General features: G+C 41.5%; 1 protein-coding gene across 1 annotated transcript in view; it reads right to left on the reverse strand.

Moving 5' to 3' along the window:
- LOC308374525 (guanylate-binding protein 1-like) overlaps positions 1-7,707 on the reverse strand; it is a gene marked incomplete at both ends in the record, with an annotated part of 29,106 nt that extends 21,399 nt beyond the window's left edge. The window contains 7 exons of the mRNA XM_080850306.1: positions 1,265-1,531; positions 3,537-3,721; positions 3,923-4,032; positions 4,363-4,412; positions 6,881-6,958; positions 7,072-7,257; positions 7,674-7,707. Of these exons, the coding sequence (XP_080706432.1) occupies positions 1,265-1,531; positions 3,537-3,721; positions 3,923-4,032; positions 4,363-4,412; positions 6,881-6,958; positions 7,072-7,257; positions 7,674-7,707 (910 nt within the window). The remainder of the gene's footprint in view (positions 1-1,264; positions 1,532-3,536; positions 3,722-3,922; positions 4,033-4,362; positions 4,413-6,880; positions 6,959-7,071; positions 7,258-7,673) is intronic.
- Positions 7,708-144,179: the final 136,472 nt, after the last annotated feature.

Below are 144,179 nucleotides of genomic sequence, written 5' to 3' on the forward strand. Positions count from 1 at the left end.
AAGGTGAATGTATGATACTGAGACAACTTAGAAAAAAGGCCAGATTTGTTTCAAACAAAGTGTGACGATGTGATCGTCCCTACAGGTGAATATGCTCTCTGGCTGCCATGCCATTGAGCCGGGCTCTTTGGTGTGGCGGTCAGAGAGCATGTTAGGCACCCTTTAGACCCGGGTCGAGTCCGGGTGGGATGACCACGCTCTCCCTTCGCTACACAAAGTTTTTTTTTTTATTTGTGTTTATTATTTACATTGCCATTGACGTTATTCTCTAGACCGTCACAAAGCATTAAGGATTACTGGAATATGGAAGATTCCTTCCAGCTCCTGAAGCGGTGAGAAGGGCGATATTTATTTTTTTGTTCCTGTTTTACACAGTTTCCTGTTTAGCAAAGAATTGCTATTTTTTGAGTTGAAGAGGATTCTGTATTGTTTTTTTGGATAACATTTGGATTAATGTGGCACACGGGATTGTTACTGAATCTTTAAGGATTATTGCGGCCTGTCGAACACTGGCTCTTTAAATACAACAGAACAGCTGGGACTTTAAGACACTTCGTGAACTTTCTGTTAACACGATCACATTTTGTTTGGAAGGTTAATAACCATGCATGTGTTGGTTTTATATACGTGTTACTGTTATGTTTATTTAGCCTATTGGCGTTAAATACAGATCTCCTGATTTTATGAAACAGCTAAATGTGACGAGTTTCTGTTAGAATTTGTTATAGGCTGTCTCCGTAGAGTGATACACACGGAATCCAAACTGCATTGGGTGCAGAGGGGTGTTCCCTAAATTTAAGTGTGCTGTCAGCTGTTCTGCTACCCATTTTTCACACACCTTGGAAGTCACTGATAGAATACTGATGGGCCTGTAGTTTGACACAATTGCTTTATCACCAGACTTAAAGATAGGGGACACCACTGCTTATTCCAGCAAGCAAGGGCCACCTTATTTGACTTCAAAAATATAGTGTCCAATCCATATGCATCCTTGGCTTTTGAGTGTCTTAGGGAAGCTATAATTTGTATCACTGCTGATTCAGATATTTCCCTTATTTAAAACATTGGGATACTATCATCTATGAGGACATCTTCCTTCCACTGGTTTTTAGACCAGACCAGCATCACTGACTACTGGTCCCTTGTGGCAGCTCTATCTACATATATAGGGTATAGGGACAATCAGGAATGATGCTCTCAAATTCTGCCTTTGAGCTCAAAGGCTGCTGGAATCAGGTATCATGAAGTGACAGGTGCTACTCACTCCTGCCGTTCAGCCCCCGGCCTCCCCTCATGGCCTTGACCTGGGCGCTGTGGTGGATGTAGCTGCAGAACGCTTTTGCCTGCTGCACAAAGCTGGAGTTAAGGTCAGAGTCCTTCAGCTGCTCCATGCGTTTCATGTCTTTGCTGTTGGCTGGACGTTCCATCACGAAGCAGCGTCGCACAGCAAATAATTTTATCAAGTTCTGACGCAACTTATTGAGCCTAAGAACTTCCATGGAGGAACCTGTTTCGACACAATCAACCAATTCTCATTAATGATGAAAAGAGACTGGCAGTACAGTGTGTGTGTTTGTGTTAGTATGTGGATGTGCGCAGTGGCGGTTCTACATGGAAATACGCCCCGGGCGAGACCCCCTCCCGAGTCATATTAGTCATAATATATATATTATGACTAAATAAATTAAAGATAAAATGTGCACAATTGCACAAATCCTTCAGAGAGAAGTTTAAATAACACACTTGAGGGAATCAATGGGAATAAACATGCCCTTACTGCCTACATGCTAAGTATAAAGTATCTGTCATTAAACGCTATATTAACTTCTTTCAGGGAGGAACAATTAGCTGCTTGGTTACTGCCTAGAATTCTATGCATGCCACACTTCAATTTATTACTGGTAAACTATACTTTGTCACGAAAGCAAATGGCAAATGTTCTGTCTTTGAAACTGCTTAGAGAAGATTTGAACATTCCGTTGGCTAATTTGAACATTCCGTTGGCTAATTACATTATTTTCCCCAGGGGGCCAAATGAGCAACTGAAAATATTTTGGAGGGCCGGGCCAAAATGCCGAACTCAATTATGCATAATAAGAGTAAGAGTGTATGTTATTATTTGGCAATTCAAATGTGATGTTAGCTTTCAAAAATATAATTAATCAAATTGAATTTCCAAAATGATAAACAAAATGTAACATTTGACTCATTTTCATTCACATTAATAACAAAGGGCATTTTGAGTTTCATATACTTATGAAACAAGGATTTTCTTAGCTTTCTAAAGACATCACATCATCTTTGTAGCCAAAATAAACAAGACAACAAGTCACTGATCTGTGTAACTGTGTAAAGAAAACTGTCCCAGTTTTGTTGCCTTTTTGACTTTATATGCCTACATCAGTGGTCCCCAAACTTTTTAGGCCTAAGACCACCAACCTTTGCCTTGGTGAAGGCAAGATCTACCTATTGAGGCGTTGAGTAAAAAAGACTGTCCAGACTCCAAACTGTACTTACAGCTTATCTTATTAGGCCTTGTTGTAATTGAATTTAATCAAACACTTTGGTCCAGCTTTCAAATTGATGTGTCCAAGAACACATTTAACCAGGGGTTCTCAATTATATCAATTATCAATCCATCTCAAACTATAATTTTTCTAAATTATTTCCACAGCCCATATAGAACCACAGACAGCAATTATTTTATTAGTTCAACGCTGGAACTATGTGTCAGATTTCATCTTCATATCCAATTTGAAATCTCTGTCTGTCTGCAATACCGCTTGCGGCCACTACGCAACTTTGGCGCTCTCAAACTTGCCATGCATACACAGTAATAGAAAGCGCACGCAGCATCTACCATTTGAGCAAACCAACAGGTGTTTTTCGCCTGGAAGTCTCTAGATATCTGGCACCTTATTCAATTTCAAGTTCAATTTCAACACTTCAGCTGTGTTCAGAGATATTTTCTGACTATGGTATTTCGAAGTCCTTAAGAAAACAGTTTGAAATGAAAATGATTTTTTTGTAAAAAAAAAAAAAAAAAAAAAAAAATTCGAATTATCATGTAATCTTTCGCGGGCCGGTCAGAATCACCCGGAGGGCCGTATTTGGCCCGCGGGCCGTACAATGCCCAGGTATGCTCTATAGCCTACAGTGGATCCCCCCGTCCCCCCACTTGTCTGTTCCAGTTGGGAGTCCCAGAGGTTAACTTTTCCCCCGCGGTCCCTCCCCTTCCCCGTTTTCACATTGCACCTTCTTAGCAAGCAGGGGCGCAAGGAGGAGCGCCTGCAGCCGCAGGGGGCGCCAATTCGCCAATTCCCCAATTCCCCACACAGTGATATGATAGATAATAGAAAACATGTTTATTGATTTATTTACTTGGTCGTGCCGCCCCTCACGTGACCTGAAAAAGTGCCGCCCCGGTCCACCGCCCGGGTGGCCCGTGTCTAAAACCGCCACTGCATGTGCGTGCGTGTGTGTGTGTGTGTGTGTGTGTGTGTGTGTGTGTGTGTGCGTGTCCGTGTGTCTCTCACCTGGTTTCAGCTTCAGGGCGTTCTCCAGGTACTCATCGGCAGTGATGGGTTTGCCCTTCAGCTCCAGGTACAGGGAGAAGTCTCTGACCGTCCACACGAAGGAGGGGAAGTCCCGCATCAGCTCCGTGGTCTGGTCATGCTCACTCGACTTCACCTTGATGTGTTCTGTCAGTTCCGTCACGTAGCTGTTGGGAAAGCTGTTCAGGAAAGGTGCATCTCATTGAGAGATTTTTTGCAGACATTCTGTTTCTCGTTGGATGAAGTTTGTTTGTGTGTTTGTGCATTTGTGTGTGTTTGTGTGTCTGTCTGTGCATCTCTGTGTGTGTCTGTCTGTGTGTTTGGGTGTGTATCTCTGTGTGTGTATCTGTATGTGAGTGAAAGGATACTGCAGTTTTTCCAGGGCAATGTTGTCGATGGTGCCCAAGCTGTTGTAGACCAGAGTGCTGCTGAGTAGAACAGCCAGACAGAAGATCCAGGTGTCATGTTTCTCATCGCCCTGGAAACCACAGAAATGGATTGTTGGGAAAAATGTTTGATCTTCGTTGACGTTGACACACAGAATAGCACCAGCATTGAGCTATAGGAACAGAGTATATCTTATAAAGGACACAGACTGACATTGCTAACCCTATACACAAAAAAAAAGCATGGATAGGCATTAATCAACACACACACACACACACACACACACACACACACACACACACACACACACACACACACACACACACACACACACACACTCTCACACACACACACACACAAACACACACACACACTACCCAACTACATATTTGCTCCAGACTATGCATCACACAGCCCTCACCTTCTCCACGTCTCCCAGCCCCTCTGTGTCCAGCAGCACCAGGGTGTGACCTGATCAAAGGAAGAACATAACAGTGTGTCTGTGAATGGAGAAACACACACACACACACAGATAGAGTTTATTTCCAAACACTGTTAATGACTTAAGAATATAATAATCAAGTGCCTTGTATTGATATATTCCTTGTATGAATCATGTGCTTCTGAAAGCAGGAGCATGGCTTTTCTCTCTGTGTGTGTAACTAGAATATTAGGTGCCACTTAATCTGCATATGAACAAGAGCATGTTTAGACCAGAGGGGATAAGAAGGGAACTCTGCTTCTTCCGACCTTGTGCAAAACTGACATCCTTGCAAGACAGGGAGCCTCGGACGTGAGAAAACCACCACGTGGCCAGAGATGGGCAAAAATACATCAAAATGTATTTTGATACAAAATACAAAATACCCCTCAAATAAATGTATCAAAATAAAATACAAAATACTGCTGCCAGAAAATGTAACAAAATACAATACATGTATTTTGTATTTTTAAAATACAGGAAATACTTTTTCGGAATTTTCAGTTTACTCACAATTTGGTATAGCAGAACATTCAGGTTTGGGTTATTCAGTGGCGTAACGAAGTAACCACGGGGCCAGGTGCAGGCTATTATGATGGGCCCATGTCAGTGGTTCCGTATCCTTTTTTTCATGTTTGTAAACGCCGCCACAGTGCTCTCATTGCAATCTCTATGGCTTCCGGGAGGGCTATCCCCACCGTGCTTTCGTCATACGTAATTGCAAGGTAAGGACTAGGACGCGATCTGGCACTCCTCGCATGGGCGAGACGCTCCACTTTGTGAATGAGGCGCGCCTCACCTAGGACGCGATCTGGCACTCCGCGCCGATGAGACTCTTTTTAAAGATCTTAGCCTACTATAAACGTTGTTGAGACTTTTACTAAAGATCTTACTCATTCTCACAGAGACAAAACAATACACGTAGCCTACTATAAACGTTGTTGAGATTTTTATTAAGTTGAAAGTCAGTAACAAAACAGAGACAAATAGCTACACGTCAAGCAATGTCATTTATTTCCTAAAATACATTTTACGAATCCAACTTACATTACCACTGCACACTCACAACCTTACAGATAACGTATAGAAGTTGTAATAGCATTTGTATTCAAAGTTTATACTTTAATCTACCAAAGTACTCACCGCTTAACAATACAACTTCCACAAGTTACAGATTATCTTTGACAACATTGGTGCCCACATGTGATTGACAACACTGGCGCACACATGTGACATCACACAGATAAATGGCCGTGTAGCTATTTGTTTTGTCTCTGTGAGAATGAGTAAGATCTTTAGTGCGAGTCTCAACAACGTTTATAGTAGGCTAAGATCTTTAATAAGAGTCTCATGTGTGCCCGGGCCCCTGCCTCTATGCAATGCAGTGTGGAGTGCCAGATAGCGTCCTAGGTGAGGTGCGCCTCATTCACAAAGTGGAGCGTCTCGCTCAGGCGCGGAGTGCCAGATCGCGTCTTAGGTGAGGTGCGCCTCATTCACAAAGTGGAGAGTCTCACCCAGGCGTGGAGTGCCAGATCGCGTCCCGGACCTTAGCTCTAATTGCGTATAAGGACATCACACGGCTTTCATCAAGTCACATTGTGTCAAGATGGCTAACGTTCAGTGCAACAACTCGATTCGCTCTTTGAAAGAACCTCCTTTAAGTCGGTGTACTGAAGATAAATTGACAAGGATCAAGACAGCTTTCTAAGTTTTCGACCACAACCCTGTTTTGTGAAAAAAATTGATTTAACATGAGAGTCAATGAGAGAGATCTGGGGTGATTTCCTTTTCGCCCCAAAAAGGGGCGGGCCATGAGAAGCAACACTTTGGCAAATTGACTGATTCGACAATGACATTCAGAGGCAGATCAGATGGTCTCGTGGTAGAATCCGACAGAAAAATAATCTCCTTCTGCCTAAACACTGGAGAAAGTAATTTGAGTATTTTAAATACAAAATTACTCCACTCTAAAGTATTTTGTTACAAATTACATTCGATTTTTTATCGGCCCTATCAAATACAAATTACAAAATACTCAAAAGCAATTTAACTAGTATTTCAAATACAAGTAATTGAAATACTGCCCATCTCTGCACGTGGCTATCCCTGCTGAAAGCTAAACTTCTGACTATATAAACCTTGTGCGATGGGTTTATCACTGCCTTCACTTACAGCCTTGTGCTGGGAGGGGAGCCCGATAGCAATTGTCTGTGTTTGTTTGTCTAATAAATACGTATACTTTCATGCAGCTCCGGAGTCCTGATGTAACTAGGGTGAATTTTCACCTATCACACACACACACACACATTTTCTGTGTGTGTGCTCGCTTGTTTGTGTTTGTTTGTTTGTTTGTGTGTTTGTGTGAGTGTGTGTGTGTGTGTGTGTGTGTGTGTGTGTGTGTGTGTGTGTGTGTGTGTGTGTGTGTGTGTGTGTGTGTGAGTGAGTGATCCATGCCCACCTGCTTTATTGGGGTGAGGCACACACCACATCCAGATGCCCTTAGTCTTGGACTCCACTGTGCGGCCCAAAGCAAAGCCTGAGAGGATCAAAATGACCAAGGTAACAATTACCATGACAAGATCCAGGTACATTGATAGTTTTCTGAAGAAGCATTAGGGAATCTTTAAAATACAAATACAACACTTAAACCTGTTTGTGCCCCAGCCAGCCGGTTCATGAGGTAGGACTTCCCCGTGCGGTAGAGCCCCACCACAGCCACCACCACCACCGGCTGCTGGATCTGCTCCAGGATCTTTAGCGCCCCCTGCTGTACACTCATGCGCCCGTCTGTCCCATTATCAATCAGACACACCGGCTCCTTCATGGCAACAGTACCTGGAAACACACACACACACACACACACACACACACACGTCCCAAATCACATACAAAATATAAACAACAAAAACAGGATTAAGAGGAACTGGACCCACAAGGTAATCTTGAGCGTCATGACAGGTGCCATTAAATAAATGTATTTTTCATTTTTTTATCAATTCCTTATTTATAATATAAAGGTAGAGATACAAACAAATTACAGAATTTACATTTTAGATCAATACAAAAACATACACATGACACAGGACAATCATGCACAACCCCCCACCCCATTGACCACCTTACCCACCCAAGTCCCTGGTCTCTCTCTCTGCATAAAGATAAAAGAAAACCCTTCTGTTTTGTATACTAATGCTGCACTCTTTCTTTAACTGAAGTGAAAGCTGCGTCCCATGGACGTAAAGTCTTCTTACTAGCTTCATGGACACGGGCCACAGATCTCTCCATCATAACTATGTCTAGGAAAGAGTTGGTCCACTGCTGCCATGATAAAGTGTGAGACGGCTGCCATCGCAAGGCCCACATTTCCTTTGATGCGGTGAGACTAGCCCATAGTATGCGCAGTTAAGTCAGTTCAAAGGTAGAGTCATCATTAAATAAAATGTATTATTATTATTAATATTTTATCATCAACCATGGATTTTGGACACAGAAACCACAAAAACGCCTATTTACTGTAGATCATCTGTAGTGATCCTAGTGATATGCCCAACACTGCCATTGGAGACTTCATTACGCTTCATTTATGTTTTACTCTTCTCATCTTCCTGGCTCTGAAGATAGCAGCCAGTTCAGTGACTAACTGTCCGCTTCAGTCCGGGCAGCAACTATAACTAGAAATGTGCGCATCCATGTAGAGTACTGTTCATCAAAGTAGAAACTATTGTCATGGAAACTGCAAATGTTTATTCTGCCACACTGTTCCTTGTCCTTGCCTTTTGTGTGAAGGGGGTCACGGTTATCAAGCACTGACTTAATGAACGTCAGTCATGTTAAACTGAGAGGTAGCTTATGGTTAAATATTGGACATAATGCAGGGTAGGCTATGAAGAGTATCAAGAGCAAGTAAGCTATGAAACATTTCAAAACCAATATGGTAACAGAGTTAAAAATGTATGCTTTAATCTCACTATAAAATTAACAGTTGTATTTTGTTTCGTATTTTAACACCACCATGTTGTAATTTAAACTGCATTGCACTGCTTCTTGTATTTCAGCTTTTCTTCGTGTAAATTACAGCCATATATAATTTCTTACTTTAAAATTAACAGTTATATTTCGTTTTCGTTTAGTATTTTACCAAAACATTTTGTGAAATAAGCAATACTCTACTGTATTTCTATTCACAGCTTTTTTATGTCATGATTTTACGGCATTTCAGTGTTAATTTAGTATACTATCCCATCCACATCCTTCAAGCCATTTCCCCTGCCGTCCTACCGGCAATAACACAGGTGAATAATGCCTCATTTAATTCTGCAACATTTCCTTCTTCATTCAAAGTGGCTCGGGTAACGCCGCTGCTCAAAAAGTCGTCTCTCGATCCCACTCAGGTGGAAAACTATCGACTGGTCTCACTTCTCACTCTCCTATCTAAAACACTTGAGAGGGCAGCCTCCAAACAGGTCACAGAGTTCCTGTCAACAAACAATCTCCTCGATCCAAACCAGTCTGGATTCAAAAGCGGTCACTCCACCGAAACAGCCCTGCTATCTGTGACAGAGGCCTTAAAAACAGCTAGAGCAGCAGCTCAATCCTCAGTTCTCGTCCTGCTTGACCTATCAGCTGCGTTTGATACAATCAACCACCCAGTGGCGGTCCGTGCATTTCACGACTGGGCCTTCAGCGATGTCCTACACGATGTTAAACTGAGTGAATCCACCTCCTAATACTATCATTATGACGCCATGGCTCTCGAACCATTATATTTATACAGAAAGGCAGTATAAGTGAGCATTGCATCACCTTAACATAGTCGAGTACAACAGAGTAGTAAACTCTCAGTTATATGATCGCTTGGATATTACTGTCACAACTTAAAAATAAAAGGCGATTTTCAGGGATTAGTCTACAAAGTTTTATTAAGTCCACCGAAAGTAGCCTATGAGAGCTTAAACAAGTTTGTCCACTAAACATCGCATTGTCCCACCTGCAAAGCAGTTTCATTAAACTTCCCATCCTCACGATATCCAGTTTTTCTTGAAAGTTCCGTCTTGAAAATGGCGTTGTAATTGTATCAAAAACTGGAATTATCAAGTTGGTGTAAACTAGTTTATTTGAGTTGGTTAATGTAATTATATTTAGTCTTACCAATTGAAACAACTAGCATAATAAGCATTGAAACCGATGTACGTCGTTTTCGCATTAGCCAGCTAAACTGAGCACTGAAGCACTGCACCGGTCTGCCTCAGTATCCAATCAAAGGACGTTTACGTGTCACGTTCAACGCGAGGAAAGAAATCTTCCGGCCCTTCTAGAAGGCCCAGTGTCGCCAACTCGAAATCTGATTGGTTGTCACAACTGTCTGTTTCAGTTCAATCAACTTAAATGAACTGAAACAGCCAGTTGTGAAAACCAATCAGATGTACACGGGCCTTCAATGTGAATTCTGAAGGCCTCAGGGAAGAATTCTGTTCTCGGGGAAGGTTTCTCTGAGCGTGGCAACACATGATAGCTGAAATATGATTGGATGAAAGCTCTAACATAAATTAACAACGCTGGAAGCTATGAAATGAAGATAATGGACTATGGGGAATAATTGAATACATATTTATGAAAAGAAAATATTAAAATGAAATGTATTTATTACATTTATTTTCTGATGATGTTTAGGCCAGCAGAGAAGGCCTTGAAGGCCCTGACGGACCACCACTGCAACCACCGCATCCTTCTGTCCATACTATCAAGTATGGGCATCTCAGGCAAGGCGCACTCCTGGTTTGAATCATACCTCTCTGGGCGCTCATTCAAGGTGTCATGGCAAGGTCATCTATCTGTACCCCAACACCTCACCACTGGGGTGCCCCAGGAGTCGGTAATGGAACCACTTCTCTTTGCCATCTACACCACCTCGCTGGGCCCTATCATCCGCTCGCATGGTTTTTCCTACCACCTTCCCTCCTGAGGACAACACTGTTTTGGCACGGATCTCAGACTGTCTTGCTGATATATCCACATGGATGAAAAACCACCACCTTCAGCTGAACCTGGCCAAAACAGAACTGATGGTCTTCCCAGCCAAACAGTTCATCCACCACAACATCAACATCAACACTGACTCTTTATCTCTGGCTCCATCCAAAACAGCAAGAAACCTCAAGGTCATTATTGACGACCAACTAACCTTCACAGCCCACATCGCCTCTGTCGCGAGGTCATGTCGCTTTGCGCTATACAACATCCGCAAAATCAGGCCGTACCTAACCCAATATGCCACCCAGCTGCTGGTGCAAACCTTGGTGAGTTCCCGCCTCGACTACTGCAACGCCCTCCTAACGGGCCTGCCGGCATGCGTGGTAAAACCACTACAGATGATCCAGAACGCGGCGGCGCATCTGGTGTTCATCTAACCAAAGAGGGCACGTCACCCCGCTACTCACTGAGCTCCACTGGCTGCCGGTAGCTGCTCGCATCAAATTCAAGTCACTTATGCTTGCCTACAAAGTGCTTACTGGGTCTGCTCCCACCTACCTAAATGCTCTTGTAAGGGCAAATGTTACACCCAGGACGCTGCGCTCATCCAGTGAGCGTCGTCTGGCACTGCCCCAGGTGCAAGCAAGGCAATCCAGACTATTCTCAGTTGTAATTCCACGTTGGTGGAACGACCTGCCTAGCACTACCAGAGCAGGGGCGTCCCTCTATACCTTTAAGAAGCTCTTGAAGACCCAACTCTTCAGAGAGCACCTCCCTTCCTAACTGGCACCTTGGCTTAAGCAGTAACAGGCCCACACTTCTTTTTATTCTTTCTTTGTCGTTTTCAATTTTTTGGAAAAAAAAAAAAAAGCAGTATTTATTGTTACACCAGGTTTTTAATGCTCTTAGCTTGATTGTTCTCTCCCTTGTACGTCGCTTTGGACAAAAGCGTCTGCTAAATGACTAAATGTAAAAACTAATCATTGAGAAAAATGACAAAACTTTTCTGTTAGCCATTTCTGATATGCAGCAGCCACTAAAGCTAGCTTTACTTATTGTTTCCACGGTAACAGGAGCCGTCTCAGAATAATCCGCTTTTCTGTTTGCCATTTCTGATATGCAGCACACGAAGGTACGAGAACAGATCATTTCGTAAGTAATCCGGTCATTTAACGTAACAGAATGTCATTGTAACTTGAAGTCAGCAACACCTGAAACTTTGAAGTTATATTAGCCTGAAGAAAAAAAAATTCTTAGCGGAAATCACGAAACGGCAACAAAATCTTTTAAAAAATAGGTATTTTGTCTTCTGCCTTCTATCGTTTTGGCAAGTAACTGTATAATAACAAATTCGCCTAGTAGGTCTACTTGGGAAAATGCCTTTTTTATTGCAAACAGCCCAACAACATTCAATATAAGGAGAACATGTATTTATGAAAGGCATTAAATTAAATTGTGCTGTCTGCTTTGTGCTGATATTTTACCCCCGGCCTGTATTCAGGGTGCGGCCTTTATTTGTCTGTATCGACCACGCCCTACTATCTGAAGCCTGGCCTCTAATTTATGGTCTGGTCTTTTTTTGAGGATTTACAGTATGTACAAAAAAATGTATGTTTGAATGTGTATATTTTTTTACTGCTATAAAAATATAGAAACCAGGGGCCGTATTCACAAAGCCTTTTATCTTACCACTAGGAGTGCTCCTAACTCGCGCTAAAACATTTTACGTAGGAGTAATTTCTTAAAAGTGATTTAAAACGCCTCTGAGACCTACTCATACTAAGGATAATACAAACTCCTAAGCTTAAGATAAAAACTCCGTTGCTATGAGTGACGTCGATTCTCATGCACGAGTTTAGAAGGGGTGAGGACGGTGATTGGTTGTTGACAGGCTCTCTCATTAAAAACTCATTCGTGACGTCCCTCTAACAATCCCACTATATCAACTGAAAATAAGAGAATAAGCTAGGCTTCAAATTAAGTCATATTAAATATTTATGACATATTTAGACACTTTGCACGTTAGGAGAAAAAGAAAGCGATCAATATAAAATATGGCAATTGCATGTTATCAAGGCAGTAATAATTAAAGCACCCAGCAAACTGTTAGGCTATTATATTTCGAGCCCTTGACCACTTCAAATATCAGCACATACGGCCCTTCAAGCGAAACGAACGTGAAACGTAGCCTAAGCGAAAGCCTACTGGTCCCAGGACCAATAGCCACTGTCACCCCAGCGGCATCCAGATGGTAAGTTCTCAAAAACCTGCTGCAGACCGCTCTCCGTTGAAATGCACGAAAACGAAAACGTCCTCATCTTTTGATGGGGCAATTATTGTAATGTGTGTCCCGTCACTGGACATTCTTGCGATCACCATGGAATTTACTTTGATCTTGTGTAATTGGCGATTGTCCAAAGGCAACTGGATAAACTGTTGGATGATGTGGGGTCTACAGTGCGTTGATAGTTTGATGAATTAAACGGCTGACTGATGATTCCCAGTGTCGTCATTTGCGTTTTCCGCGAAGCCAAATAGGCTATCTTTATGTTTCCAAACATTTCACTTCGGGACACATCGTTGTTTAAAGGCGTCATTGCATCCCGCGCTAATTCTACGACAATATTAATACCTTCACGGTTTAAGCAATGTCTTTTATCAATTCCAAGTCGGCTGCAGCCATCTTACGATTTTTTGTGAATAAGTCTTAGTGACTTAGGAGTCCTCATGAGGAGTTTTAAGCTGTCTTAGACTTAGGTGCTACTTTTAGGGATAAAATACTTTGTGAATTGCTCTTAGTAAAAAAAAATAGGAGTCATAAATTTAAGACTGACACGCCCATTATTTTTAGGAGTTTCTCCTAAATTCGCCACTTATGAGCTACTTTTAGCCCTAAGATTCTTTGTGAATACGGCCCCATTAACATTAAGATTTTTGGCTACGGGGAAAATGCAACTTTGCAAAGCAGACGACTTCAGAATATCGCAATCATCAGTAAGTCGATTCATTCATCAAACAATCACCGCACTCTGTAGACCACACATTGTACAACAGTTTATCCGGTTCCCTTTGGACAATCGCCTACTTCAAAGGATCAAGGTCAATTTCATGGCGATTGCAGGAATGCCCGGTGTCGTGGGTGCCATCGATGGAACACACATTCAAATAATTGCTCCATCCAGAGATGAGGACGTCTTTGTAAACCGCAAAATGGTACATTCAATTAATACACAGATCATGGAAATTGTTGCGAAGTGGCCTGGATCTACTCACGATTCGCGCATTTTAATGGAAAGCGGTCTGCGCCAGCTTTTTGAGCGGCACCATGTACCTGCTGGATGCCACTTGTTGGGTGACAGTGGCTATCCATGCAAGACATGGCTTTTGACACCCTTCCTCAATCCACAACCGGGAGCACAGTTGAACTACAACATGCAAGTATACGCATGAGGCCTATTTTGGTGACACAATACCTGTAGCCGCGACGGCTCTTTTAAAGTCCACTCCGCAATCTACATCCTACATTGTGACTGGAGCGCATACCACCGCTTCTCGCAGTCATCGACAGAGCGACACACGGCAGGGAATGAAGCATTTATGTTAACACATATGTCCTCCCATGCCTCACGCATAGTTTGCAGGGTGCTTTAATTATTACTTCTTTGATTTCATGCAATTTCCGTGTTTTTTTCGGCTATTTCTCTTTCTCTTAACGTGCAAAGCGTCATTCTCGTTGGATGCACAAACTTGTCATCATGCGTGTGCATTCTGCTAAGTGCACTGTCCATAACTATTTAATATGACTTCATTTGAAGCCTAGGTTATTCTCTTATTTTCTGTTGATTTAGTGGGATCGTTAGGGGGATGTTAGGACTGAGTTTTGAATGAGAGCGCCTGTCAGCAACCAATCACCGTGCGCACCGCTTCTAAACTCGTGCATGAGAATTGACGTCATCCATAGCAACAGAGTTTTTATCTTAAGCTTAGGAGTTGGTAATATCCTTAATATGAGTAGGTCTCAGAGGCGTTGTGAATCACTTTTAAGAAATTACTCCTACGTAAAATGTTTTAGCGCGAGTTAGGAGCACTCCTAGTGGTAAGATAAAAGGCTTTGTGAATACGGCCCCTGAGAGATAAGAGGGATGCATAGTTTTTTTCTGCATTTCCAAAGCCCAAAACACAGGAGGAAAGGTTCCGGCTGTGGATTAAACAGTGTGGGAGACCCCAATCCCAACTCAATATATCGAAAAACACACATACAGTGGGGAAAAAAAGTATTTGAGCCCCTGCCAATTTCGCAAGTTTGGCCACTTGGAAAGAAATGTGTGATCTATAATTGTAATGGCAGGTGTATTTTAATAGTGAGAAACGGAATATCAACAAAAAAAATCCAGAAAACTGCATTTTATAACATTTATGACTTTTTTTGCATTTGATGCAGAAAATAAGTATTTGAACCCCTAGCAAGACACTACTTGGTGGAATAACCCTTGTTGGCAAGCATAGATGTCAGACATTTCTTGTAGTGGGTCACCAGTTTTACACACATCTCAGGAGGGATTTTGGTCCACTCCGATACCGCACATATCTTGCATGGAGCCCCAGACCCAGAGCGCTTGACAGTTGTTTGGTGTTGCTTCACTTCACGAATAATCGCACTAATAGTTGTCTGCTTCTCACCAAGCTGCTTGCCGATGTTTTTTTTAGCCCATTCCAGCCTTGTGCAGTTCTACAATCTTATCTATGACGTCTTTTATGTACACGTCACGAGTTGAGATCAGGTGTACCTTGTTAGACCTAATGAGGACTAATCTGTGTGCTTCTTGGGCACATAACTGGTCATTGAGAGCCAGAATTCTTGCTGTTTCTTTGGGGGTTCAAATACTTATTTTCTGCACCAAATGCAAATAAAGTCATAAATGTTATAAAATGCAGTTTTCTGGATTTTTGTGTTGATATTCTGTTTCTCACTGTCAAAATACACCTACCATTACAATTCTAGATCACACATTTCTTTGCAAGTGTCCAAACTTGCGAAGTCGGCAGGGGTTCAAATACTTATTTTCCCCACTGTATGTCTGCTCCAAAGCAAATGAAACTGCTTGCAACTAGTTATCTAACTAGCGAACTACGCTATTGAGCTGAACATACTGTATCAATATTGAACAAAACCCCCCAAAAGGCCATTATGAATTTTTTTTATTTTAATCTTTAAGCATTATGTGAATGGGCAACATACTCCTGAGTATCCCAAGGTATGCATAAGGCACAACCTAAGAGCAATAACCTGGCGATCTGATCCAAAGCCATGGCATTACATCAGGATCATCATTTTACAAGCAAGTTATCGCTACAGTGACTGTGAAATACTTTCAGCAAAGTTGCAGAGTTATTAACTGATGCTTGTCAACTTACGTATGAAGAGTGGTGGGGACGGTGCCATCTGTGCGCATGCTCTATATGCCGCCGCTCCCATCATTTGTTCGTAGGGCATCAAGTCCTGAGGGGGCACCAAAAAACAGGCAACTGATAAATCATCATAGTTATAATAATTATAATGTCGATATTATTTCAGTAAAGAAATATTAGGCACCTTTTAGGCATGTATATCACAAAACTGTCAGAACAAGAGGTATATTTAATTGCTAAAAAAAATTATGATGGGGGCTTCCGATTTAGAACATGGAGAACATGGTTTGGACGTGTTTGAGTGTGGCTCCCGTTTATATTCTAAATACTTGTTCCACCTTCATTGTGAACATATGCTTGCAGTTATCTGTATGTAACCTTAACCTTTTGCACAACTTTGGTCATAGCTAGACACCGAAATGTCAAGCAAAGCAAACCGTAGAAATAAAAAAGCAATTGAAAAAGACGAAGCTTCAACCAGAAGTGAAAACATGGCTATGGCCTTCGATGCCTGATGCACCACCAGAAGACCTTGAGAAACTTAGTTGTTCCTTGTCCACTTTCACTACTTTCAGGACAAACATCGCGTCAGCAGACTCAGGCAGGAGCTAGTCTTCCGTGGAAGTCGTGTGTTTTTCCATGAAGATTTCAGTCCGGAGCTGGGGAGAAAACGATCAACGTTCAAGGATGTTAAATATCTGCTCTACGAGAAAGGGATCAGGTTTGGCTTATTGTACCCTGCCCGGCTCCAGGTCACCCATGAAGGTAAAAGACACTACTTTGACTCACCAGAGGCAGGCAAAGAGTTTTACGATTCACACTGGGGAAAACAATGAGATGTTGAATGACTTAACAGATAACAGATACAGATGCTTTCACGTAGCCCACTGCTGGCACTGTTGATGTTGGTTTAGCCTACTTTATCGAGGTAACCTGTTGATTTTGTTTTTTTGATTGCTGCATCCCATTTAATTAAGGCTACTTTACCGACTTTAATAAGCCTGTGATATACTAACTATGAGTATCCTTTCAATCAGCAGATGAGTAATGTTTTTATTTAGCCTATTGTACATGCTAAACTGATGTTTTCTGTAGCTAAGCAGGCTGTGCTTTGAAGGTGATGAGAATGTTCTAGGAAGGGAGCTGTCAAGCTAAGAAGGCACCGGATGCCTAAAAGAGCCCGGGTGACGTAATGTTGACTCTTGAGTGACAGTTTATATGCCAACGTTAGCATTACGTAACCCGGACACCGCTAGCATCTATATTGCTGATAGCAATTCCTCCTTTTGTGCGACAATATTAAGCGACTAAAAAGTAGCTGATGGCTTTCGAACAACTCTTGAGACTCTCTGACTGATAGCCAAAAAGTGTCGGGGTACATAGTGTCCGTTTAGGCACAATATTAAGCGACTAAAAAGTTTTAGCTACACCTGCCTGATGGTATTCTGTAAATTAGCAATGTCCGCTAGCATATCAAAGCTAGCAATCCCCCGTTGTTCTTTAGTAAAATGTTGTGCAAACAATGCCCTGTTTTGTTCAAATGTAATTGTGGGTGCCGTCCGATATGTCTATAATTCACAACACATTAAGGAGTTTCTTAATTTAAGCACAACAACAGATGAATAGCTTCAAGCTAACAAGATAGCTCGTTACACTAGCACGAGCTAGCTAGCTGATGGAATGATACATACATTTGATTTATATAAACTAGCGAATCAACAACTTTCCTACCAAAGTCAAACATCAAGTACATGGTTGTTTTGGTTGGTTTATTGTAGGTCAAATACAAGCAAGCCGGTCTCAGGTAGCGAAATTCAATGTAATATGCTCTGAAGTAAATCGCGTTATGAGCGATAAAGAGCCTGGGTGACGTATTGGCGTTGGCATAGCAACTGTCACTCAAGAGTCGTTCGAAAGTCAACATTACATCACCCGGGCTCTTTTAGGCATCCGGTGCCTTTTTAACTTGACAGAGCCACCCACGATCAAAACGTTAGTTTTAGTTTTAAAGGAAAATATTTTTGGAAGTTTCGAGTTTTGTAAATGTCTGTTAATGTTGCCAACATGATGAACCCTGATGAAGGTTATCTTGGAATGGCAAGGGGCTTAATGGTCCTGTTAAAAGAGCTGAAGTTTTTTCTCATTTAAAACAATTAAAGCCAGCTATTTTACTTTTACAAGAAACACATCTCAGATTGGAGGATCATAATAGACTCCGTAGAAATTGGATAAGTCAGATCTTTAATTCCAATTTTACTAGCAGGTCCAGAGGTTTGGCTATATTGGTTGCCAAAAGTACTCAATTTTCTCCCTCTAGTGTAATCAGTGACCCCAATGGCCGTTTTCTCATAGTTTACGGTTCCCTTTTTCAGAAGCCTGTTGTACTTGTGAATGTTTATGCCCCGAACTGGGACGATGTTCATTTTGCAAATAAGATATTGTCACTTATACCCAATCTAAATACACACCAGCTAATTTTCTCAGGAGACTTGAACTGTGCTATTGACCCATTGCTGGATAGGTCCAATCCTAAGCAAATATCTTCCGGTATGGCCAAATCCTTTTAACTTTTCATGCAACAGAGTGGTTTTGTGGATCCTTGGAGAATTGTGAACCCACTCAGTAAACAATTATCTGTTTTCTCCCAAGTCCATCGTTCCTTTTCCCATCTGTAGTTATCTGATCACTCACCTGTGTTGTTGGATCTGGGCTTTCTTTAAACATTTGAGAGTGACCTCCATGGAGATTTGACCCACTTCTGCTATCAAGTGAGGAATTTTGTAGTTTTATGTCAACTAACATAAATACATTCTTGACGATTAATGAAACTGACTCCGTTTCATATTCTGTGCTGTGGGAAACCTTGAAAGCGTACTTACTCGGTCTCATAATCTCCTATAGTTAATTTGCCAGTAGGGAACTTAAGAAGGAAATGCAAGCTCTAGCGCAGTCCATTTTAGAACGGGACAGGAAATATTCAGAGACTCCCTCTGCTAAATTATATAAGGAGCGGGCTGATTTGCAGGCAAAATTTTATTATCTCTCTACCAAACAGTCAGAACAACTCAGTCTTAAGACACGTGGTCTCTACTATGAATATGGTGATAAATCAAGCCGGTTAATGGCTCATCAATTGAAACGTCAAACCGCTTCTCGACTTATACCCCTGATAAACGATACCCACCAAAACACCACCAACAAGCCAAAATAAATTAATAATATTTTTAAAGACTTTTACTATTACACTGAATTTCACTCTGATACAACAGATATGGAGCACTTCTTAGATAGTTTGGAAATACCAACTCTAGACTCTGAGGCATCAAAGGATTTAGATCAAGCTCTTACACAAGATGAGCTTTAAAGTGCCATCATGGCAATGCAGAGCAATAAATCCCCAGGACCTGATGGCTACCCAACACATTTCTACAAGAAATTCAAAGCACCAATCCTTCTGAAAATGTTTCAGGAGTCCTTGAAAAATGGTTCTCTACCCCCAACCTTTTCACAGGCGTCTATATCCCTCCTTCTTACAGTGCCTTGCATAAGTATTCACCCCCTTGGATGTTTTACCCTTTTATGGCTTTTATAAATAAGGTGGCTTTTTGGACACAAAAAAATCACAAAATAGCCCTCTTTAATGTCAAAGTGAAAACGGATTTCTACACAGTTATGTAAATTAAATAAAAATATCTAATGGAAATAAGTGATTGCATAAGTATTCACCCCCTTTAAAATAGAAAGAAAAGACTGACCTAATTCAACAGAGGTCCAGCCAATTGGTGCTAGAAGTCTCACAATTAGTCAAATGGGGATCAGTGTGCAGTGAATGTGTCTCAAGTGATTGTAGTATAATGACATCTGTGTCTGGAAGGTCCATTCACTGGTCAGTATTCAGTAATCAGTATTCCTGGCTATTGTTACACCATGAAGACCCAAGATCACTCTAAGCAACTCAGAGAAAAGGTTGTTGAAAAGTATGAGTCAGGGGAAGGATACAAAAAAAATGTCCAAAGCACTAAAGATCCCCTGGAATTCTGTTAAATCCATCATCAAGAAATGGATGGATTATGGCACGTGTGTAAATCTGGCTAGAGCAGGCCGTCCTCACAAACTGAGTGACCGTGCAAGAAGGAGACTAGTAAGAGAGGCCACCAATAGACCTATGACTACTTTATTGCCTTGGACATTTTTTTGTATCCTTCCCCTGACCTGTACTTTTCAACAACCTTTTCTCTGAGTTGCTTAGAGTGATCTTGGGTCTTAATGGTTTAACAATAGCCAGGAATACTGATTACTGAATACTGACCAGTGAATGGACCTTCCAGACACAGGTGTCGTTATACTACAATCACTTGAGACACATTCACTGCACACTGATCCCCATTTTACTAATTATGAGACTTCTAGCACCAATTGGCTGGACTTCTGTTGAATTAGGTCAGTCTATATAAAGGGGGTGAATACTTATGCAATCACTTATTTTCATTAGATATTTTAATTTAATTTACATAACTGTGTAGAAATCTGCTTTCACTTTGACATGAAATATTTTTTGTGAATATTTTTGTCCAAAAAGCCAACTTATATTGACCATGACTGATTTATAAAAGCAATAAAAGGGTAAAACATCCAAGGGGGTGAATACTTATGCAAGACACTGTAAAAAAAGACAAGGATCCAACCCAGTGTGGATCCTACCGCCCCATCTCTCTTTTGAATGTAGATGTTAAAATATTGAACCAAAGCGGACTGGAGGTTCTTCTAAGTTCGTCTTCTCTGATGAGTCCAATTTCACAGTAGGTGCAGGACTCTGTGGCTTGTAGGCCTCTCCAGGTCTCCGTCTAACCATCAGACGACCATGTGTTGGGCAAAGCTGAAAATTGGACTCATCAGAGAAGACGAACTAGAAGACCCTCCAGTCCGCTTTGGTTCAATCCTTATGGTCTTTTACAAACCTCAGCCAGGCAAAGTACGACGTTGTTCCGGAAGAAAAACTTGCTTCCTTTTGCTCTGACAATGTTCCCCAACTCTGAGAAGTGTTTTTTCCAGCAGGGCAATGCTCCATGCCGCACAGACAGGCCAGTAAAGGTGTGGATGGAGTACCACCAGATCAGGACCCTGTCATGGCCAGCCCAATTTCGAGACCTGAATCCCAAAAAAAACCCTCTGAAATGTGATCAAGAGGAAGATGGATGGTCACAAGCCATGAAAAGAAGCCGAGCTGCTTGAATTCTTGCGCCAGGAGTAGCATAAAGTCACCCAACGGCAATGTGAAAGACTGGTGGAGATGCCAAGACACATGAAAGTTGTGATTTTAAATCAAGGTTATTCCACCAAATATTGATTTCTGAACTCTTCCTAAGGTAAAGCATTAGTATTGTGTAGTTTAAAAATGAATATGAGCTTGTTTTCTTTGCATTATTCGAGATCTGAAGACACTGCATCTTTTTTGCTATTTTGACCAATTGTCATTTTTCTGCAAATAAATGATCTAAATGACAATATTTTTATTTGAAATTTGGTAGGAATGTTGCCAGTAGGTTATAGAATAAAACAAAAATGTACATTTTACTTTAACACATACCAATAAATAGTAAAACCAGAGAAACTGATAATTTTGAAGTGGTCTCTTAATTTTTTCCGCGGCTGTATGTGTATATACATGTATGTGTAGATGACCACATAAAAGTAGGAGTTTGATTATGTGTGTACAAATCTGTGTATGGGCGGATCAGTATGAATAAAAAAATAAACCTTAGTAATTTGCACTAAATTTTGCACACAGTGTTTAAAAAGTAGGTTCTACACATACGTGAAATACATTCCATATTTAATAAAAAGAGAGCAAAGCTCCCAACATTACTCCATAGCAAATTACTTGAGTTGTCATTTCAAGCTTGCTGTTGAACGCACTTCCAACACCAAGCCACCAGCAAAGTAGCAAGCAATGTACTGGGTTTATATAAAATACGGTAGCCTTAATGCTGCAAGCGGTGCGGCTTTGTAGTTTACGCCGTGTACCACATAAAACAACTTTTTTTCTGACAAAGTGCTATGTGAGAATGAGGCCGTTTGGTTTGACAGAGTGCTATGTGAGAATGGCGCCGTTTGGTTTGACAAAGTTTTGAATGAGATTGAGGCCGTTTTTTTGACAGGGCGTTGAGTGAGAATGAGGCGTTTTTTTTTTTTTACTCCATTTTGTGTGAGATTGATGCAAGTTTTTCTGACACCGTTTTGTTTAGGAATGATGACAGTTTCTTTGACTTCTTTTGTGTGAGAATGATGCAGTTTTTTTAACGCAGTTTTTTCTGAGAATGACGGTGTTTTGTTTGACAAAGTTTTGTGTGAGAATGACGCCGTTTGGTCTGAGAATGACAGAGGTTTTCCTGAGACTGAAGCAGTTTCGCCTGAGTCTGACGACTTTTGGTCTGAGACCTGATGCCTTTTCGTTTGAGTCTGACAATTGAGTCTGAGATCTGAGGATGTCCTAAAATGAACACCGTAAACCTGGTTGTTATGGTTTTCTAGTTGCTGTGCTTGCTAAGGAAACATTTAATAACCTTGAACGATTTAAAAGGAAGAGTTCAATTTGCATGAAATGATAGCTAGTTATCTAGCTGATGTTATAGTCTACTCGATTAAACTCATCAAATTATGAGTCTATGCAACTTTGTATAAAACAGTTCATTCACAAGTCCATATTCACAAGTTCATATTCACACACATTAACATCACTTTCTGGGTGTTCGCTCATCCTCGATGGTTCCTTTTGCACTTATAATAAGCTATATACATATATATATTATGGCATGCCGTTCAGGAAATTAACATTTGAATATATATATACAAAAGTCTGAATATATATACAAAAGTCTGAATATACATACAAAAGTCTGAATATATATACAAAAGTCTGAATATATATACAGTATATACAAAAGTCTGACTATTCAGACTTTTATATATATAGTCAGACTTTTGTATATACTGTATATTCAGACTTTTATATATTCAGACTTTTGTATATATATACAGTATATAAAAAACTCTGAATATATATACAAAAGTCTGAATATATATACAAAACTCTGAATATATATACAGAACTCTGAATATATATACTTATTACACGGCTCTTCTTAATGCTGTAGAATGCTCCATTCACTTGAATGGGGCTTCCCAACGTTCTGCGGTCAACTATTTTCCGATAACTGACCGTTGCTATGGACTTAATGACCGCTGTCAAGGAAAGTGGCCTTTTTGCCTCTAATTCACGTCTTTCGTAGCACTCCGCAAGTAGTACGGTAACTTATCAATGGAGTTTCAGCGGACGGTTGAGCAGCTGTGTTCTAAAGAATGTTCAACTGTCTTTGAAGTTCAACGTCTTTGGCGAACTATTTCTCTCCTTTTAAACACTACGTATAGTAACAAATGCATTGTAAAAAGACACACGGTGTTAAGTAATTTGTTTGTTTTAGTTGTAACCGTATAATCAGCGTGATAATGTATAGAACGCCGGTCATTGTCGGGAAAATAAGCCCCTTCAGGGTGAAGCAACACCCCTCCCTCCGCGTCGGGGTGCTGTTCGCCCTGTCGGGGCTTATTTTCCCGACAATGACCTGCGTTCTATACATTATCCCTTACAAAACGAAGTCTGAATATATATACAAAACTCTGAACTCTGAAGCGCTCAATCCGTCTGTGTCCGCCATATTGGATTGAGCGCTTCCTATTAAATCAATGGTACCAAAATGTTTGTAATGACGTATTTTCTGCTTCATGAAATCCTTTTTCTGTTATATTGTAACATTTGAAAAAGATCTCACTTTTAAAAAACTGTAATGACTTTAACATGGCATTTCAAATTGTTCTGTACAGAAACACACAATGAATTAACATCACAACCAATATCCCCTTTTGGAACTGGTACGGACGTGCAAAATGAGTGTGAGGCTGAGAATTAGCTTATAGGTTTGCAGATTGGGGCATGATTAACTAACAGGATTGCGCCCATTTCAGGCGTAAAATAGCGGTTGTAAACATAAAACGGTATTTACAAAGGAGGCGCATTTGAGTAGAAGCGCATTTTTACGCTTTGTGGGTGTGTGCCGCAACGAGATGGAGGGTATAAGGAACGTGGGCGTGTGGCACAAATATATGGGAGGAGAGAAGTTAAGTGCGCCTAATTATGTATTGCGTGGTATTTACTTAAACTGCCTGGCAAGCGTGCGTCTCTAGTTTGTGGGATAATTCTCTGCCTCATAAAAGCATGTCTTAACCAGGAAGCGCATTTCCATTGAGTCTGAAAACGTTGATATGGCAGCAGTTATAAGAGCAAGGCGAAGAAATAGACAGAGACAGCGCACAGAAATAATTTTTTCAACTCGTATAACACTTATTCAGTTAAGCGAACCACAAATAATTAGACGGTACAGGTTAACCAGCCACGCAATACTTCAATTACTGAACCAGATCAGAGACAACATCGAACCCTCCAACCGGCGATCACATTCCATTCCATCAGTTGTTAAACTCCGGACAACATTGCAAATATTGGCATCCGGATCGTTTCAAATAGTTATAGCATCAGCAGTTGGTATATCTCAGCCTTCACTCACCTGACACATCCACACAGGACCCCTCCTTTCACCTGATACATCCACACAGGACCCCTCCTTTCACCTGATACATCCACACAGGACCCCTCCTTTCACCTGATACATCCACACACACAGGACCCCTCCTTCCACCTGACACATCCACACACACAGGACCCCTCCTTTCACCTGACACATCCACACACACAGGACCCCTCCTTTCACCTGACACACCCACACACACAGGACCCCTCCTTTCACCTGACACATCCACACAGGACCCCTCCTTTCACTTGACACATCCACACACACAGGACCCCTCCTTTCACCTGACACATCCACACACACACAGGACCCCTCCTTTCACCTGACACATCCACACAGGACCCCTCCTTTCACTTGACACATCCACACACACAGGACCCCTCCTTTCACCTGACACATCCACACACATAGGAACCCTCCTTTCACCTGACACATCCACACACAGGACCCCTCCTCTAACCTGACACATCCACACACACAGGACACCTCCTTTCACCTGACACATCCACACAGGACCCCTCCTTTCACCTGACACATCCACACACACAGGACCCCTCCTTTCACCTGAGCAGATATAAATGTTACCTTTGTCAGGGTCAAACTCTGGGGTTTCATCAAGTTTAGCTTAGTGAAGAATTTCTCCATGCTGGAATTCCCCATCTTCCAGAACGTGTAAATAAACATGTACTCATCATTGCTGGCTCCTGTATTTTTGGCATAAAGCACAGAGTTGTTGAATTTGAAATGAAGACGGGACCCATCTTCATTTGATGCACATTGGATTTTGGCCTCTTTCAAGGCCTCCAGTACTGGGGGAGTTTGGCCATCAGCAAAGGTCACCAGAACAGTGATGTTGTCTTCGATGTCCTTCCCAAAAATGGAGAGGATGGAATCAAAAATGTATTTCTGTGTGTGTGTCAGACGAGCTAACGCAGACTGCACTACAAAGCACACTGCATCAATTTGATCAATTCCACCCTTGACTGAGAAAAACTTTCTTATGTTTTCTGTGATTTCTTTGTCTCGTTTGATTCCTCTGGTGTCCCCAAACCCTGGAGTGTCAATGATTGTGAGAGAGTATGGAACTTGGAATCCATTTGTGTGGTAAATCTGATAGGCTGTCACCTTCGAGGTCTGACTGTCCGCTTGTGTTGTGTTAAATTGTTCATGTATCAGTTTATATCTCCAGCTGTCCTTCCATTCAACTCCAAGAATGTAGTTGATCATGCCATTGATGAGGGTGGTCTTGCCAGATCCAGTGGCACCAACCATCATGATGATTTTGTTTGATGCCTTTTTTGTTTGTGGGCTTCCAAAAACCATCTTGTTGAGCTGACCATCTTCTGCTGGTTTCAGATTAAGCAGGCGGACTGTTGGGAGCAGATCATCACCTGGGAGGACAGTGAACTTCTTCTCATCCAGTTGTGCTTTCTTAGTTTTCAGAAAGAAGGAAAGAAAAAAAAGAAAGTGACATTTCTGTGATTTAATGAAGCCCCTCTGATGATATAATGCATCACACACACATATCACACACAAATACTTATGACCCCCACCCCCTTGCCCCCCTCAGGCCTTGCACAGTCAGTGCAGGGGCAGTATTGATTGGTTCACACTCGTAGAGGGGGGTATATAGGGGGATCTTCTCTCTCACTGCTGGGGCACTCTCTGTCATTGAGGCACTGTCTCTCTCCCACTGTCTCACCCTCTCTCTCTAAATACTGATGCACTCATACACATTCTTTCCTAGATTTCTGTTTTACTCTAGATCACTGCAGTAATGATTTTGGATTTTCAATTAATTGATTCTTGGTTAAAAGCAGGTTAGACGATTCTGGAGAAACCTGATAGATTTTGAAAGAATACAAATCCCAGCTCCTACCTTCAGAGCCCTCCAAAGCCACCCTGGGCCTTGTGTTAAACAGTTGTGTGTAAGCAACTGGACAAAATCATAATGAGTGAAATCAGCACTACTGTACCTGCTTGCTGGCTGGCATGGTGTCTGTCTGGGGGGTGAACAACTGTTGACGATAAAACAGATAAAGCAAGAATTAATTAATCCATCATTCCATTGTTAGATCAGTTTTGAATAAGGCCTTGTTCTTGTTTAGTCTTGTGAACTATGTGGGCAACACTCATATCTCTCTCTTTGGCATAAGTCTGCCAACAGTGAATAGAAAATGTCAGTTGAACGTCATTCAAAATGACTAGGATCAGCGTACGCAGCTATTTCTGAAACCAGTGTCATATCAAGGACCAATAACTTCACATGGGAAGCTTCGTTGAATACAACAAAAATATTCCCTTGAATCAAACATCTGAGTAAAGATGAGCTTATCTTGATACATAAGGGCCGGGGTGGGTAGTAACGCACTACGTTTACGCTGTTACATGAGTTAGGTACGTTTTTCCAATAAATTGTACTTATAGGAGTAAGGTTATTTAAAGAAGTGATTTAAATTTAATGCAGAATACTTTTCACTCCTACTCTGCTATGCCTTTAAGCACAGTTCACACACACACACACACTTTAACATTAAACTCTAAATTAAACTTCATTCAGGTTAATTTGATCACTAGTAGCATACACATTACCTGAAACAAACAGTCTAATAAGAAAATGGGACATAATGCAGAGTATAAACAGTTTGATATCAAGTCCATACATTTCGATCAGGTTTCCCTGCAGCAAAATACAAATTCAAAACAGCTGAAGTTTGACAAGGGCGATCTCCGTTATGCCCACTACTACAAACAGTAGAGTAGAGTAAACCTGCCCAATCTCCCCTGGAACCAAATAAAGATTCCGCGTCTACCCGCGGCACCCTTTTATCAGGGACCGATGTATACAGTCCTGGACAATAGCTCAATCACGCATGCTGCCGGTAACTCCTTACTCTTCTTATTAGTGTGCTTGCCCGAAGGGAAGCACAGTATTGTTCTTCGTCAGTTTTCTTTATTAGTGTGCTTGTCCGAAGTGAGTATTGTTTTTCATAAGTTTTCTTTCTTTCTTTCTTTCTTTCTTTCTTTATTTGTTCTCCCCATTTTTCTTGCAGCTAACTACGCCTCGCCCGATTGAGATAGAGACGCCGTTCAAACACCGAAACGTCCGGCCCGATCCGGTGCAACCTGCTATATCTTTTCGTGGCGGTACTCCTTGCCACTCCTTTTTTATTCCTCTTTTTTCATCCCCTTTTTTCCCCATAGACTTGCATGGCAGAACTGTGGGGCATTATGACATCATAATAGGCTCATTAAACTGGCTTGCACCTGTGCTTCACTGACACCTGCGCCAAGGTTCCAAGGCTCCTCTTCTCTCTGTCCCTCTCCATTCAACTGTATAACTAGGAATATGTCAGGGAATTTTCCACCCTTTACCAGGACTGTATTACCTCAGAAATGAGACTCACACAAACCAGAATATAGTCAATCACAGACATTTACTCTGGCCCAGAGGAGTGTAGTGACTTGGACTTCTCCAGAATCATACACTGCCTCCCAACTAGAAATGCCTGGTCTTTATTCAAAATTAGGTACACAGTTTAAACATGAAGACACTCCCCTGTCCCAAACGATTTTGCCACCTGGCTTTTCCCTCCAATAATGGGAATTTAACCTAAGACCTCTTAGCCCATAACCTGGGCAACTTCCTGAGTTCAAACACAGCAATAGAGAAGAATTCACAAAACACATGGCATCCTCAATCACTATTTCAGTCTATCTCTAAACATCTTATGGCGCGTCTAAATCTTAACATCCCTCTTTCTCTTAGACACGGCATTCCTCTCAAGAGAACAAACAAACAGATGGAGAATCCATTTAAAGACTTAAAAACACACTCATGATAAAAACTAATACAGAATATCTTTCACAGAATATTAAGAGACACCTTCCATACCAGGGCTCTACAGTGCGAGTATTTCACTCGCATAAATAGGTACGTGCGAACTTGAAAAATAATTTACAAGCACAGTGTGCGAGTGACAGAAAGTTGTCAATACAGCGCCAAAAAGTGAAGCATTCCATTGATTTCACATGGAAACAAGTGACAGGGTCGCGACTCGCAGGGTTTTCGACGGGACCAACAGCAGCAGCATCATCATCTGGATTTACTGACATTTTTGGTATACAAACACATAATATCAATTGGTAACTGGTGTGTTGTATCCTGTTTATGTCTGATACTTTATAAACATTTATGCTTTACGTTAACTTATTATACTAGGCAGCAATATTGTGAAGTAGAGCTAGAAATGGCTTTGCTAGCTCCCATACTGTAGCTCACACCAGCAACTGCTCAATTTAAGACAAGAAAGGAGTTTGGTAAATTAGCTATTAACTGTCAATGATAACTAGTTATTAGAATATATTATCCAACGTTAAGTTGACTTCAAAGGGGCAGTCGAGTGTTTAGGTTGTGTCAGCTAGCTTGGAAAGGTTTACGGCAGAAGGCTCTGGAGCAAACTATCTAAGACGCGCATGCTCATTCATGGTTCAATATCAACGTATCTGACTTCTCTTAACGCATAATGTACTGTAGGTTTATTAAACGTAGTGTTTTGTAATTTTGTCAACGGTTTACAGCATAAGGCTAAACGTCGACATATGGGGCTAGTCTTCACGCATAATGTGGGTATATTTACTGGTATATTTAATTGTGTTGTAAACGGTGAACAGCTAAGGCTCAACGTCAACATATGGGGCTGGTTTTAACTAGTGTTGCACCGATGCCATTTTTTGGCTCCGATACCGATACCGATACCTGGCTGTGCAGTATCGGCCGATACCGATACCATACCGATACCACTGTTTGAAATTTGAAAAATATTTTTTTTTTAATCAATGGTTTGGTCCCATGTATAATACTAGTGTAACAGTAAGAAAGTCAAATTACATTTCTTGACAGTTTCAGCACTTCAGACATAACTGAGGACTAGTCCTCTATAATTGATGGTTTACCTTACTGAGCAGCACAGTGGCTTTTCTGATTTTGAACACAATAGAGTTAAAGTTTGGTCAGTTCTTTTTTTTTTTCTTTCCCTGTATTGTTTCTTTGTGTGTTTGTTTTGTTTGTGGACCAAACCATTGATAAAAAAATAAATAAATAAAAAAAAAAAAAAAAAAAAAAAAAAGTATCTGCACTATTTGTTGGTACTCGCCGATACCGATACCACCATTTTAGTGCTGTATCGGGGCCCTATCCGATACTGGTATCGGTATCGGTGCAACACTAGTTTTAACGCATAATACCGTTACATTTAATGTTATATTTAATTGTGTTGTAAACGGTTAACAGCATAAGGCTCAACGTCAACATATGGGACTATGTTGTATTACTGTTACTAGTAATGAATGCACTGCTTAACTAATAATTCAATAAACTTGAAGCGTAACATCATAAACCATGGTGGATTTCAAACGTAAACAAATGCGCTTGTCACCGTTTACAACACAATTAAATATACCAGTTAATAAACCCACATTATGCGTGAACCGTTTGTGTTTGCGCATGCGGACTCACATCAGACAGGGACTCACATTTGGCAGCGACAGAAGCCTCACGTTAGCCTCGGTAAACGTTTAGCTAGCTAACGTTAACTAACTATGAGGTAGCATATCCTAGCTAAGTTATACTAACTCATTGCAGTATGGACTATAGGACAGGCTACGCACAACATTAATCAAGCAAAAAAATAAATGAATATGTGACTGGTTTGAATAGCCTTGTCTATTTGGGCAATTGTTATTATCATTGACACCACTTTCAACTGTCAAAACTATCCGTCTAGCTAAATCTGTTGGTAATGAGATTTCACAGCATTTCATATGGAGGATATGTGGTTGATTTAACTCTAAGGCCAGCTAGGCATAGTAGTTGTATTGTGCCATCACAAAATCTAGACGTGATATTCTCATATATTTGAATGACAATTCTGTTAATCAAGTAGCGTAACTGTGTAGAATATCGTCCGCTTTGTTAAGAAATCGCTATACTATGTCTATTTATTGATTAACGTTAAGTATAAACTTACCCAAACCAACGGTTTTCGAGAGAGATTTTTGTCCTTTTCAACTTGTGACACCGTCACATTAATGAATCATCTTACAACAAGAGAAATATAAAAGATCCCAAAGGTTTTAAAATTACATATGATGTATATGTAAAGTACTGTATGTATGTACTAAATTGCCTTTGGTGTCTGTCAAATACCTATATATGTATGATAAGGTAGGGGGGTCTGTCCGTTTAAAATGCTCCTTTTATTTCTGTTTGTATTGCACCTATCGTTGCGCACCGGACTGGGTATATGAGGTGCGCGTCTGACTAGGGGCGTCCCCTTCTTCCGAAGTTTTGAGTAGGAAGTGTGTGCGCGTGAGAGTGGCGCCAGCATTTGAATGTTGCGGCCATTGAAATGTAAAAACATTCCAGACGGCAGAAAAATATATGATCGCGTCTGAGTGTGGAGATCAATACACAGCACTGAACGGCCTTTGCGGGAGTCAGGAAGAAGAAGCGTTCATCTGGTGGGATTATTTTACCTGTGATCCGGTGAGACCGAACTTTTTCGTTCCTTTTTTGGGTTGGATATACCCGGCGGGTGTAATTGCTCATCTTGTTGCCTTTTTTGACGGTGTGCTGGATTATTTGTTTTTTTGGCTCACGTTGTACCACACCGTGGGAATTACGAGGTACAGGCCTCCTTCTTCCTCGGATCTGCGCCTGAGTTGCGCATGGACGTTGCTCTGTTGAGCTAGACTTTTTGAGTTTATTTTGTGGACTAAGGGCTGGGGAAATGTATGGGGTTTGTGTGTAATTGTGATTGTGATAATTTGTGTTGACTAATACAGGGCCTTATGCGCGCGCAATGATCTAAGTTTGGTGTTCCCTTTGTTATTTAGCGTGACTCCGAATAAGGCAGAGCTTTATTTATTTTCGGCAACTCATCCATCTCTTAAAGAACCTCTTGTGTGGTTTTTGGTAAATTTTGTCTTACATAATAATAGGCTAATTGTTACAAACTTGTACGACTCATTTAACACCGTAAGAAACCGTATTTCAAAATATTTCTGTTAATGTTTACGGTGACTATTGCTATAACCTTAAATTATTATTTACATTGATTTAATTGGAATTCAGCTGTAGGCATGAGATCTGTATCTTGGAGACTAATTGCATCCACAATTTAAGTACTGCAAGCTAGACTACTATGCAGTAGACACAACACAGGAGGTCCCTGGGCCTGAGAAGGGAAGGGAAGGGAAGGGAAGGAGTTTAATGTGGCTATGATATGGAATTTTAAATGTGCCTAAAACTAGACTAAATTGTAATGAGTTTTCGAAAACTAGACTGAAACTAAGAAGGATAACTATAACTAAATGTGACTAAAACTAATATGCATTTTTGTCTTAAGACTGAATCTAAAAATAGCTGCCAAAATGAACACTGAGATAGGGGAACCCTTAATCTGCAATTCATGGTTGTGTGAAGGAAATTATTAAATATTATCATGAAGTGTTAGACTAAAAGGGAATTCTTTGAACTGCTATTTCTAAAGTGTTTTCTGTGCTCTGGTTATGTGCCCTGTTTCTCTGTTCTGTTAAACGGAATGCTGACTCTTGAGAGGGGGTTGAAGTTACCTGATAATGGCATTGTTTAGTTAGGTATTTAGCTGCAACTCCTAGGCTGAAGCACTGTGTTGAAACTGAAACTGATGTCATGAATGTTTACGATGAGATAGTGGTATAGTGATTGATGATGCCATGTGGTGAACTTTCCTTGACTGTTGTTTCTTAACTAAGCAAGTTGCTCAAAGTTTGGGGAGAGGGGTCTTAGGTAAATACCAGATGGCCACAGAGACCAAGGAGTGGTCAATATGTTTTGTATTGGGAGTGGTCAATGTATGTTGTAACCGCTGTGAATTCTAATAAATGAGCTATGAAGCCAGCGAGAGCTCAGAGGTGATGCAAGAGGCGTCAAATACCTCTCCGCTTAAGGCCTAAGCGTAATAGATCTGTTAAAAACTTTGCTCTGGTGTCAGTAGTAGTAGTAATTCAAACAACTTAGCAGAGTTTAGGATTTTTTCCTGACAGGTTGCTAGCTCTAATCAGATGTACTAACTAGGCTTATAAGAGAAGACTGACTTTGTATGCCAACGAACACCAATAACTAGAACTAATTTGACAGACTATAAACCAATGTGATACAAGTGCTCTCTAGCTATACAGTAAAAGTGTTGCTTACGTTAGATACTAGACCTACAGTCTAACTCTAACTGCATTAAGTCTAACAAGCTATATCTTACAATAAACTTTAAGTAAAGCTGGCTATGTAACCGCATTCATTCCAATATTGTTGCAGAGATGTTTCCTTTTACCAAGATAACAATTTCAACAATTCACTTAGCTCAGTAAGTCATTATAACGAAACCCTGGAACTATTATGACCATGACACCTGAAATGTTTGTGCTTAGTAAATATGCAAGTTTCATAATACATCTGATTCCCACCATAGAGAGACAATAAATATATTAACATTTGAAGCACAGACAAGATGTATTGCATCCGCAACCAATACAAAATCAAAACAAGCCCAAGTCTCCCTCAACAAATACTGCACAATTCAGGTGCAATCATTGATTAACACGACCTTTGGAGGAATAATTACACCCTATAAGATAATGTCACTTGGAGCCTATTTTAAGACTTCTCCAAGCTAAATGTAACACACTAGACCCTTTCACAATAAACAAGCAAACAATAAAACAAAAACAGAACAACAAAGATACCCTCATATGTCTAAACGTCAGTGGAGCCAAAATATAATGGTTGAGCTTGGTTGCTTGCTAAAATATATTGGTTGAAAACAAAAAGGTGTATTCAGTGTCACTGCAGATGGTTACACTGGAAGGCTGGCAGATTCATCCTACAACCTGCATTCAACGTTGTACTGAACACAGAAAACACAGTACTATACAGATTTTGTTCTCAGATATCAGTCTGTGAGACCCCTTAGTTGATTTCTGTTTACAGTTTTACAAGGTTACTCAGAATTATGCTCCCAAGCAATGTAAATTATTCAGGGAAATCATTGTGAAACGTGCCAGACTGCCCATGCCTGCTGCTTAACTCTGAAAATGTGTATTGTACTTTACAGGAAACTGTGCGGCGTCTACACAATAGCGAGGGAAACGCCATGCCACACGACCCAATGCTAGGGTGAGATTTAAAGACAATTGCAGGATCTGTTCAGCCAAAGTAGGTGTAACATTCTCTATGATTCAACTAAACTATTGACATTTTGTTTTCACAGACTGAGCTCACCCCACAACACGGCAGTCACAACTGATTTGGTGGAAGCCCTGTCCCAATGTCCGGACACGATCGGTGTGGACCCTGTAATTATTTTAAGTAAGTGACCTTATATATTACTTTTGTTTTCAGTTTGTTGTTATCTGTGGCATCTGAGGCAGCACAACGATGTTATCTGATATTTTAACTTTTTTAATTATTTATTTTCCAGCAGCCTGTAAGACATATGAAACTGTCCGAAGGAATTATCGCTTACCGGGACGCCAGATATGCGCTGACGCACCACAGAAGGCTTCGTTTCGAAACACCATCGGAATAATCGGATACCACCACCGGTGTATGACTCTGAGGCTGCAAAGAGACATTTCCGCCACTATTGAACTGTCTGTTTTCTGTTTAAATAAAGCTTTGTTCTTCAATTCCTGACTAAGGTCTTCAATGCTTGATTGGTCTAAAGCAATTGCCTTTCTATTAAGCCTACTATTATTATGATTATTTAAATGATCAATAAGAAATGCATTAATTTCATATATAACCATTATTAGTATATTATTATAATTTTATTACACATAAATTATTAATTTCGTTTTTATGGGGCAACAGCTGTAAATGGGAGGGGATATGTTTTTGTCAGTTGAAAGTTGACCAATAGAGAGAATCTCTTTCCCCAATCACAAGACGTTTTAATTTAAAATCTTGGTAGTTTTCAATCAATGGGTGAGGGTGTGTGAGGCTAGACTGGTGACAGTCAATATGCTAATAAGAGCCTTTCGCATCTCTGTCAGCGGGAGGTGAGAAGTATGCTAAACACATAGTCCCCCCTCCCCTGCCGCATTCCTTCCCGGGATTTCCGTTCATATGCGGCAGACGAATATTTCAGCGTGAATATCAGGCGATCGACCAGGAATGCTTATTATTCGCTATTATTGCTATACACAGCTTTTACGGACCCGATAATCTTAGTTTTCGTGCAGTGAGTGTAACTGTTCCTACTAAATATGAAAGTTATTTAGATGTGGGCATGTTTGTGTTTCTTATCCCAACATCTACAGGTGACATGTCAAATGCTCTGCTTCTTAAGATTACTTATGTGTTCTTTCATGTATCTATGTTGCAGCACAGGACCCCTCCTTTCACCTGACACATCCACACAGGACCCCTCCTTTCACCTGTCACATCCACACACACAGGACCCCTCCCCTCCTTTCACATGACACATCCACACCAATGTTCCCTCTAAGCTGCTCGCGCGCGCCCGCGCTGGCCAGTCGAAGAGGCCGCGCAAAATATTTTTCAGAACGCGCACATTTTTCAGACCGCATAAACGATTTTTTTAGGGTTTAAAAATCTGAGCATCAAAGGGGATGTAGGCTAGGTAATAAACTTTTAAAATACTGACATGTCTGACAACCAAGCCGGATGTGCGTTAGAATGTTTACATACAATTTTTCCTTTAGCTCTGCTCCGGCGGTCTCTGCTGCAGCAGTTATAGGCTACCATGGCGAAAAGAGAGGCAGAGCAGGTGCAAAAAAGGTCTGCCTAACGTTTAAACATGAGCGGCTAGATGAAATAGTCCAAACTGACTCAGGTAGGATCAGGGCTGGACTGGGGACATTTTTCAGGCCGGGCATTTTTAACCAAGAGCAGGCCACCACCAGGTATTGACGGGGAAAAATGTAAGCGCGCTGTGTGACAACGTGGGTTTTTCCCACAACTGCTTTTGACATGCGTACCCCTTAACACTCTAAGGTCCAAGGCCTTTTAGACTTTTCTAAGTTGTCTGACATGCCTTGATGTTTTTGTACATTTTGCTTAACTAAAAACATTGATGCTCAAATGGAATATATGATTCTATTCTAGAAGACCTCAGCAATAATATTAAAAAAGGGTTCAATGTTTCCGTGGTTGTTCTTTTTATGTCTCTAAGACGAAAACTCAAAAATAAAAATATCCCGGACGAGGGATATAGACCTTTTAGTGTTAAGCCTTTTTGTCACACCATGAGTACCCCTTCACTCATGCAGTGACTATGCTGCACACATTCGTTAATTTATCCACATACCCCCTGCAGTTTGCTTGCGCACCTCAGGTGGTATGTACCACTTACCCCTTGTTGGGAATCACTGACTTAAACGATCAATGTGCACTAGGAGACACAAACATTTTAACACTTTGAGAAGCTTTATGAAAAGTTCTCCCAAAATACTGTTATCGTAGGCTTATCAAAAGTATGATCTATTGACCGTAGGTCACATTACTATTTAGACATGTCATTTCTTTCAACCTTGTTACTTAAATTTAAGTAAAGGAATTATATTAAAACATATTAATTAACTTAATCTGATCCACTATGAGTGTTTCAAGTCAGCGTATTATTTTACCTCATCACAAAAGCAGCCTTTTCATCAGATCGCTCTTCTCGACTACCCTGTCAATGATGACATCTGTAGGCCTACAGTGGCGTAACGTTATTTTGACGGGCCCTATAGTTACTTTGGCGTTCCCTATTACGCTAAACAAAGATGTTTGTAATCGATATGATTGTGACAGGTGTGTACACAAAGAACGAAATCTTGTTTAACTCGTTAGAAATGGTCAGAAAGTAGCCTAGATAGCACTGTTTACGATAACCCTGATCTTAAAAATGACAGACGTCCAACATAACGTAATTAACTAATTTATTAAGAGGAACAGCAAACAATGTATTAACAATATTTACAAGAAGAAGTTTCAATAGGATATTTAAATTGTGTATACAAGCAACGCAGACACGATGAAACTAACTAAATTATTAAACACAGACACACACGTTCTGTTTTCCATCCTCCTGGCCATGGTGCGGTCACGGATGGCCCGACACCTCTCACACTCAAAGTCCTCTTGCTCTTTGAAAGTAGACAGGACGCGCTCGGACTCGCGGTAAAGTACACACAGGGTCAAAGTGTGCTAAAGCGTTCTTAAAACACGGATGACAAGCGACACACCTGCTTTACCCACATCTGAAAAACACATAATGAAACGGGTGCTCCACTGCGACTTGTTAAAGGGGGCATGGCAGCCCATCAAATACCCTTGTACTAACTCACCTATTTGAATGGCATTCGATGAGCCTTGCGTGCTAGCAGGAGGGTCGTCCGTAGCACTAGCAGACTCCACGGACTGGCGAACGTTTGTTGAAAAATCTAAATAATCTAATTTGGGTAGCTTTGCCACGTTCTCCTGCAGCTCGTTTCTCTCTTGCCTTTTCTTACTGCCACTTTTGTGTTTATAAGACATTTTCAATAGACTCGTGTAGCCTTCACAATAGGGTATAGCAGTCTTGCTCCTTTGCTATTGACAGTTAGCAGCCTTAATGTCACTCTGTTACCTTTCTCGCGAGACGAATATTTAAATGATCTGGTCCATTAACAGTGTTAAACATGTTACCCAGAAATCCCCACTGCAAATCTGAAATTCTGAATGACAAAATACCAAAGAAAATAACGTATTCGTTTCATTGAATCGTTTCTCTTTATTGTTTCTTCAGTGTATGTAGGTTAATCATGTGCTGTTGTTCTAAATTGCTACAATTTTTTTTGCAAAAATAATACCCACCATGACGAAGATACGTACGGTATTATAGCAGTATAAATAGTTGTCGAGACATCTGTTTCCAAAACTAAGGAAGATAGTGCTGAAAACTTTAGCTAGAGTAATTGAAGGCTAGGGCCCGCGTGCAATTCTGCCTGTTCAACTGAAATTAGCGTTAATGTGGCCTGCATTGAAGTTAACGTGGCCTGCTCCGTTAGACGCGAGTATGGCATGAATAAAAAAAATAATAAAAGGCTTCAGGCCACCGGGCATTTGCCCGCCATGCCCTATGGCCAATCCAGCGGTGGGTAGGATAAAACTTTCAGACATATTTAAATATGCTCGGAGGCAAACGCGAAAAGAGTTTGCTCTTGGGAAAACATGTAGTGTCCTTAAAGTTTGTGAGCACTTGGATGCCCGCTTCCCTGAGCTGAGTGGGCTGCCTTTGAGCCGGACACGTTGGATCGTGCAGTTAGTAAATCTGATCATGGGCTGAATGACGTGAAAATTCTGGCGAAAAGGTTCGAAGCGCTTCTGGAGGAAGCATAATATGCGGTCCCGGGACGCATTTGTCGAATTCAAGTTCATGGTTATTGAAAAAAGGTGGTCGCTGAAAAGTGAGCATTTTCCAGATCTGGTACAACTTCGACATTTGTGGCACATTCCAAGCATCTAGCGCCGAATGTGAACGCGGTTTCAGTTTAATGAATGCCACAAAGACAAAATCCTTTAGGAAAAAATACACCGTAATTACTGTATTTATTGTAAAGCACTGCATTAGCAAATGTTGTACCTGCTGAGAAATGACTAAACACCTTGGATACTTTTATTTTGTGTATATATATATATATATATATATATATATATATATATATCATTATCATTCATAACCAGTGAACCAGTCATAACCTCCCTAAACCTTATTTATTTTCAACCAAAGATCCTTTAAGTTCAACTAAACTGACTGGTAAAACACCATCGTTAAAATGTTCCAAAGTCCAGCCATTATAAAGGATATTGAATAAATATCAACCTTGTAGACATATTGATGCATTTGCTGTCATCTCTTTGGAAACCTATGGCTAACGCAGGCTCGTGGTCATTTTCGTAAGGTCGGGTGTTTTACAAATTGCTCACAGTGCTGAAATGTACGCTCAGAATAAAAAATATTTGCTCAGTGCTGAAAAAAATTATAGGGAACATTGCACAGGACCCCTCCCCTCCTTTCACCTGACACATCCACAGACACAGGACCCCTCCTTTCACCTGACACATCCACACAGGACCCCTCCTTTCACCTGACACATCCACACACACAGGACCCCTCCTTTCACCAGACACATCCACACAGGACCCCTCCTTTCACCTGACACATCCACACAGGACCCCTCCTTTCACCTGACACATCCACACACACAGGACCCCTCCTTCCACCTGACACATTCACACACACAGGACCCCTCCTTTCACCTGACACATCCACACAGGACTATTAATGGACGCTTTGTACATAATGGATATGTGAAAGACTACATAAAAGACTATGTGACCCTGTATGGGCTTGGACACACACAAGTCTTCAACATCACGACAAATATCCTCCTTTGGAAGATGTGAGGGATTTGAAGGGCGGTGCCTTATAAAGGCACACAATTAAGTAAGGAAGCAATTCTTATATATAACCCTAACCCTATATATACTGTCTGAGGGAAGAGCATCAACCTTATCAAGAAGAACAGCTTTTAATTTACAGCGTTCTACAATCACCTAATGACTATATGGTGCTAAACGTATGGTACGGCAATACATTTCACAGTAGGTGGAAACGCGTGCGATGCGCATTAACTTCCCCAATGCGCATTTAACTAGCTATTATTTAGCCTTCACCAAATAAATAAAACTCCCTAGACCGCGCCCGCTCCCAGATGAACGGAGGTCTGTATGGGTATGTAATTAGCTGCTATCGGCGTGCGTAAAATATGTAAATCATTCAGTAGAATTGATATCAAAGTACTCCTGCTGACATATAAAGCCCTAAATGACCTGGCTCCAAACTACCTCAAGGAATTAGTCGTCCCCTATTGCTCTCCAAGGCTGCTCCGTTCCCAGAGTGCAGGCCTCCTGGTAATTCCAAGAATATCAAAAACCACAATAGGAGGCAGAGCCTTTAGCTACCGAGCCCCCCTCCTCTGGAACAATCACCCTGCCTCCATTCGAGATATAGACACTTTTCTTATATTCAAATCAAGACTTAAGATATTCCTCTTTAGTGCATCCTATAGCCACAAGTAATTGCGTCACCAAACCCATCACCTGCTGAGTCAGCCAGCCAGACATATCCGAACACAAATTTTTTTTATAAAAATAAAAATATGTGCTACAGATAGCGTATGTTGTACCGTGTAGGAGGGCCTTTACGGATCCCGGTGTAACAGGCCAAATTAACCCCCGTCCAGATTAAACCTACCTACAATACTTTGGCCCGGGCCAGAGTATACCCCGGGGATAAACTGTCCTAGGCTAAACTATACCCGGGGGTGTAAAATAGCCTAGGCCAGACTATACCCCTCCAGGCAGGGCCAGTCCTTCCTATAGGTTATAAAGGCAGTTACCTAGAGCGCCACCTAGAGGGAGGTGCCACAAACTGTGCCTAGCAACAAAAAAATAATTATATATATATATATATATATATATACACAGTATTGTATACAGTTGAGGAAAATATTTAGAGACCACTTCAAAATTGTCAGTTTTTCTGGTTTTACCATTTATTGGTATGTGTTTGGGTAAAATTTAATTTGTGTTTTATTCTATAAACTACTGGCAACACTTCTACCAAATTAATGAATCCCATTAAAAAACTCTAGAATAAGAGGAAGATGGATGGTCACAAGCCATCAGACAAAGCCGTGCTGCTTGAATTTTTGCGCCAGAAGTAGCATAAAGTAACCCAACGGCAATGTGAAAGACTGGTGAAGAGCATGCCAAGACACATGAAAGCTGTGATTGTAAATCAAGGTTATTCCACCAAATATTGATTTTGAAATTCTTCCTTAGTTAAAGCATTAGTATTGTGTGTTCAAAAATGTATATGAACTTGTTTTCTTTGCATTATTCGAGATCTGAAAACACTGCATCTTTTTTGCTATTTTGACCAAATGTCTTTTTTTTGCAAATAAATACTCTAAAGGACAAAATCTGTATTTGAAATTGGGTAGAAATGTTTTCAGTAGTTTATAGAACAAAACTAGAATGTTCATTTTTCTTTAACACATACCAATGAATAGTAAAACCAGATAAACTGATAATTGTGATAACTGACAGAAAGTGGTCTCTTCATTTTCTGGTACTGGAAGAAAAAGAATAGATATCTGGACACTCTTTTATTATAACTTGACAAAAACTTAAACACAATGCACTGCAATAACGGGAGATAAACAGTGTGGCTTCAAAAATAGGTTTGGAGAACACAAAAAACCTCGAGAGGCACCTGAAAGCGCACAACCCTGTACATTATGCTGCGGCAAATTAGCTAGTAACTGTCAATGATTATGTGATGTCATTATGTGAAGTGTTGAAGTAATCTTCAAAGTCAAAGTCAAAGTGTGTTTATTATTGCATGTACCAAATTGCTTCAGCACAGCAAAATTCTTATGACTTGGCAAGTATCATTCATCTACGCAGTAGACGTCATACATATAACATATACCAAACATTAAACTCTATAACACTATGACAATAAAACATATAAAATGTAACATTAACATACAACAATTTAAAGAACAACATATATCTCTGTAACACTATGACATTATAACAATATAACATATAACATTAACATTCAACAAATAGAGTACAGTAGAAGGGCTAGCAGCAGTTTAAGTGTGAATTGAGAATAAGTTAGAAAGAAATGTTAAGAATAAGTTAAAAGTTTTTAAAATTGTGCAAATATATCTATGAAGTGAATTGTATGAGTGGGGGAGCAGGGAGTAGGTGGAGGTGGCAACTGTTCAGTGGGTCAGTGTTTCTGAATCAGAAGCCTTAAAGCCAGGGGAAAAAGCTATTTGTGAGTCTGGTAGTCCGTGTTCGGATGCTCCGGTAGCGTCTACCAGACGGCAGCAATGAGAACAGTCCATAGCCTGGGTGGCTGTTGTCCTTCAAAATCTTTTTTGCTTTCCTCAGGTATCTTCTGTTGTAGATGCCTTGCACGGAGGGGAGATGGCTGCCGGTGGATGTTTTGATGTTGTTTTCAGTGTTTAACTTTGAACATTTATATTGAAGCGAGGACTTGCTAGTCTTAGAGGTTGAAGTTTCAGGACGTAGTAATCTTTGATCTTTGTGGAAGTCTAATATTTTTTCAGTTTTTCTGGTTGAAGTAATAAAAGTCTATGTTTTAGAGTTTTAAGATTTAAGTCAGTTAGCTTTCTCACTTTACTTACCTGACATCATGTATTTACAACCGGATGTCTGTATACTATGTATATCGACCAAATCTGGCTGTGTACAACCCCTGTTGTTTCCCTTCCTTTTCTGCCACACAACCCACCCCCTTCCCCCCTTCCTATCTCCACCCGGCCGACCTCAAGCAGATGGGTCCCCCCTTATGTGGCGTGGTTCTGCTTAAGGTTTCTTCCTGCCTAACAGGGAGTTTTTTGTTGCCCCTGTTGCCATTATGCTTGCACTAAGGGGGTTCAGGCTCTTGGCTCTGGGCGCCTGGAGACAATTGTATTGTTATGGCGATAAATACATAAATTTAATTGAATTGAAAAAGAGGGAAAATACTGAAAGAAGGACAGAAAATGGAGTGAAGTAGAGAGATGGAGTGTGAGGGAGGATGGAGGACTTTAAAGTCAAAGAAAGGTGACAAAAAAGTAGAAAAAAGAGTAGGAATTGATGGACAGATTAAGTGAAAGAAGAAATGGAATAAGAGTAAACAGGAGTGAGAGAATTACTCTGCCTGTGAGAGAATTAATAGGACCTTCACAGACTGCCTGCACTGCGTGATACTGATCCTTCTGCAGAAAATCATTTTTGTAATCTAGCTTTCTCTTATGCATATTCACACCTGTGCTTATATGTAATTTAGCTAACATTACTGGTGAAACATCACAATTGGTTGCTAATTCTTATATTTGTACTGTGTGTTGGTTTCAAAAATGTGATCTATATGCGAGATTAAGTATTGTGTGATGACAAAAAGATAGCTTCCAGTTCCTCTGCACATGTTGTGAGGCAAACACATTTTTGATCTGGAGCCAGGAACATTGTGTTCCACAGAGCTAGTTAAAAGCATGGGACGTTTGCTGGAAGTCAGTAAGGTTTTTTTAAGCAATAAGCCCCAAGAGGCCGTGCTTTGCGCTGATTTTAGAACAGGTAAGGGAGTTGTTAGGCACGACGCGAAGCGGAGTGCCGTTAAACCCCCTTACCTGTTCTAAAATCAGCGCAAAGCACGGACTCGCGGGGCTTATTGCTTTTCTAAACCTGTTACTACACATATTTTATATGGTTTCATAAATAAAGACAATTAAATTTAAGAAACAATAGTTTAATGATAAACCGTCATTCTTCCGCCACTAAAAATTATAGTTCCTAAATAAATCGTTGCCACGCAACCCTTGAAGCAACGCAACAGCCAGATGGAACACTGGGTATGAAATGCGCTATATGAATGCCTTGCCATTCGCTGTGCAGTAATATGGAATGTAATCAGGTCAAATTGTAAGGTAATGCTGGATTTTACAACGGCTTTTAGCCAATCACAATCAAGGATTTGAACAATCAGGTTTAGAAGGAACGTTAAACCTTGTCTGACCAGTCCGACTAAAAGGGTTTGCCAATGGCTTTTTCCATAAGAACTGGTTCCACAGTCGTGCTTGTTGCTGGTTGGTTTGTTGTTGATTCAACAGCGTTGTATGTTTCTGTGTGTGAATGCATAGATACTCTGTCCCCTGCAGTGGCGGCTCGTCCATAAGGGCGATTGGGCGACGCACTGCCTATGGGAAAAAGAAGAAGGGAAAAAAAAAAAAAAAATTATAATAAAAAAAAAATTCCTGATGTATAAATTCAATTGCACGACTACATGTAAATGTAAATTTCATATATTTTTTCTGTCGGATTCTACCACTAGACCGTCTTATCTGCCTCTGTATGTCATTGTCGAATCAGGTAACAGTCATTCAGTCAGCCTAGAGTCAAGATTCAAATGGCCCCGCCCCTTCAGGGCGATCTGGGACGAAATGAAAATCGCCCCAGACCTCTCCCATTGACTCCCATGTTAAATGCGTTTTTTTCACAAAACAGAGCTCTCTTGTAGCTGCCAAATGTGAGGACCCTGCCTGATGTGAGTCCGCCGCTGCCTGATGTGAGTCCGCATGCGCAAACACAAACGGTTTACGGCAGAAGGCTCAGGAGCAAACTATCCAAGACGTGCATTCTCATACATGGTTTAATATCAACGTATCTGGCTTCTCTTAACGCATAATGTAGGTTTATTTAACGTAGTGTTTTATAATTTTGTCAACGGTTTACAGCATAAGGCTCAGTGTCAACATATGGGGCTATGTTGTATTACTGTTACTAGTAGGCTAATGAATGCACTGCTTAACTAATAATTCAATAAACATGAAGCTTAACATCATACACCTTGGTGGATTTCAAACGTAAACAAATGCGCTTGTCATTCCACTTCATGCTGTAGCCTACACCACCAGCATTACCTGGCTCGTTGTACTACAATAGTGTCGCAAAGTTTGCGCATGCGGACTCACATCAGGCAGGTCCTCACATTTGGCAGCTACACTCTCAATGCATTCTCTATGGCTTCCGGGAGGGCTCGCCCCTCCAAGTCTAGTCATAAGTAAGCGACGCAAAAGGCTATGGTAAAAGCCAATGAGGACGTCACACAGCTTCGACAAAGGCATGTCAAGATGGCACCTGTTCAGCACAACAATTCCATCCGCTCTTTGACAGAAACTTCTTTTTAGTCAGCGTAATAATGAAGATAAATTGACCAAAAAAACAATTAGGACTTCCTAGACCAAAAGTATCCATTCAACAGTTTTCTACAAAGGGAGGGAAATTGGAACAAAAGAAAATCGCGGTCGTGAAGTGGCTAACGCGGTCTGTATTTCTATTTACCACTGTCACTTTTCATAGGTTTCACAGTGTGAACTATCTTTGAATAATTTTTTATGTGATGACTTATTTTGCTTTTGTAAGCCAATACTTTCAGTCAATAAATATCGTTGGTTTTGACGTATGTTGCCCCCTTCTTTATGTTGTTAGTGGACATATCATGTGTCCTGTTCAGCTATGTTACAACATACAACATTTGAGACGTGTGGATAACGAAAAAGTGGGATAATTTAATGTGGAGCCACATCATGTTTGCTTATGAAGGCTCCTGAATGTAACTTTCTTCCATAGCGTTCCACTTGTATCTTGCTACTCTAGCTATGTAGAAAGAGGGGAGGTATTACTGTTGGTTGCTGCCAATAGTGGAAAAAAAGGTATTGCTGCATGAGTAAATCGGATAACTTAATGTACCTACTGAATAGGTCGCCTTAATCATAAAAAAAAAAATTGCCCCCCCTGAGAATTTTTTCAGGAGCCGCCACTGGTCCCCTGTACCTTTCAGGCTATTTGTGTCACTTCCACTGTGACTCATCCTAACTTGATTCGTCTTTGTTATCAATCACTCGTTGCATTTATTTACCTCATATGTCAGTTTATGTAATGGAACCCATATGTTTTTACGTAAATCTGAATAACAAGCTTGGCCAAGGAATTTGTTTTGAATGTCAAAATACTTGATTTACTTCTCGAAGTATTATATTCTTTTGTAATCTAGTGTATTAGAAATTATGCGAATAGCAAATGTTCTAGTGCAAAATATGTCATGTGAAATACTAAGAAGGGGGAGTTGTGAGAACATAGTGTGCTGGAACAAAGAAAGGGTGTAATCACTCTCACTCACGTTATAACACCCCACCCGTAGACGTTGTGATACTTCATGTTCTCTTTATCTCAGTAACTCTTTATAAACAGACATGGCCTATGAGAGAATGAATCTGACTCACAGTGTTTGAATTGAGGGTGACGAGGAGAACTCAAACGCACGACTCAGAACTCAGTAGTGGAATGCAGAATATATGCTTACTGGCAGGATACGGTTCACAGGTAAAGCGGTTCGAGCTGAATGAAGCTCAGAAGTTGGTAAAAAGAATAATAATAAGAAATATAAGAAATGTAATACAAGAAATATAAGAAATGTAGAAGTCGGTAAAAAGAATAATAATAAGAAATATAAGAAATGTAGGAATAACAATACAGGGCATTTCATGCACTGTAATAACTCCGTAAAACCACCAAGGTCGTTTAATGACAATAGCTAACAGAATCCTTGTAAAATATGTTTCTGCAATGAGCACATTAAAAAAGATATTAAAACATAATGATAAATCATAAAACAGATAAAACAGTTGTTCAATTTACTCCTTTACTCACTCCTGACATCTACCACATTCCAGGTTCTTATTCTATTCCACCGGCTAAAATTATAACCTATATTTTTACTTTGAGACTTTTGCTGTCTTATCTTTTGCTGTCTTACCAACCAGGTTGGTGCTTTAGTTTGTTTGCTGCACAACACCTCCTTTCCCTCATCTCCTTATCCTGCTGTCTTACCTTCATGTCCAGTTTAAGTTGTCCGGCAAAGTAGTCAGCCAGTTCCTTCAATTCGTAATTAATCCCTGGGTCGTCCTCAGATGACTTTCTCTTACAGAGGGGACAGAAATTGTTCCCTGCTAGTTCCCAGGAATTCAAAAGACACGCCTGACAAAAGTTGTGATTACAGCTAAGAGACACTGGGTCCTTAAAAGTCTCCGAGCAAACAAGGCAGCACAGATAGTTAACAACTTGCTGCGTCTCAGCCATTTTCACAGCCTGAAATGGCGTCTGTCTGCCTGTTTGACTACTCTTTATCATCTGAGTTTACTTCCTGCTCAAAGTGAAAGTTGGCCAAGATGACCGTTTTCTTAAGTGCAGTGATTGTTTTCTTTCATATTTCATATTCAGTGTTTACAACATGTTCATGTTTTTGTTACGATACTACTTTGAGTAAGCAAAATATTCAAAGTAAAATATTGATAATTCACATTCTGGATGTTTTAATTCTCTGCCAAGTAACCACAGTTAACCAGAACAACATAAGCATTGTTAGAAACAGGTTGTACCAGTTGTACTGTACTTTCTGTGTTGTCTTTGAGAAATGCTGTTTTTCCTCCCCCCAGAAACACATAAGCCAGCTAATAAACTGCATAAAAAGTCAGTGTGTACAATTCGTTGGTGTCAGTCATGAATTTGTCACAATTACTTTTCATACATCTAAAACTATTTGGCAGACTATAGGACAGTCAGGGGTACCTTTCCCAAAAGCATAGTTGCTAATTACATTACGAAGTTACATAGTTGGAACTATGCAGTTGCAATGCATACAAACTATGACTTACTGAACAAACTACTGTTGTTGCTTGTTGCAGCCCGATGCAGAACTCAATAATGAAATGCCCTCATCAGTGTCAAGTGAATACAGTGAGGGCTGGTCGGATGCCACTGATACGAGAGGGTGGAGAGGATGAGATAGAGAGAAGAGCAGCTAGGAGGGGGGGGGGGGGGGGGGGGGGGGGGTAAAGCTACACAGACACAGTGAGCCCACAGTGCAAGCATGGCAGTCTCTCACTCGCACTGCACATCAGTCTAATTGACTTGTAATTATTTTTCTATGCTGTTGGGATAACGTACAAAGTTATAGCATTCTTAAAGGCACCCAGTGCAACTTTCGAGGCTTAAAAATATACATTCAATTTCTAGTCTTTTTTACACGTAGTAAGTTTCAATAACTCCATACCATTACATACCGACATTCAAGCAGCAAAGATGAGACGTCGGTTTGTGGTGAGAACTGGTAGAAAATCGATAACAACAACAATCGCCGCCATTTTCTTTATTTTTTGGTAACCTACAATAAATAAAGCAGGTTCCAGTCAATGGAAAAATGGCTTCTCCCCACCGGCGATTGTTGTTGTTTACGATTTTCTATCAGTTCTCACCACACAACGACGTCTCATCTTTGCTCCTTGAATGTCGATATGTAATGGTATGGAGTTATTGAAACTTACTACGTGCAAAAAAGACTAGAAATTGAATGTTTATTTTTCATTGAATGTTTACATAAAGTTGCACTGGGTGCCTTTAATGTTCAGTTGAGAGACATACTTGCAGTTTCTGTCTTAAATGGTTGTTGTTGAGGCAGTTAGCACCTGTGGTGTTGCAAATGTGTCGGTCTCCGCTTGGAGGTGGGAACTTCCCAGTTGTTCCTGAACGCACCATGTGTTTGGAGTATAGACGCTGCTGGGAAGTCATGGATGACCTCATAAGAGTTCCTTATCAAACAGGTGAACTTAAAAATGTAAAATATGACTGGAAATATACTTCATATATTTGATTGTAGACCCATGAAAAAAAATTCTGTCCCGAGAGCTAGCATAACTTAGCTGCTACCCAGGTAGCATTCTGACGTTGGGCCAACGTTGGTCCAACGTCAGTGGTTGTGTTGGCCCAACGTTGGCTGCTGACGTTGGCCCAACGTAATTTTGTCCATTGGCCCAACGTTGGCCCAACCATTTAATTAGACCATCAGCAGACCTTTTGCCAACCCTAACCCAACCATATGCCAACTTATAACGCCTGCCCAGCCAACCCCAAATACACCTAACCAACGCTTTGCCAACCCAAAACCAGGGCTGTAGTCTACGTGATACGCAGGTATACGCCGTATTACCACTTAAAACGTTTGTGGGTTTGCGTATATCCACTAAAACCTATGTCTCCACTAAAACCTAGGCCAGGGGGGAGCTGTGGCACCGACCCATCACAGACAGTATACCCACCACAGAAAACTAGACAACAGCACTGCCCAAAACCTACCTTTTCTAACGTTGGCCCAACCATTTAATTAGACCATCAGCAGACCTTTTGCCAACCCTTACCCAACCATATGCCAACTTAAAAAGCAATACCAACACTATGTTAACCTTCTAATCTTAAACTGACTGCTTATTTCAGCAGAACACTCATCTTGACATTTTTGCCACCTTTATGATTAGTACAGTAGGCCTAATTTAGATATGACTTACTGCAATGAATTTACCAATCTGCCCTGAACTTGTAATCTTAATAGTGATATACCAACACACGATTAAGGGTTCAAATAAATACATTTAATAACAAACATTGATTTAATAATACACTTTTTATTATTGATGAGATCCTTCCTTCTTTGGAATCCTTTGATCAATCAGTTCTGCTCCTATAAAAATAAGAGAAATTGTTTTATTATTTTGTTTTGCTTGCTCAAAATAACTTCATCATAAGAACATGTGTTGGTAAACAAGAGATTACGACATTTGTAATATTAGGACTGTGGACTAATGACTAAAAAAAAACTTACAATGTCAGATAATTCAGACTCAGATTCACTCGATGGAGGATGTGTTGTAGGATGCACCTGCCTCTCTAAATTGAGGAAAGAAATTCAAGTTAAATACTTAATATTTCACCACTGTGATAAGTCAGCAATATAAGCATACAGGCAATTAGAAAAATATTTGTTTGATTGGTTGTTGAAATCTGTACCCTTTTCCGATCTTCTCTTCCTTCCTCCATTTCGATCACCGCTGTATTTCAGCCACGTTTTTATTCTTTCTTCAGCCTCTGCCGTGGTGAATTTGGAGGAATGGAGAGTGACAGTTAATATTTTGTGAAAGACAAACAGGAAGATATTATTTATTCCACCACCTCTTGAAATCAGTTTTAGAAACCACTGATTTAGAACATGACATAAGTGTTGTTCTGTAGGGTAGATAATATAATGAATGTGTAGGCTACCAACCTTTCAGCTAAATCATTGCTAAGAGTTTCTGGCATTATCCTGTTCACGATGTCCTTTGTGGTTGTCCAACCCAAACCCATGAGATGTTTTGCCTATGAAAAGAAATAGTTGTGCATACATGATTAAGCTTGTCAAAAGGTGGAAAATAACAACACTATACACTCCCATCATTCTGTAGTGGAGTGAGTTCAAGAGGTGATTTCAAGAGCTATTTGTTTGGACACTATATTTAAAACTATTCATTCTATGTATGCGTGTATTTCTTTATTAATGTATTTATTCAATGGCTTATGTATGGTATTTATTGATCAGCAACTTGCATTTGATCTTAACCTTATTTCTTAACCTAAATGCACATAACCTAACACATTTGCACAGGTTACAAGTTTACAGTAACTAGCATAAACCATTAATAGATATCTCATTTACAATAAATACATTCAAATATCCAATCAATATGTTCAATGTTCAAAATATCAAAGTTCATTTAATTTCTTCTTAAAATAAAAACATGTAAAGTCTTACGGGTTTCGTGGGTCTTCAGCTATGAAGCTAGCTAACAAACTGTCACTTGTGATGTAGAATTTGGTTCTCTCTAGTTCGGTGGGAAGCTCGCCATCCAGTTGTCGTCTTAGTTCAAGGGGTATTAAGTCAGTCGGTAAGTCAGTTATAATTCAGTGTTGATAACTACACAAGGACAATCCTCGTCTCGATCTTCAAGGGTACGATATTCAAACAAACATCCTTGTACAGACATCAAGTAGATCCTCTGTAGTTTCACTGTAGCTAGCTGGCTAGGCTACACGTTAGCACTCCATTAGCATAACATAAATCATAAATTACAACTTGTTACTACAACTGTACGTTTTCAATAAACTCATATAAAACAATTCAACTTCTAAATATCATCAAACTGATTTTTCTAACTAATTGGGTCATCAAGACGCTAACTTGTTGTGAGTTGAAAAAGTTGTGACCGTTTTTCTCTGAGTGTCAACGTCTCTTTTTTCCTTCTTTCAAAATAAAAGTTGCGCGTGCTATTAGGCACGCACTACGTCCTGTAGAGGGCGCTCCAACATTTACATTTCATTTAATTTATTACAATTAATTCATTAAAACAATATTATATGCTAAATTCCTAAAGTACTTATAAATATATACTAATCAGTCCAATACAAAATGTATTACACTTTAATTCACTATTTATTCATATCAGAATCTAAAATATGTTTTGTTTAACCTTGGTTACAAATACTTCGAATATCTTCGCAGTCTAAAATTAATGATTTAAAGCGACAGGCACCCATTTCAGTTAACCGCACATCATGAGAATATAATGTTAGCCTATAGTATGTGAGAAGGCCTCCATCAAGGGTAGGCGTACCCTAACTATAGGCTTAAACTGCCTTGTAATTATTCAGATCATAATATTGTATTTCAAAGCATCCAAACATGGACAAATGAACACATTTTCAGATCATAATATTGTATTTTAAAGCAATCAATCAATGAACAAATTAACACATTTTCTAAAATCCAGGATTGGTTGTAAACGTTGGGCGTACGTCACATAGGTGAACAAAAAGTGGCCAACATGATCAACGTTGGGCATATGGTATATGGGTCAGCAAAACACAACCAACTCTACCAACGTTGGCCCAACGTTGGGCATACGTTGTACAGGTCAGCCAAAAATGGCCAACTGTACCAACGTTGGCCCAACGTTGGGCATACGTTTTGTGGGTCAGCCAAACACAGCCAACTCTACCAACGTTGGCCCAACGTTGGGCATACGTTGTGTGGGTCAACCAAACACAGCCAACTCTACCAACGTTGGCCCAACGTTGGCCCAACGTTGTACAGGTCAGCCAAAAATGGCCAACTGTACCAACGTTGGCCCAACGTTGGCCCAACGTTACATAGGTCACCCCAACCTAGCCAACCAAACCCAACGTTGGCCCAACGTCAGATTGCTACCTGGGTAAATACCGAATTCTCTAATAACAGTGACAAACATAAATTCAACGTCAGTTTTAAATTCTCTAAACGGCAACACATGTCTAAACACGAAATATCTACTCACAGACAAATAATGTTGAAAGTTCAAACGCAAATGAAGGCTCTTCAAGGAGGAATTCAGCTATTGCAAATTAACGTCTTCTCTCGTCGTGGTAGATCAGTTCAACAATAGAAAGTAAATTAGACCGCGTCTTCTATCGCATCTACTGTCCACAAGGTGACAGTGTTTATCTAACTACAACTACTAAATCTACTACATTTAAGCAGAGCATTTCTAAAAGAACACTCTCCCTTACGCTCCTTTGTAACTTTCCTTGCAGTGTTGACCACTCGGCATGTTCAAATAATTTAAATAATGGTATTTAAAGTAATAACAGTAGTTATGGCACTGTTCCATATTAGTCAATATATCCTACCTGTATACAGGTTTTTGTTTGTTCAACCAGCAACACCAACAATGGACTTAGTGGAAGGTGGCAATGATACACTTGATATGACCACATCTAACTGAATTGATTTGCTTCCTGTTCCACTACAGTCCATCAAAGTAGCTTTACAAGAGCTTGAGACTCAGAATAAGCTCTAAAACTAGATGAAATACCTTCAAGAATAAACCAAAACATATTATCAAGAAACATATTTATTGTAGTGTCACAACAACACACCAAACACAACAAGATATGGCAACTATAGCACAAAATAAGGCAACTTTTAAATGAACAGCCCCTTTAAAATAAAATAAAACACAAAATATGAAATAGAATATAATATAAATGCAATAATAAATTGTCCATCGGTGTCAGGAGTGTTGTGTTTTTATTGTAGCAAAGGAGTTTCACACCAGTCCTCTTTTGGACACAGATCTGATGCTGCATTCACTACTACAGGCTCCACAAATTGAAAAAAAAGCCATTGAAAAATACACAGCACACCACAAGTCAGAAGCCCACCACCACTATGTAACTGTGAGTGCAAGCAGCCAAATCCAGTCAGTGCCCAGTTATCCAGCACATGGGGTAAACAGCAGGAGGTGGCAAGGCATTGCTTGGGGAAAATTGTCAGTTCTGTGCGGCATGTGGCAAGACAGGGACAAGCCTTAAGGCATCTGCATGGTTATCCAATTCACCTCGTACGACTTCACGAGAGACACGCCCTTTCTAATCTGATGATCGTACGACTCACCTCTACCTGCATGGTTCTACGAGGGGCTGTGGAGATTCCCAACAGTTTATTATGATGTTACAAGGCCATTACATCATCATCAACAACAAACTATAAAATAAGAAATCGTTTGTTTTTATCCCGTGTATTTTCAGTTAAAGGCACCCAGTGCAACTTTTGAGGCTTAAAAATAAACATTCAATTTCTAGTCTTTTTTACACGTAGTAAGTTTCAATAACTACATACCATTACATACCGACATTCAAGCAGCAAAGATGAGACGTCGTTGTGTGGTGAGAACTGATAGAAAATCGATAACAACAACAATCGCCGCCATTTTCTTTATTTTTTGGTAACCTATAATAAATAAAGCAGGTTCCAGTCAATGGAAAAATGGCTTCTCCCCACCGGCGATTGTTGTTGTTTACGATTTTCTATCAGTTCTCACCACACAACGACGTCTCATCTTTGCTCCTTGAATGTCGATATGTAATGGTATGGAGTTATTGAAACTTACTACGTGCAAAAAAGACTAGAAATTGAATGTTTATTTTTCATTGAATGTTTACATAAAGTTGCACTGGGTGCCTTTAATGATCAGAGGCTGTTGTTGTGAAATGAATTACTAACGACAATGACCAAGCTCGCGGTTATTGCCGAATATTTTCTATTATTATACCACACAAACAGTTCCTCCAACTCCTAATGCACTCCTGGACCTCCAGCCCCAGGTTCCCAGCGATCTCTCAGCGATTTAAAAAAAAAAACGGCGGTGCTGTCATATAGGGAACAAAACAGGAAACGTGATTTTAGCCAGGGGTGTCGGACAGCTCGGATCGGATAGTGAGAAAATTCAAGCGGTGCTCCAGAGGCCATCCGACACCCTCGGATGGCTCTCCGAGGTGCTCAAAGGTGTGGTCCCACTTCAAGGAGGGCGTTTTAGGGCGTGCCTCGTGAGATCGGAGAGCACGATCGGATAAGCATGTGGGGGCCTTTAAGAGGACATGCTGATGAAAGTGGAAATTTGCATCAGCTCTTGAGAGGGCAGAAGAGGATGATCCTATTTTACTTAAATAGTTAACTGAGCGTAGCACTGTGTACACAAGCCCCAAATTGCAGAACGAAATTCAAACACGACAAGATATGGCAACTATAGCACAAAATAAGGCAACTAAAAATGAACAGCCCTTTTAAAATAAAACATAAAATATGAAATAGAATATTAAATATTAAATAAATACAACAGGTCAAGGCATTGCAAAGGTGGCAGCTGATGTTTTGTTAAAGCTTAATTTGCCGATGTCTGGCTTACGTGGGCAGACCTATGATGGCGCCTCAAACATGGCAGGAAAGTACACAGGTGCACAGGCAATACTGAGAAGGCAGCAGCAATTAGCCCTTATGTACATTGTGGTGCACACTGTGTCAATCTGTTTACACAAGCTGGCTGCCTGGCCTCCCCACTGATCCGGGACTGTCTTTCTTGGGTCCACAAGTTGGGCATCCTTTTTGGCCAGTCAGGAAAGATTAAGAGCATGTTTGAAAATATTGCTACATCAGAACATGCTCCTCTGACCTCCTCTGTGCCCAACTAGATGGACTTTGCGTAATTCTGCAGTAAGGGGTGGGCTAGGGCAGTATCAGAGGGTACTGAGCAGCCTAGAGGAGATGGCCATAAGCACATCTAAGACAGCCTCAACTGCCAGTGGCTTATTTGAGCTATTCAACAAAGGCAAGACTGTGTTGGGCCTCACACTTGCCTCTGCTGTAAATGGGGAGCTGGAATGCTTAAACATTTCACTGCAGAGGAAAACCCAGACTGTGGTACACAGGCTGCAGCATACTGTGGTATACAGGTATACAGGCTGCAGTAGATCATGTAAGGTCTTCACTTAAGGGGAACAAAAAGACACTAGCTACCTTTCTCTGTACGAGAAAGCCACAGCATTGATTGACTCAACTGAGTCTATTGACTCCATTGAGGAGACGCATTCAAGGCGCTTTGTTGGGAAAGCAGTGGTTCACTACAGGGCAGAGTTTTTTTTAAAGTGTTGGATAGAGTGGAGGTTCAGTTTGGTGAACACTTTGACCAGGACAGTCTAAAGACTCTTTAAAAGGTAGAGAGTCCTCACTGGGGAGTTAGACGAATCTTTAGATCACTACCCTGAGCTGAACAGGGCTTCTCTAAGTGTGCAGTTGCCCCTCTTTCGCAACAAATATCCTTGTACCAGCAGTGTTGAGGCAGCAAAGGTTCTCAGGGGACTGCCAGTGGAAGTGCAGGGCTTGTTTGATCAAGTTGAGGTTTTATCAGGATTTTGCTGGTGGTGCCAGTGTCTTCATGTGAAGCTGAGTGTCTGGGTTGATTCCCACAAAGCACCTTAAAAAAAAAGAGGGGTGACAGGGTAATGAAAATTCACAGATGAATAATGAAGTGGCCGGCCAGTATCCAGATGGTATTTACTCACATAAACCCCATAAGCCAGAAGCTACGTGTTAAAAAAGGCACTAGATAACATTTAGAATGCTATTTGTTAGAGGTGCTAGCCAATCAACTTGTTAACCTTAATAGGTTAATAACCTAATGCTTCAGTTAGAATCTCGCAAAGGTTTGAGCCACTGAAATGCGGACATTTTCACTAATATTGCAAATCATTATATATATATAAATATATATATATATCAATAAAAATGAAGGTCAGATATCCCAGGCGTGAGTGGCTTACCCATACCAGCTAGCAGCAAAGACAACTAGAAGCCAGCGGCAACCGTTTTACCGATTTTCATGGAGGTTAAATGGTCAGTTTTATCACATTAGCATTTAATTATCACGGCAAACAATTACGCTGCACTGAACTGCAAGTATAGTATAAAAAAGTTAAAATAACTAAACCTGTAATTATTTCTTGTGAACGAATATCATTAACGTCTTACTAAACATAGACACTCGAAAGTGAACGAGGTTAATAATCCTTTCTGTTTCCTCTTGTGAGCATATGCAGGTTACGTGAAAAATTATCCAAAGACCCATATCCGAAGACCCAGTCAAAATGAACGAAACTTTTCGGTTTTCTCTAGCTTCCCATGCTGAGCCTATGCAGATCACGTGAAAAATGATCCAAAAACTTGCATCCGGCAGATGACCTAATCGTTCACCTCCCGTCGTGTCTTTGGATCAACGTTTCGTTCATCTGACAGATACGGGTCTTTGGGTCAATGATTCGTTCTTTTGCCGGATATGGGTCTTTCGTTCAATGATTCGTTCTTTTGCCGGATATGGGTCTTTCGTTCAATGATACGTTCTTTTGCCGGATATGGGTCTTTCGTTCAATGATTCGTTCTTTTGCCAACCGTGTCTTTGGGTCAATGATTCGTTCTTTTGCCAACCGTGTCTTTAGATCTATGATTCGTTGATCTGCCGGATATGGGTCTTCTGATCCTTTTCCACGTGACCTGCATAGGCTCAGTACAGCTACAGGAAACAGAAATGATTCGTTCTTTTTCCGACTGGGTCTTCGGATACGGGTCTTTGGATAATTTTTCACGTGACCTGCATTCAACGAATCATTTCTGTTTCCTTGGCTTAGCCAATGCAACAGACCCGCTGCGTGGTCATGAACGAGAAAAAGAACAAATCTTTTTTTGAGAGGACTCGTTACTCTCGAGTCGTTGTAAGGATTCGTTCAAAATGAACGAATCGTTCACGAACGACACACCCTCCTTGATTGCAGAAAGCCCACAAAGCACTCTTTCACTCATTATCAGCAGAAGTTTAGTGCAACATAGCATTACTAATACTTTGGTACTAAAAGAAGACATTATGACCGTATATTTTGGAGGTCCTGTGTGCAGTGAGCATTATTTTTCAGGCTGATCTACCCATTTCTACATACAACTTTATGCGAGGGGGGGACGTGTCCCCCCCGTCCCCCCCGGGATCTCCGCCCCTGCTACTAACTAACTTCCTCCGCTGGCCAGCAGGAGATGAACATGAACAATACAAGACCATAATCATGGCAAAATCCAACACCGCCACCGATGTGAGAGCAAGGCAAGAACCATTGTGTGAAGATGTCTTTTGGCTGATATCTATGCATGAATGCAAAACAGCAAGTATGATCTGGTACAGAGGTTTACGCCGCCGGTTAGAACCCGCAAGAGTGCTAGTTTGATTCCCCTCACTGACTTTATTGGTGTAGTTTTACATTTCCTATATGTAAATGTATTAATAACAAGCACAATAAATTGAAGCAGTGAAAATACAGAGTGTGTATTTCTCTCTATTCTTATCATGAGTCCACCTTAATCTTTTTCTACAATAATGATATGCTATGGTGTACTAATAACACTGTCTCTGCTCGCGCAATGCTCATCGCTACTTAGCCTACTTGCTAAGATACAACATTCCACCTACTGCCCTAGCATGCATGCATACACGACAACCTTACTGATTCATTGACTGCCCCGTCTCACCATAGTCTTGCCTGGTAATATAACTATAGTGACTAATAAAATAATATTGTTGTGGAGTTAAGCTCTGTGTGACTCTTTGTTGTCTGTGCGCCGGACATGACAGTGCCTTTTTGTCTCATTAGAATTGGAAATCGACGGCTGTACTCCTTTAGCTCACCGCTTGGTCTTACCATGTGCTCTGTGTATATTTGTGTTGTCCATGCGCTTCAGACCTTACCTCTCACCTTTTCCTGCCTTTGTTTGATTTTCTCGTTGAATGGTGATGTTTCCAATTGTTGGTGTTTCCCTGTAGCCTGGAACATTAGTGCCAACACATTCATGCTGTGCTGCAAGCCCTCTTTTATCAGTGACATCAAAATAGTCCAGGCAAATTAACCGATTTTGAAGCCAAAAATAGAATTAATTGTAAGATAATTTGTTTCAGCATAGATCATTTCTATGAGGTGTCCAGAACAACATACTAAAAGTCATAAGAAATCCTGGTAGAGGAAATACAGTTCCCTCCACAAATATTGGCACCCCTAGTGAATATGAGCAAAACAGGCTATGAAAAAATATGTCTTTGCTGTTTATCCTCTTGGTCTTTCACTGAAAATATTCACAAAAATCTTGTACTTCATTGAAGTAAAATTATTGACAGAAAAAAAAACTGTTGACATTAAATAAATATTTCCCCCCAAAAATGTGTGCCACAATTATTTATTTATTATACTGCTTTGCCTAATTACTCTGTTGACCACTTTCTAAGTTATTAAAGTTACTCAGCACAATAAAAGCTCTAAACTGCTCTAAATGTGCTCCTCAGGGACGTGCACAGGAGTGTGTTAAGGTTGCTTGGGCAACTGCCCGTTTGCCCTCCTCGAGTAAAAGTGCCCCTCCGAGAAACAAAAAAAATGATATATTTTTTTTTTCATTTTAATAGTTTAATAGTAAATTTAAACACCTGCAGAATTTCATGAAGACCTAGTTTTAAAAAATCGCCAATCGAAACATGTCATAAAGTAGCCTTCTTCACTTCCAATCGATAAGCCTATGGGCAACGAGAGAGAAAGTCAGTAGGGGGAGGGGATCATGCGCCCTCCTCTATTTACTCTGTTACTGCACGCGACCAGCACCTGAGCCTGCATTTTCGCCCTTAAGAGACGGTCAAGGTTGTTTACTTCTGAGTTGATGGAAAAAACTGCTTTAACGTTGTCAGAAAAGGTGAGTTTTAAGTTGTAGAAATGTATAACATACGAACAATCATCACAACAATCATGTTTTATGAAATTAATTAAAACCTTCATAAATCAAGGCTCAGTTTGCCACGTTTAGCCTAAATAATCAGATGGCTAGTTTGCCTACCAGAGAACCAGCCCGTTATCACATGCTAATGTTTTGGTAGGAAAACTAAGCCACATGTCTGCTGATGTTCAGTTTATAACATTTGGAAATAATGCATCACAAAATTGATTTCATTCAAAATGGTTACATTTCGAAACCCTATCACTATTTTGGGTGTTGTTAAGTGTAGAGTGCAGAATGCCTACGGAAAAGAAAAGGACTCCGGAGCAGGGACGTGCACAGGACTGGGCTAAGGTTGCTCGGCAAATTTGCGATCAGATGACGGGGGCGTTGCAGCGGCGGTTAGTGAGAGTTTAAAATTATATTGGTCAAATTTGCAATCAGATGACGGGGGCTGTGACAAAAAAAATAATGTGTTGCCCCTTTTTTCCAGGGCAGAGCAACTGCCCTTCAAAATTCCGTTGCACGTCCCTGGTGCTCTTCATTCCAACCTGACACTGACATTTACAACATGATTCATAGTTAGTGTGTACTCAACAGTGTCAAGCTTTCTCCATTACCAGCTCCTGCAGAACCACCATTAGTTTCATCACCAGTCTCAGTGACATCACTACATCAACACCTTTGTTTCTGCAACAGCTGGAGTTTGGATACTGGAGCCCAGACCTGAGAATTGTCACGCTAATTATTTTTTTTTGTGTGTTTGTGATTCTACAATCAGATGCATAGTTTATCATGGTAATATAGAAGGGCACATTTACATTGTTTTTTTTAGCGAGTATTTTTCATTACTCTAAAGTTGTTGTGTACATTGCAGACCTTTACTTGAACAGTTGAACACACACACACACACACACACACACACACACACACACACACACACACACACACACACACACACACACACACACACACACTGTGTAATGTGTCCACACAGTTTTCGGTGATACATTTACACAAAAGGTTTGGCTGCATCACTGCCTATGGTTAAGTCTCCCCAAAGAGTGATTCAAACTATATGTTATTATCAACCCCTAAAAAGACCATAGACCAGACCTGAGCTGTACAGTAAAATAGTAAATCATTTTTATTGAGCACAAATCATACGATTACATTTAGCCCAGTAGTGACAATCACCATACAGAGCCCAACCCATCACTAAACTCCCCAGACTCAGAGCCCAACCCAACACTAAACTCCCCAGACTCAGAGCCCAACCCAACACTAAACTCCCCAGACTCAGAGCCCAACCCAACACTAAACTCCCCAGACTCAGAGCCCAACCCAACACTAAACTCCCCAGACTCAGAGCCCAACCCAACACTAAACTCCCCAGACTCTTCATGTGCGCACAGAAAACACATCTAACAATTCTACAATGGCAACTATAGTATGGAAATGATGCATTTGGATAGAGAGAAAAAGCTGAGAGTCAAATAGCAAAACTGTTAGAACGACCATAACCCTGATTAAAGGATTGAAACATGATTTAACATCAACATACAATAATTACTTTGAACTCTCATCTGAAGAATAGCTTGGATAAATTAATAAAGTTATGATTATCCTTCACACCAATCACACCGAGCCACCTCTCCTCTTTCAGACATTATCCCCACTGGTAAGGCTTTAGGGGATATATATTCAGACATCATCCCCACTGGTAAGGCTTTAGGGGATATATATTCAGACAGCATCTCCACTGGTAAGGCTTTAGGGGATATATATTCAGACAGCATCTCCACTGGTAAGTCTTTAGGGGGTATATATTCAGACAGCATCTCCACTGGTAAGGCTTTAGGGGATATATATTCAGACAGCATCTCCACTGGTAAGTCTTTAGGGGGTATATATTCAGACAGCATCTCCACTGGTAAGGCTTTAGGGGATATATATTCAGACATCATCCCCACTGGTAAGGCTTTAGGGGATATATATTCAGACAGCATCCCCACTGGTAAGGCTTTAGGGGATATATAATCAGACATCATCCCCACTGGTAAGGCTTTAGGGGACATATATTGTGACAGCATCCCCACTGTAGGAGCCGCATTTAGGTTTTTGTATTTTGTAATGATTTATTGATTTTTCCTTTTATGGAATTTCGAGTGTGCGCTCTCTATAGGTGGTGACGGTGCCACCCTTTAAAAGGCTGCCAGACGGGCATGACGAGGAGAAGGCGGGACGCAAAATACCGTCATTGACCGTGAAGCTCAGGCGTGAAGCTGAGGCGTGAAGCTGAGGCCTAACCACGCTGTCCCCATTTGGACCCGTGCAATTGTTTGGACTTTAAAACTTTGATACTGCAATTGCATCCTTATTTTTGTAACGTTTTTCTGCAATAAAACCGGCAACATTATACAGTCAAACTCCCTTTTGCGTTGGGTTATTTGGACAGAGCTACGAGTCTTGACCACGCTCCCCCTGCTTTCTCCATGGTGGCAAATCAAGGATATAGGACATAGGAACAGGATTGGATTGGGTTTCTTAAAGGAAGAAACCCAAAAGCTGTTTTTTGCCACTACAATTCGTCAATGACGTTTGCTTGGATTTACACCGAAGATATTCACGTAAGCTGGACACAGGAATGTCGGCCTAACGCATGGTGAACTTGACAAGGAAACGCTTCAATGGAGGTATGTGCTTGAAATTATCATTCTTTTGATGGATTTTTGGTTGACAAACAATATTGGAATAATTAAGAAGCAAGTTTCATGGAAGATTTTTGTGTTAAAGAACTGTGATAATTATTTTTTGGAAGTTAATGGCGACGCGGCCAAACAATTGAATGAGTGGATACACCTGGTGGAATCGTTTAAGAAACAAGATACTTTTGGAAGATACTTCTTGGAAATGATATGAACTTTTTTGAACGATTGGATACATTTGAATTAAGAGAAAGAAGATAAATATTTTTGGAAGTTTATTTTTTGAGTACAATGTCTGACGACGAGGCCGAAGACAGTGTTCTAACAATGAGTAATCAGGCCGCGCGTTTGCGCGCAGCTAGATCAGGAAAGATGTCGCATGTAACAAGGAGAATGAATATTGTGAACGATTTGATGATTGACAAAGAATTCCTTGATGAAGTGAAAGGGAACATGATTAAGTTTTATGAAATCTTTGAAGAGTTTACAACTTCGAATTCAATTTACGTTAATCAGTGCTTGGATGAGGAACCACGCCAAGATGATGACGAGACGTGGTTTAAACCACGATTAGCGCAGATAAATGCTTTTATTGCAAACGTGAATAAATGGATTTCACAAATAGAAACCCCTCATGAGCCTAGCTTAGGTGAAATAACGTCTTCTGCTGTACAAACGGAAGAGCCAGAGCCTCTGGTTGAATCTGATTGTGGAAATGATGAACATGATGCAGACACGAACGCCAATGCAAACGTTGATAACACCGATGCGCTATCGCATGTGTCCAGGAAGTCATCTAGGTCTTCTAGGTCGTCTAGACTGTCTTCATCATTGCGTACCAATGCAGAAGCAGAACGATTAGCCTTAATTGCCAAAGCTTCGAAATTAAAGGAGAAACATGCAATAGAAGCACAGGAAGAAGTGTTAAGAAAAAAGAAGGAAACATTGGATTTGGATGCAGAAATTGAAGCAGTAACTGTTAAAATCAACTATCTTAAAGAAGCTGAAATGAATATGTCTAACCCCATGCAATCCAACACTGCTGTATCTCACCTTGTGCCTTCTGTTAAACTGCCTGTATTAGGTGCCGAAGCAGCTCAAGCCACATCTGATACATCACAAGCACACATGGACAAAAGGCTAGACTATTCGCTTCATCTTCATGATAGCACTGCTCCAGCAGTCAGGACTAAGACAGGTGTCAATGTTCAATTTCCCCTGCCTAATTTAGGTACAGATAAGCAAGACAGTAAGCCTATGTTCCTTCCCAGGGTCAGTAGTGATATTAGGCCACAACAACTACAACACTCATCTCATAGCTTTCCCTCTGCTCGATATACCTCATCACATAGCTATCCCTCTGTCATTTCCCACTCATATGCTAGCTCAGATCAAGCCACTCGGCCCACTGTGACGCACAGGCAAATTCCCTCTTCAACCAGCTCATCGCAGGACAATCATGTCATCAAAGTATTGGAGAACCAAAGTGAGTTAACCAGGATGCTCATGAAACAGCAACTTTTGACTACACTACCTCAGAGAAATATCCCACTCTTTGACGGACAGGTTGTAGAGTACACATCATTCATTCACTCATTTGAAAACATGATTGAACAGAAAACAGATAACAGTAGAGACCGGTTACAATTTCTTATTCAGTATACTAAGGGCCAGGCACAAAGGCTAGTCAAAAGCTGTGAGTACATGTCCCCAGATAGAGGCTATCAGAAAGCAAAGCAGTTACTGAAGGAAAACTTTGGAAATGAATACAAGATATCTTGTGCATACTTGGAAAAGGTCCTATCCTGGACTCAAATGAAATCTGAGGATTCCAAAATGCTGCAGGATTATGCCATGTTTCTCAGGAGCTGCTGCAACGCTATGGAGGAAATGGACTACATGCAGGAACTGGACACCATATCCACCATGAGAAGCATAGTCCTCAAGTTGCCATTCAAGCTCAAAGAGAAATGGCGTAACAAGGCTTTTGAGCTACAAGAACAACACCAGCGTAGGGTAAGAATTTTAGATCTCGTCTCTTTCATTGAAAAGCAAGCCCGTATAGCAGCTGACCCAGGTTTCGGTGACCTTCAAGACCAGTCAACTAGTAGAGCTAAGGTTAGAGCCCCTACTCTGTCACAGCCCTCAAAGTCATCTGGCAGTAGCTATGCAACTAGTGTTGCTCTTGACCAAAAAGAGACAAAGCCTGAACCCTCTTGCCCCCTCTGTAGCTCAAAGCACACATTGGACTTGTGCAAAGACTTCTCAAAGAAAATGCATAGAGACAAGATCAGTTTCTTAAAGACTAAGGGCATATGCTTTGGATGTCTCTCCGCAGGCCACATTAGTAAAGAGTGCAAAAGGCGACTCGCATGCAAAGTTTGCAAGAAAACTCACCCAAGTGTCTTGCATATTGGGATTAACGACAGCACAGCTAAAGAAGCAGAAAAACCCTCTGGTGTTATAGGCAGTGCATCAGCAGAGTTATGTGGTCATATAGGGGCCGGAGACCAAGAGTGCGCACTTTCCATCGTCCCAGTTAAGGTTAAGGCAGCAAAGGGCAGCCAAGTCTTACAAGTGTATGCTCTCCTGGATCCAGGGTCTTCTGCCACCTTCTGCTCAGAAGAGCTCATGACGCGTCTCAATCTCAAAGGAAGGAGAACACAAATTCTTCTACGAACACTGAATCAGGAAAATTCGGTTCCCACGCATGTTGTCTCAGGAATTGAAGTTTCAGCATTGGACAGCGACAACTTCTCACCTCTTCCTGACACTTTCACTCAGAAGGAAATGCCGGTAACCAATAACAGCATCCCAAGACAAAGTGACTTAGCGCAATGGGCGTATTTAAGTGAAGTCAAAATCCCCTCTATTAGGGCAAAGGTAGAGCTGTTAATTGGAACAAATGCTCCAACCCTGATAGAGCCATGGGAGGTTGTTAATAGTCAAAGTGGGGGCCCTTATGCAGCTAGAACACTATTGGGGTGGGTTGTAAATGGGCCACTTAGAAGTGGAACTGGCATTGCTAAAAGTGTTTCTGTGAATAGGATTTCAGTGACAAGGCTAGAGGAGCTTCTGATCTCACAGAACAATCAGGATTTTTCTGAAGTTGCCTCTGAGGAGACCACTGAAGAGTCCATTGAGGCCAATAGGGTCTCACTGATTCGGGACAATACAGACCTGTCCCAATGGAGAAACGTAAGCACCAAGGACAATCCTGCTGATGATTCATCAAGAGGATTGAGTGGAGGAAAATTCATGGAGCAAAGGAGATGGATACATGCCCCTGAATTCTTATGGAACACAAAGGAAAGTTGGCCAGTGGAGAAAGTATTGGACTCAGTGTCACAGGACGATCCAGAGGTCAGGAAAAGTGCTACTGTATTGGCACCAGTAGTGAGCCCTGCGACACCCACAGACCAGCTTATTGTGTTCTTTTCTGACTGGAGGAGACTACTTAAAGCAGTGGCATGGTATCTCACACTGAAAAAGATGTTGATGCTGATTGTGAAAAGAGGAAAGGAGCAGCCCTCATCTCGAATCAGCACCCGCTCAAGCAGGAAAAAGGTAGATGATTTCAGGACCTACCATGGTGGACAACTCCTCACTGTTGAAGATCTGGCAGAGGCAGAAAGGTCAGTCGTCACATACAACCAAGGACAAGCATTCAGTGCTGAAATGGCAACACTGGAAATGACCCCACCTAGAGTGCACAAGGGCAGTAAGATCTGCAGGCTTGATCCTGTCCTAGACGAGAGCATTCTGAGAGTAGGTGGCCGACTGCACAAATCTGCAATGCCTGAGGAAACCAAACACCCCTGCATCTTGCCCAAAGACTCGCACATCTCAATACTTCTTTTAAGACACATCCATGAACGCTGTGGCCACAATGGCAGAAACCACATGCTATCGGAGCTCCGGAAAAGGTACTGGATTGTAAAAGGCAATTCAGTTGCAAGGAAGGTGCTCTCAAAATGTGTCATGTGCCGACGTTCAAGGGGCAAAGCAGGTGAACAGAAAATGGCAGATTTGCCGTTAGAAAGAATCCTACCTGACCTCCCTCCATTTACCAATGTCGGGTTGGACTACTTTGGCCCGTTTGAAGTGAAACGAGGGAGACCTGCTATCAAAAGGAGGGGCCAGGTGAAGCACATCAGGTCTGATAATGGAACGAACCTGGTGGGTGCACACGGAGAGCTCAAGAAGGCCCTGATGTCCCTGAACGAGAGGAAAATCCAAGATGCCTTGCTCCCAGATGGAATCGAATGGAGTTTCAATCCACCATCAGCATCACACCATGGCGGAGCCTGGGAAAGGCTCATAAGATCTGTCCGCCAGGTGCTGAACTCTACTCTCCATCAACAGTCCATTGATGATGAGGGCCTCCAAACACTGTTCTGCGAGGTGGAGGCAATCCTGAACAATCGTCCTCTCTGTACAGTGTCCTCAGACCCACATGACCTAGAGCCACTGACCCCAAATCACCTCCTGCTACTGAAAGCCAAGCCAATCCTACCCCCTGGAACCTTCTTGAAGTCCGACATCCATGCCAGACGTCGCTGGAAACAGGTCCAGCTCATGGCCGACCTTTTCTGGCAAAGGTGGACCAAGGAATATCTTCTGCTGCTGCAGGAGAGGCAGAAATGGACTTCAGTAAAGAGAAACCTGACTGTGGGAGACATTGTCCTGGTCGTTGACCCCACTGCTCCTCGAGGGTCCTGGCCATTAGGAAGAGTGCTGGAAACCAATCCTGATGCAAGGGGTCTGGTGCGGTCAGTAAAGCTCAAGACAAAGACTTCAGTCCTTGAGAGGCCCATCACCAAGCTGTGCCAAATCCTTGAGTCTGAAGAGTGACCAGGGCTCCTGATCACATGAGAAAGGAATGTAATGTATACCAGATTTTATACCTTCTCTTAACCATTATGCATTACATACTTCTGAAAGCATTAAGAGCTTATTTACTTTATTGATAAATTACCCCTCTTTGGCTCCTTTATGTTCATTGAAGTAATTGATTCTATAGAGAACAATTAGGGGCCGGTGTGTAGGAGCCGCATTTAGGTTTTTGTATTTTGTAATGATTTATTGATTTTTCCTTTTATGGAATTTCGAGTGTGCGCTCTCTATAGGTGGTGACGGTGCCACCCTTTAAAAGGCTGCCAGACGGGCATGACGAGGAGAAGGCGGGACGCAAAATACCGTCATTGACCGTGAAGCTCAGGCGTGAAGCTGAGGCGTGAAGCTGAGGCCTAACCACGCTGTCCCCATTTGGACCCGTGCAATTGTTTGGACTTTAAAACTTTGATACTGCAATTGCATCCTTATTTTTGTAACGTTTTTCTGCAATAAAACCGGCAACATTATACAGTCAAACTCCCTTTTGCGTTGGGTTATTTGGACAGAGCTACGAGTCTTGACCACGCTCCCCCTGCTTTCTCCATGGTGGCAAATCAAGGATATAGGACATAGGAACAGGATTGGATTGGGTTTCTTAAAGGAAGAAACCCAAAAGCTGTTTTTTGCCACTACACCCACTGTTAATGCTTTAGGGGATATATATTCAGACAGCATCCACTGGTAAGGCTTTAGGGGATATATATTCAGACAGCATCCACTGGTAAGGCTTTAGGGGATATATATTCTTACCACTGAGAATTTAAATTACAATTTAATGACAGAGGAGCAATTAACAAACACAATTATTTGTGAAATTGCACTTTTATGGTTTATGAGATAACATGCATGTACAGGTCTGCCAATTAAGAAGCAAACCAACAGGCAGCAGTGTTGAAGAGCCCCCTGCAAACCAGATCTGTTCATCCGTTTGAAGTTGTAAACCAATTGGTGAAGAGCCCCTTGACCTTAGACTTCCTCTTATCCAATGATGACTTTTCTTCTCCAGTTAGATCTACTCCCTCTACCATCTTTTTCAAAATAAGTGCCCTTTCTCTTACTACATGTAACTCTTCAATACGCTTTTGAAATCCAGGTTTGGCCTCATGTTTCTCTGTCTCTATGAGGATATCAATGTAATCTGCAGTAGACAAAGGATCTGGACGAAGGGCAATCACTCTCAGACGTTGGAGGCATTTAGCTGAAGTATCCATCATTTCTGCAACTTGCCACTGCACCTGCTCATATTCTTTTTCCAACTGATTGATGATTTTCTCTGTAGTCATCGGCTCTTCCAGTGCCGTCTCATATTTTATCTTCAGATCCTGATACGTCATCTTCACTGCTACACGTTCTGTCTCCAATCGGTAAATCATGTTAGAATGAAGATTCCAGGGACATTTCTTGGGACACACTGTGCAATTTTCACCAGTCATTGCAGCACAGTGTATTTTGTCTGCATCCTTTGGTGTCGGACGAGAAAAGTGGCAGGTGTAGTTGCACTGATGGCAGTTGGCGATGAAGGTTCCTGATGGAATATCAATCTTCTCAGATCTTTCAACTACAACTTCACAAGTAAAGCTCTCATTTACCTTCATGTGGGTCTTGTAGTTTTGCAGTGCCTCTCTGGTGGTTTTTATTTCCTCCAGCTTTGACAAAGCTACTCGTGTAATTGGCTGCACCCCCTCAACAGTTGCCTCAAGCCGACTGCGCTCGTTGAGAACTTCCTTTGTCAGAGTCAAACTCTGGGGTTTCATCAAGTTTAGCTGAGTGAAGAATTTATTCATGCTGGCTTTCCCCATCTTCCAGAACGTGTAATGAATGTTGTTGTGATCACTGCTGGCTCCTGTATTGTTGGCAAAAAGCACAGAGTTGTTGAATTTGAAATGAAGAGGAGACCCATCTGGATTCAATGCACATGGGATGCTGGCAGCTTTGATTGCCTCCAGTACTGGGGGAGGTTGCCAATCAGCAAAGGTCACCAGAACAATGATGTTGGTGGCAATGTCCTTCCCAAAAACGGAGAGGATGGACTCAAAGATGTATGTCTGTGTGGGTGTCAGACGAGCTAACGCGGACTGCACTACAAAGCACACTGCATCAATTCTATCAATTCCACCGTTGACTGAGAAAAAATGTCTTATTTTTTCTGTGATTTCTTGGTCTTGTTTGATTCCTCTGGTGTCCCCATACCCTGGAGTGTCGATGATTGTGAGAGAGAATGGAACTTGGAATCCATCTGTGTGGTGAATCTCATAGGCTGTCACCTCCGAGGTCTGACTGCACGCTTGTGTTGTGTGAGTTTGTTCATGTATCAGTTTATATCTCCAGTTGTCCTCCCATTCAACTCCAAGAATGTAGTTGATCATGCCGTTGATGAGGGTGGTCTTGCCAGATCCAGTGGCACCAACAACCATTATGGTTTTGTTTAATGGGTTTTGTGTCGGTGGGCTTCCAAAAACCTTCTTGTTGAGCTGACCAGGTTCTGGTGGGGTCAGATTTAGCAGGTAGACTGGTGGGAGCTTATCGTCACCTGGGAGCAGAGTGAACTTGTCCTTATCCGGTTGTGCTTTCTTAGGGTTAAGAAAGAAAGAAAGTAAGAAAGAAAGAAAGAAAGAAAGAAAGAAAGAAAGAAAGAAAAAAAAGAAAGTTTTAATGCAGCCCCTCTGATTGTATAATGATATGCAACACACACACACACACACACACACACATAGCACATAGCACACACACATAGCACAAACACAAACACATAGCACACACACAGGGTTTTTCCTGGGTCGAAATGGGTCTTCGGTGCTCCCCCCCAAAAAAAATTGCGCGCTGTGCGCGCACAGACTGTGTTAACCGTCACAGCTTATTAGTAGATATTTATGTACTTTTTTTTCACCATTTCAGAAATAATTGAGGCTATGGTAAAGTGCTGATGTGTGTAAACCAAGGAGGACTCAATTGCGGGAAAATATTATTTATTTTATTTTAAAGTCAGGTACAGAGGTCACAACCAGCCTGTGAACATTCCACCCTCCGCCTTTTGGTGCCCTGGTAAAATGATTTAACAAGTTCATGGTAATTTTAGCCTACATATATCTTTAATAGGCCTACTCGAATTTTATTTATTAACGAAGTTCAGAGTCAAAGCTATAGTGAAAAGGCAGGATGTAGCCTAAAAGTGTGTTGGCTACAAACACTCATTAAAAACCGATGGTAATTATCTGGGAAATAGTCTCTAACTGCAGTCAAGTTGTCATTGCTTGTGTCAAACCATTGTGAATTTGTCGTCACATTAAAACAGGAGACGACTTACTCCTTGTAGAAGACTGATGCTCGGAGCTCTAGTGGTTTCCTCAGGTGAACGAAGCTTTTAGAAGATCAATTGCGCGCAATTCCAGGATGCTTTATTTTCATTGGTTGCTGGATTAAATCTTACCCAGATACAACAGATAAAAAAGATACGGTTTTTCTGATTGGCTATTGTGAAGCCCATTTCTTTTTTTTTGATAGGCTGATAAGTGGCACCTCACGGCAGTCCTACAGTGGATTTGGGGAGACGTGCTTGATTCCTCCATGGTGAGGGCAGCGTGGCCAGGTCATGTTTGCGCGCTGCGGCACATTAAATAGCTTAGAGGTTTTTTTCAGCGTGAGAAATACGATGTGTGGCGGGAGTGCGTTATTAAAGACCAAAATTAGTGACTGTCACGCTCAATGCTTGACACTTGAGAGCCCTGAATTATATTCGAGATGCAACACAAATCTCCTCAGAACGAGCTGAGCTTTCATTGATAAACAAATGCGGTTGTCTGCCTCTCCCGAGGTCCCGGAGTCTACTGTTACTCGTTCAAACGGATAGACAAATCAATTAGGTCCTCAACATAACAGATATTTTATTAAATTTAAAGCCATGAATACCGAAAATAGAATGTTATGCTCAAAATCACCGCCGACCGACAGTCAGGATGCATACGCAGATTGAGTGATTGGCAGCTGGCCGCTCTGTCCATTCGCGCAACTCACAGTTGCGTGTTGATCAGCCAAGAAAAAGACACACTTATCAACTCGTTTACTGATCAAAGCAGAACGATAATTCGGCTGTAGGACTCTTGAAATATAATATTGAGAACTTATTCCCTGACAGGCATTGCATGCGTGACGCATAGATTTTTTTTCCATCGCGCACTTTTTTTACCTTTAGGCGGTCGGGATTTTTCATAGGCGCTAGGCAAAACGGCTTCGGCGCGCGCCCACATTTTCTCTATGCAGGAAAAACCCTGCACACACACAAACATAGCACACACATATATTTTTATGACCCCCTGTGCCCGTTTCACAGTCAGTGCAGGTTCAGTGTTGATTGGTTCATGGTTCACACTTGTAGAAGGGTGTGTATGGGTATATAATCATCTTCTCTCCCGCTGGTGTCTTTCATTGAGGCACTGTCTCTCTCCCATCTCTCTTTTTTAAATTTTCCTAGACTTCTTGTTTAAATGCAAGGTAGGAGATTCTGGAGAAACCAAACAGACCATAATCCCAGCTCCTACCTTCAGATCCCTCCAAAGCCCCTCCTCCAGGCAAAGTGCAGCTAATTGTTGTCATCACTAACCATATCCATCTACCTCATATTTTGTTCATGTCTCATTCTCCTTTTCACAATGCTGAAAATTATGATTGTCAAACAGTGCCGTGGTGGTCAGAGAGCAGAACTGCAGCTACAATTGTCATTAGGCCCGTGTGCAGGGATGGGTATCATGTAAGGTCGAGCATGAAGGCCAGGGTGCAGGTGCAGGGCAGTGGAAAATCATAAAGCCGTCAGGAGGGGGTCACTCATTCACGCCGACACCCACACACATACACACACATACAGATATACACTTACACATACACACACATACGGATATACACTTACACATACACACCTACAGATATACACACACACATACACACACACCCATATACACATACACATATTCACACATACACTCAATTACACACAGATTCACACACACATACACAGATTCACACACACATACACAGATTCACACACAAATACACAATCACACAAATACACACATACACATAACCATACTTATGCACACAAGATGATGCCAGTCAAGGCCAAACATTGCCTTTCATCATGTGATACCAAGAAAATTGGCCAGCGCATTGGTCTCGCTAGGCCTCTGGCCTAAGTGTATGTGAGAACTGAGAAGCTGAATGAAGGGGTCGGAAGAGATTGAAAGCTATTTTGATGCAATTTGAATCACAATTTTTTTTAATGAATCCACCGATCACTTGGAGTATGGTGGAGAGGGAGCTTCGAGGCTTCGCAGAGATGGCTGAGACCTTGACTCCAGATTTCTTACCCTGCTCGCTCGCTACAATACGCCATACTCAAACGAAGATGCCCGCTACCTGTTGTGCTGTGGGATGTAGCAACAAAATAGGGGACCCGAACGTCTCATTTCATAGCTCATTTACGTCTCATTTTATAGCTTTGGTGTATAGTACTTTCATTGTAGATGCACGACAGTTCATTTCCACGAGGGATCAATAAAGAGACTATCTATCAACTCTTTGAGAAAGTTAAAGAGCTGCACACATTGCCTTAGAGTTATTACAATCCTCACGTTATGTGTGGCCTGATTTCATGGGTTTGGGTGACAAATCCAGCGATTTTTTTTCTCACTTGTCAATAGGGGGAATATTGTGTCGACAAAACTCTGCAAAAGCTATATATCACGTCCCGCAGTTCACGTTACAACCGAGCTGACGAGAGCGGACAAGGATCTCAACTGCTGATGTGCACTGGTTAACTTGCTTAGCTTCTGTTAGCTAAACTAACGGTGCACTGTTTAACGTGGTTAGCTTCCGTTAGCTAAACTAACTGTGCACTGCTTAGCTTCCGTTAGCTAAACTAACTGAACCATGGCAAACAAAACGATAAACCTCATTCGTGTAAAGTTGAGGTTGACAGCTTGGGTATGATCAGTGTGTGTGAAGTGATATTATGTGTTTGTGAAGGTGACTAACATGAGTTAGCTGGTTAACTTGCATAGCTTTGGTTATAAGAATACAGATAGGGGAGAGTGGGGTAAGCAGCTCGACCAATGAGCGAGGCGGTGCGCCGGCCAATGATAGCCCACCTCATTTGCATACCGAGACAAGAATGAATACAGAAATAAATGCAGCCAGAAATGTAAATGTAGGAGAAAGAAATGTAAAAAGGCGCGAGAAAAAATTAATACGGTACGGGAAATAGTACGGTAAAAAATGTGTAAATAAATAGAAAAATAAAAGGAGGAAGAAATGTATTTAGAAATTAATGTAAGTGTAAATAATTGTAACAGTAAATAAAAAGGACTCATTTTCCATTTCCATTCACATAACTGCATGAAATATTTTTTCTAATGCTTTTCTTTGGTGCATTTTTAGTCATTTTATTTATTTATTTTATCACATTTTTACATATGTATTTATTTTCAATGATGTCATTTTTGGCTTTCCATAATGGAAGGCACCCAATGCATTCACTATAATCATGTCATTAATTATGTCATTAGGATTCACTAGCCTTAACTGTTTATAAACAACAACATTCTATAGGGACTATACCCTATGCTAGCATTTATATACAATATACATTATTGCCACCACTGAAATGTTTCTCTGTCCCTACATCCCTTACCCCCTGTAACAGTAACCCTATGTGCACAGTGTATACCCACTAATCTGGTCTTGCCTGTATCATGTATTTACCACTGGATGTCTGTATACTACGTACATCGACCAAAATGCTGGCTGTGTACAACCCCTGTTGTTTCCCTTCCCCTTCTGCCACACAACCCTTCCCCTTCCCTCCTTCCTATCTCCACCCAGCCGACCTCAAGCAGATGGGTCCCCCCTTATGTGCCGTGGTTCTGCTTAAGGTTTCTTCCTGCCTAACAGGGAGTTTTTTCTTGCCCCTGTTGCCATTGTGCATGCACTAAGGGGGTTCAGCTCTGGGCTCTGGGCGCCTGGAGACAATTGTATTGTTATGGCGATAAATACATAACATTTAATTGAATTGAAAAAGAGGGAAAATACTGAAAGAAGGACAGAAAATGGAGTGAAGCAGAGAGATGGAGTGTGAGGGAGGATGGAGGACTGTAAAGTCAAAGAAAACTGGCAAAAAAAGTAGAAAAAAGAGTAGGAATTGATGGACAGTATAATTTAAAGAAGAAAGTGAATAAGAGTGAACAGGAGTGAGAGAATGAATCTGCCTGTGAGAGAATGAATCGGACCTTCACAGACTGCCTGCACTGCGTGATACTGATCCTTCTGCAGAAAATCATTTTTGTAATCTAGCTTTCTCTGATGCATATTCACACCTTTGCTTATATGTAATTTAGCTAACATTACTGGTGAAACACAGTGGCGCAAAAAGTGGGTATGCGCTGTATGCGGCGCATAGAGGCGCCGCACCATGGGAGCGCCAAAGCGATGGTAAAAAAAAACATGTTTGGGGTATTTTCTATATATAGCTGCTGTTGTGCGTTTCTAAATCATTTCTGCATTTCCCTAATTTTATAACATTTAAGAGGACTAAACAGGCTAGAGTAGGCGCCTTATCTCTTAAGATTCCATAATAGAATTTTGACATAGAAGAGGGAGCGTGAGGCCGTGACCGCTAAACACACAAGCAGTTCGAACTAAGCTACGAGTAGTGAGTTGGTTGGATGGAAGATGGATAAAGCAAAAAAGCCGTTGGGAGCTTTGGGAACAGAAAAAGAAAGAGGGAAAATGAGAAGACATGTCAGGGGATGCGACAGCAATTAAATAAGTGGATGGTGAAAGGCAACAGGTAGGTTTTAAGGTGACTTTACGTTTGTGCTTGGAGGCTTGCAAATAATGTTAACAGACTAGCTAGCAGGCTAGCTAGCGTTTGCTAACATAGAAATGTAGCAGCCAAATGAGGGTTTATGGCTAGCTTAAGCTTCATCAGTTAGGCTGATGATATATTTAGATTTTGGTTAAACCCCTACTGTACCAATCCCATGTATGACACATCTCAATTTTATTAAGGCAAAAATAACAACTGGTAAATATAAGGTGGCAGACGGGCTCTGGTCGCATTCACAGTAACTAACAAGAAGCTGGAAACGTAACTCTGTTTACCATGGTTACCATTAGCTGTTCATGTTAGCTGTGCTGTCAAACATACAGGCTATCTATTGGCATGATGCAATACTAGATGAATGGGCAAGTGCAAAGGCACGGCGTGTTATTATTTAGTAGCAACTAAAGAGCACTCTAGAATATTTTGGTACCAGCATTGTTACACAAAATTGTTGCTGCATACCCCCCTGACACTGGGCAGTTGCACCCCTGGTGAAACATCACAATTGGTTGCTTATTCTTATATTTGTACTGTGTGTTGGTTTCAAAAATGTGATCTATATGTGAGATTAAGTATTGTGTGATGACAAAGCGATAGATGGCAGTCATTGCAAACAAACCAGAGATGGACTTGACAGAGGTTTAAGTGCTCCTGTGCTTCCAGTTCCTCTGCACATGTTGTGAGGCAAACACATTTTTGAACTGGAGCCAGGAACATTGTGTTCCACAGAGCTAGTTAAAAGCATGGGACGTTTGCTGGAAGCCAGTAAGGTTTTTGGAACGTTGAAACTTGTCTGACCAGTCCGACTAGAAGGTTTTGCCAATTACTTATTCCATGGTTTGTTGATGATTCAACAGCGTTGTATGTTTCTGTGTGTGAATGCATAGATACTCTGTCCCCTGTACCTTTCAGTTCTACTGTGACTCATCCTAACTTGATTCGTCTTTGTTATCAATAACTCGTTGCATTTATTTACCTCATATGTCAGTTTATGTAATGTAACTCATATGTTTTTACGTAAATCTGAATAACAAGCTTGGCCAAGGAATTTGTTTTGAATGTCAAAATACTTGATTTACTTCTCGAAGTATTATATTCTTTTGTAATCTAGTGTATTAGAAATTATGCGAATAGCAAATGTTCTAGTGCAAAACATGTCATGTGAAATACTAAGAAGGGGGAGTTGTGAGAACATAGTGTGCTGGAACAAAGAAAGGGTGTAATCACTCTCACTCACGTTATAACACCCCACCCGTAGACGTTGTGATACTTCATGTTCTCTTTATCTCAGTAACTCTTTATAAACAGACATGGCCTATGAGAGAATTAATCTGACTCACAGTGTTTGAATTGAGGGTGACGAGGAGAACTCAAACGCACGACTCAGAACTCAGTAGTGGAATGCAGAATAAATGCTTACTGGCAGGATACGGTTCACAGGTAAAGCGGTTCGAGCTGAATGAAGCGCAGAGGTCGGTAAAAAGAATAATAATAAGAAATATAAGAAATGTAATATAAGAAATATAAGAAATGTAGAAGTCGGTAAAAGGAATAATAATAAGGAATATAAGAAATGTATAACAACACAGGGCATTTCATGCACTGTAATAACTCCACCAAGGTTTAACTCTTACCCTAATAATAAAACGGATATTAAAACAGTTGTTCAATTTACTCCTTTACTCACTCCTGACATCTACCACATTCCAGGTTCTTATTCTATTTCACCGGCTAAAATTATAACCTATATTATTTTTACTTTGAGACTTTTGCTGTGCTATCTTTTGCTGTCTTACCAACCAGGTTGTTGCTTTAGTGTGTTTGCTGCACACCACCTCCTTTCCCTCATCTGGGTTTCTATCCTTCTGTCTTACCTTCATGTCCAGTTTCAGTCCTCGGGCAAAGGAGTCAGCCAGTTCCTTCAAGGAGAAATTAATCCCTGGGTCTTCCTTAGATGACTTTCTCTTACAGGAGGGACAGTCATTGTTCCCTTCTTGTTTCCATCGTTCAAAAAGACACGCCTGACAAAAGCTGTGATTACAGCGAAGAGACACTGGATCCTTAAAAGTCTCAGAGCAAACATAGCAGCACAGATACTTAAAAACTTGCTGCTTCTCAGCCATTTTCACAGCCTGAAATGGCGTCTGTCTGCCTGTTTGACTACTCTTTATCATCTGAGTTTACTTCCTGCTCAAAGACCAAAGTGAAAGTTGGCCAAGATGACCGTTTTCTTAAGTGCAGTGATTGTTTTCTTTCATATTTCATATTCAGTGTATACAACATGTTCATGTTTTTGTTATGATACTACTATGAGTAGGCAAAATATTCAAAGTAAAATATTGATCATTCACATTCTGGATGTTTTAATTCTCTGCCAAGTAACCACAGTTTATTTATTTATTTATTTATTTATTTATTGGATCCCCATTAGCTGGGGCAGACACCCCCGCTATTCTTCCTGGGGTCCTTCTTAAATAAGAAATCATTCCATAAAACATGAAACAAATACAACATCAATTAAAAATAGAAAACTATGTAGATTAAAACAAAAACAAAGAAGCATCAGGAAAAAGAAAAACAGTTAATCAGAACAACATCAGCATTGTTAGAAACAGGTTGTACCAGTTGTACTGTACTTTCTGTGTTGTCTTTGAGAAATGCTGTTTTTCCTCCCCCCAGAAACACATAAGCCAGCTAATAAACTGCATAAAAAGTGAGTGTGTACAATTCGTTGGTGTCAGTCATGAATTTGTCACAATTACTTTTAATCCATCTAAACCTATTTGGCAGACTAGGACAGTCAGGGGTGCCTTTCCCAAAAGCATAGTTGCTAACTACGTTACCAAGTTACATAGTTGGAACTATGCAGTTGCAATGCATACAAACTATGACTTACTGAACAAACTACTGTTGTTCCTTGTTGCAGCCCTATGCAGAACAACTCAATAATGAAATGCCCTCATCAGTGTCAAGTGAAGCCAGTGTGGGCTGGTCAGATGCCGCTGATACGAGAGGGTGGAGAGGATGAGATAGAGAGAGGAGCAGAGAAAGGAGGGGCGGGGATAGAGCTACACAGACACAGTGAGCCCACAGTGCAAGCATGGCAGTCTCTCACTCGCACTGCACATCAGTCCAATTGACTTGTAATTATTTTGCTATGCTGTTGGGATAACGTACAGAGTAATAGTGTTCTTAAATGTTCAGTTGAAAGACATTCAAAATGAAATAATGGCAAATTTCGTGCATTTCTGCAGTAATTGAGAATATTTTCACAATGGCATAGAAATGATTTCAATCCCACTTCTCTGGTTTGGATACCAAACAGACAAAAGGGGACACCTTTGGAATGATTTTGTTTGGAAACATGGATCAAGAGAGGCTCGTTTTTTTCTGGATGACCTGGATAATGGACTTGAACCCTACTTGAGAGGTCATTTTATGAGGTGCATTTTTACTCAAGTCCTTATTTTGATGGTTACTTTTACTTCTACATGAATCATTATTATTAAGTAAGATACTTGTACTTGAGTTATACCAACCCTAACACTAACCCTCTTTTAAGAACATTTAGGCTGTAAAGTGGCACAAAATATAAATCACCTAGAATTGCAGACCCAAATGCCTAGCCCTATTGGTCAGTCTCACCATACTATGGTGGCAGGTTGCAGAAGTCATGTTACAGATAACCCCTCAAAATATAAATAATAATTGTAATAATACTAATACACTTTATTTGTATAGCACCTTTCACAAAAACATTGCTCAAAGTGCTTACATTTCAAAAGGCACCAATTGTATAGGTAGTATCCCAATGCTTTACAAATCTATTTTCTAATTTGATGATTTATAAACCACTGACCATTATTAAATGATAAAATGCCAAGCTTTGACCATGGTAATACGAATGACAAGAGTAAGCCTAGTGTCCTTCTTCATTTGAGAACAGGTGAGAATCCTGTACAACAAACAGCCAATCAAATGAGAACAGGTGAGATTCCTGTACAACAAACAGCCAATCAAATGAGAACAGGTGAGAATCCTGTACAACCAACAGCCAACCAAATGCAGCACCTCCTTCTATGTTAACCTGTTCTGCTCAATGGAGATTATGACTGACCAAAGCCAATACTGGTGATGGTTTCTACTGCTTCCAGATATTTGTGACAGTGGATTTGCTGCTGTTGTTACCAAAAGAATGTCATTTTTTTTAAACAGCTCATCATTGACCATCATCATTTATTTGAAAGGCATTATCCAGACAGAAGTCTTATCCCCAAACACCATTTTATGACTCACTTTTGATGCACTTGATGATGCAATGAGGCCCCCTTGTGGCCCCCTATGGTATAGCGTTTAGAGGAGAAACATGGTCCCTTGGAACCACAAGCTCTAGTAGTCAGTAATTTAATCAATACTTCAAAGACTTTGGCTGCTAAAAACCAAGTTCAGAACATGTTTCTCTGGAAATTAGGTGACCCCCCTGAAGAGAAATATAACGGTACCCAAAACCTTTCCAGTTGGGGTACAAAGTCAGGAGTCTGTGGAAGGAAGTTAGATTTATTTATTGAGAGCATGAGCTTGGACATAACACATTTTTTTGTAGAGTACCCTTTTAAAGTACTAATAAAATGTATGTTTATTTGTAGTCTTGGCTGTATGGTAGTTATTTATTTTGAATTGTATATTAATAAAAGTATACACACACATGTTGATTTTGTGTAAGAGTAAACACAAAACTTCCACAAATGCTGTTCTTTGTCAAAAATAATATGTTACAGATAACACAGACTGTGTTGTCCTTATCTACCTGTGGCGTGACATTGTGTATATTTACAACTACTGCAAGTGTGGAGATTCTGTTCTTTGGTAAAGAAGAAGAAGAAGAAAATAAAAGACATCAAAGTCAGTCATCTGGGTCTTGTGAGTAGGGACTGTGGATAAAGAACAATAGAAATAGCAAGATAGCCACGGATATGAGGCAGAACAGCCTTTCATCCTGCACAAATGAATAAGTGGTGAAAATTTACAATGAAAATTTAAACCTGAAATGTTTCCACTAAAGGCTATATTCATCTACTTCTTCATCGGCAAACCCGGCCTGAACTATTGCCTTGATTCTCTTAGTCTCCTGTCCTGGGGCTGAGCAGCTGGCAGAATGGCTTTCAGCTCACCCTCTATCTTTGCCATCCTGGCATCAGTCTTCCTCTCAAATTCTTTGGACTAGCTCGAAGGATGCCGTCCTGAGCTGCCTGGCAGGAATCCTGCAGGTTCAGACGCTCTTGGAGGAACTCTGGTCTGCTCTTATCCATGGCCATGAGCTTGCCCAGACTGCTCACTCTGTCCATCAGGTACTTGTTGGACACTTCAGTGTAGGTCCCTGAGATCATGTGGACCAGGCTGGCGATGTTGGAGGCATGAAAGGCCTGATACTCCTCCCAGCAGGGATGTGCACAGGAGTGGGCTAAGGTTGCTCGGGCAGCTGCCCGTTTGCCCTCGTCGACTGAAATTGCCCCTTTGAAGGAAATATATATATTTGCGATCAGGGGACGGGGGCGTGGCAGCGGTGGTTAGTAAGAGTTTAAAATTATATTGGCAAAATTTGACAAAAATGAATGTGTTGCCCCTTTTTTCCTTCAAAATCCCTGTGCACGTCCCAGTTTGCATTGGGCTGCATCAGCATCTTGGTGGTGTCCCGCATCTCTGCTGCAGAGTTCAAACTCTGAGTGGTGGCTGCAATCTGTGCAGGCATGTCAAATACTGTTCAGCAAAGCAGAAACAGAAGATGTCATGGAAATTGCAAATATGTATCCTGTCAAACTGGTCTCTGTCCGTTTGATATGATAATTTGATTATTCTGCCATGTTCTGATTATTCTCATTTCTGTTCTGAATCATCAGTACCAGGGCATTAGGCCCGTGCCATATTGTCACTATAGAATGCTTTGGTTAGTTTTAGAAAACAACAACATACAGCCCACGTAATTCTCTGATTTGTTACAATATTTACGTATTTTGCCAGTTGACTTGAGGCTCACTCTGACTGTTGACCAAGAGTCTGTCGAGATTATGGAGAGAGCGTTGCCGCTTTTATGCCGAAAAACTGAAAATTAAGATGAATGCCGCTTTCCTGAAACTGTCTGACTTCCGAGAAAGTTCAAGGGCATTACTTGTCTTGGGCGGCTTTCTTGTGTGACTTCCAAGAACTTCCGAGACTTTACCTTAACATTCAGTTCAAATTACTCAAAGGAAACTATTTTAGTAAGATCATCAGTCACATTAAGGCTGCCCTTACCAATTTGACAATGCATGGTTTGTCCAAGCTACTTTGTTTCCCATTTACAGAGCTAGGACTATTCAAACACCATAGCTTTTTTGAGCACCAACACAGAACGGACAGGTTCAGGACCGTGCAGGGAAATTCACAGAATGATACAAAAACGTGTATCGGATTAGAATGCCACCACAACTCCAATAACACACATGGTTACTAAGACACGTTTTATTAAGCAGCCCACACAGCGCAGGTTAAACGCTCTGTTTTGAGAAGTGGGTATACTCAATGCTGACTGAAATATAAGTGGGTATACTCCGTATACCTGCATATACCTTGGACTACACCACTCATAGACATGTATATGACACCACTGGTGTTAGGTGTACTGTCTCTGTGTTCCGGGACCTACTGAGTTAAAATGTAACACTGCTCCCACCCCTCCTCATTTCTTGGAAGTCACGCAGGATTTTATTTATTTTATAGGCTACCTTAATTTCCCTCGCGATTAATAAAGTATCCATCTAACAGGAAAGGCGCACAAGAGGAATGATGCACTCAACGTCTCTCGGAAGTCAGACAGTTTCAGGAAAGCAGAGTTCCGTTTTATTTTAAGGTTTCCAGCATAAAAACGGCAACGTTATCTCCACAATCTCGACAGTCTCTCTTAGTCGACAGTCAGATTGAGCCTCAAGTGACAGACCATCTGGCAACACACGTAAGTATTTTATCTTGAGGTAATTTAATATTGTTTGAGTGGGTCCTGAGCTCTGGAGAAATCCATTAAAAGAAGCAGCGAAAACGAATAGAGATTTGTTCCATCTTAACGAACTGTTCGGCTATGGCCGATAATAGTGCGTATAGCTCTTTATTACTGTTCCCTCCTTCAGACGCTTCGAGTCAAATTCCACTCTGATACCCAGTCTCTGTGTTTTTTGGGGTATGAACATATCCTTTTTGGAGGACGAACGTAGTCCTTTTAGGGGCTTAATTGAAATATTGGGGGTTATAGGCTTGAGAGATTGGACATAACGACGGCAATGTTCAGTAATCATACCCTTTATCATCATCGAGCGTGAATCTCTCGGATGCGTCATCACAGTCCACCTTTGATCGGCAAACCACTGGTAGTGTCAGTTTCTGGTCTGCTCTAAGACCACCGTCATCTTCAGTTTAACTGGGCGTGGATTTAAAGGCACCCAGTGCAACTTTCGAGGCTTAAAAATAAACATTCAATTTCTAGTCTTTTTTACACGTAGTAAGTTTCAATAACTCCATACCATTACATACCGACATTCAAGCAGCAAAGATGACACGTTGTTGTGTGGTGGGAACTGATACGACGTCTCATCTTTGCTCCTTGAATGTCAATATGTAATGGTATGGAGTTTTTGAAACTTACTACGTGTAAAAAAGACTAGAAATTGAATGTTTATTTTTCATTGAATGTTTACATAAAGTTGCACTGGGTGCCTTTAAAGGAAATAACGTAGAATGCCAGCAATTCCTGTAATTTCGAAATCATATCCTTGGAATAGTCTATTTGAAATATCAGGCGATGTTCATGTTGGGCTACTATCAGGCGATGTTCATGTTGTCCTATGTTATGCACTGGTAACAACTGATAACAACTACAAAATGTTAAGGGTTTGTGAGAATGACTACAGAAGTATAAATGAGCAATTAAATGTTGTGAAAGCGAATGGTGGGCTGTTTGCCTGGCTCAGGCATTTGCGTGCAAGGGTTGATCCATCCGACGGAGGGCGTGTCAGGCGCATGTTGTTGTGTTGATAAATCCTGACTCACAGTGAGTGTTTTGCCATTAATTGAGAGACCCGAGCGACAATCGAAATTTTGCCACGCCCTTTGTGCGCATCCATCCAGTGTTTCTCAGCTTCTGAAGGTCGTAGACACTTGAACTTTGTCTAAAAATGACCTGAATACGCATGCTTTTACATGCACTATGAAGGTTTCTAAGCTCTAAAATCTTTCCTTTGTGAGATATTTAAGATTTTTTTTTTTTTGATATCCGCGTGGAGTACAAAAAACTTCAAATCTTAAAGGTTTAAGAGTTTAGAAACATTCATATTCAGGTAAAAGGAGGGTTCCTGTGTGTGTGGATGTGTCAGGTGAAAGGAGGGGTCCTGTGTGGATGTGTCAGGTGAAAGGAGGGGTCCTGTGTGTGTGGATGTGTCAAGTAAAGGGAGGGGTTCTGTGAGGATGTGTCAGGTTAAAGGAGGGGTCCTGTGTGGATGTGTCAGGTGAAAGGAGGGGTCCTGTGTGTGTGGGTGTGTCAGGTGAAAGGAGGGGTCTTGTGTGGATGTGTCAGGTTAAAGGAGGGGTCCTGTGTGGATGTGTCAGGTGAAAGGAGGGGTCCTGTGTGGATGTGTCAGGTGAAAGGAGGGGTCCTGTGTGTGTGGATGTGTCAGGGGAAAGGAGGGGTCCTGTGTGGATGTGTCAGGTGAAAGGAGGGGTCCTGTGCTGTCAGACAGATACATGGAGGAACACATCAGTAATCTTAGGAAGCAGAGCGTTTGACATGGCACCTGTAGATGTTGAGATGAGAAACACAATCATGCCCGCATCTAAATAACTTTCATATTTAGTAGGAATTACAGTCACACTATTAACAAATAATCCCATGAAGCCATACAATTCTTCACAGTAGCCTATGTGTAGCAACAGCAAGTAACCTCTACTTTGCATCAAATTAACATAGATTAACCCAAATTTAAAGTTTAACTCTTGCTTTATCTGTTTTGTCATCCCAGTTGATCAGCACCCAGACAGACACCATGTCGGCCAGCAAGCAGCAGGTACAGTAGTGCTGATTTCACTCATTGTGTTTTTGTCCAGTTGTTTACACACAACAGTTTTACACGAGGCCCAGTTTTTGAAACCTGTGACCTAAAAACAAAGCTACAGTCAAAATCTGCAAACCTATTGTTTAGCCTCACACTCATTTTGAAATTTCATATACCTTTATGCCAAACATTTACACATATGGACACAACAATCAAACATTGAAGAATCGCTTCCTTACTTAAAACACGTACTTTCTTTATAAGGCACTGCCCTTCAGTGTCCCTCACATCCAGGACCGTTGATAGGAATTCTGGGCCCCCTGAAAGAATATTGGCGTGGGCCCCCGCCCCCCGACTTGGCATTGCCAAAGATCAGTTTTACACAACTTTTTTTCTTAGATTATATGTATTATAATATGTTACCCAATTCGTGTTATTTTTGTTATATTGTTATTCAATTAACCACTCATCAAAGAGTCACTGGGTATTATTATGTCATGTTATTATTATTCACTATCCCCTTCACTGCCTGTATTCGCTTTGGGTTCTGCTATTTGTTGGGTAGAGTAGCCTGCCTGGCTCTGTAGACCGCAAGGACAGTGACTTAAGTAGACTTATAAATACGTAAATCTACATTTTGCCATTCATTACAGATTCAAAAAAGCTGAGACTAATATGTAAGTAATTGCCAATGGTACAGCAGTTCACTAATAAGTCAAAATAGCCAACAAGTGTCTACCTCACTCACTCACTCACTCACCATCATCAGCATCTTTGGAGTGCTGGGTGTCAGAGGAGGCTACAGCTGATTCTGGAGTAGCAGCATATAAAGGTTTAATTTCATATTGCTTTTGTACACATTTGTGGTTATGTTTTATGGAACAACTGATGAAGAACTAACCTACCTAGTCTTGGCATTACCATAAAAAAAATCTAAATTGGCTTATCAATGCCAAAGCTTAGCTTCACTTGGTTTTTGTATGAGGACGGCAAGATGTAAGATTAGCCCCTGCTTAAGACTCATGTCAAGTGGCTAGCATAGCAGTTTAGTTTTAGTAAACACTCATGTAAGAAGGGAAAACTGTGTCCTACTGCTACTGGGATTTTTGTGTGATATTGGATATGGATAGCATGTTGAAATCACCCAAATCATAAAATGGGGCCCCGAATATTTTCTAAAAAGCCCAGAAGTTTTGGGTCTTTCTGTAAGCCCTTTTCAATAAACAAGGAACGGGTTATTAACTTATTTTTTGAAATATAGAGGACAAGAAACATTTTGGTAGAATAAACATTTGCAGTTGCCATGACAATTGTTTCTACTTTGATGAACAGTACTTTATATGGATGCACACATTTCTAGTTTTAGTTGCTGCCCGGAGTGAATCGGACCATTACAGTCGCTGAATTGGCTGCTATCTTCAGAGTGCGGAAGATGAGAAATGTAAAACTTTAAGGTTAACAGACAAAGGTGTATCTCTGTAGAGACTCTTTCCATGTCAGACACTTATAATAACATGTATGATGAGCTTGTCAATGGTGTGCTTGTATGCTTTGCCCATAGGGAAATGTAGGGCTGATGTGCTGGCTTGCCTCAGCAGGAAAAGAGAGCTAGACAGAGAGAGGAGGTGAACAGAACAGAGACACCCAACATTTACACAAAGCACTGGAACATCAAAGCAAACTACAGATGGGGTAAAGACACTGCTCTGTAAATTATCCGAGCTCATAGTCCAGGCAAAGTAGCGTTTTACGACAGACTAATTGTAAAATATTTTTTTTAGCATAGATCATTTCTATGAGGTGACCAGAACAACATACTCAAAGTCCTAAGAAATCAATCTGAGATGTGTGCTAATAATGCCAAGCAACAATACACCCCAAAAATGTCACTTTTTTCCTTTACTTCTATCAAAATGAAATTTTACACAATGAAAGTCCCAGTGAAAAGTAAACATTGTTGTGTTACAAGTTTCTTTGAAAATTAATTTGAATATGCAAATGAGTTATACACTAATTGAATATGTCCAAAATACACCCAATTATGGTAATTGTTTTACACCTACCACAATAAAACTTTACATAGTAAAAGTATACATGGAAAGTTACTTTTTTTGTATTACAAATTTCTTTTTAAATTAATTTGAATATGCACATGATCTCCACACTTATTGAATATGTCCTAATTTGCATTGGCAGAAACACCATTCATATGTATGACAAAAACATCGGCTCAATCTTCATCCAATCATCCTACTGCCAATGGGTGAAGGCAATGCTGCTTTTAGACTGGCCTCTAACCTGAAAACTGCCTGGCTTGGTAGTACCTGCCAGGGGTATGGGGTTACTGCCTATGCAAATTATTCTATTACAATGAATTCTATTTTTGGCTCCAAAATGGGTAACTTTGCCTGAACTATCAGCTACACACTTGAAGACTAAACCAACTGAAATATAAAGAAGAATTCTGGCACATTTGAAATCTGGCCTCTTCATGATTTAGCAATTCAAAATGGAGATCTATGGAGAGGAGAGCACTTCTCAATTCTGACCAGCAGCAATGCAATGTATTTTTCACAGCAAGCAACTACTCTGCCAACTGCACATGGCTCAGGTACCGACACACAAGAGCAAGAACACACACATCTTTTATTAAGGGTGTTGAGCTGCAGTCCCCAGTTTGGCCTCCAGAGGTCGCCTACAAACAGACTGTCATCTGTTACGTTTCCATGCTTTTGTCTGTTTTCCTGCCATTTTTAGCAAACACCTACTTGTTAGTGGGTCAAGTGACATATTACTGAGGTATTTATTCATGACTGCGTCTCTGGTTTTGAGTCCATGAGTTTTCTTTTCGAGAGGTTTCTTGTCTCCAGTCTCAGTCTTTCCAGCATGCTGGAATGAATCTTGAGGTTTTCTGTGAGTTTGTTTGGATACCCTTCATATCCTGTTGAGTTATGGTTTTTGCTGTTAGCTCATTTGTTTTCTCCTTATGGATACCTGGATTCCCCTGGCAGTCAGAGCTGCACTTATTAACTGAATGCACAAAATTAAGAAAATGTACAATCTGGGAGCTGGCAGCAGAATGTGTAGGTAAGGCAAGACAAGGCAAGTTTATTTGTATAGCACACTTCGTACACTGTGGTAACACAATGTGCTTCACATAAGTAGACCGTGGCAATACAATAGACATACAATGTTCACACAAATAAGCAAAAGGTCAGTTCATGATCATAAAAACAGTAAATGATAGAAAATAAACACATGAGAACATTAAGGCATAAAATGTAATCAAATAGTAAAAGATAGGAAATAAAAGCATAAAAACAAATTAAAAAACGAATTAATAAATAAAAGCATAAAAACAAATAATACAAATAATTTGTCTACTGCAGTAAGCAATAATACTTTAATGAATTGTTTAAAGCTAGTGAGCAGAAGGCATCTGAAAAAGGTTTTAGCATTTTTTATGTCTTATGGAAGTTGGTTTCAAAGGTGAACCACAAAGTGGCTGAGTGCTGCTTCACCCTGTTTGGTTTGGACAGTAGGTTTTACTACAAGAGTTTTCTGTAGTGATCTGAGAGATCTGTGTGGTACGTACCGCTGAAACATGTCAGATAGATACTTCGGCCCTATCCCATTGAGTGACTTGAAGACAAGCATTAGTGCTTTAAAGTCAATGCTGTGTTTTACTGGGAGCCGGTGCAGGGATTTCAGTGTAATGGTTATGTTGTCAGTTCTCTGGCTGCTGCATTATTTACTACATTGTAGATTAATACTAAAAACATTTAAACTACGAAAGAACACACATGTAATGATGTACAAAACAAAAAAAGTGTTATCTACCTTGTAGAAAATGATAAAAGTAAAGAAAAAACTTCCCCAAACATTAAACATTTTGACTGGTACTGTTAATGTGGGCATAGTTATGATAAGAGATGAAATTATTCTTTAAGATGTAGCAGCTTGCCCTTAACCCTTCCAAAACGATGTGCGCCCGTGGGGCGTTTGGTGGTATTTCTATTAATAGAATGTAAAATCTCCGCGAGATTTTGTCCTCCAAACATAAAACTAACACCCTGAGAAAGCTTGAATCTTCTAGTTTTCAAATATATCCAGTTCGAAACAAACAAATGAATGAGCACTTTGTAAGGAGAATACAGGTAAAGCCTTGCATATTTCTCTCTCAGAGTGTATAAGCAACCGGTGATTGCCCACCCATTAGCAGATTAGGGCTATTCATATGATAAGATCATGGTAAATCTCCGATCGCTATTGGGTAATGACGTTGCAGTAAAACGTTAGAAAACGCCCCATTTTTCCGTATAAACAAGGCAGCATGTAAGGATGTTTACATTTGGACTGAAGAGATACATGATGGCGAACTCCTTCTCTGCTGCCGAAGCCTTGCGCCAAATTCAAGAAGACCTAGTCAGCGAGGAGGAAACCACATCCTCGGATGAGAGCGATGACGATATGGAAGATGAACACATGCACTTTGAGCTTCGTCTTTACCCCGTTGAGGATATCCCTGTTGAGTAAGTTTTATTTGTTTATTTGTTCACCTAGCTCTTGTAATGAATGCTGTTGATTAACTTATAGGGAGTAAAATGCTCCTCTGAGTTGAACGAAATATTTTAGTATGCTACTGTTTGCATAGTGAATAAATTACTTTATGCTTATAAGACTATTGTATGGTAGAATATAATTCTCAGAATTGCGTTAATGATGTTAGGCTATATCAACGATTGTTGTTGACGTTTCGAGTTGGTTGTCTGTGCTGATATAAGTAAAACATACTTGGTGACTATATTACAGCCATTGATGTAAAAATGCAAACGTGTCTTACTGTTATAGCGAGTAAAATGCACGTCGGTATGCTATGAGTTGAATGGAATGTTTAGTATGCTACTATTTGCAGAGCGATTCAATCACTTTATGTCGCTAAGACTATTGTAGTAGAAAACATATTTAATTAACAGAGTTGGGTAAATGATAACAGGCTACACATATAAACGATTGTTGTCTGTTCTGAGATTAGTAAAACATAGAACTACATGGTGACTATATTGCAGCAGATGATGTAAATTGCAATCGCTAAAAACGTGTCTTACTACTGTGGGTAGTGTTATTATGACGCGTATGGTAGGCTAGGTGTGAATCAAAACTAGGAGGTGTTTGTGATCGGAACTGTAGTCGTTAGAGCGCTAAAGTGATATGTGTTACAATGCCCGAACATAAAATGAAAGAGCAACAGTTAATTTTATTTTACTTTATTACAGAAACTTGGAGAACATTGCACCTACACCGCTAAGGAAGAGAGCACGCTGTCAGCCTAACCCAGATCTGTCGTCATGGAAGTCAGAGGGTGACAATGATGCAACTCCATCAGCACTGAGGTTTTTTCCTGCAAGGGAGCCTGGTGTGCAGCTGAATGCAGCAGACAACCACACTCCTCTAGTCCTTTTCAAGTTGTTATTTTCAGAGGATGCTGTGGAAACCCTCTGCCAGAACACCAACAAGCAAGCTGCTAGGAGCATTGCCAGAGGTGTAAAGTACAAATGGGTGGATGTTGGAGTTGCTGAATTCTACAGATACATTGGACTGGTTTCTACATGTGCATGATCAAGCTGGATCACATTTCTGACTACTGGAGGAGAAACAGCATCTTGTCCATCCCTTTTGTGGCAGATGTGATGGTAAGAGACAGGTACCAAACCATATCATGGAATGTGCACATGACTGACCCAAGCGAGGACATGGTGAATGATGCCTACCTTTATGTACCTACTTTTATGCACCTTATTTTATGTACCTACTATGCCTTTACTTTTATGCACCTTATTAAATTCACCTTCTTATGCACCAAGCTTGTTTGCAATTTCTTGTATGTACTTTCAAAGCTGATGGTTGTGGGGGAGAGATAGCCACAATGACAGTCCAGGGCCATTGACAGGTGAGCCATACTGGGGAGGGGCACTCACAGGGCAGTTTACACCTCTTTCATCAATATGCATAGTGGTCTAGGTGGAAAAAAGTGTCACCTTGTAAAATTCTTATAATTAGTGTAGAAATCACACACACTTTCTGAATGCTAAACTCACCTATGTGGAGCAAACACATATGTTTACAAGGTTCAGAGTAAAAAAGAAAACTTCCAAAATATTTAGAATGTGTTTTTTGTAAAAAGTCTGAGCACCTCTAAAGCTAGAGTTAATTTGAGTGTCTTTAGATTTAATTTTAATACAAAACTTTCTTTACTACATTTCTTTTACTCTCATTTTATTATTGCTGAGTTGTTCTAGAATATGATCATAAATTCCACTTTTGCCTAATGGTTTTTAGTAAGGTGAAATATACACAAATATCAGGCATGGCAGACTACCTAACAGAGTCAAAAAAAGCCCTCTGGGTTGGAAGTGTCTGAGGAATAGCCAGTGCGGCTTCCCATAACAGAACATAAAGAATAGGAAGCGAAAGAAGCAAGTCTGCTGGACAACTCCCACAGGACACTAATGATGCTGGAGAACATGACACAGTGATCTGTCTCTGTTTCAGGTAGGCAGCATGGGAAATGAGTACTCATACCAAGGTAGGATGTGTGTGTGTGTGTGTGTGTGTGTGTGTGTGTGTGTGTGTGTGTGTGTGTGAGGGAGAGCGAGAGAGAGAAAGAGAAACAGATAGTGAGTGTTAGGAAAGTGTGTGTAAGTGCAGGACAGACAAAGAGAGAGTGTGTGAGAGGGTGTGTGTGTGTGAAAGTTGTTATCACCACTCTTTTCCCCTACAGATTTTAAACTGGTCATCCATGATCCTTTTGTGAAGTGTTGTCTTTGTGACGATGTCCCTCCTGAAACCAGTGCTGTTACCATGGAGATCAGGTGGTTTAAGGGCACAGACTGTATCTACCTGTATAAGAATGGTCATGTGACTATTTTGAAAAATGGTCCTGTTTCTGCCATTTGTACCAGAGAACAAGAATGGGAGCATTCAGAGAATGCAAACCTCCGCCAATGCCTAATAATTAACACTAAGATTGAATTAAGATCGCCCAATGCTATGAGATAGGGATTTTTGAAGATTTTGCGATTTTTGTGTGACCTTGACCTTTGACCTTGACATCTGAAAATCTAATCAATTATTGCCATTATATTACCCAATCTCCCCACAAAGTTTGATGGAAATCGTTCCATGCGTTTCTGCGTAATCCTGCTGACAAACAAACAAACAAACAGACAAACAAACAAACAAACATACAGGGGTGAAAACATAATCTCCTTGGCGGAGGTAATTACCTCTGCACACAAAGGGCACCATTGTTGTTTAATTTCATTTGAGTTTCACAGTCCCTGGACATGCTCCATAGACCTGCATATACATAGATATGTCTGGAACTAACTTATATCTATCATCAATGTTTATCACTGGGGGAAAGGAAAACAATTTGAAAATCTGTTTCAGTGTATTAACATGGCCATGTGTTTATCTTACAGGATACGGGCAGGCAGGTTCACCATATAAGTAAGTGGAGAAACTTTAAACTGCAAATCCTTATTCGTAGATATTGTCATATTTGCTTCTATTGGATTGTACCCTTGAGGTTTATTAAAGTTAATTGTGAAGTGAAAAGTCTGTAAGGATGTGACTAGCTTACCTGTTTGGGAATATGCCACTATAATGTAGCAGCGAGCTCAATTTAGCTGATCTGAGGTCTACCGGTTCAGTTTCTAGTTGTCCTTAACCCTTTCCTCTCCCCACCCACAGACCTGGAGATGACTTGAAATTAGTACCTAGCTTACCTGTTTGTAAATATGCCTCTATAATGTAGCAGCAAGCTCAATTTAGCTGATCTGAGGTCTACCTGTTCAGTTTCTAGTTGTCCTTAATTCCCTCCTCTCCCCACCCACAGATCTGGAGGGCTGCTGCACTTCGAGTGGAAGGAACTGGCCAAGGCTGTGATTCTACCCCTGAAGACAGGGCTCCAATCCTTCAACAAAGTCTCGGACATGCTCCTCAGACACAAGGCAAACATCATCCGTCCTGGAAGCCAGCCCTTTCATGATATCAGACAAGAGATTGAAAACATGAAGCAGCAGATGGAGAAGGCAGAGCTGGTAGCCAAGAGAGCGCTTACACGCCTGAATTCGGAGACTGACAGCCTCCTCAGAGAGAAGAGTTATTTAGGGAATCAGAGAAATCAGAAACAGAGCGAGGTAGAAACGTTAAAGATACAGCTGGACTTACACAGGTCCTCTCTAGATAATTACAATGCAGCGCTGGAGACAGCAAGGAGATCCCTGAAGTCAGCAGAAGACACCCTAGCCGGCCAGATACAGAAGAGAGACAAGGCTGAGAGAATACGAGATGCAGGGATTGGGGTCACTGTAGGGCTCGCGGTTGTCCCCATTCTTGGGTGGATTGCGGGTCCGATAGCTGGTGAGTAAATACAACTTGAATTGATGAAGTAAATGTAACTTAAGTTGATGAAAGATGATATTTCCCTTTTTTTTCATGGATTGCTGAGTAAATATAACTTGTTAACTAGTAATGATACTAGTCACTAGGTACAGAAACAACTAATGTTAACTGGTGACTGCCATGCAGTATTTAAATGATAGCCAATGACCAATGATTTTAAGGCAGCTGTTTTCCATCTATCTATCAGGGGGAACTATGGTTGGTGTTGGTCAGAGTAACATGAATCGGTTCTCTGGAGCAGCAGAGGCCGCTAAGAGGGAGGTAGAGAACTGTGAATCTCAGGTGAGAGCATACTCTGACAAAGTGTCTGAGCAGAAGTCATTGATCCAAACAGCTGAGTGTGACATCAAAGAGGCTGACAAAAAGATTCGTGAGATAGAGGCCAAACTGGAGGGGGTGTCTGTGCAGTGGAAGGATGTTGCTGATGTTCAGGATAAAATGAAGAGCGCTCTCCGTCAGCTGGGGGTGCTGTGTGGAGTGGGGAGAGGGGCAGAGCTGCAGACCCGACGCCTGATCCAGCTGGAGCCTGTGGTGAAGGGGATGGAGGAGATGACAACAGCACTGGGTCAGATCACTGGAGATGACCTGCTGCACACAGAAGACATAACGAGCCTTATGTGGGATATGAAGAAGAACCAGGCTGAACTAAAACAACTTGCTGACACCATTAATTGTATGGATGAATGAAATGCCTTGTGACGGGGCACTTGTGTGACCCGCCACTGCAGCCTGTAGGCTGCTGCCTTTACTTGCCTGGGTGCAGGTTTTTTTGTGTATGTTTGGCATGCCCGATGTGCGAGTACATGTACAGTTTATATGTTCCGTCAACCATGGCATTCTGTTTAAATAACCACACAAATTCAATGTCTTGTCATATAAATGTTCCGTTTATTTAGTGTAAAATCATACCTCATATCATAGTGCCTGTGCCGATGACACACCTGCTGATTAGATTGGTTTGAGCCAATTAGAGGTTTTTGTCAAGGCTACTTTAACTCGCCTTTTCTTTTGTTCGGGAGAGTTTTCCTGTTTAATAAGACGTTAGTCTTAGGAGCTCTCACTGACCAGCTAAGATGGTCCTTTTTATGTAGTTGACGTGTTGGTTTGTATGGTGGCTATGCTGCCCATGTATTGTCCTTTTGCAACGTTGTAATTATTTATGTAATATGTTCATTGATCTATAGCCTTATGGGCCTAAGGATGAGGAAATAAAATCACCTCTTTCCAACATCTTCTACATCCTGAGGACTCCATGAGTTTCCATCTAGCTCTAACCGCAACGGCTATCTCAACGTTTTACATGCCTAATGGTTGTACGAGATGAGGGTGTGTGTTGCATGTTTCTATACGCTATATGGCGCTATACAAATAAAATTGAATTGAAAAAAAAAAAAATTGAATTGAATTATACCTGTTTCTATACATTTTCTGAGACAAATAAAGACAAACACGAATGATCTATTTACATTTTTTAAGCTGGATAACATGAAGAATGACTGCCCAAACAGTCATGTAGTGAAGACCAGTGTTGGAAGTAATGCAATGCAAAGTAATATGGGGAATGTCATGGTTTCCAAGAAGCGTGGTCATCTAATTAATAAATCACAAAATCCATGAAAACATTCATATGCAAACTGGTAACCATGATGATAAGCATAATTTGACACTAAGCATATTTAATTTCAAGTTCTAAGAAAGGGAGGACACACACACACACACACACACACTTGCACTCGCACTCACACACACATACACCGGCTGTAGACCTCAACACCAGCTCCACATCACTGTTGGACAGTGGTGTAGTCCAGGGTATACGCAGATATACAGAGTATACCCACTTATTTTTCAGTCAGCATTGAGTATACCCACTTCTCAAAACAGGGCGTTTATCCTGTGCTGTATGGGCTGCTTAAAAAAAATTAAGAGTAAACCCACTTCTACACCACTGCTGTTGGACCCTCACTATGTGTGTGTCTTTGTGTGTTAGTTATAGGTTCGAGAGAATCAAAAAGTCATTGTTGTTGACAGTGGAGCTGGTCCTTCCATTTACAAGAAGAAGGCCAGGGTAATATTCAGCTGTCCAGGATACTGCACTTGGGAGACATGGAGGAGGGCAAAGAAGATGGAAAGTGCCCATGTCAATTAAGGGAGGGGTCTGCAGGTGGCTTAGGGTCTTGTCCACCAGGTCAGGGGGCGTAGTTCAGGTGACTTTAGGCTACAGATAGTGAGAGGAGAGGTTTTGACCATTTATGCAAGGTCCTGATGGAATCATACAATGAACGAATTCCACGTAAACCAACAACCGCTTCAACTTATATTTCATTAAAATGAATGTTATTAATTATTACGGATGCTGCTAGTCATTACTAGTATGTTTCATTTCATAATTGAGAAATATACTTGCACACGAGTCACAGTTAGTGTGTTATACTCAACAGTGAAAAGCTTTCCCAACAACCAGCTGCTGCAGAACCACCATTAACACCTCTGTTACACAGCTGAGGCCAGATTAATCAAGCACAGAACTAAAGATAGTTTTATTATAAAGTTTGTATATATGATTCCAGAGTCAGGGGGATGGCAGATTCATTCATACACGTATCAGGATAACCATGCTAGCATACGTGTGGTAAATGTACATGACACATACAAACATAAGATGATACATACCAAATTAATAGTGGAAAACTAACAACGTTATTCCTCCTTAATGCATGTAACACTGAGGTTCTGTTATTAGGCCCTAAATAATTTAGAATGACATTATCCAGCCATCTCCCCAGACGTGATGACATCTCATTAACATCCAATACTAAGGTCAATACATAAGGTCTGCTGAAAGAATAGTTGGACTTACTAGGATGAGATTCACCCCGCAAACCATCTCTTCACCCTTCTACCCTCTGGCAGGCGCTACCGGGCCACTACAGCCCGCACCTCCAGACTGCACAACAGTTTCATCACAGAACTTAATAATCACACTACCCTCCTACCCTCAACCCAGCACAACTGCACTTTTTTTAGTGGTTGCACAAACAAATTTCGTTGTCTATCTAATTTACAATGACAAATAAAGTCTATTCTATTCTACTAGGATCTCTAGACTCATTATGATGTCATTATCTCTATTTAATTATTAGCCAAGACAACTCACATTAAACAAATCTCAAAAACACAATTTTTTCATCAACTCAATGTTTTCAAAAATCAGACAGGCCCTATCCCTCCAAGATGCAGAAAAATGAATCCATGCTTTTATTACGTCGCAACTGGACTACTGCAATCATCTTCTTTCGTAGCAGAAACTCAATAAAGAGCCTCGAAGTTATAACATGCTCACACAGGTCATTGCTTTTATTGATTTTATGTAAAGCACTTTAAACTGCAACTCTTGTACGAAATGTGCTACTATATACAGTAAATAAAGTCTAACTTACATAGTTAATAGAACTAAACAAATATCAAGATATCTCACCTCTACTTGCATCTCTACACTGGCTGGATGGCATGCATATAATGGGACTCCTAGGCTACCACAGCAGTTGTAACGGGTTGATAAAGGGCTACGATGGGCACCTAATTTGAAATGCCCAGTAGCAGGCTACATCTATATGACTTGTCTTATTTTAAAAACAACAATGACGAACAGTTTTCTAAGATATGACACCTTTAATTAAATATCATAGTTATGAGTAGTTGCAGCTTTGTTCAGATATTACTAGGCTAACACAGCAGTTGTTACAGATAAAGGGCTACGACAGCACTGTGCCAAATTATGAGTAGTTGCAGATTTGTTCAGATATTACTAGGCTAACACAGCAGTTGTTACAGATAAATGGCTACGACAGCACTGTGCCAAATTATGAGTAGTTGCAGCTTTGTTCAGATATTACTTTACTCTTCTGGTTTGCTGCTTAGTGGCATTTAAAGTGGAGAATGATGTTGGCTGGATGGCATGCATATAATGGGACTCAACTATGCTACCACAGCAGTTGTAACAAATAAAGGGCTACGACAGCACTGTGCCAAGGTTTCAGGCACATTTTCAAACCATTGACTCAACTCCGTATAGCCAGCTCCTGCAGAACAACCATTAGTTTTATCACCAGTCTCAGTGACATCACCATTAAAAACAACACATTAACACTCCAACAGCTGGAGTCTGAATACTGGAGCCCAGACCTGAGAAGTCACGCTAAATTAAATAGGTTATTATGAAGGTGTATGTGTGTGGTGAAGTGTGTGACTCATGGCACATTTTCAAACAATACTCAGTGTTTCCTCTAGGTTTACAGGGGGGGGGGGGGGGGGGCAACACAAACACTTAAAGGAATCATGAACATGTCCTTTTATGACAATTATCCACAAAGTGTGCAGCTTTTGTCAATGCAGTGTATCTTTCTGGACTTCTGGAAGAACATTTTTTGAGATAGTTGCGGCCTAAAATTCCTGAGCTTTTCCAAAAGTTGCGATGAAAGTTGAAAAGTTGAAAGGCTTAAGGTGTTAGTTGTGATAAAAACTTGCAAAGTTTTCTCTTTGTAATTATAATTCTATTTGTTAAAAAAATACTGATTAATATACAAACATTCATTCATCAAGAACAAAACCATTGAGAAATGGTCCTCTAAAAAACCTCACCAATATGCCGAGCAAAAGATTACCAGGACTACACAAATTCTGAAAAATAGGCTTTACTTATCCACAACAAAGTTGGCATTACAAAAGGACCATCAGTAAGACTGAATAAAATGTTATGTCTCAGCCTTCACATATGACAAAAAAAAAACGGTAACACTTTATTTGAAGCCGTCTTCATAAGGGTGACATGACACTGTCATAAGAATGACATGACACATGTCATACACATTAATGACACGTTATTTTTGTTCATGACTGTTGTCATAATGTGTCATTCGGTGTTTGTACACACAGCTAACCCTAACCCTAACCCTACAAACACCGAATGACACATTATGAAACAGTCATGAACCAGTCATGAACAAAAATAACGTGTCATTAATGTGTATGACATGTGTCATGTCATTCTTATGACAGTGTCATGTCACCCTTATGTAGACGGCTTCAAATAAAGTGTAACCAAAAAAGCAGCCTGTGTCACTGTAATCTGTTTCGTCATCTGACGTCCTGCCAACGTTTCTGCCGTTCTCATTCTTTGCTTATCAATCTGTTTTGCTATCCTTGTTTATTTACTTCTCTCCATGGCAACAGCTCTAGAGGGTTTGGGAAATAAATGGATGAATTGTTTCCTTCATCTTTTACAGCAAAATAAATCATTTTCATTACATTTCATAGATTTATTACCAGACTCTATGTAGAAAGGGCCAAGCACAAAAAGTATATTTAAGATTCTGTAATTATGTATAAATAGTCATTAATAAATAGTATAATAATAAACATTAAACATTGATTACATTTATTAGTAACTTTATATATTTAGCAAAGCTTTTTAATAAATTAATTAAATTAAATTAAATGTAATGGTAGAGCGCCCTCTACAGGACCAGATCCAGATCCTTTGCATAAAGCCACCACTTGATGTCATTGTCCAGCAGTATGAGTTCTGGAACTGTACAGGTATTTAATGTGTGTGTGTGTGTGTGTGTGTGTGTGTGTGTGTGTGTGTGTGTGTGTGTGTGTGTGTGTGTGTGTGTGTGTGTGTGTGTGTGTGTGTGTGTGTGTGTGTGTGTGTGTGTGTGTGTGTGTGTGTGTGTGTGTGTGTGTGTGCCAGTTCATGAATGTAAATGTTGAATTGCGCAAGACTCAAACTGCAGTCCTATCACACCCCTGTACACTTACTAGTGTATGTAGAATTACTGACATCATATGTCAAGTGCTTTGGGCCATGGACTAATTGTTGTTTATTGACTGAAGTCCTTTTCACCCTGCCCAATGCTCAGACTGATTGATTGACTCAGCAGTGAAAAGCTTTCTATATAACCAGCTCCTGCAGAACCACCATTAGTTTCATCACCAGTCTCAGTGACATCACTACCATCAACACCTTTGTTTCTGCAACAGCTGGAGTTTGGATACTGGAACCCAGACCTGAGAATTGTCATGCTAAATTAAATGGGTTTAATATGAAGGTTTATGTGGTGTGTGATTCTACTATCAGATGCATCATTTATCATGGTAATATAGAAGTGCAATGTACATTATTTTCTGAATATTTTGAATTACTCATCAGTTGTTATGTGCATTGCAGACCTCTACTTGAAACGTTGAAAGTTCCCTAGCTGTGTGATGTGTCTACACAGTATCCAGTGGAGGGTTGACATCAGTGGCGGTTTTAGGCACGGGCGAACCGGGCAGCCGCCCGGGGCGGCACTTTTTCATGACACCTGGAGGGCGGCACGAGCACTTAAAAAAATGAAATAAAAATCATCTGGGCCGCGAAGCGGTTTTCTATTGTCTATCTATCATATCACTGTGTGGGGAATTGGCGAATTAGCGCCCCCTGCGGCTGCAGGCGCCACTGCTCCCTAAGAAGGTGCCTAAGCCTTGCTTGCACAGATCCAGTGTGAGGGGGCGCGGGGGACAGTTTAACTCTGGGTGTCCCAAATGGAACTTGTTAGGTTGGAATTTTCCTCTGCTAAAGTAATAAACTAAGCCTACATGGTCATAGGCATACTCATTATTCACATTTTTGTCATTGTGAGTACCGTCATACTTTCACCACTGATGTTATGCTAGGCTTAGGCAAGTTATCTCTGGTTAAAACTAGCTAACGTAAGCTATTCGCTAGCTAGCTTGACAGTCATCGTTATGGTGTTAATTATCTGACTGCTTGTGTTTTCGGCAAACGTTCACGTTGTCATTTGAATCCATTAGCTACTAAAATGAGCACATCGATTGTTAAACCATTATTAAACTTAGCATTTTGATGGTTTAACAGAATTGTCGATGTTTGACACTGTCAGATAACTTACCTAGCAGCTACGCTAGGACATTGCCCTGTCAGGTATACATCTCAGTGCCTCTCTCCAGATGAGTTTTAAATGAACTGAAGGAAAATTAATATAATCTTTCACTGCGGTGCCTGAACAATGCTGGTATGGGATGTGATCTGTAAATTCTCGCCTCCAATTTAAGCTCGTCATCCATCATATCTAGTTTTTCATTTTGTACATATCCCTCCATTGCATAATGAAGTCCCTTTCGCAATCAGGTACTTCTGTATCAAAATGTTGCATAGAGCCTCTTGGGATGTCATTTTGTGAACTCTAGTCAGCTCCTCTAGTTTGTTCGAGTTAGCAACAGTAACTAATATAAGGGAGACCGAGCTTAGCGATAGGTCAATTGAGAAATTAAAGTGTGTCTTTCACTTATATACTTATAATAAAAAAAAAAAATACGATTTTTTGTTTTCTCCTGTGTGTGTGTGGGGGGGGGGGGGGGGGGGGGGGGCGGCGCTCGGAGGGGGTCTCGCCCAGGGCGTAATTCTATGTAGAACCGCCACTGGTTGACATGAAAGGTTTGGCTGCATCAATCAGTTTATCCTACATCAGCTGTGTGGTAGCTCGAAAACAGAGAGAATAAACAAAAAGTCAACAGTTACGTCGGTCCTCACAAGATATCGGAGATAAGTATCACATACTCACAGTAACTCATGACAGAGTGAAGGTGGAGGGACACTCAGGCCATGTCTCAAACAAGTACTTTACGAAGTACACTGCAATACAGTGCGTAGTGCACACTAAGCACTTACATCTGTAGTGCGTTCTGTCGCTGATTAGTGTTGTCTCAAATGGAACACTGACGGACGCTAATGTGCAGCCTTTTACATTTACATTTACATTTAGTCATTTAGCAGACGCTTTTGTCCAAAGCGACGTGCAAGGGAGAACAATCAAGCTAAGAGCATTAAAAAACGTGGTGTAACAATAAATACTGCTTATAAAACGACATAGAAAGAATAAAAAAAGAAGTGCGGGCCTGTTGCTGCTTAAGTGCAGGTTGAGCCAAGGTGCCAGTTTAGGAAGAGAGGTGCTCTTTGAAGAGTTGGGTCTTCAAGAGTTTCTTAAAGGTAGGGTTGAACACCAGGCGCGCCGCTGCGTTCTGGATCATCTGTAGTGGTTTTACCACCCATGCCGGTAGGCCCATTAGGAGGGCGTTGCAGTAGTCGAGGCGGGAACCCACCAAGGTTTGCACCAGGAGCTGGGTGGCATACTGGGTTAGGTACGGCCTGATTTTGCGGATGTTGTAAAGTGCAAAGCGGCATGACCTCGCGACAGAGGCAATGTGGGCTGTGAAGGTTAGTTGGTCGTCAATAATGACCCCGAGGTTTCTTGCTGTTTTGGATGGAGCCAGAGATAAAGAGTCAGTCTTTATGTTGATGTTGTGGTGGATGAACTGTTTGGCTGGGAAGACCATCAGTTCTGTTTTGGCCAGGTTCAGCTGAAGGTGGTGGTTTTTCATCCATGTGGATATATCAGCAAGACAGTCTGAGATCCGTGCCGAAACAGTGTTGTCCTCAGGAGGGAAGGACAGAACCAGTTGAGTATCATCGGCATAACAGTGGTAGGAAAAACCATGCGAGCGGATGATAGGGCCCAGCGAGGTGGTGTAGATGGCAAAGAGAAGTGGTCCCATTACAGACCCCTGGGGCACCCCAGTGGTGAGGTGGTGGGGTACAGATAGATGACCTTGCCATGACACCTTGAATGAGCGCCCAGAGAGGTACGATTCAAACCAGGAGTGCGCCTTGCCTGAGATGCCCATACTTGATAGTATGGACAGAAGAATGCGGTGGTTGACTGTATCAAACGCAGCTGATAGGTCAAGCAGGACAAGAACTGAGGATTGAGCTGCTGCTCTAGCTGTTTTTAAAGCCTCTGTCACAGATAGCAGGGCTGTTTCGGTGGAGTGACCGCTTTGGAATCCAGACTGGTTTGGATCGAGGAGATTGTTTGTTGACAGGAACTCTGTGACCTGTTTGGAGGCTGCCCTCTCAAGTGTTTTAGAGAGGAGAGTGAGAAGTGAGACCGGTCGGTAGTTTTCCACCTGAGTGGGATCGAGAGACGGCTTTTTGAGCAGCGGCGTCACCCGAGCCACCTTGAATGAAGAAGGAAATGTTGCAGAATTAAAAGAGGCATTAATCACCTGTGTTATTGCCGGTAGGACGGCAGGGGAAATGGCTTGAAGGATGTTGGATGGGATAGGGTCCAGCGGGCATGTGGTTGGACGGCTACCTGCTAGGATTTTGGAGACCTCACTCTCAGTGAGGGGGGTGAAGGAGGGAAAAGATGAGTTATTGATGGTAGCGCCCTTAGGGGGGGAAGACAGTTGGTTGAATTGTTTCCCAATGGCTGCCACTTTCTCTGTGAAGAAGGAAGCAAAGTTATCGGCTGTGAGGTTAGTAGCTGGGGGAGGAGGAGGAGGGACCCATAAATCTTTTACCCATAAATCTCTGCCAGCTCCCTCCAGCCAACTGGGAATTTTAAACAAAGATGGCGGACCAAACTCCGCTGACAGCCATGTTCTGTAGGTAAATGTACATCTTTTGGCATTTTCTCACTTACATTTTTACAAAGGTTACTGAGAAATAGACACTGTACTATCAGACTACACAGTTATTGTAACCAGCAAAAATGGTTGAAGTGATTTGCTAGGCGTCAGTCAGCCAACTTTCCAAAATTGAAAAGCTCCTACTGTTCCGCTACGTAGCCAAGATGTAGTGTCCATTGTGTCACACTGCATTTTTTGACCGTTTGCAGTGTCCAATCCAGGTACTTTCAGTGCCCTAAATTCTGCTGGTTCTGTCAGTGTGAATGCTTTACGCCCTGAAAGGCAGTGTTTGAAGGGCACAAGTACGCATTTTGAAACACAGCTCCGGTGTTTAAGTAGTAAGTTTGCAATCACCACAGGTGTGCCGACAGAGCCAGGTGCAGGTGTAAGGTGAGTGCTAGAGTGCTCTAGAGGAGTGGCGACCATGCACAGACGTGACAGCATAACTGCCAATGGTTCATATCTTTGTCTCCCGAGAGAGTGATTCAAACTGTATGTTATTATCAACCCCTAAAAGACCAGAGACCAGACCTGAGCTGTAGAGTAAAATAGCAAATCATTTTTATTGAGCACAAATCATGTGTTTACATTTAGTCCAGTAGTGAGTCACGATACAGAGCCCAACCCAACACTAAACTCCCCAGACTCAGAGCCCAACCCAACACTAAACTCCCCAGACTCAGAGCCCAACCCAACACTAAACTCCCCAGACTCAGAGCCCAACCCAGCACTAAACTCCCCAGACTCAGAGCCCAACCCAACACTAAACTCCCCAGACTCAGAGCCCAACCCAACACTAAACTTCCCAGACTCAGAGCCCAACCCAACACTAAACTCCCCAGACTCTTCATGAGCACAAAACACACATCTAATGATTCTTCCATCAAAACACAATTAACAATTCTACTTTAACAACTATAGTATGGAAGTGATGTATGATACAATGATACATTTCGATCGACAGAAAAAGCTGAGAGTAAAAGAATAGCAAAACTGTAAGAACAGCCATAACCATCAAAGCTGTTAAATACTGATTACAGGATTGAAACATGACTGAACATCAACATACAATAATTACTTTCAACTCTCATTTGAAGAATAACTTGGATAAATGAAGAAAGTTATGGTTATCCTTCACACCAATCACACCAAGCTACCTCTCCTCTTACAGACAGCATCCCCACTGGTAAGGCTTTAGGGGATATATATTCAGACAGCATCCCCACTGGTAAGGCTTTAGGGGATATATATTCAGACAGCATCCCCACTGGTAAGGCTTTAGGGGATATTCAGACACCATCCCCACTGGTAATGCTTTAGGGGATATATATTCAGACAGCATCCCCACTGGTAAGGCTTTAGGGGATATATATTCAGACATCAACCCCACTGGTAAGGCTTTAGGGGATATATATTCAGACAGCATCCCCACTGGTAAGGCTTTAGGGGATATATATTCAGACAGCATCCCCACTGGTAAGGCTTTAGGGGATATATATTCAGACAGCATCCCCACTGGTAAGACTTTAGGGGATATTCAGACACCATCCCCACTGGTAAGGCTTTGGGGGATATATATTCAGACAGCATCCCCACTGGTAAGGCTTTAGGGGATATATATTCAGACATCAACCCCACTGGTAAGGCTTTAGGGGATATATATTCAGACAGCATCCCCACTGGTAAGGCTTTAGGGGATATATATTCAGACAGCATCTCCACTGGTAAGACTTTAGGGGATATTCAGACACCATCCCCACTGGTAAGGCTTTAGGGGATATATATTCCCCACTGGTAAGGCTTTAGGGGATATATATTCAGACAGCATCCCCACTGACAAGGCTCTAGGGGATATATATTCTTCCTACTGTGAATTCAAATGACAATTTAATGACAGAGGAGCAAAAACATATAAACTTCAATTACAATAGCTTCATGTTATATGATGAAATAACAAACACATCATTATTTGTGTTATTACAACTGTATGGTTTATAACATACATGGACAGATCTGCCAATTAAGATAATAATAATAATTCAAATTTGTATAGCGCTTTTCTAATACCCAAAGACACTTTACAAAACAACAAGACAACAGAAAAATATGAAAGACAAAAGAACAAACAAAACAAACAGACAGAACCATGTTAGAAAGAAAACTGAACATAAGAGTCTTTCGAAGGCGAGGTTGAAAAGGTGAGTCTTGAGGGACTGTTTAAAAGTGTTATGTTGGGAGCCTGACGGATGTGGATGGGGAGGTCGTTCCAGAGGGAGGGAGCAGCAGCAGAGAAAGCCCTGTCACCCCAGGTCCGGCGCTTAGTCCTGATGGTTTTAAGAGTGGTTGCGCTGGCGGACCTAAGGCATCGGGTAGGGGCGTGGAGGGGGAGGAGGTCAGAAAGGTAGGGAGGGACCAGATTATTTAGGGCTTTGAAGGTGGTGAGTAGTATTTTGAAATTGATCCTGTGTTTGACCGGGAGTCAGTGGTGGTTTCGGAGGACCGGGGTCATGTGTTCATAGCGGCGGGTGGAGGTGAGCAGACGAACGGCAGAGTTCTGAACATATTGGAGTTTATTGGGGACAGAGGTTGGGGAGCCGTATAGGATGCTGTTGCAGTAATCAGGTCTGGAGGTTATGAGGCCATGAATAAGAGTTTGGGTGGTGGCAAAGGACAGGGAGGGCCGGAGGCGTGCAATGTTCTTGAGGTGGAAGGCGGTTTTGGTGATGTGATCGGAGAGGGTGGGATTTAGGATGACACCAAGGTTACTGACCTGTGTGGAGTGGGTCTTGGTGGAACCGTCAATGTTGAGGGAGATAGACTGGGCTGAGTGGGTTTAGGGCCGATTATAAGTAAGAGGGCAGTACCAGTTATGCCAAGGGAGTGCTGGAGACGTGAGAGGAGGATGGAGTGGTTGATGGTGTCAAATGCGGCGCTAAGGTCAAGGAGGATGAGGATGGTGAGGAAGCCAGAGTCAGCAGAGAGGAGTATGTCGTTTGTGATTTTCAGGAGGGCAGTTTCAGTGCTGTGTTTGGAATGGAAGCCAGACTGGAAGGGTTCATAGAAGTTATAGAGGGTGAGGTGGGACTTAAGTTGTGAGCCAACATCTCTCTCAAGGACTTTGGACAAGTAGGGGAGGTTGGACGGTAGTTGTTGGGGATGTGGGGGGGGGGGGGGGGGGGGTACAAGACCAGAGGACAGTGAGGAATTGACGATGTTGGTGATGAGAGGGGAGAGGGAGGAGAGGCAGTTTAAAGGTGTCCAGGTGAACAGTGAGGCCAGTTTTTTTGGCCAGACGTTCAAGTTGACGGCCAAACTGTTTGAGGTGGCGAAGTTGGTCGGTGTACCAGGGGGTGGAGCGGGTGAGGGATGTGAGTTTTGATTTGATGGGGGCGATGATGTCAAAAGAGGAGGAAAGTGCATCATTATAGTAGTTGACCAGAGCAGTAGTGGAGACAGTAGAAGTAGGGACAGAGGCAGAGACGGTGGCCATGGCGGAGGAGAGCGAGGGGAGGTTAATGGACTTGATGTTCCGGAATGTAGGGGTAGGGGTGTCAATGTCAATGTCCAAGGTGAAAGCCAGGTGGTCAGTGACGGTGAGGTCGATGCTGGTTAGATTGCTGATGGTTATGCCGGCAGTGTGTGTCCTTTTTTAAGGGTGGGAAAGTCGTCATGTTGAATGATGTTAAAAAAGTCAAAAATGTCCTGAAGTTCTGTAGCGGTTGTGGAGTCAGGTGAGTCAACATGTATGTTGAAGTCACGAAGTAGCAGAATGGAAGGAGAAATGGCGCAGAGTTGTGTGAGACAGATCAGAGAAGAAAGCAGGGATAGGTTTTGGGCGACGGTAAATGACTGCAGTTACCAGAGGTTTGGGGCCAGACAGTTTAAAAACAAGGTGTTCAAATGAGGGGGGAGCCAGGATGGTTATGGCACTTGTGGTGATGTCTGTGCGATAAATTGTGGCTATTCCACCAACACGTCCATAGTGGCGTGGCTTGTCCATGTATGAGTATCCAGGGGGTGTGATTTGATTTAGTGAAAAGTAGTTGTGTTGGTTTTGCCATGTTTCAGTTAAGCACAGAAAGTCCAGATTATTGTCAGTTATGAATTCATTGAGTAAGAGGCCCTTGTTTAGGGATCGGGTGTAAAACAGCGCAATTTTGAGAGGTGAGTGGGTAAGGACAGGCTCTGGTGCTTTGGTAGGCAACTCGGACGTCTAGGTTGTTGTGGTGATGACGCGCAGGAGTTGCAGCAGTGCGCACGGCTGACCAGAGAGAGGGGATGGAAAGAGTGGAACAATTAAACATGGAGTAAACAAACTTTCTGCGGGAGGCTCTGTGAATGTTAAGGGGAGGAGTCCAAGTGATTTGATGGCTGAGATGCAAAGAGGAGCGGAGACATTGTTGAGTTGGATGAGTTGTGAGAAGGAGTGTAGCAGAGCCATGCCAGCCGGGGAGGATGTAGTGGTAATCCTGAGGTCTGTTGGCAAACCAACTGACTATTAAGGCAAGGCCCGGTTGAAGATGCCTATGGCCTTAGACTTCATTTTCTGCCATGTTGTCTGTTCTTCTTCAGTTACATTTACTCCATCTTCCACATTTTTCACGAGAATTGCCCTTTCTTTTACTTGTCCCAACTCTTGAATACGCTCAAGGTATCCATGTTTGGCTTCCTGTTTCTCTGTCTCTATGAGTATATCAATGTATTCTGGAGTAGACAAAGGATCTGGACGAAGGGCAATCGCTCTCAGAGTCCCTAGGCATTTAGTTAAAGTGGTCATTGTTTCCACAACTTTCTTCTGCATCTGCTCATATTCTACTTCCAATCGTAAAATGATTTTCTCTTTAGACATCTTCTCTCCCAGTGCTGCCTCATATTTACTCTTCAGTTCCTGATACGTCTTCTTCTCTATTACTTTTTTGACCTCCAGTCGGTATTCCATGTTAACATGCTGCGTCCAGTGGCATTTTTTGGTACACACTGTGCAGTTTCCATTTTGAATTGCACAACATTTAATTTTGTCTGCATCATTTGAATACGCACAATTGGGGTGGCAGGTACGGTTGCACACAAGGCAGTTGGTGACGTACCTTCCTGTCTCATTTTGAATCTTCTCAAATGTAAGTGTCTCTAATTCATATTCAAAGTTCTTATTTTCATCCATGTGGGTCTTGTGGTTTTGCAGGGCGTGTCTTGTGGTTTTTATTTCCTTCAGTTTTGACAAACGTACTTGTATCTTTAACTGCAGCCCCTCAGCAGTTGTCTCAAGCTGTCTGCGCTCTTCAAGAACTTGTTTTGTCAGGGTCAAACTCTTGGGTTCCATCTTGGTAAGATTAGCGAAGAACTTCCGCATGCTGGCTTTCCCCATCTTCCAGAACATGGAATCAAAGTTTTCCTCATCACTGCTGGCTCCTGTATTTTTTACAAAAAGCACAGAGTTGTTGAATTTGAAATGAACAGGGGACTCATCCTGATTTAATGCACATGGGATGTTGGCCAGTTTGATTGCCTCCAGTACTGGGGGAGGTTGGCCATCAGCAAAGGTCACCAGAAGAAGGATGTTGTCTGCGATGTCATTCCCAAAAATGGAGAGGATGGACTCAAAGATGTATTTCTGTGTGTGTGACAGACGAGGTAACGCAGACTGCACAACAAAGCACACTGCATCAATTTGATCAACTCCATCCTCGGCTGAGAAAAAATGTCTTATTTTATCCATGATTTCTTTGTCTTTTTTGATTCCTCTGGTGTCCCCAAACCCTGGAGTGTCAATGATTGTGAGAGAGAATGGAACTTGGAGTCCATCTGTGTGGTGAATCTGATAGGCTGTCACCTCCGAGGTCTGACTCTCCGCTTGTGTTGTGTCAGTTTCTTCATGTATCAGTTTATATCTCCAGTTGTCCTCCCATTCAACTCCAAGAACGTAGTTGATCATGCCGTTGATGAGGGTGGTCTTGCCAGATCCAGTGGCACCAACCACCATGATGGTTTTGTTTGATAGCTTTTGTGTTGGTGGGCTCCCAAAAACCATCTTGTTGAGCTGACCATATCCTGCCTTTTTCAGATTTAGCAGATGGACTGGTGGGAGCAGATCATCACCTGGGAGCAGAGTGAACTTCCTCTCATCCGGTTGTTCTTTCTTAGTTTTAATTTTTAATTCTTCACCAGGCTGACTTCTTCCAACACCAACATCTGTGCACATCCTGATGGAGTAGGCCGTACCCTCTTTAAGGTTGTCCAGAGTAAATGTGTACACCTCCTTCCTGGTATCTCTGGTCTGCCACTGATTGCTATTTTCCTCACTGAACTCAATTATGTATCCTTTTACGGATAGATATTGTTGGACAAATGGATTACTCCAGGTCAGATTGATGGAGTTTGCTTTCTCTTTAGTAACTTTTACCTGTGTTGGTGGACCAACTGCTTTGAGGGTTACAGCACTGCAGACATCACTGCTCACAGCATAGCCGAGTTTCCCCACAGCTGTGGCTCTGATCTCATACTCAGTCTCTGGCTTCAGTCCTGACAGAGCTACTGCCTCTTGGTTCTTCTGCACTGGTTGAGATGCCCATTCAGTCTCCTGTTCCTGTTTCATTCTGTATTCTACTCTGTACTCTACAGTGGCAGAGTCTGGTTCAGACACCTTAACTGTTAAGCTGTCATGTGAAACACCAGTAGTGGTTGGTGTGGCAGGCTTTGATGGAGGTAAAAAGGGGAAGGCATCAGAACAACCATCTTCATATATGAAAATCCACGCCCCAGGATGGCTCTCATCATATTTGGATGCAGTTATGAATTTGGTGTCATCACTGTTGTTCAACTCCTTCAGTTCTCCAAACAATTTTAGTTGTTTCCTCATCGTCTGTCTAGCATCAGTTGAGAGCCACTCTGTGTTTCTGGCCTGTAGATCAGAGGATTCTGCAGGAGTGGCCACCATTCCTGATGGTTTGAGATAATCTGACAGTTTCACCAGGAAACTATCAGGCTGGTCTACAGAGGTAAATGAAAAGCACACAATAGTTTTGACCTTTAAATCAGACAAGAGGTCATCCAAATTGTCATCCATTTTTGCACCTAGTTTCTCCAGTTGTTTAAGGAAGGATTTCAGTGTATCTGATTCCTTCTCCTTGCATGTGAGCCACTGCTTCAGGTCTTTGCTGTTGAATGGAGACTGTTCGTGTGCCTTCAGGATGTCCTGAAGGGCACTCTCCTCTTTCACACCCCCTCGGATTGAAGGAAGGACTGACCCGAGCTTCTGCATGAAGTCAATCTTGTACTGACGGCACCTCTGCATCAAAGTCTTAACCTTCTCTCCCATGGTAGGAAATGTTGCTGCTGCTGTGTCCTTCAGTATGTCACTGCATCTCATCTCTGTCATTGTTAGAGACTCTATTGTGTCTGAGGAGTATGTGATGAGATCATTGCTGATGTCTCTTTGTAGTTTTGCAGCTCTTGAATCCAACTTCACCAGAGGGTACAGCCACACCGTGAGTGGAACAGCATGTTCTCCATTCTCCCCCAGCTTGTCTGGAAGGCTTCTGTAAACACTCACAGCATCACTGAAGGAAGTTGGGTTGGTTGGTAACTTGAAATCTCCATGAAATGTGCAACTGAACTTTTCAACTGCTGCTTTCTCTTCATTATTCATGTTGAGGGAAGCCTGAGCTTCTAATGTGAGGAATTTCAGCTTATTGAAGGTGAGTTTAGCCTCTCCCTCCACTTGTTTCCTATCATCCTCTGAGGATGATTCTCTGTCAAACATAAAGTAAGCACCAGCTCCGTACAAGATGGCTGTGACAACATGAGTGGCAGTGTCATCTTCAAACACGTTTGGATGAGACACCTGTCCATGAGCCAGGTGAGTCATTGTTAACGTTTCGAATGTTGTGGTTGTTTTGTACTGAAGAGTCACACGGGCTTGTTTGTGAGATTTCTTTGTGTCTTGGAAATATTTGGCTGATCCTCCAACATTCACCATTCCTCCCAAGAGACTTAATTTAAGAGAGCCAGATATCTTTAATGAATTTGACTTCTCCTCAATTGAATCTGATGTTGTGACATTGAATTCAGTATTATGTTGTTGTTGAACACTTTTATTCTTCTGTAGGTTTTCATGATCCCATAAAGTGACACCTGTGGACAAAAATCAATGGTCATGAAGTGTAATGACAAAAAAGGTATTTTAAATATCAATTTCTACTTCAAAAGTCCAACATTATGGAGTTCAAGTGACATACACTTGCATAGATCATAGTGTGCATGTGACAATAAAGGCAACTTAACTTATTTTTCAACATTATTTTACCATTTGTATCAAAGTATCTCCATACTGTTTATTTCTTCCATATTTCAGCATTTATAGTTGAAGTGAAATATTGAACACATCAATGGTGTCATACCTGGAATAAGAGCATCATTACGGCAGTCATACAGCATCCCAAGCTGGAATGGTCTTCCCAAGGCAGCAAGCTCAATGGTGTCGGCAGATTTCAGCTGATGAACAAAATATAAGATTGTGGGATCAATGTGGGATACGAGGTCTTTCTCTCTCCCACTGACTCACCCTCTCTATCTATGGTCTCTAACTGGCCACTGTCACTGGCGTTTCTACATTAGCCCTCTATGGGACTTGTCATTTATAAATGACGCTTAGAAAAACTGCTTTTAAAAAACCACCTAAACCTTTGACCAATAATATTAACCTAAAAAAGTGTCACATGACATCCCCTTCAACCAATAAAATCAAAGGTTGTTACATATCTTGGTGATATTTGTTGCTTTAAGGAAGTATAGCAGAGGAGAGCACATGTGAGTCACATGCCGGAAGAGCACGATGGTAAGTTCAGTTTTTAAGCAATATGACATAAAACACACCAACCAAAAAAATATTTCTTGGTAGCCTAAACTGTTTTCTTATTGTTTTTGCAATTTTATGTAGAGATATGTTGAAATATTTGTGTAAAACCTTGAAAAAGTTCATGTCATGTATAACTAACAAAGTCCTATAAGGGGATAGGAATTTACGCAATTGCTCAGTATAGTTTCCAATTGTTTAGATACACTATCAGACAGTATACACACATTTACACATGTCTTTCTCAGGATGTTTAATGGAAAGGTGAGAGGGAAAGCATTGCCAATTCCTGAGGGAAGTGAAGAAAGTCAGTCAAGCTGTGATGAGGATGAGGTAGTTAGAGTACAAAATGACAGAAGCAGTGATGCTGAGAGTGGTGAGGAAGAACAGGATGAGGATGATATAATAAATAAATGAGCAAAAAATTAGTGCAGGCTCTGTGTGGGCCTAGTGAGGACTCCTGTAGGCTATGTTAGGGCTGCCCACGCAGGGCCATCACTGAGGGGCCAGCATTTTGCCAATGAGCAAAAGTTCAGGGGTCCTGTGTAGGCAGCCCTCAAAGAGACCTGTGTGGGCAGCCCTCAAAGGGCCCTGTGTAGGCAGCCCTCAAAGAGACCTGTGTGGGCAGCCCTCAAAGGGCCCTGTGTGGGCAGCCCTAAAAGGGCCCTGCGTGGGCAGCCCTCAAAGGGTCCTGTGTGGGCAGGCCTCAAAGGGCCCTGTGTGGGTAGCGCTCAAGGGCCCTTGTGCCCCTTTTAAGGGGGCCCGTACAGGGCCTCTGGAGGCTTGCTTGCTGTGGGCTATGTTAGGGCTGCCCACGCAGGGCCAGCACTGAGGGGCCATCATTTTGCCAATGAGCAAAAGCTCAGGGGCCCTGCGTGGGCAGCCCTCAAAGGGCCCTTGTGCCAGCCCTAAAGGGGCCCATGTGTGGCAGCCCGCACTGGCCCAGCATGGGTTTTCTGGGCAGCTTAGACTCTAGAATCTTTTGTTGGGCTATCCGGTGACAGCCCGCAGTGAACCCAAAGCTGCGGGCCCCGCTTGGGCAAGCCCACACCGGGCCTGTGTAGGATTGGTGTGGGCTGGCCCTAGCCCACAGTGCCCACAGCCTGCCTGCATGGGTCCCGTTGAGGCTCGCTTGCTGGGGCCATGACCCACTTTTTAAGGTCAGACCTTTTCTTACCTATACACTTGAGAGAATGCAAAGCATCCCACCTAGTGAACATCTCTGTGTCGATGAGCAGATCATTCCATATAAAGGAAAAATTCATCTCATAATTGATTTTAAATGATGAATTTTGAGATGATTTATGATATTAACTTAAGTGTTTTTCATTAAAGTGTATACAAAATATATATATGCCTCTGTGTTTTTATCAATGGCATTTTACATTAGGAAAATGTTCTTTTTTTTTTACCCTAATGGGCCGTAGTCATTTATAAATGACGGTACCCCAAAATAAAGGTCAAAGGTCAAATGTGGAAAGTGAGCTCCAAATATTTATTCTAGACCTAAACACACTTAAAATCAAAGGTCTATACATTTTTTCCATTAATAATCTCCACAAGGCCCAGGGGCAAGTGGGGCACTGCCCCACCAGATCCAGATGACGGTGTTGTGCAGAAAGCTCAATACATTTGTACTTCGCGACCTGGATCACTGTATATATATACATGTGTTTATGCAAAGTAGCATGAATATGTGTGTGAATAATTTTGACTCAAAAGCATTATAGTCTTGTTTTGGAGTAATTTGATTCGTGTGTTTTTCTGTCTGCATTCTTGCTCTGAGGAATGCTGCTCTTCGCTGTCCCTCCCTTTCCAGTGGGGCAATGGCCCACGCAGCCCCGCCGTTACCATGGAAACACCAATGAGCGTGAACCACACAGGCCAAAGTTAACATTGAACGGTCGGGCACTTTCAGATGTGCCCCACGAAATCTGCCTGGCAACTAGTCTGAAATTATGCAAAACCGCGAGACCTGTACCCTGTGACAAAAAAAAAAAACCTTGAGTCAGATCAATGCCAGTGACGGTACTGCTAGTTAGCTATCGCTAGATTTCAACTATTTTGGAAGTGTGTTTTAATTCATGCAATGGATAACGTAGACTATTTGTTGAAGGTGCACTTTAGTACATTGCCGCTGGAAGAAAAATTTGAGTAAGTAAGGTCGTAATAAGAAAGGTGTTTTAATAAATATTACTCTTTCAGCAAAGCAGAGAGACGAATCCACCCATACCTTCCAGACACCTATTCCCTCATTGGTCTAGGAAATTACGTCTTTACACTACCTACTGCATTTTACCTTGGGGATAGCTCTATTTGTGGACCTCTCAAAGGCCTTTCACACTGTTGACCACCATCTGCTTTTAAACAAATTATCTCTTATCGGCTTTGATCATAAGAGCCTACAATGGTTTAAAAGTTATCTCACTGGTTGCTCCCAATGTGTGAAGGTGGGTAAAATAACATCGCCTTTTTAAGATATTGACAAGGGGGTACCCCAAGGCTCTGTCCTTGGGTCTTTACTTTTTATAATTTATATCAATTTAATTGCCTCCACACTCACTCCACTTTGTCAAGTTCATCTTTATGCGGATGGCACAAGTTCTGTACTGTAGTGCCCCTAACATTGACTCTGCTATAAATACATTGCAGCTCTCCTTCCACATGCTAGAGAAGCAGTTAAGTGACCTGAAGCTAGTCCTTATTGTGCTTAAACCAAATGGATGCTTTTTACTAAAGCTAGAAGCACTGATTTTAACAGATTAAAACTCTGCTCTAGAAATGGTTCCGCTCTGGAAAGGGTCACCAGCTGTACCTAGGCATTTGGGTTGCACTTGACCCGCTTCAGTTTGCCTACCAGAAGAAGGTGGGCGTGGAAGATGCCATCGTCTACCTTATCCTCATCTGGACAAGGGGAAGGGTGCTGTGAGAATCATGTTCTTTGATTTCTCCAGTGCCTTCAACACCATCCAGCCCCTCTGTCTGAGTGACAAGCTCGTGCAGATGGGTGTGAACGCCTACTTTGTATCCTGGGTCACAGACTACCTGACGGAGAGGCCGCAGTTTGTCAGGCTGAAAGACTGCGTATCTGAGACTGTGTTGTGCAGCACCGGCGCTCCACAGGGGACTGTACTCTCACCAGTGCTGTTCACCCTGTACACATCAGACTTCACTTATAACACAGAGTTGTGCCACATCCAGAAGTTCTCTGATGACCCTGCTGTTGTGGGGTGTATCAGGGATGGACAGGAGGGTGAGTACAGGAGCCTGGTGGACAACTTTGTGCAGTGGTGTAGGAATAATCACCTGCAGCTGAACACTTCCAAGACCAAGGAGATGGTTGTAGACTTTAGGAGGTCTCAGCCTCCTCTGCTACCAATCTCCATAGAGGGTGTCAGTGTGGAGGGGGTCAGCACCTACAAGTACTTAGGAGTTCACCCGGACAATAAACTAGACTGGTCAGCTAATAGATGCCATTAAGGATGGGCATTCGATTAAATTGTCTTAATTGATCGTCGGGAGAATTAACGATCGATTTTCGATTAATCATTAAAAAATGATATCAAAAATGCACTATTTATAGGCTATATTAAAATGCAGTGAAAAAAAGATAAAACACAGCGTGTTCCTCAATGAGATCTTTATTACAAGATTGACAACTCTTGTGGCACTTAAACCGGATCCGTTTAATGGTTACACTTGAAGAATATGCGCTGCTGTACTCTTAAGCAGCGGCGCCGACAGCTAGAAGCCGGTGCTCATAAACACAATTTACTCGGTTAGCCTACCTAACAATGAATTAGGCTAATTAACAAAGCTCCATTAAAACAACCAGTAACAGTATTCCCGACAAGCCAGTCAATTCACCGGTAAAGAGAATATTAATAGTTAAGCCCTAAACCTACAAGTCCAGGTGCTAAGAATAACAGCTGATAGTAAACGTCAACTTTTAAGATGATTCTTGACCAGTGCCAATTTCAAGCTATGTCATTCCCCGGTTTTCTTACCAGAAACAATAACCCTGGAAGGTATTGAAAACTAGTTACTAATTGTTAAAGCACACGTTTTTAAAACAACCAGTTAGCTAGCTTGGCTACCTTTTGGAATCCTTCAAGCCAAGTTCGCCAGCAATCCTAGGTTAGGTTGGGATGCTAACTTAGCCACGGTAAGCTAAGTGATGGAGGCTGGTAGGATGGCAAGCTATTTCCAACAGTGCTGATAAATATGGTGGGTTCCAAATGTTTAATACTTACTCAGTTGTGTACTGTCACTAACCATGGTCGGATGTGCGTTGTTCAAGTGATACATCATGAGTTGTGGCCGAGTTGTACTTATACACAGCTTCGCAGTGTTGTCAATGAACTAAGTAATTTTTTTTTTATCAAAATGGTCCCACGCTACACGCCATGACCTCTTCATGTTTACTTTTGAAAGACACGGAAACTTGCAGGTAACTGAGTAGGCCTGTGGCGTTTTTTCAAATTGCCCTTGTTTGGTAAAATTTTAATTGCTGCCACATAGCGAAATCCATTGCATTCCTTCAAGACTCACACTACGCAACAGAACGTGCATTAGTTTTATCGATGAAAAAATAATGTCATCGCCGAAATTCTTAATGATCAATTAATCTATCGTCGATTAATTATGCCCATCCCTAGATGCCATATACAAGAAGGGCCAGAGCCGACTCTATTTCTTGAGAAGGCTGAGGTCCTTCAATGTCTGCAACAAACTCCTGCGCATGTTTTACCAGTCTGTTGTTGCCAGCGTCCTTTTCTATGCTGTGGTGTGCTGGGGAGGCAGCAGCACAAAGAAGAGGGATGCTGGGCGACTTGACAGGCTGGTGAGAAAGGCAGGAGCTGTTGTTGGCACCAATCTGGACTGCATAACAACAGTGGTGGAGAGTAGGACCCTGAGCAGGCTGCTAACCATCATGGACAATGACCACCACCCACTGTACAGTACTTTTAATGGACAGAGGAGCATCTTCAGTGGCAGACTCCTGTCACTGTCATGCTCATCAGACAGGCTGAGGAAGTCCTTTGCCCCCAGAGCCATTCAGCTCTTCAACGCCACACAGAAGGGGAGGGGGAGGGAGATGGACTTCTCTGCATGAGTCTACCTCAGTCTGCCCTCCCCATCCTTTCCCATCCTTTTCTACATTTTTCTACTTTTTTACTGGCTACACTAGCCCCATGGACTGTCTTTCCTTTATTTAAGTACTTGTATCACTTTACACTATCCCCACTCACACAAGCACAGGACTCTTTGCACTATCCACACATGCACATGAACACTTTTGCACTACTTTCCACTACTTGCAGCTCTGTCAAGTAAAGCACAATGTTATATGTACACCCTACCCCCATGTGTACATGTTCTCCCTATGTGTATTGTTTTTGTTTTTGTATTTTTGTATTTATTGTGATTTTTGTATTTATTGTATTTCATGTTTGTTTGTAAGTGTAAGTTACTGGATGACCTTTATTTCCCTCGGGATCAATAAAGTATCCATCCATCCATCCATGAGGACCTTGATTTTAAACCACATGTGAATCAACTCTTTCCCAGCCAGAAAACGCATTATTGAGTCTGTTTTTATATCAGTTTAAGATTATGGTGATATTATCTATGGGAATGCATTCCACAGCACACTTAAAACCCTGGATGCTGTGTACCATTCTGCTCTGCGTTTTATAACTGGAGACCGCTATGGCACACACCACTGCACTCTCTATAACAATGTTGGCTGGCCAGCCCTGTCTCAAAAAAGGGATGGTCATTAGAACATTTTCATTTACAAAACAATCATTGGGCTAATGCCACTGTATCTCTGCTTATTTATTTCACTAAGGGAATTCACAAATCTAATCACATGTACAACTGACTTCTCGTGCAATAAATGTAACTGTTGACCCAACCATAGTAATTTACTGAATATTCAAAATTGTTATTTATGATCGTTCCCTTGTACTCCTGGAATATTTGGTATTTATTTTATTTCACTTCACTTCACTTCATTTTATTTTATTTAATTTTTTTATTTATTCTTTTTCCAATTTATTAACTCTCATTGTACCCTCGGCACCATTGAAAATGAAGATCTTATTCCTCAAAGTGTCTTCCGAGGCTTAAATCAATCAATCAATCAATCACGGTAGTCATCAATCTTGCTACCTACTGCATTATTGGATTTGAGTTTAGAGAAAAATTATACCTTGTTTTCAGAGAACATGTGAAAACAGATGTGAAAAGTCTTGTCATTACAGTTTTTTACAGCACAGTATTTCAAAGTGTTCTGTACAGAAACACATAATGAACAATACTTTGTTGTATGCAAGATGTCAAATGGCCATGCAATGTGACTGTATATTGGTTTTGACACAAAGTATTCAACATCACAACCAATATCCTCCTTTGGAACTGGTACAGATGTGAGGGACTTTGAAGGGCGGGGCCTTATAGACACACAATTAAGAAAGGAAGCAATTCTGCAATGTCGGTGTCCATGTGTGTAATGTTTTGAGTGTGAGGAAGAGAATAACTTATAGGTTTGCAGATTTGGTGAGTACCTTTGCTTTTTTAGGTACATGTTTCAAAAACTGGGCCTCATGTAAAATAGTTGTGTGTAAGCAACTGGACAAAAACACAACGAGTGAAATCAGCACTACTGTACCGTGTTGCCTGCAGGCTCCGCTGTCTGCTTACTGGCTGCCATAGTGTCTGTCTGGTGGCCGAACAACTGTGATGATAAAAAAGATAAAGCAAGAATTAAACTTTAAATTTAACTTAATTTATGTTCATTTGAACAATCGTAAAGATTACTGGCTGTTTCTACACATAGGCTACTGTGAAGTATGCTATGGTTTCATGGGATATTTTGATAATAGTGTGACTGTAATTCCTACTGAATATGCTGTCGGTATGTTTGTGTTTGTCATCCCAACATCTTCAGGTGCCATTGTTAAAAAGGATGCCTCCACCAGCTGCATCCAGCTGTGCACCCCACTGTGGAATCTTACTGACCATTTGGTTACCCACATGCTGGGTTTCAAGGCCCCCCCACAGATCATGCCCTGACATGCCCTCTCACTCTCCCTCATCTCCCATATATAAGTCTGACCCACCTCTGGGCCAGTTGTGGGTCAAGAGAAGTTGGAGAGGAGAGTCAAGTATTTGGACAATTCAATCAGACATTTGCAATCATTCATAACGTGTATCAATGAAAGAGTGAGTGTTTCGTTGTTGTAAGTGTAACGTAGCAAGTCTGTTTCATATCAGTGTATATCATATATGTAAGTTTATGTAGTGTGGTAGTTATACTGTCTTGTCATGTTGCACTCTATTACCGTTAAGCAAGAGTAACTGTTGTTAACGGAGGAGTGGAATGTTCACCATATCACTGTTAAGGGGAAAGAGACACATTTATATCATAGCCATCATTTGTATACTGTTTTATCTTTAAAATATTTAATTGTTAAATTTGTATATATTTGTAATTATTATAATATTTAATTATTATTTCCATAGAAACCACGGATTCTATCAATCAGTTCACGGATCATTGTATCAGTCATTTCACGGTCTTCAATCATTCATTATCATCCAGTCCCTTACAAGGATAATTATATTCACGTTCATCATTCAAATTATGTCTCTAGTGTGTGCGGGGAAAATAAATACAGTTCTTTCAACATCATTGGACCTTTGACATCCTTCATGTTCTAAACAGACAAACCTGTGGCGATTGTCACCTTATCAATCATCCAGCATACAGATCCTTTTGGGATTCACACATCAAATACCCCCTATTTTATAGCCGTGTCAAATGCTCTGCTTCCTTACATTACTGATCCTCCCTCCTTTCACCTGACACATCCACACGGTCTGACGATCCATGCACACCTCAATGCTGTGTCCATCAGAGGATGAGCTCGTCACTTTTCCTAGTGCGGTAGCAATTCTATTTATCTTTGAGACTGATTGGATAATTGTCTTCCAGGCGCAGTACAGTCCTTTAACAAGATGTCTTCCTTGCTGTCAGCGTGTTGTTAAAGCAATACTTTTTCACATGTTCACAACATGTGATCTCAGACCTAAATTTCAGATCATTCTCAGCAAATTGTCCAGTTTGAAAGGTTGAGTTTCCATTGGGTGTTGAGCACTGGGGTTATACCATCTGTGTACAGCTTAGGGGTTTCCTACCACTATTTAACACGCTTAGCATCTTGTTTTTTTGGCCTTTTCTTCCTTTTTGTGTAGCCTAAACAAATAACATCTTTAGATTGTGTGTTAGGTTTGTGAATTAAATCATGTTGCTCCAGTAGTCCTAATGCCGTTTGGTAAACAAACACATTAGTGGACATTCTAGCTTTATGACCATTCATTCATCAAACTGCAGCACTAAAAATATTAACTGGCGCTATCTTAATCTTTCAAACTTGTCCTGGTGGGTCCTAGACCAACACTAAACACTTTGTGATAATTGGATGAATCTTTCAACATGTTCATGTAGTTAGCAACAATGGCTGAACTCTCAATACGGCCAGCGTTCGTAACTTTAAAAAAAAAAAGGAATAAACGTATTCATAAGTTTTCAGCTATACAATGGTGAAAAATTAAGAAACAAAATGCTCATTTAATAAACTATATGTGCTACCAAAGTACACTGAATTCAATACTGAATACTTGGGGAAAAAAGCTTGAAATGCATTTTTTTAATACAAAAAGGGTAATTTGTTTCTCCATAAATTCTGGGAAATTACATATCCAAATGTTCACCTGCAAGAAAATGTTTTTTTTTTTTAACATAGATGTTCAGGCCTGAATTGCCATTGTAGGTACCTCTCTCTCTCTCTCTCTCTCTCTCTCTCTCTCTCTCTCTCTCTCTTTCTCTCTCTGTCTTCCTTCTCCCCCTCCCAAGTCAATTCCAGTAAGCTTTATTATACTGTTCTATCTCTGTGCACCCTGACAGCAAAAGGCTACAGTACCACTGTCTGTCCACTGGGGGCAGCCCTGGCCTTTGGCTGATCGGTTATCTGGCCGTCCGCTGGTGAGTTACAGACAAAAAGCCCACCGTTTCTGTACTTATTTATACTCCTTCAGTCATTTGCACCAACCTCTGACATTTTTATAGATGTTTCTAGAGTGTAACATAAGTCTTTAATTGTCCGAGTCATTTTTAACCTGAAGAGCCTTCTAGCACCATGAACTTGGTGAACTGTTTTAAATAGACTATGCAAAGGATATGATTTAGAAATTCAAGGATTAAGTTTGAATTTTCTCAATATCCACGACCAGTAACACTACAGATGATATTTTAACATTAGCCCTGAGTATTTTCGCCCTACAAACGGAGGTGTTTATATCAAAACATCAGACCGACTGAGTGGAACATTCAGCAGGAGGGGGGGGGGGGGGGGGGGGGTATCAAGCGCTTCTCAGTGCACACAAAGTTGGAAGACCACACAGTGTGCAGCGTAGTGCAGCGTACATTACATAAAACTAAATGTTTGGTGGTTGTGTTGAGATTTAATGAGATAATACCTAATTTGCATATTCAAACATCAGAATACAAAAAAACTTGTATTACATTTTTTTTCTCATCTAAACATGACTAATCAACTGAGAGTTTCATGGTGATACCTATTATTTAAGATTTTTACCCTATTCACCTGTAGTGTCTCGTCTTAACTCCGCGCGCGAGACTGTACGTTACGAATAGTGTGCGTATGGCGTGACGTTAGGGACGCAATGCATTAACATAAGCAAAGCACAGGCTACCATAGACTGGTTAGGTGCATTGTACCTACATTCTGTCAGCGTGAATCACATTTTTTTTATTTTAGATATTTTTCACGATATTCAAGAGTAATCTAGAAATGTGTTGAATTATCAAAGCGAATTTATACAAATAAAAAAGATCAATGGTGAACTGATCAACAAAGGCTCATGTCTCGGACCCCCTGCAATGCCCCCTGCAATACACGTGGAGTTAGCTGGTCAGAAGCACCAATGGATCGGTTTTTAGTGAGGAGAGTGTCAGAGGGACAGACTGCCACAATATAGAGACAATGACAGGCTTCCAACAAAGCTACACCATCACAGGATACAGGGAAACAAAGTCAGAAAATAAAAAGAAAATTCAATGAGGACATCAAATACGGATTGACAGTGACGACAGAGAGAGCAGGAGAGGAGGTACCACTGTGTTTTGTGTGTTCACCATTACGGTCAAATTAAGTCGTCGAAAATATGGGCTGAAACACACCAAAGGGGTCGAACACACATAACGCGTTTTCTAAAAACGTCGACGCTTCAAAAACGTCTTGGCAAAGTGCGACGGGCAAAACAGCTGCAGGCTCACCAGGCTGTTTTGCCCTTCGCCTATGAAGCGAAGCCTGGCCGTGCCATTGATGAGGGGTGTGCCTCCGCGCCTTGCCCTGAAAAGATGAGAATATTTCAACTTTTGAGCGCACCTAAAAATGCTTGAAAGGCGTGCAGCATCATAGGAAACAATGGTTTTGCCACCGCCGCGTTTTTAGAAACGTGTTTGGTGTGTTTCAGCCCTGTTGCATCATGTTTTCTTGAATGCCAAGCCTATTGAGTACATGCAACAGATGTTGTGTGATTTTCATACGTCTAAAGTTCTGGATAAGTTGCAAGACAGAATTTCCAGAGCTTGCTGCAAAAGAAATGAGGTGCCTTTTGCCCTTTCCAACTATCTACCTGTGTGAGAGCGTTTTTTCTACACTGGCGTACCAGAATAAGTACAGGGCCAGGCTTGAATCTGATAATGATTATTAGACTGTCACTGTCTACCATTTCGCCATGAATAGACAGGCTGTGTGGACTTTACCATGCCAAGATATCACACTGACACGTCTCCCCTCTCTCCACACACACGCACGCATGCAGAGACTGCACACACACATGCACAAGCACGCACGCATGCATGCACGCACGCCGCACGCATGCACGCGCCAGGCACATAAGTGGGCCCAATTACTTTCTAGTCAGATGTGGTCCCTGGGACAAAACCAGTTGAAAACCCCTGTGTTAGAATATATTGTATTGAGTTAAAGGCCGATTCTACCCTTGAGATAAGAATCCTTTGTCTGTAGCCTACTCATTTTATTTTGTGCCCATCCTCCCACTTAAACAGGCAACTCTGGCCTCGGACCTGCACTCGCATTCGTTGCGGCCACCAAGCTAGTTGCCGTCTCTCACACAGACGTATGCGGACTATTTTCTCACGCATAAAACATCTATCGCCTGTGTGCTTGCGCATAACTCCTCTCTCACTCCCCCTCTCTCCACTTAGCGCATACCTGCGCACGCACACACACACACACACACAGACGAGCAGGTTCTCATGCCCCCTCCTCTGTAATCCCAACTCCACTTTGTGCCTTGTTTCATTGTTGTACTCAGTTGCTTATATGATTAGTATTAGCCATTAATTACTGTCTGTTACTTTTAATAAATTGTTTATTTAGACTTAAACAATTGTCTTGTCTGTTGTTGTTCCAATATTCCACTGAAAGCCATTTTCTGCCAATCAAGTTCTCCAATTGCCTTCACTTCTCTGGTTGTTCCATGAAGTGTTATAGACTTTGTAGTGATATTGTAGTACGATAGTATTATGATACCATACTTAGACTGTAGCATAGAGCTTTCCATTATTTTAGTAATTTAATTATAAAATATTAAATACTAAATTGAATGATTATTACATTTTATGAGACTGATTTAATTAAACTAATGTAACAACACCATTTTCACCTACATATCTGAAACAATACATTTTCAGAATGATATGTTGTAAAATATTGGCATCGCGGAAATATGGTCCTATGAGCACATCTTTTCCAACATAGCCATACACCCGCTGTTTGTTAAGAGCAGATCTCCGCGAAAATGTTTTAAAAACAAGACAAACATTTACAACACAAAGTAGTCTGTAGGTAATAAATCAAATGAAATGATCTCAGGATAAACTACTTACGTATGTTGTTAGCTGGTTTATCACTTGAGGCTCACTCTGGTTGTCGACTTAGAGTCAGTCAAGATTGTGGAAAGAATTGGCCTTTTGTTCACCGTGGGCTGATCATTGATGTAAAGACTATCTCGATTGGGTTGCTGTACAGTTGCGTAAGAATGTAGTTTTTTTGCCATCCTTCACCCGGCGTCAAATTATCCCCGCTCTTCTTGTTTTCACAGTGTTTGTTGATTTCCATTCACTTTATTTTCAGTTACTCATGCAACTTTCTTTAACTCTGTTGGAATAATCCCTGCACTGTTTCACTTTTATAATACTTCGATCAAACAACCTAATGTTCTTTCAGTTACCTATACAGACGTTTGACAGCTGTAACATTCACGTATGTTTGCTAACTGGTGACAGTCACAACAAAGACACGGTTATCACAGTTGTATCGGAACAGTCGTATGAACTGAAGCAGTCAGTAACTTGGAGAAATTATATTTGAAAATGTGACATAACCTACAACTGTGATCTCGATTACAAACATGAATGAAAACAAAACTGAAATCACACTGTCAAAACTTTTCACACATCGAAACTTTTTCACACGACCAAACTGAATCTTTTTTCATTGCTTGAGGACTAAATGCACTCAATGACCACAATTTCCAAAACCCAAAAATTCTCTTCTTGTTTAAATTCCAGCACACTTTTCAAATGCGAACAAGTGTTTTCAAAACTGTGAGCAATAATCATTTTAATCCTCTTTTATTTTTTGAGGATCTTTTATTTCTGGATGACCTGCATAATGGACTTGAACCCTACTTGAGGGGTCATTTATGAGGTGCATTTTTCTCTTACTCAAGTCATTATTAAGATGGTTTCTTTTACTTCTACTTGCGGCATTATTATTATAAAGTAAAATACTTTAATTGTTAATAGATTTAGATTACTCTTCCCACCTCTGCATAATGATTACTGGGTTCTTGTGTTTCCAAAATTGCTCGACATTAGTAACTGATTAGTCATTTTCAGAAAAAACGGTTTCAAGTAATCTGCAACAGGCCACATATCTCAATGATAGTCAGCTTGATCAAAGGTCTCTAACCCATTCTAATAGTACTGCAAACTGCAATCCTTCATATCTAAATGAGCTCTTATCTACAGCACATGGAGTGTTTTTATTGGGGTTGAACTGGGCAGCCTCAGGTTTATGGGTGGGTGGCATGGCAGGGCTTTACAGGAAAGGAGGAGAGGCAGCTCTGCTTTCACATCCTGGGGAGATAATCTACCTTTCTTTCAAACTATTAAACTGCTAAAGCAATGTCTTTGAAGTTATGCAAATAAATAATAGTGTTCATATTGAACAACATTTATAGTGTTGTAGCCAGGTGCTGCTGTTGCTCAGCTGGTCATGTTTTCTTTTGTTCTTACTGAGGCAGACCTGATGGAACTATTCAGAGTAGGCATTACCCCTAATAACCAGCCTCCTAATATATAATCAACCTCTTAAAATCATGGCATTTCTTTGGCAATACACAAATTCCAAGGCCTATTTTTCAGTCATATCATATGATTGTAGCAGGTTGCACAAGTCATGTTACAGACCATACATGCTATCTTAAATGTCTGAAAGATGTTGATACATGTTTAAGATTACTTGGAAGTGGGAAATTGAGTTGTAGGGGTCAGGCTTTACATAGCAGTGTGCCCATGAGGAAAATGACCTCACATACTACCCCACTGAGATAATTGGATGAATCTTTATGTAAATGTTGGGTGTCTCTGTTTTGTTCACCTCCCCTCTCTGTCTCACTCTTTTCCTTCTGAGGTAAACCTGCAGGTCATAGTAAACCACTTGTTGTAGCCACTGACAGGCTCGTAAATGTTATAATGAATGTCCCTACAGAGATGCCTGTAGTCAACAACAGTTTAAAGGGACAGTAGCATTTTACCTGACCCCATCTGTAGCTTGCTTAGATTTTGTACATTGGATTTTTGCAATGTTTTGAAAGCAGTACATGGGCGATAGTGACATAATTGTGTTGCACAAACTATACAACCAATAAGAACAGACATAAATCAACCTATAAGAACACACATAAATCAACCTATAAGAACACAGATGAATCAACCAATAAGAACACACATAAATCAACCTAGAAGAACAGACATAAATGGACGAATAGAGACGTCTCTATTGTAATCACTACATTAGTCACTCAACACCAGTCAGCATCTTCTCTGCAGGGGCAGGGATACACACGTATCACACTAATGGATCTTCTCTGGAGGGGTGCACACGTATCACACTAATGGATCTTCTCTGCAGGGGTGCACACGTATCACACTAATGGATCTTCTCTGGAGGGGTGCACACGTATCACACTAATGGATCTTCTCTGCAGGGGTGCACAGGTATCACACTAATGGATCTTCTGTGCAGGGACAGGGGTGCACACGTATCACACTAATGGATCTTCTCTGCAGGGACAGGGGTGCACACGTATCACACTAATGGATCTTCTCTGCAGGGGCAGGGGTGCACACGTATCACACTAATGGATCTTCTCTGCAGGGGTGCACACGTATCACACTAATGGATCTTCTCTGCAGGGGCAGGGGTGCACACGTATCACACTAATGGATCTTCTCTGGAGGGGTGAACACGTATCACACTAATGGATCTTCTCTGCAGGGGTAAACACGTATCACACTAATGGATCTTCTGTGCAGGGACAGGGGTGAACACGTATCACACTAATGGATCTTCTCTGCAGGGGTAAACACGTATCACACTAATGGATCTTCTCTGCAGGGGTGCACACGTATCACACTAATGGATCTTCTCTGCAGGGGTGCACACGTATCACACTAATGGATCTTCTCTGGAGGGGTGCACACGTATCACACTAATGGATCTTCTCTGCAGGGGTAAACACGTATCACACTAATGGATCTTCTCTGCAGGGGTGCACACGTATCACACTAATGGATCTTCTCTGCAGGGGCAGGGGTGCACACGTATCACACTAATGGATCTTCTCTGCAGGGGTGCACACGTATCACACTAATGGATCTTCTCTGCAGGGGTGCACACGTATCACACTAATGGATCTTCTCTGCAGGGACAGGGGTGCACACGTATCACACTAATGGATCTTCTCTGCAGGGGTGAACACGTATCACACTAATGGATCTTCTCTGCAGGGGTGCACACGTATCACACTAATGGATCTTCTCTGCAGGGGTAAACACGTATCACACTAATGGATCTTCTCTGCAGGGGTGCACACGTATCACACTAATGGATCTTCTCTGCACACGTATCACACTAATGGATCTTCTCTGCAGGGGTGCACACGTATCTCACTAATGGATCTTCTCTGCAGGGGTGCACACGTATCACACTAATGGATCTTCTCTGCACACGTATCACACTAATGGATCTTCTCTGCACACGTATCACACTAATGGATCTTCTCTGCACACGTATCACACTAATGGATCTTCTCTGCAGGGGTGCACACGTATCACACTAATGGATCTTCTCTGGAGGGGTGCACACGTATCACACTAATGGATCTTCTCTGCAGGGCTGCACACGTATCACACTAATGGATCTTCTCTGCAGGGGCAGGGGTGCACACGTATCACACTAATGGATCTTCTCTGCAGGGGCAGGGGTGCACACGTATCACACTAATGGATCTTCTCTGCAGGGGTGCACACGTATCACACTAATGGATCTTCTCTGCAGGGGCAGGGGTGCACACGTATCACACTAATGGATCTTCTCTGCAGGGGTGCACACGTATCACACTAATGGATCTTCTCTGCAGGGGTGCACACGTATCACACTAATGGATCTTCTCTGCAGGGGTAAACACGTATCACACTAATGGATCTTCACTGCAGGGGTGCACACGTATCACACTAATGGATCTTCACTGCAGGGGTGCACACGTATCACACTAATGGATCTTCTCTGCAGGGGTGCACACGTATCACACTAATGGATCTTCTCTGCAGGGGTGCACACGTATCACACTAATGGATCTTCACTGCAGGGGTGCACACGTATCACACTAATGGATCTTCTCTGCAGGGGTGCACACGTATCACACTAATGGATCTTCTCTGCAGGGGTAAACACGTATCACACTAATGGATCTTCTCTGCAGGGGTGCACACGTATCACACTAATGGATCTTCTCTGCAGGGGTGCACACGTATCACACTAATGGATCTTCTCTGCAGGGGCAGGGGTGCACACGTATCACACTAATGGATCTTCTCTGCAGGGGTGCACACGTATCACACTAATGGATCTTCTCTGCAGGGGCAGGGGTGCACACGTATCACACTAATGGATCTTCTCTTTAGGGGTGCACACGTATCACACTAATGGATCTTCTCTGCAGGGGTAAACACGTATCACACTAATGGATCTTCTCTGCAGGGGCAGGGGTGCACACGTATCACACTAATGGATCTTCTCTGCAGGGGCAGGGGTGCACACGTATCACACTAATGGATCTTCTCTGCAGGGGTGCACACGTATCACACTAATGGATCTTCTCTGCAGGGGTGCACACGTATCACACTAATGGATCTTCTCTGCAGGGGTGCACACGTATCACACTAATGGATCTTCTCTGCAGGGGTGCACACGTATCACACGAATGGATCTTCTCTGCAGGGGTGCACACGTATCACACTAATGGTATCTTCTCTGCAGGGGTGCACACGTATCACACTAATGGATCTTCTCTGCAGGGGTGCACACGTATCACACTAATGGATCTTCTCTGCAGGGGTGCACACGTATCACACTAATGGATCTTCTCTGCAGGGGTGCACACGTATCACACTAATGGATCTTCTCTGCAGGGATGCACACGTATCACACTAATGGATCTTCTCTGCAGGGGTGCACACGTATCACACTAATGGATCTTCTCTGCAGGGGTGCACACGTATCACACTAATGGATCTTCTCTGCAGGGGTGCACACGTATCACACTAATGGATCTTCTCTGCAGGGGTGCACACGTATCACACTAATGGATCTTCTCTGCAGGGACAGGGGTGCACACGTATCACACTAATGGATCTTCTCTGCAGGGGTGCACACGTATCACACTAATGGATCTTCTCTGCAGGGGTGCACACGTATCACACTAATGGATCTTCTCTGCAGGGACAGGGGTGCACACGTATCACACTAATGGATCTTCTCTGCAGGGGTGCACACGTATCACACTAATGGATCTTCTCTGCAGGGGTGCACACGTATCACACTAATGGATCTTCTCTGCAGGGGTGCACACGTATCACACTAATGGATCTTCTCTGCAGGGACAGGGGTGCACACGTATCACACTAATGGATCTTCTCTGCAGGGGTGCACACGTATCACACTAATGGATCTTCTCTGCAGGGGTGCACACGTATCACACTAATGGATCTTCTCTGCAGGGACAGGGGTGCACACGTATCACACTAATGGATCTTCTCTGCAGGGGTGCACACGTATCACACTAATGGATCTTCTCTGCAGGGGTGCACACGTATCACACTAATGGATCTTCTCTGCAGGGGTGCACACGTATCACACTAATGGATCTTCTCTGCAGGGACAGGGGTGCACACGTATCACACTAATGGATCTTCTCTGCAGGGGTAAACACGTATCACACTAATGGATCTTCTCTGCAGGGGTGCACACGTATCACACTAATGGATCTTCTCTGCAGGGGTGAACACGTATCACACTAATGGATCTTCTCTGCAGGGGTGCACACGTATCACACTAATGGATCTTCTCTGCAGGGGTGAACACGTATCACACTAATGGATCTTCTCTGCAGGGGTGCACACGTATCACACTAATGGATCTTCTCTGCAGGGGTGCACACGTATCACACTAATGGGCATTCTGTGCCTCCTGCTGGTTTATGTGAGTCAGTGCATGTTATGTAGGTATGAGAGCAACCTGTTGAGCCATGGTAGAGGCTGCCAAGGTGGACCTCCTCTGAATGGATGGGAGGTGCTGGGTGACCTTGGGATTCTAAATTCTTGCCTGCGTGTAGAATTTCAGATTCCCAATCCCCCATTACAATTCTGCCTGAACAGACTGTTAAAGCCAGTAGTTGCAAACGGGACTTTTTCTATATGCAAAAATGTAAGCCGAGCACATGTCCAATATTGAAGGTCCAGCGCTACATCAGGGAGGGATATGAGTGGTAGGCTATACCCTGCTGTCCAAGCACTACATCAGGGAGGGATGTGAGTGGTAGGCTATACCCTGCTGTACAAGCGCTACATCAGGGAGGGATGTCAGTGGTAGGCTATACCCTGCTGTACAAGCAATACATCAGGGACCACCAATGCCTTTGAGCCCTCAGACACAGTGCCGACCTACAATTTATTTGACTGACTATCGGGAAATACGATGCTTTCACCCTGTAACGCTGTGGCATCTGATGTAAGTATTAGAGATTTAAAATGATCAACTTGATTAATTAGTGCATGGTGGACCTTAGTGCATGGTCCATTCGATGGCATACCCATACAGAGCCTACGAACGGCCCGGTATCAAATCACAGGAACCCAACCGACCCCTGTGTCAGGCAGAACGTACAATACGCTTTCCTGTCCCCTTTACTATGTTCAGAGGCGTCGGCTGAGAATCTTTGTTGCTGATTCGGGGAGAAGTGGATCTCATCGGGCTTGTAGCATTAATTGATATAATCTAATGAGCCGCCACACTTAAAGAATTGACCGGATTCAATGCTTGTTGTGCTTGTATTTATGTATGTACATGTATTTTGTACCACAAAATGAACAGCACGGAACATGTTTGAAGTTGAGGTTGATACTACAAGTTGAGTTTGATACCACAAGACACAGCTAGAATACAGGAAAAACAGAAACCCAAGTACTTGCAGCTGATACCTGTCAGTACATCTCTGTCTCTGATATAGTTAAGTTCCTTTTCAGATGTGAAAATATTCTATAGACATAAAATTCTCTTATGACAGTAGTGATGGTCAGATTTATGAATACTCTGATGGCTTTAATTTCAAAAGGCAAACATTGTATAAGAAGTATCCCAATGCTTTACAAATCCAATTGTATTTTGATGATTTATAAACCACTTACCCATTGGGTTTAAAAACGGAAATTCACAAAATGGGCGCTGTGTGTTTTAGTTTAAGAAACATGTCTGCATATTTCACTCAGCTCTGTCAAACATTTACCTTGACTGCTAGTCAATTCTATTGATGACGACACTTATGGCTTTTTTCTATTTAGAAAGACAATCTTGCTTGCCACACTCATCGCTTTGCTGAACACTTCTCTGACAACAAATGTTGTCATTTTTGCATAATTTCCCTCTTTGTGAACCTGTTCTGCTCATTGGAGATTCTGAGTGACCAAAGCCAATACTGGTGATTGTTTCTACTGCTTCCAGATATTTGTGACAGTGGATTTGTTGTTACCAAAGGAATGTCATGTTTTTAAACAGCTCATAAATGAGCATCATCATTTATTTGAAAGTCTTTATTTAGACAGAAGTCTTATTTCCAATCCTCAATACCATTATATGACTCAGTTTAGGTCATGGTCTGACAGATAAAAAACACATATGCAGGTTTATGCCTTTATATAAAAAACAAGCTTGTTATTCAATTCAATTCAATTCAATTGTATTTGTATAGCGCCATAGCAATTCAATTTGCTTGTTATGGCTCGAAGGAAAACTGCATTCTTCGTATGACCATCATTAACCATCATGATTTATGTAAATTCTTTATCCAGAAGAGAACACCCTTTCATGACTCACTTTTGGCACTTGATGATGCAATGTGGCCCCCTTGTGGCCCTCTATGGTGTAAGCAGTTTGAGGGGAAACATGGTCCCTTGGAACCACAAGCTCATGTAGTCAGTAATTGAATCAATATTTCAAAGACTTTGGCTGCTAAAAACCCAGTTCACAATATGTTTCCCTGGAAATGAGGTGACCCCTGCAGAGAAATATAACGGTACCCACAACCTTTCCTGTAGGGGTACAAAGTCAGAGACTGTGTTGTTCTTATTTAGACACACAGATGTGTAAAAAAAAAAAACGACACAAATTGTGTTATTTTGTACACATCTGTCCTTAGAGTGCATTTTCCCACTCAGAGGTTGGACCTTCCCAGTTGCTCCTGAACGCAGCATGTGTTTGGAGAATAGATGCTTCTATATCTTTCAGTTGGTTTTGTTGGTCAGTCGGTTTTGTTTGTACATGCCTTTTTATTTTTTTGATCAATGGTCTTTTTATTGATATGTTCATACCTTTTGATGGATTCAGAGTACTGAATGCGAATATGCCGACGTTTTTGTAAATGAGGTCAGTAGTAGTTACAGGTTTTTTCTATAAACTGATTTACTCTTCCAAGGATAAGGCTTTTTCATATTCAGTACTTCTAAACTATGTCAAGTCTCATGTCATTATTGAGAAATGATGTCCAATGTGTTTTGTTCAAATGTTTACAATCCTACATGATTTATAGTTAATGTGCACTCAACAGTGAAAAGCTTTCTCTATAACCATTAGTTTCATCACCAGTCTCAGTGACATCACTACCATCAACACCTTTGTTCCTGCAACAGCTGGAGCCTGAATACTAAAGGCCCAGACCGGAGAATTGTCACGCTAAATTAAATGGTTTCATTATGAAGGTTTATGTGGTAAAGTGTGTGATTCTACAGTCAGATGCATCATTCATAATATATATTATAATAATTTATAATGGTAATATTAACCATGTATGTCGCTTTGGATAAAAGTTTCTGCTAAATGACTAAATGTGAAATGTAAATTCACATAATATATAACAAAGTTATAATGGAAATATTTTAAGTTATTCTAAGTTTATGTAAGTGGACTTATACAGTATATTTCACTGCAGACCTTTACTTGAAAAGTTGAATACACACACACACACACTCACTGTGTAATGTGTCCGGTGATTCATTTACACGAAAGGTTTGGCTTCATCACTGCCAATGGTTCATATCTTTGTCAAGTCTACCCAAAGAGTGATTCAAACTGTTTGTTATTATGAACCCCTAAAAGACCAGTGACCAGACCTGAGCTGTAAAATAGCAAATCATTTTTATTGAGCACAAATCATATTACAGATTACATTTAGTCCAGTAGTGAAAGTCACCATACAGAGCCCAACCCAACACTAACCTCCCCAGACTCAGAGCCCAACACAACACTAAACTCCCCAGACTCAGAGCCCAACCCAACACTAAACTCCCCAGACTCAGAGCCCAACCCAGCACTAAACTCCCCAGACTCAGAGCCCAACCCAACACTAAACTCCCCAGACTCAGAGACCAACCCAACACTAAACTACCCAGAGCCCAACCCAACACTAAACTCCCCAGACTCAGAGACCAACCCAACACTCAACTCCCCAGACTCAGAGCCCAACACTAAACTCCAGACTCAGAGCCCAACCCAAAACTAAACTCCCCAGACTCAGAGCCCAACCCAACACTAAACTCCCCAGACTCAGAGCCCAACCCAACACTAAACTCCCCAGACTCAGAGCCCAACCCAACACTAAACTCCCCAGACTCAGAACCCAACCCAACACTAAACTCCATAGACTCTTTATCTGCGCACAAAAAACACATCTAACAATTCTATCATAAAAACACAACTAACAATTCTACTAATGACGACTATAGTATGGAAGTGATATATGATACATTTGGTGAGACAGAAAAAGCTGAAAGTAAAATAATTGCAAAACTGTAAGAACAACCATAACCCTAAAATATGTTAAATACTGATTACAGGATTAAAATATTATTTAACATTAACATACAATGATGATTTTAAATTTGTGTTTGAGGAACAGCCTGGATACATGAATAAAGTTATGATTATCCTTCACACCAATCACACCAAGCCAGCTCTCCTCTTACAAGCAGCATCCCCACTGGTAAGGCTTTAGGGGATATATATTCAGACAGCATCCCCACTGGTAAGGCTTTAGGGGATATATATTCAGACAGCATCCCCACTGGTAAGGCTTTAGGGGTTATATATTCAGACAGCATCCCCACGGGTAAGGCTTGAGGGGATATATATTCAGACAGCATCCCCACTGGTAAGGCTTTAGGGGGATATATATTCAGACAGCATCCCCACTGGTAAGGCTTTAGGGGATATATATTCAGACAGCATCCCCACTGGCTTTAGGGGATATATATTCAGACAGCATCCCCACTGGTAAGGCTTTAGGGGATATATATTCAGGGGATATATATTCAGACATCATCCCCACTGGTAAGGCTTTAGGGGATATATATTTAGGGGATAGATATTCAGACAGCATCCCCACCGGTAAGGCTTTAGGGGATATATATTCAGACAGCATCCCCACTGGTAAGGCTTTAGGGGATATATATTCAGACATCATCCCCACTGGTAAGGCTTTAGGGGATATATATTCAGGGGATATATATTCAGACAGCATCCCCACTGGTAAGGCTTTAGGGGATATATATTCTGCCAGCTGAGGATTTAAATGACAATTTAATGACAGAGGATTAAAAACATATGGATTTCTATTTCAAAACCTTTGTTTTATATGATGCAATAACAAACACAATTATTTGTTTAATTACACTTTTAGGGTTTATGAGATGAAATGCATGAATTGATCTGCCACCTAAGAAGCAAACCAACTGGCACTATTGTTGAAGAGGCCCTTGACAGTGGACCTCATCTTCTCATCTTTTCCAGTGTGATGAAATAACAAAACACCAGTTAGTTCTACTCCCTCTGCCAACCTTATTTGGGTAATTAAACTCCCAAGATTAAATGCATGAACAGATCTGCCAATTAAGATGCATACCAGCTGGCGGGATTGGTGAAGAGGCCCTTGACAGAAGACCTCATCTTTTCTTTTCCAGTTAGATCCATTCCCTCCGAGACCTTTATCAAAAGAACTACTCTTTCTTTTACTTCTTGTAACTCTTCAATACGCTTCTGATATCCAGGTTTGGCCTCCTGTTTCTCTGTCTCTATGAGGATATCAATGTAATCTGGATCTGGACGAAGGGCCATCTTTCTCAGACGCTGCTGGCATTTAATTAATGTGGTCATCATATTTACAACTTCCATCTGCACCTGCATATATTCTAGTTCCAGTTTAGTAATGATTTTCTCTGCAGTCATCTTCTCTCCCAGTGCTGCCTCATATTGACTCTTCAGTTCCCGTTTACTGTCAAAGTCCTTATTTGCCTTCATGTGGGTCTCATGGTTTTGCAGGGCGTTTTGCGTGGTCTTTAATTCCTCCAGTTTTGACAAACCTACTTTCATGATTGGCTGCACCCCCTCAATAGTTGCCTCAAGCTGTCTGCGCTCGCTGAGAACTTGCTTTGTCAGGGTCAAACTCTGGGGTTTCATCAAGTTTAGATGACTGAAGAATTCCTTCATGCTGGCTTTGCCCATCTTCCAAAACATGGACTCAAAGTTGTATTCATCACTGCTGGCTCCTGTCCCAAAAAGCACCACAGAGTTGTTGAATTTGAAATGAAGAGGGGTCCCATCTGGATTTGATGCACGTAGGATGTTGTCAGCTTTAATTGCCTCCAGTACTGGGGGAGATTTGACATCAGCAAAGGTCACAAGAACAATGATGATGTCTGCGATGTCCTTCCCAAAACTGGAGAAGATGGCATCAAAGATGTATGCTTGGTTGTGTGACTGCACTACAAAGCACACAGCATCAATTGTATCAATTCCGCCCTGGAAAAACTTTCTTATTTTTTCTGTGATTTTTTTATCTTGTTTGATTCCTCTGGTGTCCCCAAACCCTGGAGTGTCAATGATTGTGAGGGAGAATGGAACTTGGAATTCATCTGTGTGGTGAATCTCATAGGCTGTCACCTCCGAGGTCTGACTGCAGGCTTGTGTTGTGTGAGTTTGTTCATGTATCAGTTTATATCTCCATTTGTCCTCCCATTCAACTCCAAGAACGTAGTTGATAATGCCGTTGATGAGGGTGGTCTTGCCAGATCCAGTAGCACCAACAAGTATTATGGTTTTGCTTGATGGCCTTTTTGTTGGTGGGCTGCCAAAAACCATCTTGTTGAGCTGACCATCTCCTGCTGGTTTCAGATTTAGCAGGTACTGTGGGAGCAGATTATCACCTGGGAGCAGAGTGAACTTCTTCATATCCGGTTGTGCTTTCTTAGTTTTAAATTTTAATTCTTCCCCAGGCTGACTTACTCCAACACCAACATCTGTGCACATCCTGATGGAGTAGGCCGTATTCTGTTTTAGGTTGTCCAGAGTAAATGTGTACACCTCCTTCCTGGTATCTTTGCTCTGCCACTGATGGCTATTTTCCTCACTGAACTCAATGATGTACCCTTTTACAGATAGACCTTGTTGGACTAATGGAATGTTCCAGGTCAGAGTGATGGAGTTTGCTCTCTCTTCAGTAACTTTTACCTGTGTTGGTGGAACAGCTGCTGTGAGGGTTAAAGAACTACAGACATCACTGCTCACAGCATAGCTGAGTTTCCCCACAGCTGTGGCTCTGATCTCATACTCAGTGCCTGGCTTCAGTCCTGACAGAGTAACTGCCTCCTGGTTCTTCTGCACTGGGTGAGATGCCCATTCAGTCTCCTGTTTCTGATTAATTCTGTATTCTACTCTGTACTCTACAGTGGCAGAGTCTGGTTCAGACGCCTTCACTGTTAAGCTGTCATGTGTAACACTAGTAATGGTTGGGGTTGCAGGTTTTGATGGAGGTACAAAGGGGACGGCATCAGAACAATCATCTTCATATATGTAAATCCACGCCCCAGGATGGCTCTCATCATATTTTGATGCAGCTATGAATTTGGGGTCAGTACTGTTGTTCAACTTCTTCAGTTCTCCAAACAATCGTAGTTGTCTCCTCATCGTCTGTCTAGCATCAGTTGAGAGCCACTCTGTGTTCCTGGCCTGTAGATCAGAGGATTCTGCACGAGTGGCCACCATTCCTGATGGTTTGAGATAATCTGACAGTTTCACCAGGAAACTATCATGCTGGTCTACAGAGGTAAATGAAAAGCACACAATAGTTTTGACCTCTAAATTATTCAAGAGGTCATCCAGATTGTCATCCCTTTCTGCACCTAGTTTCTCCAGTTGCTTGAGGAAGGATTTCAGTGTATCTGATTCCTTCTCCTTACGTGTGAGCCACTGATCCAGGTCGTTGCTGTTGAATGGAGACTGCTCGTGTGCCTTCAGGATGTCCGCAAGGGCACTCTCCTCTTTCACACCCCCTCGGATTGAAGGAAGCACTGACCCAAGCTTCTGCATGAAGTCAAGCTTGTACTGATGGCACCTTCGCATCAAAGTCTGAACTTTCTTTTCCATGGTGGGAAATGTTGCTGCTGTTGTGTCTTTCAGTATGTCACTGCATTTCATCTCTGTCATTGTTAGAGACTCTATTGTTTCTGAAGAGAATGTGATGAGATCATTGCTGATGTGTCTTTGTAGTTTTGCAGCTCTTGAATCCAACTTCTCCAGAGGGTACAGCCACACCGTGAGTGGAACTGCATGTTCTCCATTCTCCCCAAGCATGCGTGGAAGACTTCTGTAAACATCCACAGCATCACTGAAGGAAGTTGGGTTGGTTGGTAACTTGAAATCTCCATGAAATTTGCAACTGAATTTTTCAACTGCTGCTTTCTCTTTATCATCCATGTTGAGGGATGCCTGAGCTTGTAATGTGAGGAATTTCAGCTTATTGAAGGTGAGATTAGCCTCTCCCTCCACTTGTTTCCTATCATCCTCTGAGGATGATTCTCTGTCAAACATAAAGTAAGCACCAGCTCCGTACAAGATTGCTGTGACAACATGAGTGGCAGTGTCATCTTCAAACACATTAGGATGAGCCACCTGTCCACGAGCCAGGTGAGTCATTGTTAATGTTTCAAATGTTGTGGTCATTCTGTACTGAAGAGTCACACGGGCTTGTTTGTGGGATTTCTTTGTATCTTGGTAATATTTAGCTGATCCTCCAACATTCACCAGTCCTCCCAAGAGACTTAATTTAAGAGAGCCAGATATCTTTAATGCATTTGACTTCTCCTCAATTGAATCTGATGTTGTGACATTAAATTCAGTATTATGTTGTTGTTGTACACTTTTATTCTTCTGTAGGTTGTCATGATTCCATAAAGTTATACCTGTGGACATAAATCAATGATCATGAAGTATAACGATAAAAAAAGTATTTTGAGATGTAAATTCAACTTAAATAGTGCAACATTATGAAGTTTAAAATTACAAACAGTTGCATATATCAAATGCAGAGGTCAAATTTCACTGCTTTTAGTGTATTTGTGACAACAAAGGCAAATTAACTTACTTTTCAACATTATTTTGAACACAGATGCTTAGTTCTGTATCTCCATAGTTCTGTTTTTCTCCCATATTTCAGCATTTATAATTCAAGTGAAATAGTGAACACATTAATGAGGTCATACCTGGAATCAGAGCTTCCTTACGGCAGTCATACAGCATCCCAAGCTGGAATGGTCTTCCCAAGGCAGCAACCTCTATGGTGTCGGCAGAGTTCAGCTGGTGAACAAAATATAAGATTGGGATTTGGGACACCTTTCATTGAGGTTTTTCTCTCTCCCATTGTCTCACCCTCTCTGTCTATGGTCTTTCTCTCTCCCACCATCTTACCCTCTCTGTCTATGGCAGACCTGGGCAAAGTGCGGCCCAAAGGCCATTTGCGGCCCGTTGGCTGTCGCTGTGTGCCGCGGAGGTCAATTGTAAATTAGGAATCAAACGTAAATACCTGTACTCTATACGGTTCTTCAGAATGTTCTAAAAAGTTCTGTTGATTTGAATGGGCCATCACAACGTTTGCATGTCTGTAATTTCTTTATATTCACTGCTGCAAATAATGTATGACTGCTGTCATTGGCAACGGTTTTGTGCTTCTAATTCACATCTTTCATATAATTCCGCAAGAAGTCTGGTAATTTACCGTAACGCAAAGTCATTGAAATTTGAAGTCAGAAGGTGGGTTGCGTAACACCTGAAACATTAAAGCTCTATTTGCGTGAAGAACTATTTTTTCTTAGCGGAAATCACGAAACGGCAACAAAATCATTAAAAATAGTTATTTGGGAGGAATGTCTTCTATCGTTTTGGCAAGTAACCGTACAATAAGTTAATACGTTAATTTAGCATACATAGGCCTACGTTCGAAAGTCAAAGGTAAAGCCGTGTGCATAGTTTGTTAAATACGGATCGCTGTGTTTAAGGATTACAACTTGAATCGCCTTTACGACACTAAACACGCAGAAAAATACAAGAATTTGACTGATGCAAAGAGGGCACTGACATCTGAAGGTTTGCTAGCTAAGCTGCAAAATCAACAAGGACTTTTTACCAAGCTTCATACATCCAGGTATAGAGCAGTCAAAACCAGCTTTGTAATAACCCACAAAAGCACTAAAAACAGACCGCTATTCTCTGATGGGGAGTTTATCAAAGAGTGTTTTGGTGGACTCTGCAGCGCTAATATGCCCTGAGAAAAAGAGGCATTTGATAAATGTGCCCCTCTCCCCGCGAATCTACCTACATATGTGAACAGACACTCTCAGCGATTACATTTAACAAATCCAGATACAGATCCTCTCTCACTGTCACGGAACGCAAACACAACAACTGCGGGTTTTCGTGAATGACTGTTTATTTACGCGAATGGATAGACAGCCCAAACAAACAGGGATACCGAACAGCAGTACAGGGCGCGTTCGCTCCTCAGGGATAGTCCAGCCCAGGAGGGGCGCAGGCTAGTAGCACTGCTGACAACAAAGTAGCGGGTTCACAAGAACACGTAAAACAAAACAAAGAGCCAAGCTCTGAAAGGAAAGATCGTAACTAACAAAACCAGGGGGGCAAACAAAACACGAGTCTAACTCGGAACGTACAAACCAAAACGTGACACAAACGGAACGGAGCATAAACAAGAGAGAACAAGCGAAGATAGGAATCCTTACGGTTAGCAAGATGTTTGGCAACCTGTGATGTGCGATAACATCTACTCTTACTTGTGGCAGCTTATCAAAACCATACAATTTAATGTGTTTAATAAAGAGATAAAATGTATATTGAGCAGAATTGAGTTCTGCCTATTGGTCCGGCCCTCCACCACAGTCCCTCTATCTCATGTGGCCCTTGGTCTATGGTCTGTAACTGGCCAGTGTTTCCATGTCTCAACCACTAGGGGGCAGAGGATGTTGGGGGCCAACTGGTGGATGGGTGCCACAAAATGGCCGCCATGCTACAAACTACATATCCCAGAATGAAGCAGGACCCACCCAGGTGTAGGTGCTTAAGGTAAGTAAGTAAGTAAGACTTTATTTATATAGCACATTTCGTACAAGAGTTGCAATTCAAAGTGCTTTACATAAAATCAATAAAAGCAAGCAGCAGGAGCAATACAATAATGGTCAACATCGTATCAGAACCTGATTTTCCGATAGGCTTAAAATATTAAAATCATAATAAAAGTAATAAAACCCTTCTGCCTGGTATTTAGCTCAGTCGAAACCATAGTGCTGCTTCATAGATTCCGCCCTACACTGTTAAATATTTCCCTAGCTATGTTTCCCCGCCCAAAGGCCACCTTTCCTTTTACACCCTTCCTTCAGAGGCCTCCTCGTCTTCTTCCAGAGAGACACTAGCTCTCTTTTACAGGCTTAAGGAAGGTGACTGCACCTAGGGGACTACAACATTTGTTATGGAAATATCTGTGAGGAAAATATGTGATATATTGAAGCCACACATGGTTTCCGACAGTGCCATGGTACCCTCAAAACAGTTTTACAGAGAAATAGTGAAAGTAATAAAAGTCATAAAACCCTTAAAACAGTTTCAAAGAGAACTAGTAAAAATATTGCAGTGTGTAGTTAGTAAGAGAGTTAGCAATGTAGCTAGGTCCTTGTCCATTTAGAGCTTTGTATGTGAGGAGGAGGACCTTAAAGTCAATTCTAAAGGCAACAGGAAGCCAGTGTAAAGTAGCTAGGACAGGACTAATGTGTTCTCTCCTTCTAGTTTTGGTTAATAGTCTAGCTGCAAAATTTTGAATGAGCTGGAGTCTTACAGTTGTTTTCTTGGGAAGACCAGTAAAAAGTGAATTACATTACAAGCGTGAATAAGCTTCTTGGCATCATTTTGGTATAAGAATGATCATACCTTTGCTATGTTCCTGAGGTGAAAGAAAGCTGTTTTTGTGACTTCGTTAATGTGGGAGTTGAAATTCAAATCCAGTCCAGGGTGACACCAAGACTTATCACCTCAGGTTTAATCCACCAGGATAAACCTCCTAGATTATTGGTGAGCATCTCTCTTTTTAATTTGGGGCCGATAAGTAGGACTTCAGTTTTGTCCTCATTGAGTTTAAGAAAGTTATTGTTCATCCATTTGTTTATTGCCAATAAACAGTTGGTAATGGAGTTTATTGCTGTTGCATCATTAGGTTCAGCGGAAATATACAATTGTGTGTCATCCGCATAGCTATGAAAATCTATACTATATTCTCTGATGATGTCACTGAGTGGTAACATATAAAGAAAAAAGAGTAATGGACCTAAACAGCTCCCTTGTGCAACCCCGTAGCAGCTTTCATGTTTCTCGGACATATGGTCTCCTAGACTAACATAAAACTTCCTTCCTCTCATATATGTTTTGATCCAGTTCAATACACAGCCAGAGAACCCAATAAGATTTTCAAGTCTATTGATTAGGATGTTGTGATCAATGGTATCAAATGCTGCACTAAGATCTAACAGGATAAGGATAGAAACTTTATTTGCATCAGAGTTTTGTCTGAGGTCGCTTATTATTTTGGTGAGAGCGGTTTCAGTCCTGTGATATTTTCTGAAACCTGACTGAAAGACTTCCAAGATGTTATTTTCTTCCAGAAAGGAATTTATTTGGACTAATACTATCTTTTTAAGGCACCTTAAGAGTGACGGTTCATTTTGTGTGAGAGCACCCAGAGCCATAGATATCATATATAAAGGCTAGATGTCTTACGGCGGAGTCTAGAACCTCCGCACAGGTCGGCCATCTTGCTTCAGGGAAGCGTTCTGGCAGGATCAGTGTTACCTGAGGAAAGGTCAGTGATCTGCACAAACAATAATACTCTTATCTCGATGAAATCTTGACGGATTTACAAATGGTTTGGTTTCTAAAACACTTTATTAATGTGGTTATAATTCTGGATGCTTTTTGGATATTTTTTTAGAAAATAACATTAATATGCAGTGTCATAACTACATATCATGTTTATAACAAAGCAAACCATTTAAAATCTGTTGAAAATTGAGTTAAGGTTCTTTAAAAAGTATATGATAAGATTCTTATGATAAGTAGGAAGGGACGTAGGTAGACAGGCAGGTAGGCCATCCAATCATTTAATCTGAGACCAATCGAAATTATTGGATGAAGATGCAGGGCATAAGTAAGGGCTGTAAGTCATGAGATGAGAGTTCGCTAAGAATGGGAGTGGACGTACAGAGGCGGTCTTAAAATAGAGGCATAGGTAGGCGGCTGCTTGGAGCCCTTTACTAGTGTGAGGGATTTGTAGGGCAGTGCCTTATAAAGGCACACAATTAAGTAAGGAAGCAATTCTGCAATGTGTAAGTCCATGTGTGTAATGTTTGGCAGGCTGTGTTACATGAAATTGTAAATTGAGTGTGAGGCTGAGAATTAGCTTATAGGTTTGCAGATTTGGTGTGTAGCTTTGCTTTTTGAGTCACATGTTTCAAAAACTGGGCCTCGTGTAAAAAAAATTTGTATAAGCAACTGGACAAAAACACAGTTTGTGAAATCAGCACTACTGTACCGTGTCGTCTGCAGGCTCCGCTGTCTGCTTGCTGGCTGACATGGTGTCTGTCAGGGGGCCGAACAACTGTGACAGTAAAACAGATATAGCAAGAATTAAACTTTACATTTAAATCAATTCATATTAATTTCACCAATAGTAGAGATTACTGGCTGTTCCTACATATTGGCTACTGTGAGGTATGGATTCATGAGATTATATGATAATAATATGACTGTAATCCCTTCTAAATATGGAAGTTATTTAGATGTGGGCATGTTTGTGTTTCTCATCTCAACATCTAGAGGTGCCGTGTCTAATGCTCTGCTTCCTAAGATTACTGATGTGTTCCTCTGCCCTGGCAGCACAGGACCCCTCCTTTCACCTGACACCTGACACATCCACACACACAGGACCCCTCCTTTCACCTGACACATCCACACACACAGGACCCCTCCTTTCACCTGACACATCCACACAGGACCCCTCCTTTCACCTGACACATCCACACACACAGGACCCCTCCTTTCACCTGACACATCCACACAGGACCCCTCCTTTCACCTGACACATCCACACACACAGGACCCCTCCTCTCACCTGACACATCCACACACAGAGGACCCCTCCTTTCACCTGACACCTGACACATCCACACACACAGGACCCCTCCTCTCACCTGACACATCCACACACAGAGGACCCCTCCTTTCACCTGACACATCCACACACACAGGACCCCTCCTTTCACCTGACACATCCACACAGGACCCCTCCTTTCACCTGACACATCCACACACACAGGACCCCTCCTTTCACCTGACACATCCACACAGGACCCCTCCTTTCACCTGACACATCCACACACACAGGACCCCTCCTTTCACCTGACACATCCACACAGGACCCCTCCTTTAACCTGACACATCCACACACACAGGACCCCTCCTTTCACCTGACACATCCACACACACAGGACCCCTCCTTTCACCTGACACATCCACACACACAGGACCCCTCCTTTCACCTGACACATCCACACACACAGGACCCCTCCTTTCACCTGACACATCCACACACACAGGACCCCTCCTTTCACCTGACACATCCACACACACAGGACCCCTCCTTTCACCTGACACATCCACACACACAGGACCCCTCCTTTCACCTGACACATCCACACAGGACCCCTCCTTTCACCTGACACATCCACACAGGACCCCTCATTTCACCTGAAACATCCACACACACAGGACCCCTCCTTTCACCTGACACATCCACACAGGACCCCTCCTTTCACATCAACACAGTCTGATGGTCCATGCACACCTCAATACTGTGTCAATCAGAGGATGAGCTGGTCACATTTCGTAGCGCGGTAGCTGGGACTGGTTGGATAATTGTCTTCCAGGCACAGTGCAGTCCTTTAACAAGGTGTGTTCCTTGCTGTCAGCGTGTTGTTAAAGCAATAATGTTTCACACGTAGACAACATGTTCACAATGTGTGATCTCAGACCTCAATTTCAGATCATTCTGAGCCGTTTGGTCAGTTGTCCAGTTTGAAAGGGTGAGTTTCCATTGGGTGTTGAGCACTGGGGTTAAACCATTTCTGTATGCCTAAGGGGTTTCCTCCATTATTTAACATGCTTAGCATCTTATTTCTTTGGCCTTCAGCCTAAACAAATAACATCTTTAGATTGTGTGTTAGGTTTGTGACTCAAATCATGTTGCTCCAGTAGGCCTACTGCCGTTTGGTAAACAAACACAATAGTGGACATTCTAGCTTTATGACCATTCATTCATCAAACTAAAGCACTACAAATATTAACTGGTGCCAGGGGCGGCTCGTCCATCCACACAGGACCCCTCCTTTGCAGTGGCCATTCTAGCTTTATCACCATTCCTTCATCAAACTAAAGCACTACAAATATTAACTGGCGCTATCTTAATATTTCAAACGTATCCTGGTGGGTCCTAGACCAACACTAAACGCCTTGAGATAATTGGATAAATCTTTCAACATGTTCAGATTAAAGCAGCATGTAGTCAGCGACAATAACTACTTCTAATACTAATTTCAATATGGCCAGCGTTCGTAACTTTTTTCAAAATAAAGGAATAAACGTATTCATTCGTTTTCAGCTTTACAATGGTGAAAAATTAAGAAACAAATTGCTCATTTAACAAACTGTATGTGCTACCAAAGAACAGTGAACACAATACTGAATAATAGGAAAAAGCTTGAAATGCCTTTTTAAATACTAAAATGGTCATTTGTTTCTCCATAAATTCTGGGAAATTACATATCCAAATGTTCACCTGCAAGAAAAAATGTTTTTGAACATTGATGTTCAGGCCTGAAATGCCTTTGTAGGTACCTCTCTCTCTCTCTCTCTCTCTCTCTCTCTCTCTTTCTCTCTCTCTTTTCCTTCTCCCCCTCCCAAGTCAATTCCAGGAAGCTTTATTACACTATTCTATCTCTGTGCACCCTGACAGCAAAAGGCTACAGTACCACTGTCTGTCCACTGGGGGCAGCGCTGGCCTTTGGCTGATTGGTTATCTGGAAGTCCGCTGGTGAGTTATTGACAGACAACCGTTTCTTTATTTATTTATACTTCTTCAGTCATTTGCACCAACATCCGACATTTTACTATATGTTTCTAGAGTGTAAGATAAGTCTTTAATTGGCCTAGTCATTTTTAACCTGAAGAGCCTTCTAGTACCATAAACTTCTTCTGTTTTATTAAATAGACTATGCAAAGGATATGATTCAGAAATTCAAGGATTAAGCTTTTATTTTCTCAATATCCACGACCAGTTACACTACAGATGATATTTAAAGATTAGCCCCGAGTATTTTCGCCCTACAAACGGAGGTTTTTACAGAAAAACGATAGACAGACTGTGACAGAGTGGAACTTGACTTGCAGCAGGAGGGGGAGGCATCAAGCGCTGCTCAGTGCACACGAAGTTGGAAGACGCGCGCAGACAGATGACAAGCTCCGTTTAAAAAATGTTTTAGCCTTCTTGGCAATTTCACAGAGAACGTGGAGTTAGCCGGTAAGAAGCACCAATGGATCGGTTTTTAGTGAGGAGAGTGTCAGAGGGACAGACTGCCACAATATAGGGACAAGGACAGGCTTCCAAAAAGCTATACCATCACAGGATACAGGGAAACAAAGTCGGAAAAGAAAATACAATGAGGACTAGCTACACTGTAAAAAAACAACCTAATTTTACAGTTAATAACTCTACATTTTTACAGTGGTTTTCTGTTTTTTGAAATTGTATACAAAACTACATATAATAATGGAGGTTAACTATAAATTAAAAACACGACTCCTATTTTAAGGATAATGCCAATAATGACAAATTACATGGATTTCAATTTTTTTTACAGAAAATAACTGTATTATTTATACATACATTTTCCATTTTTCTGAAATACATGCAAATGTAAATAAAATTACACTGATAATCTGTAATTTAATATGTAGCTCATTATATTATGGTTTATGTACATACTAACAATTTAGCATGATTCTATGTAAATTTACAGTGAATTCTTCACTAATTCAGCATAAACATTTTTGCAAACCCATTTTCATTTAACCTGTTAGAACCTTGATGTTTTTTCCTAAATGACCTAAAAATTCCATGCCCAAATGTAAAGGCTTACTTTTGAGTTTTAGGCACAGTATGGTGGAAAATTTCA

Source organism: Sprattus sprattus (assembly GCF_963457725.1).
Source record: "Sprattus sprattus genome assembly, chromosome: 13".
NCBI classification, from domain to species: domain Eukaryota; kingdom Metazoa; phylum Chordata; class Actinopteri; order Clupeiformes; family Clupeidae; genus Sprattus; species Sprattus sprattus.